This window comes from Phasianus colchicus, chromosome 2, assembly GCF_987193195.1.
Source record: "Phasianus colchicus chromosome 2, bPhaCol1.hap1.1, whole genome shotgun sequence".
Lineage (NCBI taxonomy): Eukaryota > Metazoa > Chordata > Aves > Galliformes > Phasianidae > Phasianus > Phasianus colchicus.
Window position 1 is genome coordinate 90,484,889 of NC_143437.1, and position 121,957 is coordinate 90,606,845.

At 37.4% G+C, this 121,957-nt stretch overlaps 1 protein-coding gene and 2 long non-coding RNA genes across 5 annotated transcripts; 1 reads left to right on the forward strand and 2 right to left on the reverse strand.

Annotated features, from left to right (window-relative positions):
• Positions 1 to 18,319: 18,319 nt before the first annotated feature.
• Positions 18,320 to 93,997, reverse strand: MYOM2 (myomesin 2). Of its 2 annotated transcripts, XM_090136298.1 has the most exons (38): positions 93,829 to 93,997; positions 85,846 to 85,979; positions 84,673 to 84,792; positions 82,050 to 82,188; positions 81,690 to 81,847; positions 80,742 to 80,834; positions 73,049 to 73,137; positions 72,921 to 72,971; positions 72,488 to 72,652; positions 69,434 to 69,595; positions 67,171 to 67,312; positions 65,402 to 65,601; positions 64,270 to 64,323; positions 61,521 to 61,648; positions 58,081 to 58,264; positions 56,584 to 56,758; positions 54,175 to 54,296; positions 53,389 to 53,409; positions 52,559 to 52,746; positions 49,970 to 50,096; positions 45,662 to 45,840; positions 45,378 to 45,492; positions 44,642 to 44,798; positions 44,429 to 44,535; positions 42,630 to 42,674; positions 42,100 to 42,236; positions 37,492 to 37,636; positions 37,320 to 37,379; positions 35,805 to 35,872; positions 30,251 to 30,364; positions 28,778 to 28,865; positions 27,473 to 27,511; positions 26,699 to 26,804; positions 23,958 to 24,121; positions 23,627 to 23,663; positions 23,485 to 23,507; positions 22,569 to 22,624; positions 18,320 to 19,403 (listed from the first exon to the last, which is right to left on the reverse strand). In XM_090136298.1, the coding sequence occupies exons 2-38, from the start codon at positions 85,950 to 85,952 to the stop codon at positions 19,089 to 19,091; spliced, it is 4,380 nt and encodes a 1,459-aa protein (XP_089992424.1). In that variant the 5' UTR covers positions 85,953 to 85,979; positions 93,829 to 93,997; the 3' UTR covers positions 18,320 to 19,088. The 2 variants fall into 2 exon arrangements, with proteins under 2 accessions (XP_089992424.1, XP_031466792.2); XM_031610932.2 differs by lacking the exon at positions 53,389 to 53,409 and having other exon boundaries at positions 93,829 to 93,994.
• A 406-nt stretch (positions 93,998 to 94,403) lies between these two features.
• Positions 94,404 to 104,161, forward strand: LOC149919183 (uncharacterized). 2 transcript variants are annotated; one of them, XR_016464836.1, is made up of 3 exons: positions 94,404 to 94,486; positions 95,737 to 95,854; positions 103,967 to 104,161. It is a non-coding gene; the product is annotated as an uncharacterized LOC149919183 (long non-coding RNA). The 2 variants fall into 2 exon arrangements; XR_016464835.1 differs by lacking the exon at positions 103,967 to 104,161 and adding an exon at positions 96,461 to 96,618.
• On the reverse strand, positions 98,458 to 120,681 carry LOC149919184 (uncharacterized). The gene is made up of 4 exons (XR_016464837.1): positions 120,469 to 120,681; positions 103,206 to 103,387; positions 99,710 to 99,890; positions 98,458 to 99,035 (listed from the first exon to the last, which is right to left on the reverse strand). It is a non-coding gene; the product is annotated as an uncharacterized LOC149919184 (long non-coding RNA).
• Positions 120,682 to 121,957: the final 1,276 nt, after the last annotated feature.

The following is a 121,957-nucleotide window of genomic DNA, read 5'->3' on the forward strand; positions in this document are numbered from 1 at the left end:
TCAGAAAGAGCATGAAGGATCTATCAGCATCCACCACTGCTGTCTTCTTTGTGCCGTTGTTAAAGTAAATTCAAGAAAATAAAGCTCCTGCTCCTGGTATACTTTTCAAATTCAACAGGTAGACAATTTGACAAATTAATTAAATAAATTCAAAAATCTAGCTCCCAAAACATGCACCTGCATGCACAACAACCAGTCAGAATAAAAAGAAAAAAAAGAACCATGTGAATTCAGGATTCAAAGTGCTACGTAGTACAGTGCCTAAAGTCTAGGCATCCTGATGCAGGGCAGCTCGACACACAACGAACAACTTTCCACACAGTGAGCAGGGTGGATTTGTACTATATATTAGTGCCTAGCATTACAAGGCTGCATCGACATTTGGGCCTCGCAAAGTTTCCAGCCTGGAAACTTCTGAGACCCTTTCTTCCATGCCCCATCAAAAAAAGAGAGAAGAAATCACTGCTTTCTTTCAGGATACTGTTTTTTGTAGGAGAGGACTGCACACATTCTGTTGGTCTCCATGATCAAGGCCCACTTCTCTGCATCCCTGGCTCAGGACAAGGCAGATTCAGACAAATAAGACATCTCATCCCAGAGGCATCCAGACCGTATCACAACTGCAGTGCTACTTCAAGCACCATTAATGCTCCATACTAGGTATTTAGCAAATGTAAATGGTGAGGATTAGACAGAAGCTCAGTTTTGGTGTTAGGTGTTTCCATTTAGTCTAAACCACAGATCAGATATCATGGCCTTTTACTAATCGTTGAGTGAACAGATTTAGGATGGGCTGCAGTAGCTTTCTTACACATTCAGAGTCAAGGACAACAAAGCATGAGAGTGAAGCTCACTTAATGCTGGCCAGATAAATGTAATAATGCGGTATTATGCTGAACAGATACACTTGACTTGTTGCTTGCCACCTGGCCCAGAATGTGTTCGAACTGCAGACTGTGACCTTTCAGGGGTAAAGTTGCTCCGTAGCATTGACATTTACCCAGGCTTTGGGAGTTTTCTGTCTCCTAATACCATGACTGCTTTATGACATATGGCCCCATTCTTCATATTCCATGGGGAAAAAGAAAAGAGGGACAAGACATGTAAAAAGGGGTTCAGCAGCTTTGTTGTCTGAGATAAGGAAAGAAGGAAGCAAGAAATCCAGACCTGCTTTTTTTTGTAGACTGAACATTATCTCCAGGGAGTGGCAGCTCACCAAAACCCCATTAATTTTACTGCTGTGACTTAAACTGCATGGATTTTATTGCACAGAACAGTGACTGCTCCCTGCTAGGGCTGTCCTACTTTCACTTGGTTCAGCTGCTGTCTCCAAACTTCAGTTTGCTGCTGTCCCTGGCTGCAGACATTGCTCCCTGTTCTTCCACCAGATTAATTTCTGTTAGTTTGTCTGCAGAAGTCATCAGCAGGTGATAAAACCTGAAGTTAAGATCTTGAAATAAATTCAGAAAACTGCAAAATATACCAGTCTCTGACCAAAAGCTCCTGCAATATAATAGATAATACTTATCATCAAAAAGCAGGCAGCATAGCAGGCTGGCAGCTCTAACATGCACTAATATGATCACACTGTGGCAACTGTAGAGAGGATGCTGTTGTACTGACAGAGAATGTTGTCTATAACATCACTTTTCAGTTACCATTTCTTCCATTTCTTACTCAGATTAATAGTTTTTTTATATTATTAAAAGCATTTCCTTGAATCTAGGCTTTATAATTAATGCAAAATTAATGTCCATGCTATTATGATAGAGAAAAAAGTGCAAATCAAGGGAAAGTATATTGCCTTAAGCTCACACTCTGCATCCAAGACAATTTACAGTATTTTACTGAATTGAAAGGGCCAGCAGCAATGGAAAGATTATTCAGAGTTGGGCAATCTTCTAGTGGGACAGAAAAGAAAACATAGCAGTTCCTATACTGTCTTCAATCCCACAGTCAGAGTACAGAAGGGAAGGGAAGCCTGGCAGGGGCTCAGCATTGACCTGGCACTGCAGAGCTGCCATAACAGCCATTCAGGAGCACCCGCAGCAGCAGTTGGAATATTGTAACTTATGCCACCGATCTGTTCCCATATGCAGCTGGCTCGGGTCATGATAATGGTGTCCAAAGTAATTTACAGCATCTGTGTACCTCCTCCAAGTTACACTGTGTGCCCCATGGCTGCAGTGAAGAATTTGGATCATTAACTTTAGAGGCACTTAACTTATGCTTTCATTATGATTGCTGCCTGATCGCATCCTATTCCTCAATCTGCTTCTAGGTTGCCATGACAAACTAAAAATCTTGATGCAATGAGAAGTCAGTAAATCAGATGTATTCCTTGAGAATTTAGGTGATAGGAGCTCTGCCTCCAGGATCTTACCAGATAATCATTTTCATGGCCACTTGACAGTGGCAGCAGTTATGACTTCTGCATACTGCCTCATTAACATTTGCAGGATTCAGCAGTCTGCAAAGATGCCATTCTCTGATTCATGAACACTGCAGCAGTGCACAGAGGCTACATACAGCCACATATTCATTAACCTGTGCTTAGATAACCATGCATGTTGCCTGCTTTTCAACATTACTGGGAACCTCTAGCATGTGTCATAGGGCATCTTCACATCCTCTTAAAAGAAATCAGCTCCTGTTCCTCATCTTTCTTCACCCTTAATCTAAATGGACATTTATTTCATGACAATTAGGTAATCATCATAGACTCACTAAATAGCTTAGGTTGAAAGGGATCCTAAAGATTGTCTGTTCCAAACCCTTGCTGTGGGCAGAGTTCTCACCCACCAGACCTTGCTGTCAGAGTATTGGAGTATTGGAAGGCCGCAATGAAGTCTCCCTGAAGCCTTCTCTTCTCCAAGCTAAATAAGCCCAACTCCTTCAACTTTTCTTCATTTTAAATATTAGCAAGCTGTTTATTTTTCCAGTGAATGTGAGCTTAACTTCTTGAAATATGCTTCATCTTTATGAGCTCACCAGATATCAGATACTTCCAAACCTCAGTTTTCCCCTTTAAAATAAATACTCAAGTCAATAACTCCTTTAACGTGAGTTGGGTTCAGACTAACTTTTTTGCTAAAGGAGTCATAGATTTTTTTGTTGTTTAAAAAGTGTAAAAATACAAAGGCTTTTATTTTTATAACAAGGAGCAGAGATATTATGTGCAGTTATGTTAATAAGCATATAAAAATTTGCTTTAGAGTAGCACAGTAAAATGCTGTGACAATGAAAAGGACAGCAAATTTCCTTGGGTTCCTTTATGTACAAGCTCATGGCTAAAGATAACAGACTATCATTAAAGCTGTCTGTCATATTATTGCATGTTGCAGTAAGTAGACTGCAATGTGAATATGATCAAGAAGCCTTCTTGCATAGATAAGCACACCGTTTTCCCTGGAAATCAAACCTGTCTATGAATAAAGCTCTGAATTTAAGTTTTAAGTAGGTTCTTTTCTGATAAGTCTCGATCCTCACACAATTTTAATTACAGGTGAAGGTAAAATTAATTTCAGAGTGCATATATTATTAGCTATCAGCCAAATGCCTTCAAAGTTATGATGATGTTATAGCTCAGGAATGCTCACTCCATGTAATAGTCCATGGAGTTACTGTGGCCAACCAGAACAAATAATTCAGAGTACAGCTGCTTTCAGCATCCATCTCTCTGCAGGCAGTTCAATAACAGCCTGGGAGAGGGAGTTCAGTTAATAAATTGATTATCTTGCTGACATGTCAGGAGGGAAGGATTGCAAGTAAAAACAATGAGGAGCAGTTTGCAGTTGTAACAAAGATAGTTCTTGCAGCCTGAGGAGAGCTGTCCCCACTCCACGCAGCCTCCAAGAAAGTGGCTCCAACTGGTTCTACAGCTGCCTCCAGTGGCACCAGGCCACTCACTTCTTTTGTTGTACCTGGGGAGGCCACGCTTGTGCATGATGTGGTTAGAATGAACAGATCAATTTCATCTCTCTTGGAGAGTGTTAAATATACTTTATTTTTCTTTTTAAAGGGTACGTACTCCCCTGTTTGCTACCTTCTCATTTTTCTGACCTTTTCTAGTTTGTGTTCTCAAGCTTTTGTACACCACTATGAGGTTAGAAATACATTCTTTTATCTTAAATTAAAACTCAGCTTATCACTGCAGCCTAGGATTTGGAGTATAAGTTGTGAGACATTACAGTACAAATTGCAGCCATTGACAAAATTATATCTCATTGACAGAGATAGTTTATATTTGTACAACTTCTGGCACCATTCAGGTGTGATCTCTACCAGAAATTGTAACATTATTATAATAAAAACAATAAACATATTTTTAATATGAGTTTTGAACAATTTTTTGACCTGTCCTGTATCACAAACACCACCTGAAAGGTAAACCTCCAACTACTGCAACACAATGGGACAGACTACTGTAAACTCTCTCTTTTTCTCATGAGTTTTTTTCATTATCAGGGGAGTGCAATATCAAATTAGTTTAACTTCTTGACTCACGAGAGAGCACAAGGAGCTCACAAATTAAGATTCTACTACAATAATGTTTTATTGCCAGGATTAAATGTGAATGACCAGTTGAATGATTAGCAGAATTAGCATGGTATGTAAAATCCTTGGTGGCCAAACCTTCCCTATGCTCAAGTAAGTGTCACTTTGTATGACCCCATTTATTTTAATAATATGGCAAGTCTATGACTCAGAATTTCAGGCTGAAGATATATGAAGAGTTGCACACTACTCATGGTTGTTAATGAACCCCATCTCTTGATGGAAATGAAGTTATATCTCCTTACATATCTTTGACAAAGAAATGCTTCCCTTCTCCTCCCTTGTAAGGGAAAACCTCTCAGGAACCTCTTGTCAAATTTCCCCACTGAGTTACTTGTTGAAGTGAATGCCCTTCATGATGACACTTATTCTTTTGCCTTACCTTGTTCCTAAACCTGTGAGCTGAAGAAAGAATTAGGGCTTCACGTTAATACCTTAAGATCATCAGGACTATTGCAAATGCTCTGTAGATTTTTAAGGCAGGAAGATAGCAACTAACCTGGACAAGAAGAAAAAAAGAAAACACGCTAAGCTGTTAGCAATTCTTAAAGAACTTGTAAGTTAATGAATCTGTAACTATTCAGAAAGACCTATTGTCTTAATTATTGTTGAAAGGTAAGCCCCATATGTTAACTGATTCTCAGTGTTGACAGTGAGCTTCCAATTTGAATTCTGATATCCTGAAGGCTTATTTCCTCCTAATAACTGGTTTTGAATGTTTATTCAATATACTGATATTTTCAGTGTTTTCTTTTCTTTTGCATGCTCTCATGAAACATTCTGCATCATAAAAGACACCTAGTCATCTCTTTGTTTCTAGAAGCATGTTCAATTGCCTCTAGGCTATCGTATCCTTGGAGAGAAACTGAGATCTAATGAAGGCTCAGTCACCATGCAGAAGTGTTCAGCTCTGCCTGTTCAGAGGAATTGAACAAGAACTCATAATTGATGTAGTCTCCTATGTTAAGACACTGGAAGAGGAGGAATATTTCTCTTTTAATTTCTTCTTTATTTTGTAACAGGTAGGACAAGTTATAAAATATCTATTTATATGAGGTGTTTACACTTTTGTTGACAGACCACTCTACATTCCCACTTGTTAATCTTACTGTAGCTCACAACTTTTCAAGAAAGTCTGACTTGACCAATTTGATGACTTGTTTTATATTTCAAGTACATTAACTATCTTTTCCCTGTTATTCTGTCCTCGTGATTCTGATTTTCACTGAAAAATATCTGCTAAAGCTTTTCACTCTAAAAATTGTGCAGTAAATGATAGCAAAAAGCTGCCATTCTGGCTCAAATAGAAATATTGAGGCAGTTTTTACCAAATGTGATCCTTCCTGTTTGTTTGTTTGTTTGTTCCTTAAAAAATATATAAATGTCTTATCTGGGATTAGTCACCAAAATAAAAAATAAAATAAGTTTCTGGATTACCTTCCCATTTCTTTTCCAAATTAGATTTAGCTTCATTTTTGAGGCAGTTTATTATTGTTCAGAAAAAGAAACTAACGAAGCAAAACTTAAAAATCAGAAAGTGGTAGTTAAAATAAACAAAATCTGCTTCATGAAAACATAATGCTGCACCTATACCTTGAAAACAAAGTGCTTCTACCAATGAGAAAAATATAAACTATATTCTTGGCTGTTGTTTTGTACCATGACAGAAGAGCAAGAGAAACATTGCTACAAAAGAGTCATAACATTAAGGTTATGGACTATTGGCTCTGGAGTTGAGTACAGAGAACCTGGAACACGTCTGTGAAACTAGCAGCCACAGTATCACTTATTATTTTTTCTATTAAAGATAATGGCTTTATAAAAGTAAAGCAAAAGCTGCATGCAGCTTGACAGATGAAATCACTGCAGAGAGAATACTGATAGCTGTGCAATTCCTCCTAAGCCCTATTTGAGATCTATCCTACTACCAGCCAACCAGAAAAGAACATTTAATCAAGTTGTGCAGTTCAGAGATGGACTTTTTTTTTGTTGGTAGTTCTGCTGTTTGTGTTCAGTCAGAGGGTAAGGTCAAGAAATTCCCCAAAATAAAGAAATCCCTATCAGCATCCCCTCAGGAAGAAGAGAGAATCCCACTTCTCATGATGAATAATGCATTCAGAACACTCTGTGTGTAAACTTTACAGAATCCTGTGCTGTACAGAGATCCTGAGAAGGTTGTGCTAGAGAGATTTAGCTTGAGATTTTGAAAGTTTATCTTGAAGATCTGGTAACAGACTTTCAGTGGTTTATTTAGAGTTGGGTAGCTGAGTCCTTAGTGAGCTTTGGCAGTCTTCAAATGTAGAGGGTCAGAGTTTTGCAGGGATGTATCTGCCATAACTGAAAGAACAACTGTAACATTCATCTGACAAGTGAGAACCCTGTGCAGCTCAGTCACACATCTCTGCTTCTGATGCCAGTGTCTTCTGCACCTAAGATTTTCAGCAAAGAAAACTGAAAATCTGACATTCCCACTGAAAATGCCCTCAGATAGACAAGAAACTCACCTACTGTGAGTTTCCTCAGCTTGCAAGCTTGTTTGAATGTTTCACTTCTCCCTTCACTGCATGCTGATTGGCATTACTGCAAGTCTTGCTTTAGTACTTCATTTGCTTCTGTTCTTTGTCATCTGGCTTGTGCTCAGATGTAGTCTTATCCAGTTATGGCAGCATCTTTCCCTCAGGTTCTCAGCAGTCTCTTTCTTCCTGTGAGGCTGTCTTACTGCTCATATCTTTCCATTCTCCTACTGTGCTTTGCTCCCTAGAATCTGCTACCAGTGATAATATTGGAAAATCAACAGCAGGTTTCATTAAATGTACAAATTTCAGATACCAGGAGATCTCCATGATCTCTGCAGAGATGTCATCCAGCTCATACTTCTGTGCTGCATGAACTCCATGAACTCTGTGCTTTTGTACTTCTCTATCCAGATGCCTTCTGTTTCATTATTGCCTCTTCCACACATGTATCAAGCTCCTCATATCAGCCTCAATTCCCCCCACTGAAGCCTGCATCCCCTCTAGCCAGCTCCCCATATAACTACTTCAAGGCTCTCTTCCTTTCCTACTCTCGCCTGTTTCTGCAGCCAGGGTCTCCAGAGCTGTTCCATTCCCACTCTGCCTCCCGATGGCTCTTTTCCTCTCCTCCCTGGGCTCACCACAGCCTCAGGCTTCCCACAACCACTCTGCCTGAATCCCAGGGGCAACAGGAGGACAAGAAAAGATGCTCTTTGCTGTAGCATCCAGTTAGGAGAAGGCAGGCAATGCCCCCAGCATCCCAACAGAGTCATCTCAGGAAAAGGGCAAGCTGCCCGTCAGCTGGAGCTTGACCTCTGCACACAAGGATCATTGCAGACTTTTACCTCTGGAAAATCTCTACTCATGTGTAAGCTGCAGTTTAGTAACTTGACCATATTTAGACATGTTTACAGGAGGACAGCAAGAGGCAACTTTCTTCTGCAAACCCCTTTTCCCACTCCTCTCCATTTGGTGACCTCAAAGGCATGTCCCAAAAGTCTAGGAGATAGAAAAGAAAAAGTTTTTGAAAGGGCTTTAATTTTCATAACATGGGTAATAAGCTCATTGTAGATGCATTTTATGTTATATATAACATACATCTGTGTATGTATATATGAAATAAACTTTACATATTCTTCTATACAATTCTTCTTGCATTCAAGCACAGCTATATTTACCAAAAAATCCCATTTTCCTCCCCAAATAAAATAATTGTAAAAGAAAAACAACCTAAGGCAGACACTTCAGGTTAAATATATATATAGTAGTCAAACATAAAAGCAATAGAAGCAACAGTAAACAAGATCTTTAAAAAGGAATTGCTGGCAAGATTTCATGTGTGCCATATTTAGTCAGTGGGAATGCTGATTTCAAAGAGAAATTTCATGCACTTCAGTTTATTCATGTAAGTAGACCAGGGAAACACAAATTTTCTCTTGCACAGTGTTGCTAGCTAAAGCTACTTCAAAAAGTGTTAAAATTGTTAATGTTGGGTTTTGGAGTGCTTTTTTTTTTTTTTTTTTTTTTTTTTTTTTTTTGTACTGCAGATTAGATTGAATTGGCAATGCTGAAACAATGGGCAACAAAGCTATTACCAGCTAGTACAAAGTCTGCACAAACTGCATGCTGTTCTGTTTGTGTCTTTCTACATGTGTTTTTTTTATCTAACTCTGCTTACTAAGACAACATCATTTAGTGAAAATAAAAACTAAAAATTACCTGAAAGTGATTTAAGAAGGAATACATTTTAAATTAATACAGCTGAAGAACAAATGACAATAAAACTATCAGTGGTTTATGGATTTTTTTTTTTTTATGGTGCTATTGTCATAACACATTGATTATTGTTCAAGAAGTATTTAAAAAGCAATTTTGTCATTTGTACTTCATTCTTTTCCTTTCTCTTCATTCAGACAATGAATATAGACCAGTCAATTGGTATTCTGATTGTCTGTGGTTTTAGTCAATTCTAGTTGCTTTGGCACAAACACAGTTTTGCACTATTTCAGTTGAAAAGACTGCAGGGATATGTTTATCTGTTAATCCAAAATACCTGAATGAACTGGAAACGTTCAGATAATGAGAATTCTACCAGTAGTCTTAGGTTTTGCATATTTATTTAAAAAAAAATAGTATTATAACAGTCATATTTCAAGCAAATTTTATATGAATAGAATCAGAATTTCTTCAGTGTTGTTTTAGACTTAGTTTTCATTTCCAGTATTTCTTTGATTAGGAATTTGGAATTAAAATATTCTGTATTTGAATTTCCTATTTGACAACTGTTTATACAGAATAGCATGCCTTGAATGTTAATGGCACAGAGATGTTTCAGGCATGAATGCTACCACTTCCTCTGCTACCTCATCTTTCCATCTCCTTAAATGATCATGGAGAAGGGCAAGAATCCTGTGCAATAAATCTAAACAACTACATGTAGGGGAAGAACTGGGCCATAGTTCATGGGAAAAAAAATTATAATAAGAAGTTAGTCCTCAGTCCACATAATTTTGCTTTCCTAGTTTGCAGTAAGTTAATTGAATAGGAAGTCTTGGGAATGTACTGCAAACATTTCAGAGCCTAGATGTTGCTAGCACAATGTAAGCAAGTTCAAGTTAAACATGCAATAAGATTCAGATCCCTTCTACCACCAGTAACCCCCTTCTTTTTTTTTTTTTTTTTTTTCAATTGGCAATGAAGCCCCAAATACCTGCTACACAATGGAAATAAACTGAAAGAAACACCCATGTGCTGGACCTTTTGCTATCTGCAATTATTTTTATGTATTATGCAGAGGAAAAAAATGGCTCCTGGTATAATGTTAAAATAATTCCCCAAAAGATGTCAACATTTACCAACTTCTCTACATCTCTGAATAGAGCCTGAAGAACTGAGAGCCTTTAAGGAAATGTCTAGCAGGTAAGGAGCAGTTTTTCTACATTTTGCACATGCATATCAGACATTTGCAAAGCTTAGGACTAGATAAGAAACTGGACAACAAGCAGAACATTAGGCTACAAGATCATCTGAAACAACAGAGATGAATACAAGTAAGCTGCCAATCCTGTAATGCCTGTGGAGCATCTGTAATTACAGCCTGAGGCCTCAGGAGAAGATTTGGGAGCACAGTTGCTGGAAAGTCACTGGCCTATGGCATTTTCAATTAAAACCTGCCAAGCCCAAAGGGACTGTGCTCAGATGGAAGAGGAATTACTAGCTGTGCTCTTCCAAATGGAACCGTTCTATCAGTTCACCTTTTGGCACAGAATGGACATGAGTTCCAACAACATCCCAACAGGAAGTAACATGGAAGAGACACTACTGAACTCTGAATGTGATCCAAATTGTGTTTCAGAGACTTTGCTCCTGTGAGGTAAGGAGATGGTACTGACAATAGAAATCGTGGCTAATTAAATGGACTACAGTGTAGGTGACTTGACGATACAGGACAGAGGTCTACAAGACAAACTCTCTGATGTGCAGTGGGATGCTTTAGTCACAGCAGGATGGAACATACACTTCAGTTGAATAAGCCTGAAAGGAGCAAGACGTACTCACCAGAAACAAGTAGAAGGGGAGCCATGCATTTAAAACAAGATTGTATTTCAAGTGAGCACAAAAGTGGATTTAAGGACTGATGACAACATAAAACAGTTCTGCATGTCATGATTAGAGAATGGAGGCATGTCTGAGGTAACCTGGGAGATTATTGGCCAGGCATAATTGCCAGCCAGACTGGAGCAGCAGAGAGTAAGCATCAAGACAAGGGGAAATATCACCTTAGAGGCTCAACCTGTTCCTGAATGGTCTGAAGATAATCTTTAATAAAAAAAACTTCCAAAGGTATTTACTGAATGTAAGCTGGAGGCCTATCTACGTGATAAGAAAGTCAGGCAGTAGAAGTTGAACCTTTCTGACAACATTCCACTAAATTTTATTACTGTGAAACAGATGTCAGCAGAGATGACAGAATGGTGTCTGACATGGAAGTGCATACAAAGAAAAGGTGTCGAACTGAATTCCATTATGCTGAAAATATTGCACCCATTGACATTCACTGATGCTTGCTGTACATTTACGGAGACCAAGCAGTGGATGTGAGCACTGTGAAGTAGTGAATGGAGTGCTTCAGCAGTGGCAACAGTGAGTCACCTCCACTGGTGCAGATTTTTATGAGTGCAACATTCAGGTTCTTGTTCATTGCTGGTGAAAAAGCATAGCTAATGGTGGTGAGTATGTTGATAAATAGTGTAAGCTGAGAATTCACCCTATCAAATGTTGTTATTGTGTTCTTTGTATCTGTTGTAGTTTCCAGAAAAATAAATAGGAGGCATTACTAGAGAACACACTACATAAAAAGTCTATTGAGTCCAGGTAGATCCTTCATCCACTGATATCATCTCGCCATCAAAGAAAGCCACCAGATTAGTCAGGTAATATCTGCCCTTGATGAAGACATGCTAGCTGTCTCAGATCACCTTCTCATCTTGCATGTGTCTTAATATAGCTTCCAAGAGGATCTGCTCCATGATCTTCCGAAGCACTGATATGAGGCTCACGTCTGTAGTTCCCCAGGTCTTCCTTCCTCCTTTTTTAAAAACAGTAGTGACGCTTCCCTTTTACCAGTCACTGAGGACTTCACCTGCCAGCCATGATTTTTCAAATATGATGAAGAGCAGCTTGGCAACAACATCAGGGAGTTCCTTCAGGATCCTGGAATGCATGTCTTCCTGCCCCATAGACTTGTATGTGTTAAATTTCATCAGGTGGTCTTGAACTCTCTCCTTGCATACAGTGGGAGGGATTTTATTCATCCATCCCAGCATAGAGGCTCAGGGATGCAGGAAATGTGGGAAGCCTGACTGCTAGAGAAGATTTGAGGCAAAGAATTATTAAGAAACTCGGCCTTCTCCATGTCTGTTGAACTCAGTTCTCCCTTCTCATTTACCAGACGGAGTACACTCTCCTTTGTTTGTCTCTTCCGACCAGTGTACCTGCAGAAACCTTGCCTGTTATTTCTCATCCCTTGCCAGGTTCAGATCCAGCTGTGCCCCGTCTTTCCTGATCCCATCACTACATGTCAGAATGGCATCTCTATATTTTTCCTAGGCCCCACATCCCTACTTTCACTGCCTGTACATTTCCCTCTCACACCTCTGTTTGACCAGAAAGTCCTTGCTCAGCCATTCTGGTTTTCTGCCTTCTCTGATTTCTTACATATGTTAGGGGGTACAAAAAGATCATAATGGCTACAGGAGGTTGGCCTAAAGACTAGGTAATCAAACTTGGCACTGCTTTATTTACTAATAAAAATGCTGTCATTAAAGCAGTATCAAAAAAACACAGACTGAATTACAGAGAAATGCAGATCATATCAAGTAAACAAGAAGTCCAGAAAGTAACAGAGTTGAAGAGAAAGATAACTGAGAACTAATTAGAGAGAACTAGAAGACAAGGTCAAAGCCAGGTCCTGGAGGATTCAGAGCTTTGGCCAGTTGCTTAGCTGCTTTAGGTGCAGTGGCAGAAGTTTGGCTTATGAGCCTCATGGAATCATGCTTCTGCAGCCAGAGGATGTGCCTGGTCAGAATGACAGAGAAACTTGCACAAGGCAAGTCTTATGAGCTTAGCAGAAGGGCACTAATTGACTGAAATGCTTACAGCCTCTACTGGTTGATATGTTGCCACAAAGCGATGGCACTGAGAGGAGCAAAGGCAGAAACAAGTCCCACACTAACAGTGATAGCACAGCCACTCAAAAGCTGCATATTTAATAGAATACAAAGCCTAGCATGTGATCTTGATACAGACCAAATCATGAGAGTTGGCAATGAATTGGGTGAAGTGGCAGCTGGATGTCAGCAAATGCTTGCACAGAGATTTCAAAATAACAGCAATATCAAATAAAGCAGCAAAGACTGCAAGACACAGCAGTCTGGTGGAGGAAGCCAGCCTGTAAGAATGCTGTGAAGCATCTCTTTAAATAGATTTTTCAAATAAAGAGCCAATTAAATTAGAGAAACATGGTGCAGAATTTATCACACCTAAATTCAAACATCAAACATGTAGATATCTCCCATCAAAACTGGTTACACTAATCTCCATTTGCAGTTAGTGGAAATAATAGACATGATTCATCTCAATTATTTGAGACACCTACTTTAGAATGACATGACTTGTGCCCTACTCGTACTTGTTTCCCTCCATTTTCTAAGAAGGGGGTTTCAGTGATTAGCTCAGATGGAGACATCTGCATGTGGCCTCATAACTACCAGCCGGGGAGTCGTACTGTGTTTTACCTCCCATTAAGCACCATGCAGGAGGCTGATTGCCATTTTCATATATGGAAGGCATTTTTTTTCCAGACAGCGAAAGTGGCACACGACTATGTGGGGTTCTTTTCCACACATTATCTTGCAATCAGGACTGGCTTTGGATTGATTTACAATTGTTGGATTGGCTTTTTGTGCACTTCATTCAAAATGGTCTCGTGGAGGTCACTAAGTCAGCAGACTGAAACTTTGATCACCATTTTTTCCATGACCTAACATGTAAAAAATCTGTATTAGCTCTGTGTTTAACACTAGTTGTAGCTCTTTCCATCTGCCTCTCTTCTACATGCTGTGTGCACCACCATCATCAGATGGATAATGGCTTCCAACAGAAGCTCTTTGCAGAGAAGAGGGCAAATTTCCTCTTGGAGACACTGGTGCCAGGTGAAATCATGGGATAATCCTGCTAGATAGTTTAGGATGCTATGGGAAAGGCCTCCACTGCAGCCATTAACCATAACACAACTAACTGCAGAGGGTTGTATTTTTGCAATCAGGCCTTCAGCTGTACAATATTAATGTAAGATAGGAGTAACAATAAGAGAAAATGAAGTTACATTAACTTAAAAAATTAGAGAAGTTTATTACAATTTAACAGTTCTTTAATGCTACCACACAAAGTTCAAATGTTAATAATGGAAATGATGTGAGGTCAAGTGAGCTATTTTTAAAATAAACCTTGAGCTAATATCCAAGGACAAAGCTAGAACTGAATTACTGCACATTCCAATGAGGAATGAAATATTAATATAGAAGGCTACTGATAATTTCTTACAGGCCTTGGCATCACTGAGTCTTGCAGTGGTGGTGCTGAGAGCTGGATCCTGAGCTCTTTTTCTCCTAAACCTTCTGCTAATTTCAAATGGAATCATCCCTCTATAAGGACTGAACAAAAATTGTAGGGCAAGGATCTAACAATATTAGGAACAGTGGAGGCTGCTAAGTCTTTACCCCTAGAGCCTGAATCTCCCCTTGTAAATATAGTCAATGTGCTGTGGTTAGAATTATCGCATCCTAAGGAGAAACTTGCTGTAATATGAGTCTTGCAATATTTTACAGGGGCATACTTAACCTCTTAATGTGCATCATGCAAAGATTAAGAGGCAGCATTATGGCTTGCAAAATCACCTGCTATTTCCGGGAAACAGTCATTTGCTGGACCTGTCCTTGTCACTAGCATAAGTGTAATGCTTTTAATAATCTCCCATTCCCTAAGTGATGTGTTTGCATCAAAAAGATGGATATGCTATAGCTGGCAGAATTTTTTAAGGACTGTTCATTTCTATCTTGTTCTTCTGGTGCCATCTAGAGGTTTGATTTTTAGTTCTACTAAACAATATAAAGTGCTTTATTATATTTCAAAAGTTTCTTTTAAAAACTGTTTTAAAAACTGTTTCTTTTAAAAGCTTAACACCACTTAGGGTACTATTATCACTGAACCTCTGTTTCCATACAAGAGTAGATTAATGTAGTATACATGACTTTTTAAGCTGTGGAATGCAAGTGAACCTCATGGGCTGGACAAAGGTATACACTGGAGGCAAATACCGTCACATAAAACATAACTTTTTCTCATAAAAAGCACCTGTAAATTGGCCTTAGGAAAAATTTTCATAGAACTTGTTTTCATCGAATAAAGAGTAACTTATCAAAGCTCTTTCAAAAGAAGTGCTCAGAAGAAATTCAGCCTTGCCAGCCTTGTAGCAGACGGCCAACATGACAGACACAGCCGTGGCATTGGGCCTGTCAGCATGACTGGGTGACGTTTTATCTGCCTCTTCTGACAAAGCAGCTTTGTTCCATGCTAGCACTGCCTAGAAAAGCACAGCATGAAACTCAGGCAACACAAAATTTACCTGTGTGACAGAAAATCATCCTCAAAGAATTTTTTCTTTACGGTAAGAGAAATAGCTAATTCATTATAACGAGGCCCTGAAATTGTAAAAATCATAGAATCATAGAACAGTCCAAGTTAGAAGGAGCCTATGAGGATCATCAAGTCTAACTCCTTGCTCCACACAGTAATATGTCTGACAGATTTGTCCAGATGCTCCTTGAACTTGGGCAGTTTGGAGCCACGACCACTGCCCTAGGGAGCCTGTGCCAGTATGTGACCATCCTCTGGTAAAGAATCTGTTGCTTATAGTCCACCTGACCCTCTCCTTTCACAGCTTCATGCTATTCCCTTGGGTTCTATCTCTGTGGTCATCAAAGAGAGATCAGTGCTGCCTGCCTGTTCCCCCTTGTGAGGAAGCCATAGACAAGATTCATGTGCACTATGAATTGACCTCCATAGGGGTAGGCTCATTGGCATCAGATCTTTTCAAGCAATTCTTACTTTCTCCCCTTCCTCCTTCAAAATGTTTATTAACTAAATTAAGCCTGTGAATAGTGTACGCAAATGCTAATGTGCCTCATCATGAATTCCATCTAACAATCACCAGAGAATCTTATTTGTCCCTGTAATAGCCACAGGCTTGTACAGACCCTCTGGGCAACTAGATGCACATTCCCTCTGAAAAGATTGTCCCTTTTTTAACAGAGTTAACCTGATTCATTTCCTAGCACTGGTAACAAGATTTTTAAATGTATACAGGAGAATCAAAGCTGCACTGAACTCTGAAAAATGTGAAACAGTTTATTGGAAGTCCTTAGCCTTCTGAATGCCGTGTTCCTGCAAATGATAATTTCTGTACTTCAGTGGAGGATTAACTGTCATAATAAATTATTTCTTTTTGCCTGAAAGGAAATAAGTGAAGCTTGCTTAACTAAGAAGGCCAGCTAAAGGTATAACCGAGATGAGGCTAACCTTGTCTCCTGTGCCCAAGGATACCTCTGAAAAGCTGCCATAACATGCAATAATTTGATAGTCTCAGCTAAAATTAACCTGTGTACTGTAGAAGGAGATAAGAAAAATATTAAATTCTTGCTGATACTCACTTTGTGTGCTACAGAGACTGGCTCTGCTGCTTTGTGAGCCTGCCTTAGCAAGATTTTGAAAACCTTAAAGGCCTTAAAGACTAAATTAGAATAGAAAGGAAGAAAAATTGAGCTATGTAATTGAAGGATTTGATTATATTCTTGTGATAGCAGATCCATAGAAATAATACTTTCTTACCTTGTTATGTACTTGAAGCATTACTTTACTTTGTGCTAAAACCTCCTATTTAAACTATTTCATGGTAGTGTCATGTTCTTGAGTGCTGAACCTTGTCAATTACTTTCATTCAGTGACTAGATGCGTTAGTTCCACATGAATTTTTCACCCCACAAAAAAGCATTTTTGATCAATGTCTAATGTAACACTTAGCTCTTTGTTTTGTATTTATACATAAGCTTACCTTTCATAAAGTCTTCAAAAAACTTTTTATTTAAAAGCAGATTAACCTTTAATAAAGTGTGACTATTTCCTTCACAGAGCTAGGCTATTGTATTCTTCATGAATTCTCACAGATGATGGTGAACTGCAAAACAGGCTTGCACTTGAGCAATTTGAAATCACAATGAATCTATCACCAAAAAATTCATGTTCAAACAATCGGGTTCTTATGTAGTTTGCAGTCAGCAGACTCTCATATCCTCCTTCAGTACTGGGAACTAAGATGAAGTAACAGAAATGGAGAAAACCTCTCTAATCTTGCATTTAACATGCTCACAAGAGGTAGGACTTATAGGTCTAGTCTCTTTTTCAGTGTCTATTTACTAGTCACACAAAGGAAAAAAACCATGAAAAACTGGCAGAAGCAGCATTTATATACAAATACAAAATACAGAGAAGGTTGGGGATTAGTGCACTACCTCTGATGGTCAGAGATTTAGGTTCAAAATCCCCATGGATTGAGAAGAGGCAGAAGGGGAATGACTAAATGTTGTGATGTTGTTCTCCTGTCTCCTGGATGACTGTTCTAACCTATGATATATGACAGTTTGTAAACTGTCTTCTCACATCCTCTGCTTTCTGATCTGTCTCACAAATAAAATATTTTGAATCAAGTATTTCTTTTCCAGACAAAAAAAAAAAAAGAAATTCTATGTCACCTAGATGACAGATATAAAATCCAACAGTAAATATATATATATTATATAATATTTTATATAATATGTATTTAATTATATATGTATATTTATATAATATATATATTATTTTTATATATAGTATTTATTTATATAATATATAAAAAATCCAACAGTAAATATAATATATATATATTTACTGTTGGATTTTTTTTCAGCTCGTCTACTGAGTAAAACAAACAGAAACAAAGCAAAGCAACAATAAATATTTTTTCCATATTTTCAGATCTGAGCTATGGCTTTCAGCCACGACCCCCAAACAATTACTTTCCTGACACTTGTACCAAACACCTTAATATCCAGCTTCCCTGGTGAAGATTCTGCAGTGCTTTTTCTATAGACCACATATCACCCAATCATCCTTGCCTCCCACAAGGTTCCTTTATCCTAGAGACTGGGAGATGTCAAAAGAGAGGAGGGCTGTGTCCGGAGTGTTTGTATCACTATCACCACTATTTCTCACTGTTAAACTCTTAGCTGAAAGCTGCTTAGCAAATAACAAGCGCTCATCTAAGTAAGTAAATTAACTTTTACTGAAATCTAAAAAAAAAAAACAACACCAAAACCAAAAAACACAGTGCTGCAGTCATATATTGTATGAAAGATATGAACAGTCTTTTGAAGACATTCATATATATAAATATATCATAAACATATTTCAATCTTAGCAGAACATTATGCCATCTATGGAAGAGTTTTTTTTGTTCATTTTGGATAGAGGAGAATCAAAGGGGTAATTATCCTAAGTGACTGAGTTATATACATGTCTTTTGATACTAGTTTGATCTTGCATCTTGGCCTGTATTGCAAAGAGTGAAATTAATATCATAAGTGCCACCCATTGACTGTGATTAACCATAATTTGCATTTATTGAAACTTGATTGTCTGCATGCTACCAGCTGTGAAATTGTGCAATAAACAATAATTAAACAATGAAAGAGAGTAAACAAAACTAGTTAGGTGTGATTTGGAGCATTGAGTAGCAAAGGTGACTTTCAAAGTTTTATTAGCACAATGCAAGAAAAACAAAATACAACCACGTAACCTATGCTTCAATGAGCAAACAGTAAACATCTGTAAAACTACTGAGCTCTACTAAAGAAAAATTCACACTATAAAATAACAATATAATTACTAAATAGAGACTATCCACTAAAGTTATGCAATCAGAGGCTTCAAAGCCAAAGGGACTGTGTGTGTAACAGAGCGGGAATCATTTCTGAGCATGTAACTACAGTTCACTACCTTCATTGATGAAACATTTGTTCTCAATTTTCTCAAGAGGGTGCTCAATAGGTTTTGTTGAAGGTGTAGAAATGGAGGTTTACTGTAGGCTTATGCAATCTGCCATTGCCCACAGGAACTTCTGGCAGGCATTTGGCTTTTTGCTATTTAGAAGTACTACATTATTACACGTGGTCATAATGATTTCAGTGCACATGTGTACAGCGCTGTAGCACAGCTACCACCCTAAAGCAAACTTCTAAAAGCTCAGTTTCCATTTGGAGAGTACCAATTAGTTATCCATGGGAATACCTCAGCTCACATATACTACTTTTTTCATCAAACATAGTTACAGGCTTTACTTATTGCATTTTATCTTGCCCCTGGGTTCTAGGTAGAACTCGGTCCTGATGGTGGTATTAGTCTAGGCTTTGCAAGCTGGCCTTGTTTAACTTCAGGTATTTGTTCACCATGTCTGTATACACTTACAGTGACATCTACTGTTTCCCCACCATATTTGTTCTTGACATAAATGCTATATTTGCCCGAATCTTCTGAGGTCACTCCCTTGATTGTCAAACTGGCATATTTTCCTTGTTCCAGTGAAACCAAATAGTGCTCATTAAGCTCGAGAGTCTTGTCATTCTTGAACCAAACCACTTCTGGATCAGGGTTTCCAAACACAGTACAGGTCAGATTCAGAGTCTAAGGGAGTTAAAAAAGAAATATTTTTAAGGATTGGTCAGGTTTGTTTAAACAGAATATTGTCAGTATTACTTTCAGGCACTTCTTATTCCTAGTAAATTAAAGTAAGACAGGTAGCATGTTCCTGAGGACTGAAAAGTAGAGTTTCTATATTTTTCTCTTCCACTGAGATTTTCCACCATCTTACCAGTGACTGTGATGCAGTAATAGCCCCGGGGTAAGATTCTGAATACTAAGTAAGACTGCCAATGCAGTCCTGCCTCCAGGAGACTCCTGGCAACCCGTTAGTCTGACATGATATTCAGGCAATGATAGGTTTAAAAACAACCTTGAAGATTCCCTGTACACAGTAGGGAAGAGAACTGAGCAAATCTTTTCCAACCTAGGCCTCTGGAGGTTATTGCTCAAGATGACATAAAAAAAAATCACTTAAAAAATAGTACATAACATGAATCATCAGATGTTGATTACAAATGCTGCTGACTCGTAAAATGGAAATATTTTATGAAGACTAAATAATTCATAAAGGTTGTGAAAGTGTTGCGTGCATGCTCAGTGTGTTAAGAGAATAGCAGAAATGACTTTGTAGGTGATCCTGACAGTCCAGGTATTTTCTCAGAACTGAACTAGGACTGAAGAAGCTCACAAAATTTTTATGGTTATTCTTCCAAATCTATATGGAATGCTTTCTGAACCCCATTTTCACCACTGTATATGTACGCAAATTTTATGCATTTATGTAATGATGACAGAATACATTAAGTAATCATTTCAGAAGTTGCACTGATTACTGCCTACTTTGTCCATCTTTTACTGAATTCCATTTCCACAAAATTCTTGCCTATGTAACTTATCTCAATATGAAAATTTTATCACTGTGTTAAAAAAAATAATAATTAAATAACTTGTACCAGAATGACCATCCCCTCACAATTGCTCTTTAAGATCCACAGATTCCTGACCAAGAGGAAGCAGAGAAAATCCATCCTTGTGCACATGTGCATGTTTTTTGCACTATTTTTCTTGAATTCTGATGAACAAATAGATACAATATAACACAGTAAGAAAAAAAAAACTGACAAATTTTAAGTGATTGGAAGTGCCATGCATACACAAATAGAAGTAGTTTTGCATATGGTGTGCCTCCAAAATCAGAAGGGACTGTTGAAGGAAGATTTATGTGCACTGGGTACAACCTGATGACTACCTAAGTATGCAAGAACCCTTAAAGAAGTGATATCATGTAGGATGATAGGAACTAACGTTACTATAAAATATCTAAAGGAGTAATGTGAACATGAAAATAAAATGTTGGGAAATCAAACTAATTCTGATAGGAAATAGCAAGTTTGAATCTCACTGTCCTTTCTGTAACTTGAGCAACATTTCATGACTATTACCCTCAAAAATGACCTCATTTAAGAGCAATTAATAATTCATTCATAATAATTAATCAAGTCTTAATATGTTAATATTAAAAGCTTGCCAGAGAACAGATACATTCAACAGTCATTTTATATCATTTGGGCCTGTTCTAATTTGTTAAATTATAAATGTGGCCTAAAATCACTTATACCTTCTTAACAAAAGTTTGTAAATCTTTGTTTTGTATTCAAATATTTGCATACTATTCTACTGCGTGAGGATACCACTCTTTTCTTTTTCTTGTTTTTGTAAAGCAACTTCTCACTAGTACTTACATGAATTTTGCATGGTACCTGTTCATATATAATTTACAGGTAAATTTAAAATTTCAATTCTTTCTGGTATGTTTTGTTTTTCCTGATTTTAGGAATCAGAGGTATTCCCTTTGGATATTCAGTTATTTAATCCTCATATGGTTACTCCTCCTTGAACTCCTCTAACTGTTGGAAACTTTTTATGTAGTATTTCCTTAATTTAAGGTCATGGGCCTTTAGGGCATAATTTTTTATGAGGAAACTGCAGCTACTGTGTGCATGCAGTCACATTGACTTCTCCTGGCTGTTTCCTAACAAACACTAAGATGTTGGTCATCAAGAGGATTATACCTAACTTCCCAAGAGACTTGCTTTCTTGCCATGAGGTGTCTTTGTCTACTACACTGAGAAGGCACCACAAAGGAAGGAATGGGCCAAGAATAAAATTGTCTTGATTTGGTCCAGAGCTGAGCAGTTTTCGGCATCCATTGCAAGGCCTCCTTGATTCAGCACTTCTAAGGAGACTGTATCTGGATAGCTAGAAACAATAAAGTCTGGAAGAGCTATGTGTTACCCTTTCGCTGGCCATAAGAAGGACAGTTGTCACACAGGGTAACGCAGCTGTAGTCTCTCAAGATGTACATCACACAATACACTTAAACACCCCATTCAACATGGTCTTAAGAAACTGCAGATAATAAGAGTCACACTGGCTCACAAGCTGATCTGCTATAGTATGTTGGAATAAAATCCTAGCTCTTTTAAAGGTCAAAAACAACTGCATAAAGAAGTGTAAAAAAATGACAGTAAACGCTTCCAGTGCACATTCCTTCTTTCCACAATTTGTGGATTATAAATTGTAAGTATGAGCTATATCGAAATGACTGTGTTTAACAGCCTTGCTAGATTTCTCTTCATAACATTACTGTTTTCTTTTTTTTGGACGCAAATCTATTTTGACCTAAGGTATTACGGCACAAATAAATTATGAGCCTCTTGAAAAAACACTTCCTTTTCATTGCAGTGACAAGTTAATTATGCACTCGTTAGTTCTCATACTCTGTGAACAATCATTTCTAAGTACCTCCCCTTGTGTTACATTGGGTGACAGAGAGTGGCTGTCTCCTCCTGCCTATTCAGATTCTCCTAGAGGGCAAGAGAAGTTTCTCCCCTTGAACTGCTCTGCTCAGTTCGCAGAGCTGAGACTCAACCCAGATTTGAGTCTGCAGTTAATTCATTATCCATGTAACCAGGACAAAAGACCAGAACCTCTCGAGGCTGACCTTGCCTGCCTGAGATAGGAATTAGGCTGTGCTTCTCCTAACTATATAGCCAGCTTATAGTACCTATGCACAATTAAATGACAACTTCCTTTTTCTCTCAACTCTGCAAAATCATCTGTATTACTTCCCTCTCCTCACTGAAGAAAACATTTCATTAGTGTGAAATTTCAGCAGAGTGATTTGTTGATAAAAACTGTCCTTACCTTCCCATCCATTATAGTAACAACATCAGGCAAACCACCAATGACTTTACCACGATCTAGGAGTTAAAAAAAAAAAAAAAAAAAGAGTGAGGTTTAGTGCTCAATATTACTCATTTCTCATTTCTTAATTATTTTATTAACACGGTGTCACATACTCATGATTTCTGTTTGGACTTATCTTAGAATAAACACATACTGGAATTTTTGGTCAATGAAATATGAAATAATACAGTTTTTACAATATTTTGTGTTATTTCTTATTAACATACTTTATGGTTCCCTCACGTTTTTAGCAGAGGTTGTGCTATGGAGTTCTAAGCTGATAGACACAACAGCCTTGAAGTTGCTACCAAGCTTGACAGCTTGAGTTGTGGGCAAAGAGCAAAGCAAAGTACTTTCAGCATTGCAGTGATATCTAAGATCAGAGGAAAATCTATTCTGCCATCCTTTTTGCGAGCAGAAGCATTTTTCAAGGTACACTGCATCTTGTACCAGAATTCCTGCAGTAACAACCTTCCCTACTATCTCTCTTACAACATGTTGTGTATTTAACAGTCATTAGCAGGCTATTTTCTACTTAATATGTAGATCCCAATATTCAGTATCATTCTTAGCTTTCTATCAACACCTCCTAGTGTGACACTCAGACACTAACGCCTAACAAAATCTCTGCAGATCCTGGAAGACATAGTGGATCACTGCAAAATGTGTAAAATGTACATTCAGAGGGTTTCCATTCAAATTAAAGAGAAATAAACTCTCAAATTACTATTATTATTGCAGTATTCTGCAGTAATAGGTGATTTCTGCCATTACAGATCTTGAACAGGTATGGCAACACATCGCGATAGATGTCTTAACGAAAACACTAAACTAGAATGTAGAATATGTAAAATAAAATATAAAATCAACTTACTCTTCTCAGCGAAAGCAGCTGCCCTAAAATCATTGAGGAGAGGAAAAAAATATATAAAGTTATTAATAAATTATTAATGAAATAATTTTCCTGCGATTAGATTACTGTTATAGCATTAAAATGAAAAAGATGTAGCACTTACTTGAGTCGCTGGAATTCTGTCAGGGCATCGTCAAAAGCTGTAAGAAAACAGTTGAGAGAGTTGTTGTCCATGAGCATCATTTGCATTTTGGGCTCAGTGTAAGTATTTAAATACATATCCTTTCTAAAGATTTTTAAAAACAACATTAAACAGTAGCAGAAGGGAAAATCAAACCCTGAATTCAGTGTCACTAGTGATAAAAATAGTTATGCAACTAAATTGCATATAATTTTGACAACAGGCTATTTTTACTGCATTCCTCTTCTTATTCCTGACTAATTCTGTTTAATCTACGAGAAGTCACCATATAAGTATGACCTTAAAAATATACCTTGCCCAGACAGATCAAGTGTGCGTTTGAAGGATCCCTTGTCACCAAAGATTTCAAAGGTGTAGTTCCCCTTATCCTTTTCAGTGGGTTCAGTTATCTGCAGCCAGGCAACATCATCTCCACCTCCAATCTTCATCTTTTCACCAGAAGAAATCTTAGATTCCCTTGAAAAAATGAATAGAAATGTGTTCAAACATGCTTTTCACATATATTCTCCATAGGAGACCATCTACAAAAAGTTAAAGACAACATACTGTTTCCAAATTAGAAAAAATTGCAACTAGTGAATGCAATTCTTTTCTTTCTATCATGATATGAAATGCTTTGGAATCATTAGCTTGAGCTTTCCTTCTGATGATTTACACCTTCATTGTCTCCTCATTTTTTTTCTCCCCTCAGATAAAGACATCTGTGTTTGTCTCGACTTGCCCATATACATCTGAATGTGAATATGCTGTATGACTTCAGAGTTCTGAACTCTTCAAGCATAATGAATAACACAGTAACTGTTGAATATATTAAAATAGCCCACTGAAAGAAAACAAAAAATATTTGCTTTTTTACAAGAGGAAGAAAATGTTTATTTTTTATTAACTTCCAAAAAATATTAATAAAATAATGAAAGACTTACATAGAATGTATTATTCTCACATCAAGACAAAATACACCTTTTCTTGTTCATTTGTTTTTAAGATCAAGACAAAAAGCAAATTTTCTAATTGCTGATAATTAGTAAATATGTGCTTTAAAAAAAACAACAACAAAGTGTAGCATTCTATTGACTAAACATCACTTCCCACATATAAGAAATGCTCTGTTAATTTAGATCAGTGGTACTTCTGCTCCATAATCTGTCCTGAAGAGTGGAAATATAAGAAGCTGTCTAGGAAGAGTATGGAAACCAAGCTATTTTCAATGGCTTGTGAAGTTTTCTTTCTCTCATTAACTAGAGAAAAGATTTTTTACTTCCCTTCTCCCAAAGCATACTTAACTAGATTTTTTTTAGCAGATAAAGTCAACATTAGCTTCTCTTTGATCAGTTAATTTATTTGCACAGACATGGTTGATTTGACTTCATAGCCAGTTTGATGAGGAAAAGGAATTTTTATTATTTCTCTGTCTGTAAGAGGACTACATTGAATTCAGTATATTAAAATATATACCTGGGTAGAAATAACTATTTATTACAAAATACTGTATTTCCTACTGTGCTGTGAGTGGATAAAACATTCCGTTTTCAGGTCTTATACTATTATATTTCCTGCTATTCATTATAATGGATAATTCAAAGCTAGCTGGAAATTTGTTTACTATGTTTCATGATATGCCGGCAGCTGTCTAAAAAACAGGAAATGTTCATTCTTTCTTCTTGTCCAGGAATAATGTAATAGAACTCCAATTGAAAAAGGAACAAGTCTGGGGGAGTGTAGAGGATGCTGGTTATTTATGGTTGGTTGGTTTTAGTATTTGTTTTAGCTCTTCATAATAACTCCAGCTCCTAATCATAATATTTATAAAATGACTGAAATGTTATTTGTTCAAAATATGTTTAATAACACAACATGGAACATCAGTATGTGGGGGATATCAGCTATCAAATATAAATATGCATGCTGATATTTCCATATTCTCTGGTTTTATGTTTCTTTGAAGCATATGGTGGAATGGAATAAGTCACCTTTAAAACTCAAGCTGATTGAATAAAAGGGAAAAAAAAAAAAAAGTTTCTTCTCCTTCTCATCACACAAACTTCAAATTTACTAAAAGAAGGACAAGAACTTACTGAATACAAAGCTTGAGTTATGAGTACAACTGAGCACCCTCATAAAAGTCTGTTTGCACTCCGTGAAGCTAATGATCACTGACACTTTTCTCACATTCCTAACTGAATGGGATAATGTGCAGCCACATCATTCTCTTCCTGTCCTGGTCAGAACACTTCACTGTGTGACATCTTTGGAGGTCATCAAGGAATGTGAAAATTGAAAATACCTGAAGAGGTTTAAAATCCTTCAAAATCCTCCATGCAGTTTCCAAAATAATAGAGCCTAACATACCAAAGCACTTGGACATACATCTAACTCTAAATATACAGAGGAATAAAAAGTGCCACCAAAGCCTAAAATTAAAGTAACATGAGGGTGAAAAAAAGTATCTGAAATTTTGCAGCTGAATTCTAGTTATACTCTCAGCTCTGATAGCTATTCTTAAACCATTTTGTACTTCTTTCCCTTCCTCTTCTGTCATTTCGAAGAAAAGGAATGGAATTAAAATATTTGGTGTGAAAAAATTTGAATGTTGTGGTTTATTGCTTTCTTAGTACAAGCTTTTATTAAATGGTGAAAGCATGCAATTCACCTACTTCTGGAGGAGGATTTCATCTATTCATAGAAAAGAGCAACCTTGAACAGAAAACTATCCTCCAATTCTTAACTGTCTTTGAACCAACTAGATAAGACAGTGGAAGACAAAAAATCTGGCACTGAGTAAGAGATTGAAATACTGCATGTACTTTTTTTGTACCGTTACTTCTAGGTACTGGACAAGTCTGTTAATATTTCCTTTAATGTATCCACCACCTATGCGAACTGAGAATATAAAACGCTGTTAAGAGAAATTCACCCATATGCTCCACTTACTACAGGAATGCCACCAAACACAAAATAACAAATGTTCAAGACTATATTTTTCTCAAATAAATTTCAATGTAGGAATGAACTTGCAAATATATTCTCATCTACCTGTGAGACCAGGTGACTTTCATTTCTTCATTGTAGTACTTCAAGAAACACTGGAGCCTTATTCCTTCTTCTGTGCAGAGTATCTTCAGTGGAGAAGCAGTCTTACCTATGGTGAAATGGAATATATGCAAATCAAGACATACAGTGAAATGAACAGAAAACTGTCAAATGGAGAACCAAAAAATGTTCAAGAACTGAACCATTGTTCTCAAGTACCATAAAGAGACAATGATTCATGCTTCTCAAAGGAGATCTGCTGATTTGTATCAGATGAAAGTTTTGCAGGAGTTTATGGTTTTATGATCATATACAAACATTATGACTGGCAAGATCCTTTGTGAAGTAATCAGCTAGTCATATAATTGCCATAAAATAATGGTGCTATGATTTTAATAGCATGCAAAATTTATTTGAGTGCAATTCCTGTTCTTTCACTGAAATGGCTCTGAATTTCTTATTGGCATTAGGATCAGAATCTAGTTCTATCTGTATCATAAGGCTCATTTACTAATGGGAAGTATAAAACAAATAATTGCTATAACATTGTCACAGTATCTAAACCAAACAAGCCAGGTGGAATAATACTTTGTTCCCTCTTAATAGTGTCAATTAGCAAGGTCGAATGCCTATTCAAAAACTTAATAACATGCCCATAAAAATGTAAGCATCATGACTGTCATAGATTTCCCTCTTACAATAAAAATTGTCTGCCTTAGGCTCAGATGACTTTAGTATAAAAAAAATACATGAAAATCCAAGACAGCATTTACTTACCACTGACTCTGCTCAGTGCCAAAATTATATCATCATACACTGTGGAGGGAAAAAAAAGAAAGAAAGAAAGAAAGAAAGAAAGAAAGAAAGAAAGAAAGAGAAAGAAAGAAAGAAAGAAAGAAAGAAAGAAAGAAAGAAAGAAAGAAAGAAAGAAAGAAAGAAAGAAAGAAAGAAAGAAAGAAAGAAAGAAAGAAAGAGAGAGAGAAAGAGAGAAAGAAAGAAAGAAAGAAAGAAAGAAAGAAAGAAAGAAAGAAAGAAAGAAAGAAAATGTACCATCAAAATTTAATCAAAATATAGCTTTGTTATGCTTAGTTTAATTAAAGTGATATGGGAAATCTTCATATCCTCAGGCAAAGAAAACCATTAAAATTGTAACAGGTGTACAAGACAAATTGGAGACTACCTGTGTACAATATATGAACTCTGCGCTGTGTCAGTGAATGTACCCACTGCATGCAATGTCTGCCATGTGCTGTCAGATCTTTGGCATTGTATCCTTCATGCCAGAAACAATAAAAGGTCATTAATTTGACAGTTCACATTCAGAGGAGAGTGCAAGGGAAATAAAAAATCATCAAATTCTTGGAGAAAACCATACCCATCTGTTCCCAGTAGCAGAGCACTTGGCAAATATAAACTTCTTGAGAGGAAATAGAATAAATCAGGTATCAAACTTTTAAAAAATCACAGTACTGGTGGGATGCTGGAAGGGGAGAGCATTATACAAAAAAATAGAAGATTGGAGCACTTTCTTGTAAGATGGAGAACCACAGTATCTTCTGTTTATTCCAGTGGTCAGCATAAACTTTACTTGAGAATCCTACTCTGCTGAATAGCAATTCATTTAAGAGCATGAACATGTTTTTCTCTACAACTCAGTCTGTTTTTTCACAGTTTCTGAATTACAGCTTTACAGTTTTATAGTCAGAATAACAGTCAGTTCCCACTGAGACTCCTACCTTAGTATATTTGAAAGACTTGATGCTAGGTCTTTTGTAGGCATTAAAACTTACCGAACTTGACAAAGAGCTCTTTACAAAAGATCCCACATAAAAGGTGGTTCCTGCTTGATTAAAATTTACTTCACTTCTTGCCTTTAATGGTGCTAGCAAGTAATCATTATAAGGCAAAGTGTCACCCCTTCTAAACTTGCCATCTGCAGTTGAGGCCTCAATGCCACAAGGAAGGCACTGGAATATGAAGAACCCCAAATACGCTTGCTAGCTTGCAATTTGCAAAGGTAGCTTTTGAACATCTCTTGAGATAATGTAGAGCATTACTTTGATACAGTGAACTGAATATTACCTTTTCCTGATAATTCAAGAGTAGAGACATCATGACCTCTATCATCTGACAGTGTTGCCTTATAAACTCCTTCATCCTTGCGAGACAACTACAAGAAAAGCACAAGATGTTTACTGACCAACTTGATATGAATATATTTGCTTAATCTCTGCACGCTTCTCTAAATGAAACAACAGGCATTGTACTGCAATTAACTTACTGTTGAATAATCTTGCCAGAGATAAGATGGGAAACTATAAATGGCTTCTACATGTTTTTTTAAGCAGCAATATCTAGTTCCTAAGCCTAAAATGTAATTCAAGTTCCATTCAAATGCCTTAAGAATTGTGGGTTTTCTTTCCCTCTTCCTCTTGTTCCATAGAGACAAACAGGATTGATCCTTATCAGCAGAAACTAGAAGTAGCTTAGTAAGATGCAAAAGAGGGTAACTGCAACTCACACAAATTTTAGAAATGCCATTTTTATTCACTTGAAACTATTGTCTTTTTGGAGTCATTATGTGCAGAGTAAGACAGTGCATCTATTCCCTTTAACTTCTCAATAATCAACTAAGTGGATTTCTTCAAGCAGCAGCTATCGTCAAATTACATGCATACTACAATAGTGCATTCATTAACGTTAGAAAAATTACATTCTAAAAACTAACAAAGTGATACTGCCTTAAAAACAGTAGTTTTTTGTTTGTTTGTTTGTTTAATTAATTTGAAAATTTAAAGGAAAATATATACTTACTTACTTATATTCAGGTTGGAAGCTGATTAACTGAATCTTAGATTTATACAAGCCCACAAGCAAGTAATAATAGGAAAAGTATTGTGAAGTTAAACGACAAGTAACGACAGCAATTCAAGACAAGATGAAACCACCCTCTCTCCAAAAAGTCTACACTTTACACACAGGAAAATAAAGCCACTGGAAAGCCAGTATACTATTGCAATTGAAAGGAAGGGAATAAATTATAAAAACATGAAGACAATAAAAAAAAAAACACTAAATAAATAATTAAACTGAATGCACTTTATGCTGAAAACACAAAGACTTGATCCAGGGGTTACTTCAGCAGCTGAGAAAGAAAGCAACTACTCAAGATAAGGTTTTAGTCAGAAGTTATTTTTCTTGCAAGACGATAAATCTTAAAAAGCCATATACCTTAGGAAATAAAATGAAGACAATTGTAAAATACAAAGTGCTGGAACAAACTGAAAAATTAAGGAATAAGGAAAAAAAAGAAAAAAAAAAAAGAGTTCACCAAAGGATTTTGAAGTAACTTAAGGATGACATGTCTGAATTTATAACAAAAATGTATACTCTTTTACTAGCAGTAACTACTTATTAGCTAATTGAAGGGTAGAAAATATGCCTTTTCTTAAATTTTTTCATAGAAATCATGATAGCTGGTTGAGTGATCTGCCTGGCAAATCTATAGGACATCAAGCAGAAGCTGTCATTTCTAATCAGTAGGTGATACTGTACCTTGGGAATAGTGAGGTGACATTCTCCTCTCTGCAGATCAGGCACCTCATCAACATCAATCCCAGAACCATTCCTATACCACTTGAAAACAGTCTCCTTCTTTGTATTTGCAACCTGCATAACAGAAAAAGGCACATAGTCATGGTTATCCTGATGAAAGATACTCTACTATACCTGGTCACAAAAATACTTGCAGCATAAGAAGCCAATTTTTTATAACACATGTCAAATCAAGTTAAGTAAAAAAAAAAATCCAAACCAAGTCCTGTTCAGCAGAATGTTATTCCTACATAATTTATTTGCAGCATAGAACTGGTCGGAAGTAGGTAGCTTAGAGCTTCAGAGCACTGTCAAATCCTTGAAGACAATTCTGTCAGTCTGTTCCCTTAAGGAAGAGACTTGTTATCTGGCTGCAATTTGTCTAGAGCTATCTGTAAAAAATATATTAGAAATAAGAGCTGCTGAAATTTCCTCTGTCCTCTGTGTTTGCCACATGTCTCCAGAGACCTATAACACAGAATCTAGACCCTATTTGGGAGAACATTCAGTCAATTTGAATTATCCTGGCTACGTAAGCCATACCTTTCATGGCAGCACCACAAAGAGCCATTGAAATTACAATTCCATAAGCATTTGAGACTTCAAAATTGTAAGCAGCACTAGAAATCCTTTTTTCCACCACGTGTCCATTCACGTGGTGAATACAAAGACTTGAGGAATCCTACAAATTAGGATTGTCTCTTGATACAAAAGAATTTAACAAAGTGGTGTAAATGCAGAAAAGGTTCTTGAAAGCCAAAATTTTGCTGTAATAGTGGCAGGGCAGCTGATCTGAGCAATACGTACATAGAGTACAGGTACACCTCATGTACTATTATAATTTGGAAATATAAATTGTGCATTAGAAACACTTAAAATATTGCTGGATGAATAGCATAGAAGTATGAATTCAAAGAAGCCAAAAGCTCAGCTGTGACTAGAAACCTTGGAAACATATTTTACTTTTCTCCTTTTCAGAAGTACTAGAGTTTATTTGATGTTTCTATCCTCATTTCATTCCAAAAATCACATAAATGCAGTGGTATTTGTGTGCCTATCCTGAATCCCCAGTCACAGAATCATAGAATCATAGAATCAGCAAGTTTGGAAAAGATCTGCAAGACCATCTCTCAGAGAGGAAGTATTTCTCAATGTCCAACCTGAATATCCCCTGGCACAACTTGAGGCCATTCCCTCTAGTCCTATTGCTAGTTACATGGAAGAAGAGACCAACTCCTACCTCACAACAATCTCCCTTCAGGTAGTTGTAGAGGACAATAATGTCTCCTTGAGCTTCCTCTTCTCCAGACTCAACAATCCCAGCTTCCTCGGACACTCCTTGTAAGATTGTGCTCCAGACCCCTCACCAGATCATTGCCCTTCTCTGAAAATGCTTCAGGGCCTCAATGTCTTTCTTGTAGAGAAGGGCCCAAAACTGAACATCCTACTCAAGGTGCAGCCTCACCAGTGCTGAGTACAGAGGGAACATCACCTCCCTGCTCCTGCTGGCAACACAGTTTCTGTATAAGCCAGGATGCCATTGGCCTTCTTGGCCACCTGGGCACATTCCTGGCTCATTTTCAGCCAAGCATTGACCAACACCCCCAGGTCTTTTCCTCTGCACATCTTTCCAGTCATTCTGCCCCACACTTGTAACATTGCCTTGCTTGTTGTGGCCAAAGTGCAGAATCCAGCACCTGGACTTATTGAACTTCATCCCATTGGTCTCAGTCTAGCTATCCAGCCTGTCCAGATCCCTCTCCAGGGCCTCCCTATCTTCAGGCAGATAACTTCCTCCCAACTTGGTGTCATCTGCAAACCTAGTGTGGGTGCACTCAATCCCCTCATTCATTGGGAAGGATATTAAACAGGACATGCCCCAGTACCAACCCCTGGGGAACACCACTTGTAACTGGTCACCACCTGGATGTCACTCCATTTATCACCACTCTTTGGGCCAGACCAACCAGCAGTTTCTTTATCCAGCAGAGAGTGTCCAAGTCTGTCCAAGTCACAGGCTTCAGCTTCCCCAGGAGAATACCGTGGAAGACCGTGTTGAAGGATTGCTGAAGTCTCGGTAGACTATGTCAACAGCTTTTCCCTCATTCACCAGCTGGGTCATTCTATCATTGAAGGAGATCAGGTTGTTCAGGCAGGACCTGCCTTTCATGAACCCATGCTGGCTGGGCCTGATCCCTTGGTTGTCCTGCACATACTGTGTGATCTCCCTCAAGATGATCTGCTCCATAACCTTTCCTAGCACAGAGATCAGGTTGACAGGCCTGTAGTTTCCCGAATCCTCTTTATGACCCTTCTTGTAGATGGGAATCACGCTGGCAAGCCTCCAGTCCTCAGAGACCTCTCTGGTTGACCAGGAACGTTGACAGATGACAGAAAGTGGCTTGACTGTCACCTCCACCAGCCCCCTCAGCAGTCTTGGGTAGATCCCATCTGGCCCCATGGACTTGTGGCAGTCCAGGTGGTGTAACAAATCTCTAACAGTTTCCACCTGAATCATGAGGTGGTTTATTCTGTTCCCCATACAAGACTTCCAGGTCATAGGGTAGGGTATCCCCAAGTTAACAAAGCTTTGGTAGAAGGACATAGCTGGCAAGATATTTCTTAGTCCCCAGGCAGTCACTTAAGAAAATCTTGAAAAATAACTAAACAAATGGATACTGGGCATCCTAGAAGTTAATTCTTTTCTGTATATATATATATCAAGTGGCTTGCTTAGAGGAAAATACATACACAAATTTTTAAATTTTTTACATTAGAGGAATCTTACTCTTGATGAAGAGCTCTACAAAAACTCTCTATAGAGGTGACCAGATATGACCAGATATAGACCAGATACGAGGAACTTTTTTCTGCTCTCTCTCCTAGAAGCTCTTTTGTTTGCTCTCTCCTAGTTTCTGATAGGTCTTTAAAATCTGCTCACTGTAATCACATATACTGCTGCTTAATAATTAGTGTGGTTGCTATATGCCTCTGACAGTGTATGGGTTCGCAATCTGGCCCAAAGCAATGTCTTGCCTGAAAAAATGAGAAGCATTTTACATTTACCAGTAACTATAAGGTGGCTGTTCCTGTAGCCGTATGACATGAGTGGCAATTTAATTTGAACAAAGCCTGAAGGAAAAAACCTTTAATGTTTTTCAACAGATTTTCATCAAAGACTGTTAGCACTCAATCTGACAACAAATACACTGAGATTCAGACACAAGCAGTTTGCAGCATGGAAGTTATTTGATGTTGACATTGACTAAGAAAAGTTACCTTTTTTACTGTTTAGTCAGACACCAAAAATCTTGCTTTTAATAGGTACAGTATAAATAATAGTCAAAGATATGCAAGAATAGGTAGCTTCCAAACATTCTGAAATTTAGAATTTCTTGAAGAAAAATGACAGTAGATGCTGGCATGTATAGAAAAATAAGCATGCAATAAAGAGAAAACACCATCAAATTGTCATTCAGATGGATAAACATATCCCTCTGTCATTCAGAGTCTACAATACCAATAATAAGATAATTAGAATTAAATTTTAAGTAAAGATTCAGTCAAGTCCAATCTCACAGAAAGGAAGTGGTTCTGGAGGTACTGTATACTTCTTTCGATGTGTTATTATATAACACAATCCATATTTGTTCATTATTACTGTTATGAACCTGGATCGTACTATCAGTTCTCTGCCCTACCTAAGCACCCAAGCATCCAGTTCCCAAACACCCCATTTCATACAGACTTTCATAACATCCTGGCCAAAAGCCCTCTCTTGCAGATCACAGCACCTCCTTCACATTATCCCAGGCTCTTTCAAGAGGTGAAAACACCTGTGCAAACTATATTTGCACACAGGCACTAGACAGAATCTAGAAGAGACCTGTGCCGAGTGCTAAGCAGCCTGTGCATGCTCAGTCTTCTCTACAGGAAGCCAACTGAGCAGTGTGAATATAAGCCACCCTGAAGGATATGGTCTGGAAAGGCAGAGATTGCTCCTTGGGCATTTTATTATTGCAAATATAGATTGAGGCAGCAGCACTTCTAACTTAAATGTCTGGTACCTCACATGAGACAAATACAGACTTAATTGTTCAACTTCCTCCTATGTATAAAAATTAGTTAGAGTCATAATCAACAATGGTCTGAACCTAATGTCCAGTCACACACTAACAGTAATAAATATTATAAGGTCAACAGCATAGTTAAAATGATGAGTTTGCAGACAGCCCACATCCTAGATTACATTTAAATAAAATTTTCTGACCCTATGAACAAAAGACACAGCAATGAAAAGCATATCAGCCTTTCACAGTGGTATAAACAGGCTCTACAGTCAAAAAATGAAGGATAATTTCAGATTAATTTGTAGAGAGTTAACAATAGTATAATTCAACAATACAACTCCACATGTGAACAAAAGGATAAGCAGAGTTCATGCCTGAGGCAAATGCATGTTGAGATTATAAAGTGCTGCAGCTATGCATTTCAGTACTAGCAAAGATACCACATTAGCTAATGAGCCATGGTGGTAAAATCGGGGCTCACCAAGTGGCAGCTTCACCACTCAGGTCAGTTCTGCTGGGAATAAGTTGAGGTTAAAGGCCTCCTAATTAGTGAGCAGAGAGAAGAAATAAAAAGATGCATGTGAATTACTCATAATGAGTGATTCAAGTTGGTCTAATTAAAAGTCAAAAATTTATTCAAAAGAAATGGAGAAAATGAATACAATAGAGTATGTGCTACAGGAAAAGACAGTGAAGAACAGTTTGGTGCTTACTGAATTAAATTAACTTAGCTTGAGGCCTTAATTGAGGCCTTAATTGAGGTCTCCAATTAGTCTTTCTAGAGAAGAGCAACGAAAGTGTAAACACATCATTTTAGAATGGCATATAAGACCTTAACAGCAGAAGTTACTCTGAATTCTGTGCACATTAGCTTTCAAAAGAATCAAATGTCATCAGCCATATATAATAAAAATCCTGTTTTATAACACTAATTCTAAAACTTTTGTTACATGTTTGGCTACATTTCATTAAATTATATATATATATACACACATATATATATTAGTAGAAGAACATCCTAATCAGAAAACAGCGAGGAAAGAGTTTGAACTGAGACTACTTTTTGTGGAAAGAGGAAGAAGCTTTTAGGGCTGGTTATTGCACTTAATAATTTTATGGCTCACAATTATTATAAAAGATTAGATTATCCATTCACAAATACAGGCTGGGTGGAGAATGGCTTGAGAGCAGCCATGAGGAGAAAGATCAGGGGGTGTCAGTTGATGAAAGACTCAACATGAGCCAGCGGTGTGCACTTGCAGCCCAGAAGGCCAACTGGAAGAGAGTAGATTTTGACTCGTTTTACTGCTGAAAATGTCAGAAAGCGTGGTTTAAAATGTGTCTAAGAAGATTTAATTTCAAAAATATTAAAATCTTTCATTGCATTTTTCTCCTCAACTATTAAGCAACATATTCTAAAAAATATTTCAAGTGGATTTCCTCACCTTACAAGCAACCAGAACTTCACATTCTTCTGTAACTTCCCAATATAGAAACTCTGAGAAGTGGGGACCTAAGAAACAAAATAGTCTTAAATCATACGTTGTAGAAAGAAGGAAAGGATATCTGACAGCTCTAGTAGAAGAACCAAAAACAATAATAATTACATTCTAGCATCTCTATATCAGAATGATCAGAGGGCACTCCTGAATGCACAAAGGGAAAAATCCTGCTGTAAGTATTCACTGTATTAGCCCATATGTCTACTGTACCAGTAGAATCCTGAGGTGCATATCTGCTTGTAGAATAGGTCATGTAGCATTCCAAAATGTAAAAAGGCGAATGACACAAACAAGCTTGCTAAATATGTTCATGCCCAATTTCCAAGTAAGCATGGGAAAGAAACAAAATAGTTGCAATTAAGATGCTTTATTGAATGCAGGTGGAACTTGATAATGGACAAATGCATTCTGACACTCAGCCAATTGAATATTTGAAGCCAAAATACCATGCCAGACAATTTTTGTCCAAATTATTTGAAGTTTAAAAACATTCCTGTCCCCCACTGTGGTTCCAAATCCAAATATATATGCCCCTGAGAAAATTTATTGATATGTTTAGTCCTTTTGAAGTTGTTGTGGTTACTCATATCAGTAAATTCATGAATATGTTTTCATTTCTGTAGGATCAGAGCCTGTAATTGCTATACTCACATCTGAAATATGACAAATTTCTAGACGTTTGCTTACATCATTGAGAACTGAAACTCTTGTGAGTTTATGCAGTAAACAATTTTTTTTTTAAGATAGAGTATAACAATTACAGTACTTACTCAGAGAATTTTACCTAAGTTATTCAGAATAAATTATTTGTAATTATTGTCATTACATTCATTCAAAAAGTCATGTTCTTGACACGTAAAAAATACAAACTAGAGCTCAAACTCAATTCTTTCAGCATTTCACATTGATAGAATTCTGAATTAGCTATCTAGTAGTAATTCTTACTTATAGCTCAAAAAAATTTATAAAACATATCTAACAAACTGTAACCATCTAACAACTATATAACAAATACACATACATTTGGTTCCTGAAATTTGCCTGGATAGAATCCACAGGATTAGGCTTTTAATCTTCCTTGTCTGACTCTGTGCTGGCAGCTCTTCTGTCAGTTATAACGAAGGGACAACTTGTGTGCTTAAAACAAAACATGCTGAAGTGTTTTGCTGTATCAGAGCCTACAATAAACACTCTTCTTATGAATATTCAGCAAATATAACCTCTTATACGGATTTCCACTTTTTCTCTACTTAATGAAAATAATGTCACAATTTGCAAGTTTTAAATGACAATGTTGGAAAATAAGATCCATATTCAGCAAGAGTTCAATATCCTCTCCAACTGTGCAGTATACTCATCTTCTAATGAGGTTGTATGAAAGTTAGAAGCACCTATTATTCTCCAGGAATGCATCATTAGCTGCAAAATGGGCCTAAAGTCACCAATCTACTTTCTTACCTTGCTTCCTAAGGAATTCCTTTCGCTGGAGCTCAGACTCAGCCAATACCGTCTTAAATGCTGAATTTTAGAAGAGGTGAATAAATAATCAGTTAGTCATAAAAGTACTCAAGGAACAATTAAAGTTTATTTTTTCACGTGAGTCACAGTTTTAATTTTTCACTGAACTTACCATCTCCAATGAGAACTAATGAAGACTGATTTTTGGCCTTTCCATCTTGAATCTGTACTGTGTAGGTACCTTCATTGTCAATTGTAAATTTGTCCATCACCATTTCTATAATGCCACTTGAATGGTCACAACTTATCTTGTGCCTCTGAAATAAACAAGTAATAACTTTACTGTATCGTTAAGTACTTATGATTGCCTACCAAAGAAGACGTGTTTTGTAACTCCACTTTCACACTTAATTATTTTCATTTCCTTTTAATTATGTGCTATGAGAACAGGATACGATTGAGTCGACTGTTGTCAAACAAGGTCCCAGTGGTGGTGGAAACCTCTGTGTGCTGCTGCATTTGGAACCCTCAAATCATAATAATATGGATGTTTTACATTTAAAAATAATAGTTTACTGCACTATACATGTTTGGAGATATGCCTCCACAGCCAGCTGCATTACAGCTTCCAGTTCAACAAAGGGTTTTCCTAGTCTGAAGCAATATTCCTAGCAAATTCCACAGGTAGCTGGGATATTGTGTTTATAGGTACAGATGCAGAACTTCATGTACCCTATAGATGAATCTTCAGAACAAATTCAAGCCATTATAACTACTAAACACTTTCTGAAGTATATGTGGCAGGTTGATACTGGATCTTTTCTTACTTTAAAATATATATTTAGGGAGAGTATAATAATTTGCTCATTTTATGCTATGAATTCTTCCCAGAGAAGCCCAAAGACTAAGACCACGATGGAGAACTTGTAACTTGTATCTTCCTTGTTCAGATCCAACTGAACTGCCAGGAACTAAAAAGATCAGCAAAGTCCAGCAAAGGAAAATTAGATTTCTGTCAAAACATAGCTACGCACTACAGTCATTGGAGAATATTGAAAATACCAAATAACAACTTGAATTTCAAATGATTAAAATGATTTCACTGTTAATATCCTTTTAATGGGTGCTTTTTATTAAACATTCCAGAAAGATAACTTCTTAGCAGGAATCTTCAAGAAAACAGAAAACTACAAGCAAATATCCGACAATAATTGAAAAACATTTATTGAATTTACAAGTACTAATTCAGATATAAACATGATTTCCTAAGTAATATCCTCTTTCACTCAGTGAGTAATAAGTACGAGGACGGTGCATACTACTAACAGTGATACTGTTTGAATCTCAACTACAAAATTCCAAAAGGAAAACAACAATAATTCACAGAATTTATTTGGCGAATATTTTGGGGTGACAAATGTGGTCAAGGATACTACACACTAACTCTACAATTCATGAGGGGACAGAAGAGTATCACAGACTAGGAGGAGTTCTGTGCAGTAAATGACTATACACTCTGTAGCTGTTATAAGAGACAAGAGGCCTTATGAACAGAATATTTTGATTAACCTTCTTCTTGGAATCCAAAACCAGAAATAGTTAAAGCCAGAAGCAGACAAAGTTTAAGAAATGGGAAGGAAGAAGGAAGAAAACAAAATCTGATAGAAATGCCACTTATTTACCTATCTGGAACCAGTTCCTTAAGTGGAAGAAACGTTAAATACTAGTCTAGAATAAGAAAGAATGACTCCACAGATATGTCTTCAAGGGATGCCTCCTGGCCAGCTCCTGAACAGATGCAGGGCTTAATGTGAAGTTGCAAAGTATGCCCACTCACTTATTGCTTGTTTGGTACACTAAGTTACTAGCTGGGGACAACCTGTCAGACCAGTCATCTGAAGAACAGCTATAAGTGTGAGAGAATCTGCCACATTTGCAGCTACCTGAAATACCTATATATAGCTTAGACATAATAAGATGGCTACCATTTATTACTGGTACTTTCAAACATACCAGTAGTACCAAAAAAAAAAAAAAACAAAAAAACAATTTCAATTATATCAATTTCAATTATGTCAATATATCAATTTCAACTTGTAAAATGCTGCCAAGTTTGTAACTTAAAAAAAAAAAAGAAAAGAAAAGAAAATCTAATAAATAGTATATTATAAACGGTAAGGTATTACAGAACACCTGAAAAATGGTGAGTCAAAAGTACATAGAAGACTGAAATGAAAACGAGACAAAATCTGTAAATTCCCTAAAGGAAATAAAATAGAAAGCCATTTTTCAATATAATAGAAAAAATACATGGACACTAAAAACATGACATAAATCCATTCATGTCTTTTCACTCCCCTCATTCTTAAAACTGAAAAATCAGGAAAAGAAAAGATTATGTGATCATGAAATAGCAAAATAATCTTAAAATAGATTAAGAAAGTAGGACTAGATGACCTTTGTCCTGGTTTGTACTGAACAGTAATGATGCCTGTCCTCTTCTAAAAAATTCTCAATAACGAATACTGAGATTTGGGAATGAAAGGAACTGAGCACAGTTCATAAGGTAATTATGGGCTCCTGAAAATCTGAAAAGCGTTAGGAAGAGATGGTGATCAATTAGAAAAGAAGGGAATGTGTAAATGTCAGAGATTTATTTCTCTTATCCAGGACTCTGTGCAAAGCGAATCATTCCAAAACAATTATGATGTAGTATAACCAAAAATTAGAGGTAGGACTGTTTGCATGATAAAATATTTAACAGGATGGTGCCAGGAAACATTTTTAATACTGTATTATCATTGATGGAAATACAATAAGACTAATCTAATTTAAATCTTTGCTAGGTAACTGAAGAATGAAGAAAAAAATATCAGAATTAAACAAAGCAGTAGCCAACAGATTAATCTGGATAACTAATTATCAAATAAATACCTTAGAGGGAAGAGACTGAGGTATGCCATTTGCCTAAAATAACAAGGGTAAAGGCTTTTATAACTGGACATGCATTTTCAAATATATATTAAAAGATATACTATGAAAAGATAAGACTTAATAAGGAAAGTAGGTAGAAAAATTACTTATTTAAGTACTGATATATAAGACTGGACAAGATCAGCCAGTAGAGAGACCTGAAAAAAGAGAGCTAATAACAGCAGCAACCTATCAAGAAATGCAAATTCAAACTCTCTCTTATACTCTCTTGCCCGCAGAAGTCAAGGACAACACTCGCATTCATTTAATGAGTTTCCAGGGAGAATGTTAAATTGAGGTTTTCCAGAAGCAGAACAAAAAAAAAAAGCAAGGTGAATATTTTAATCTGATCCTTTATCACATCCCCAAAAAATATGGAATTTCTCACTTCGGGTAAAGAAAAAGATTTTAAAAGATTTAAATGACAGTTGATTAACTGAGACCTAGTTTGTTCCATTTTCATATTATTTCGAAAACTTACAGAAACTGTTCTCTGAGTAGGACCTAAAGGAAAAAAAAATTATCATTTTATTCAGTGTCAAGAATCAGACTACAATTCACCAGCACAACGGTCTATTGAACATGTTCAGTGACTTTAGCCCAGTCTCCAGGCAGGTTTTAAAGTGTAATTAGGCTTCTAACTATTGCCATTATGCAGCAAGATGAAGTTCAATGATTTTATGGGCACCATAAATACCAGGCTTTTATGTGACTTTCCACAAAAATATCATCAATCTCCAAAAGAAAATGTCACCTATGGGTTACTAATTAAAAAGGTGAAATAATGCAGCTCCACTTCAAGACTCTCCTGATGTCAACACTTTCAAAACATACGTGATCTAAAAATAGCTTACTGTGTTCCACTGAGACTGCCAAGACATAATATTGCCATTTCAATGCATTCTCATCACTAAATTCAGGTTTTCAGTGCTAGAGTTTATTATTTCTTGAAGTAAGAAATACAGAGGAGTATTCTGCTTAGAAAGCAAGTATATCATTAAAGGAAGTGCTTCTTGTTTTTCTATGTTATAAAAATACTGATAAGTTCCTCTGGCCAAAAACAGGCTTTGCAACCCCAAGAATAAACTGAATTTTTCAAATAGCTGCACTGTATGTGTATTCCTCACAGGAAAAGATATTTCCAGTGCTGAACATTATGGCCAGTAAATGAACTATATCACAGGCCCATAAGGACATGACCTTGCTTTCTTCACAGCCCAATCTTTTTAGTGTCCTTTAGCATGAAAGGACATCCTAGAGCTAACAAGCTTATGGTCTGCTCTTTCATCTCATGTAGCCAGTCAGTAACAATTCAATGTCTAGGCCAAAATTAAAAATATTAATAATAATTAAAGAAAATGAAAGTGATACCTTTCTAAACTCTAAAGCTTTTATGTCTATGACTATTCTTGCATGGTCAAGTGCCTCTCACATTATATATAAAACTGCCAGCGTTGGCTTCAGAGGGTCCGAAGGAGCAGTATTTCTTGATGGTTTGCAGTCAAAAACTGTACTTTGAAGCGGCTTTGTATGTCTTGACCAATTTTCCTAAAATGTTTGTGCACTACTTTTAATCAGATGTGTTTAATTAAGGGCCTACATTCTCCTTCTCTTTTCCTGTTGATCATCTGGCTCTGAAAAATGAGTATGGACTTCTGAGGGCTAAGTTTTTCTCTTTTTTTCCCCAAATATGATTACATTGATATTAATAAATTGGCTTTAAGCTATTAATATAAATGCGTTATTAATGTCTAAAGTTACATTAAGCAGATTCACAAATATATAGTAGTACTCAATATGCACTTACATCTCCGTTTTCAACTTCTTTATCATTAATAACAAATCTATAGGTAGAATTTGGTGATAAGCTTTCAGCTTGAATCCAGAAACGGACTTCTCCTTTATCAAGAACCTCATAAGCTAATTCTGATTTGAGAGGTATTGCTGCAGGAAAAAAAAAAAAAAAAGGAAAAAAAAAAAGCAATCAAAAGTCAACAATGTGTGAATTCTTTTAAGAAAAGGGACTATTGCAGTTAAACATTAATATCTTCCCATTACAGTTGGAATGCTGAATATAAAATTAATTTCATGCAGTGAAAAGACATCTAATGCAGTTTTTGGCTCATTTTTAAATTACTTTCTCAAAAGAGAGAGCAGAGTTTACAATTTACTGTTTGTATAATATTTAAGGAATAGGCTAGAAACAACTTATACTCTATTATCAAGTTGATCAGTGAAGCTGCCATTGTATCAGGAAATCCTTTTGACAATTTCATTCACTAGTATCTAATTATATTTATTTTAGAAGGAAAAAATAGATTCAGGTCTTCAACTTACTTGGATTCTTTATTTCATTGCTTATTGTCATCAAACGTTCCAATTCTGAAATTCAGAAAAGCACATTTTAATTTATTCTGAAAAACATAGCCAGAATACAATTGTCAAATAAGTTATATACGAGCATCAGCAAATAATCTCCTGAAGTTTATATGTGAAATACCCAATTTTCATTAGAAAATTATGCCCTAAATATAAGCTTTAATAAATTTAAAATTCTAATGCATGGATTTTTTATGAGTTCATTTTTATGAGTTCATTTTTCCTATTTCCTCTGCCCAATCACTGGAGGTGTTTGAGGCCAGGTTGGAAGGGATCCTGAGCAGCGTGATCAAGTGGGTCACAATCATGTCCACAGCAGAGGGATTGGAACTGAATGATCTTTAACATCCCTTCCAATCCAAGTCATTCTATGATTTTATGATTTCATGCATACCCTCTATTTTAAACTTCCTATGGGATTTAAACTAACGATGGGAGACAACAGCTCAAACAGTGCATAAGGCTTTTTTATCTACTGACATCCTTTCTGACAAAGTACCTGAAAATCTTGCTTACTATGGCAGGAAACGAGTGCAGCTTAGTCTGAAAAAGGTAAAGAAAATTCTGTCTAATGCACTACATTCTCATAAAGGCTGTGTGTATAGAAATCATATTATTAGGTTTTCAGACTAACCCTATTTTTCATATTCATTACTAATAAAGATTTGAAATATGAACATCATTGCCAATTCCAGTATTACTGAAGTGGGCAGTGAAATAATGGTTTTTAGTGCTGAGATACAAAAACAAACACTTGTGCAGGGATCCAGTACAAATACAGGCATAATTTTGAGTGAAGACAAAAGCTAAATGTATATTGGGAATCACTTTGTCTTGTATAGAAAAACCTTAGAAGATAGGACTTAGGGTAACAAGACCTATAAAGCATTTTCAGAGATACGCTTTAAAACTAAACCAATAGGAAATTACCATTATCAAATGTAGGCCTGCCTTTTCCAACAGTATTCAACAGAAATTTCAAAATACTGCAAATTTATCTTCCCTAGAAGAAGAGCATATTGATAACGATTAAGAATCTACATAAATGGTCCGTGTGCTGGATAACTTATTTTATTTTATTTTATTTTTTTTGTAAAAAAAACAACTTCTTGACATCGACTTTGAATGGAAGTTGAATGGAAGGACTGATGCTGATTGCACTGTGACAGAAATCCTGCCTACAAGTGGACTCTCACTCAGTCTCATTGCTTCTCTTTAAATGTCTTAAAAAGAAGGTAGCTGGAGGGAGAATCATGCTTAATTTAGGAACTCAACAATTGCAGACTGTGGATTAGAAAAGCTCCAAAAATATTTTTGTGAAAGAATAGCCAAGTTCTCTCTTTGCTTTTCACTTCCATAACCCTACATGGTATACCAAAGTCAGACTGAAGCAAATTCACTCCAATTCCAATGAAATAAAACAGCTACAACAAAGTAAAACAAAATTAATATAAGTTTATGCCAAAGGACGATTGAATCCAATAAATTTACATTTTGTTAAAGGAACATTCTTTTTCTCAGATTCTTCTCTCTAATTCTATGCACCTCACTGGTATTAAATTATATATATACAAAACTTCACTATTGTGACAATAAGAAAAATAATTAACAAACTGAAACCTGCTGTGATGTTGTTCTTTGTTTGCCCTTTATGCACAGGAAAGAATGGGAGGTTTGTTCATTTCTTTTTCTTTGAAATTGTTTATTGTAGTTGGAGTGACAAAATGAAGACAGACCTGAGATGGTAAGAACCTTACCTTCCTCATCCAAAATGAAGCTGGATGAAACACCATCTGTGTCACTAACTGAAATACAGTAAGTTCCCAAGTCTGATTTATCAGGATGCTTGAAGTACAGCTTAGAACTAAAATAATCAATAATGAAGGATATAATTAGTGGGTTTTACCATGCTATTGGAATTTATTAACAGTATAAACTCCTAGGACTTTGATACAGATTGCATGACTTACTGATCTCCTTCTGTCTGAATCTTAAATTTATCGGAATCCTCAATATCCTCATATGATTTTCCCCACTGAAAATGAGATGCATCTGTAGCTTCTTTGCATTCAAAACCCAGGTAAATATTACCTTCCTCATCCACACCTGAAAAGATTTCTTTTGTTCCTGCAAAATGAGAATCAAATCACATGTCAAAGATGCATTTCTCTTTAGCATTGCTATACAGAAATTATAAAAATCTATGCAGATTCTAACCATCTCCACTAATATTGATTTACTCTTATGTATTGAAGTATGTTCGTGTCATATTTTGATTCAGCATCACATTCTAGCCACTTTCTTGCTTTAAACAATTAAGGAATACTGAAAATAAAGCATGCTTATTGAGAAACAAAGCGAAAAAATGAAACTGAATATGAGAAGATATGAACAATTGAAGTAAAGTAATTTTATCATCAGTCTTGGAGCTTAAATAAATGTGTCATGTTATACTTTCCACTCATCGCAGCAGCATCTCTGATTATCAGAAGAAAACTAAAACAAGCAATTATCAATATATTTCCTGCAGTAAGTAAAGCAACAATGCCTTGCAGTACTTCTGAATTCACACCGTTTTTCTTTTGGTTTTAAGACTTAGAGCTTTTAAACTCTTGATATACTTATTTGTACTACAAATATCTGGTCAGATTGATTAAATCTATTTTCAGGTATTTCAGAAGCAAAAGAGGTAAAACAGTTCATTACCAGGGCTTGCTTCAACAAACACTGGTTCAGATATCTCAGACGACTTGCCAATCCCAGCATCATTCACTGCACGAACTTTGAAAACATAGGTATGACCCTGATGTAAATCGGTAACCTTGAAAAAGATGAAGAGCAAAGTCAATTAAAAAAAAAAAGCTCTTTAATTTAGCTATATGGTGATGTTAGCAGAAGACTAAGTTCAAATCTGTATCTTTGCTGCACTTAATCAGATGTTATTAAAATTCAATTTTGAATTAACACAAACTGTAATGTTTATATGTTACCTTAAAATAGTGGTGTGAAGTAGGTTTTTCATTTGCAGTGATCCAGTCCTCTGCATCTACTTCCTTATAGTCCACTAAGTACCCAGTAATGGGGCTTTTGCCTTCATACACAGGAGCTTTCCATAGAAGAACCAGTGATGTATTTCTAACTTCACAAACTGTGAGATCATATGCAGGACCTAAAACATTTCAAATATGTATGGAAGTTCACTTCATTGTAATAAAATTTTAAAAACTGTCCCTGAAGGCATGGAAATATATAATTTTAATTTTGTTTTGACTATATTTCTTTCCAGATCTCCTTCTATGTAATAAACTTGTTATTCATGATATTCAAGTAAACAGCAAGATCTGCTTTATGTGGTGGGTGACATTAATATTCCAAAGCAGGCATTCTTATCTGGATGCCAATATCTCCATTATAAGAGAAAGTTATTCACCTGGACAATCCACTCTGTTCAAAATTTTCCAACAAGGAACAGAGCTTTTTTACGTAATATTTAATTCTCCAGCCCCAAAACAAAGTTGATTCACTGAACTTAGATTCAGGTTCACAACTTAACATCAAGATATTTATTTTTTCTTGGTGTAGATTCTCCAGCCTGGTTCAAAACCAACTGGTACCAGTGGACTTCAAATCAGGCTTCATGTTCTTTGGCAGAAGAGCATTCTTCATTTTGAAGTGGATAATGGTAGCCAAGAATAACTTTTACATAGGATCTCTGCTAAGATAACTATTTACACCAAAAACATTCTAATTTATTCTAGGAATAAATGAGAGTTCTTACCTTTGCAGCAATCAAGGAATATTCTCACTGCTGTTTACCTTCACTTAACTGTTCCAGCACCATTCAGTTTGATTTATAGTATTTAGTTTTTACTACACTTTTAGTATTTATTTCTTTCTGTAGACCATCGAGGCATAATCATATCCATTTACTATCAAGGTGACAACATCTATAGCAGAATATTGCCTTTCAGACAAATAATGTATCTGGAAGCTTCCTTCCTGTGTTTTAAATTTAGACTAAGGAAATCTGAGACAGGGATTTTTGAGTGCTGATAGTTTGGCCTACATCAAAAATATTACTTTTTCCTACTACGTCTCATCATGTAAAACAACAAAAAGCAGGAAAATCTTAAAAATGAATCTGATTGCCATTCCAGCTTACGTGATGTCAACCTGTGAGAAATTTCTTAGGGCTGCGATTCAGTACATAACTGAAAGAGTTTTTCTCTGTAGTAGATAAGTACATTTCAGAAAAGTAACATTTGAATATATGTTGTAGATCTTATGAGGTTAAATACTAGATTTCTCAAGGAAAATCCACAATTTTCAAGGAAGGTAAAGCCTTCTTTTAGGGCTTGATTAAGCTTCCAACCTAAATGTCCATATATTCAGAGATAATTAAATTTCCACTGGCAGATGCACCTATTTGAAATCTAGACAATAGGAGAAAATGTGTAATAGAGTATGTTCTATTCTGAGGAGTCTGAGATCACAGATGTTTCTTTTTTTTTTTTTTTTTTTAAAGTCATGTAAAATAATTCATTAGCTATCATCGCGAACTCACAGACGATCACAGATATACCTAGGACTGGAATTCTGCAGAACGATGAAATAATAATGGGCTCTGGGCATGGAATACATCACTCACACTGGAAGACTTGCAATTCTATATCAAACGTGGGAGAATATTTTGGTGACACTGGGAGTACATTGCAGTCACATCACATTAGTCATCGATGTCTTCAGTCAGTCAGGGAAAAGGATCAGTCTCTACATCTTAATTCTCAAGTTTTTATCTTTGCTACTGCTAAGCTACTCTTTAAAATTTATCTTAGAAAAGACTTGAGAAATGTTTTAACAAATTTGAAGATTTGGGGGTACACAATTGTTTGTACTATTGCTTAAGCAAGAAGAATGCAATACTCAATTCAGTTGTATTCATAATTAGAGCAATGTAATCAGCCAAGGAACAGAAAGGTCAGATTATTCATTATGAAAATGAGAATTTCACTCTCTTTGCTTCCTGAAAGTGCCTTTTATTTAATTTCTTTATATATTATTTAAAATGAAGGATGAAGTCTAATCTCCGCTGGTTTGCACACTGGACAATTTCACTGACATTTTCAAAAAACTTTAGAGTACAAATCACAGATACGTTCTTTACGGAAAATAAATGTCCATGATCCATTTATACCAAATATTACAGAATGGTAAGAAAATGAAATTAACACATTGGGAGTTTATGTTAGGAGATTAAACATTTTGTAATTGACAGGTTTGCCATGTCATGGAACCCAGAAGTCAAGGTTTATGCAATCAGAGAAGAATTTAGCTAGAAGCTGTGCTGAAGAATTCTCTGACAAGTGGTTTTTCAGAAAAGAATCTTGGCATTAAAAAGAAGTAAGCCCTAAACTTAGTATAATAACGTAATGATTTTTTAAAGGGCAAATAGGAAGGGATTTATAAGAGGGCAAATAATTGCAGGATGTGTGGAGTTACTACTTCTCTGCTTAGTACTGACAAATCTTTATTTGAAATAACATTTCCAGTTTGCATGCTGCCATTCAAGATAGACATGAATCACTTAGGAAAAATTCAAAAGAGAAAAAATACATTTATTTAGAGGTAGCAGATAAATGATGCATATGGATGTGCTGCACAGGCTCGTTTTTCTTGCTAAGAAAAAAGCTGGAAGTCTGAAAAAGTTTTTAAAAAGAAAGAAAGTCCAGTGAAAAGAGGAAAAGAGCAATCTCTTCTTCACATCCTCTGTTGACAGGACAAGGTGTAAGCAGGATTAAATTACAAGAAAGATTCAGGAATATTAGAAAAACTTCTGGATTTTAAGCACAGTAAAGTTTGGAATAGATCCTGTCAATATAGTCTGGACATCCTTCATGGGTGAAAATCTTTAAGGATGTATTAAACAAGCCTCTGCCAACAGCACAAGTATTTATTATCTCATTGAAGTATTTCTTGTTCTAGGAAAGAGCTACATTTTACATAGAAAGCAAAAAATGAAAAATTCCAGCCTTCTTAAGCGAATTATGTCTTTTTGATACCACTGAAGCTTTCAACAGTTTTACAAAAATAATTTCACTGTTTTGATTTACCAACAAAAAGACTGCATGACCACTTAAGTATAAAACAGATGTGCGTAGGTGTCAGGCAGACCTTGATTACTTAAACAGGTACTAAAGTGGATCCTTAACAGCATTACAAAACTCAGTGTTGTAAATAGAATTCAATTTAACAACACAGCAGTATTTTACAGCATTTGGGGGAAAATAAGATAGAAACATATAAAAGTGGTAGGTACCTGTGTTTTCATTAGGGACTGTGCTGTGACAACCTTTGCTTAGGCAAATCAGTAACAGACATCAGGAATAGCTTCAGCAAAATTGATGCTCAGTGTGAAGAAGTGTTATAAAAAGAGCACAGTGGCCTTCAAAAATCCTTTCATAGGTTATTTACAGAACTCAAGCATTACTGACAGAAAACAATTCCCTTGGTATCTAATATTCAGGCACAAATATACATGCTCAAAGGGTAGCTAGAAGTTAACTTCCTTCTACTGCCTGCCCTAAATTCACAGTGCTTCTTTAACATTTTTAAGAGTTAGCATTGTAATTAACAGTCTTTAACTATGCCTACACTGGTGAACTACAGACAACCTAAACACCAGTTTCCTACTGTGTGGTTGTTAGCACATTTGTTCTAAGACCTGGTTAATAACAATCTGTCAGGTAACACCTGGATACAATCTGCAGTAATCACATAAATAACAAGGGGGGGCACAGTAATTGAGACTGTGAGAGTTTAACTATAAGTTGTGAGCTATGCTGTGCTACTTTCCTTTAGGCCAAGAAACAGGTCCCTGCTGAATCTTATTTATGATCAGTATCCGAGTCTTAGAGTCTGAAACTCCAGAAATAGTTATAATAGACTCCAATTATTGTGCTAGGATGACTGTATGTTGGCCTAACGGAGAGAGTGAGATGGAGCTCATAGCCCAGAGCTAAAAAGATGATGGTAATAGAAACAAACAATAACGGATGGGAATTTTTTTTGTTCTGATACAGACAATAAATGAAAGTGATATTTAGCAAGCTAAGTAAAGATCATTCACTTCTTGGAGCATCTGCTATCATCAGTTGAGATCCAGAGACAGCTTTTAATAGGAGATTTTGGTAGTTTGGCACAAATGAAAGAAAAGACATCAAACAGTTTTATTAGAGCATTACGTGGGTTGTATAAGGAGTCTATTGTAAACTTAATCCATGAGAAACTAATAGACTTACCAGGTTCTGGCATAGTCCAGGCTTTACACTTAAAGTGCTCACTGGGATCTGAAGGATGACCTATTCCGACCACATTTGCAGCAGCAATTTTGAACTCATAGAAGGCATCTTCTGTCAAATCCTCTACCTTTTTGGAGAAAACAAATCAAAAGCTATGTTTTATTGTGTTTAAATATGTGAAATAGTTAAAAATAAGCATTCTGCCATTGGTTAATTCATTATCAGGATTTACTGCTGTGTCTAGAGTACTGGCAGGCTCTAACCTAGGGATTTTACTCTTAACCCAAACATGCTATGGTATTATAGGCTGTACTTCCATGTTTTCAAACACATCATCCTAAAAGTATCAACATTTTGGCATGAGAAGCTATGAAAGGTTAGAGCAAAAAGGTCCAGAGAACCTAATTAATGAATGGCCACCAGCAGATACTTCGGGAGGAGTGTTTGAAGATAGTTTCCTGTAATATTTATACATCATTCACTTAAGAGTTCAAACGTTTCTTTGGTCTAGAGAGGTCATATTGGACTGACCAGAGAAGAGAGGGAAACAATGAGAAACTAATAGCTGTAGTGTATGGGTATAACTTTGGGAAAGAGTGTCTCTTGGCAATTTTTTTTCTTGCTCGATGTGCATTTTTCTCAATGTTACTTATCATTAAATAGTGAGGAAGTAAGCACTGGAAGTGGGATAAACAGAATCCATGCTACCTCTCTGCCTGGTAAGTGAAACCAGGCATTCAGTGAGCGTGTCTTCACATCACCATCTCAGATTTTGAGATCAGTGTATCAGTGTAAGGCAGTCTTGACACCCTGAGTACCTCCTTAATACAGACCACCTCAATACAATGAACAAGTTTTTAACATTTCAGTCCTCTTGATTAATTTATCAAAGTTATACTTAATCACTTATACCTCAAGAGGAAAGTGCAGCAGTAATTCTGGTATAGATACTGAACAGTTTTGAATTTTCATGAATAAACAAACTATAGCTGTATTCTCTGGGGGAACAAATATATGATGGGTTGATGATCTGAGGCAGCATTAGATGTAATGCCAAAGCAAACAGAGTAAGCTTACGTAAAAGCGTGCACTGATACAGTTTAGACAGGATTTCCTGACAATTAAGAGCAATATACTGTAATTTACAACAATAATAATTCAGCCAGTAAATATGACTTTGAAATTCCAGGTTATTAAGGAAAGAATATTTGTGGGTTCCCATAGAATTATTTAATCAGAGACAGTTACACTTCAGTGACTTTCTGGTGCCATACTGTGTATCTGAGGGCTTTGTCTGATTGCAGTGTCATAAAATATTCTGGACAACTAAAAGCTGTCTTGCTTTTATTTCCCTTAAGTATTGCAGATTCCAGTCCACAAAAATAATGTATGATACACCTCCAGGTACAAATCCAGCTACAAGCAGGATGGAGACTTAAATATCAAATTAAGCTCTGAATGGTTTCCCATAATTACTCATAAGTTTACAAATGAGTTAAAAATTGAAAATATCAGAAAAGCATTGTTTCACACTGCCATTTCTAGTCTATCCTATCTATCCTTTTTTATTTCTCTATCCATTCTCTGTCTGCTATGTCAGAGATGCCAGTTATAAACTCAATCACAAGCATATGTGTACTTGAGTATTGCTGACTGCTTTCTATGCATGAAACATTCTTTCTGAATTCACCAGCAGTGTTTTTTACTTTAGTGTCAAATTTTTCCTAAAGACTTATTTATTCCTTGGCAGACAATTTGCTGGCTTGCAGAGATAATTTCAAGAATTTCATTGAGAAAAAAAAATCTGATTGTTTAATAAGCATCATACTGATTAATTACTTGCTATATCCTATCTTCCTAATCTTTCCTCATTCAAGTTAACTAGGAATTTCTTCTGTTAACCAACTGAATAAATTATAGGAGCTCCCAGATGTAATTTATCTCAAAACTAAAATTACTGATCTGGTACACTGGAAGGGAGGATATTAGACATAACGGTAGGTTTATTATATACTCCTATTTCTAAACCTTTTATTATATACTTCTAGGTTTAGAAATAGGAGTATATAATAAGTTTAATTATATACTCCTAGGTGCAGGCAAAAGTTGAGAGAAAGAACAGGGCTCAATATATTTGTTTTCAGCCCATCTGCATTCCATTTTCAAGTTCCCAGTTCTACAGACAGCATGATCATCTGTCCTACTAAATGCAGCTGTCCTATCTCTGGATGTTACTACAGTGGTGATACACATGCTACTCATTAGTGAAAACTGTATTCATTTTATGAAGCATTCTATAACTCATCTTGTTCTTTGTGAGGAATTCGCTTTACAAATTTTCTTCAAAATTTCCTCATCTAAATGGCCATATCAGTCTTTCAATTTCATAGTAACGATGATGCTGATTTACTGCGTCTCTACTCCAGCTTTCACACTTGTTACATTCCAAAATACACAGTGGGGTGGCCTGCTAGTATTGTAGTAAGTAAATTTAAATCTTAAATTTATCTACATAAAAATAGAACTCTGCCAAGAGCAAAGAATTAGTACAAACCAAGTTCAGAAAGTTAAAGATTAAAAAGTACCAACCGTATAAATTGTCCGGCAAATAAGGGAAGAATTGACTTCATGCCAGTTTTTATGGTTAGCTTCCCGTTTATCTATATAATAACCAAGGATTGGGGAACCTCCACTGTACTTTGGTGCTTTCCAGCCAAGGGTCATTGAATGACCATCACAGTTCAGAAGCGTGATGCCATGAGGATACGATGGGCAAGCTATAAAAAAAAAATCAAAATTAATTTCATCTCCAAACATAAATATGGAAGCTCCTGTATGGAACATCTGCCTATTGTCCTGCCCTCTCTGGAGGTGGTAAGAAGAAATGGATGAAGATTGACATTCATCAACACTTGCTGAATGTTTCTGGAGAGATAACAGTGGATGTGAGCACAGTGCAGCAGTGGGCGGTGTGTTTCAGCAGTGCTGACAGCAACAGCGCGTCACCTCTGCTGGTCCAAATTTTTACAAGTGTGACATTCAGGCTCTTCTTCAACGCTAGTGAAAATGCATAGCTAATGGTGGTGAACATGCTTAAAATTAGTGTTTTGTAGCTGAGAATTTGATCTATCAAATATTGTTATTGTGCTCTTTGTAATTATTGAATTTTCCATGGAAATAAATATGAGGCATTACTTTTGTAGCGAACTACGTAAGTTCCTTACAAATAGCTGTAAAATTTCTTTTAAGACAGCTAAAGCCTTTCACATCCTGTATGTTTTTATAAGGTCCATTTGCTCTGTGTTTGGTGACATACTCCATGCAACTCTCATTTTCAAAACATACAGTGACAAAAAAAAGGTGTGAGTGCATTTATGAAATATGAGTGACAAATATAAATGAGTTTGTGCCCCACCTACCCATATGAGACACACTTCGCCCTAAAAAAAATTCAAGAGTAGATTTGTCAGTAACATCTCATGCAAAGTTAGGAAGGCATCCTTTAATATTTGTTCTGAATTGTAAAACTTCTAAAGTATTTTTGACAAGGTTACTTGTTGGTCTTCCCTAAGAAGTGCAGGCCATTTGACTGGGAAGAAGTTGTTCCATTTTAAGTATTTTAGTAAGAAACTGAAACAGTGAAGAAATGAAAATTGCCCAGATCTGTATACTTTATGTTGTAAATACTTTTTCAGCCCTCTACTCTCCATGTGTCATTCCTACTGGAAATAGAACCATGGGTTGTCCTCACACAGGAATTTTGCTTGCAGGGTACAAGAGGAGGCAGACTGCTTTCTGACCTTGAACAGCCCAAGGCAATTTTCTGTTTAGTCCAGCCACATAGTAATAAAGTTTTCCAAAACTCTCTAAATCGAGCAGATTCCATCCTAAACTAATTTGCACCACTCCAAGTCACCCAGAAGCTACTACCTAACATCAGGATTTACTGTTTATTTCTTATAGATGAGGAACTGCAGGAATCCTGGGCATTATAATGAATCTGACTCAATATTTCTAAGACTGTATGAATAACTTTTGTTTTTAATATCATCTTTTCTTTGTGCAGCAGCCACAACCCAAAATATAAACTTCAGTGAGGAAATGTGTTCAATGACTACAAAATATACTGTTGTAGTAAATGAGCTGGCTGTTGAATGCAACTCATTAAAGAAACAAGAAGTTTACTTGCACCAATTTGTACTTACTCAGGGCTGCTTGTACTTTTATAGCCTCTGACTCCTGTGAGTTTTCACTGAATCCTACAGCATTCACAGCTTTCACGCGGAAGATGTACTGTTCACCAGTTTCCAAACCATGAACAACAAATCTGTGTTTAAAAAACAAAAATAGCATCACATTTTTTTAATATATCCTATAAAACCATTCTTTGCTGTAACATGAAATCTTGGCAACCACAAATTCAACATGAATGCTTCACACAGGAAAATACTTCCAGGAGGAAAACTAAAATATAATTTTATGATCCAATACAATGTATTTGGATGTAACACTGGAAAAACAGCCAGAGGATTCATATTGAATTGCTAGTGCTGATCTACTGGATGGAATCATTCCAACTCTAGTATCTTTCATGTGAATATTGGCTTGCCAAATTCTAATCTATTCTTGGAAGACACTATAGTTTTCACTTCATTTTCACAGTAACCATCCAAAGAAGCTTTCAGTTATGTTATAAGGTTCTGAGCAATTAGTGTAGCATTAGAATAGTCAGAAATATCCCAGTGCAGGATGGATTCACTATTTTCTAACTTTTGTGCTGTCCCTACCCTTCTGACCAACAGTTAGTCTTCTACTTTTTCTCTGAACAAATTGTTTTACCAAAGGACTCAGCAGAACACAAAGTCACCTCAAAATTAATTAGTAACTGACAAAATATACTAAAGAATATGACGTGCTTGTTATACACCCATAAGAAAATATGCCTTAAACATTTAAACTGAAGAAGCACATGGATATACTGGAAAGAGTCCAGAGTAAGGCTATCAAGATTGTCAAGGGACTGGAGCATCTCTCCTATGAAAAGAGACTGAGAGATTTGGGGTTTTCAGGCTGGAGAAGTGACTCGGGGGATCACATCAATATTTATAAATTTCTGAAAAGAAGGTGCAGAGTGGACAAAGACAGCCTCTTTTCAGTGATGCCCAGTGACAGAACAAAAGGCAACCAGCACAAACTGAAACATAGGAGGTTCCCGCTGAACACCATGATGCAATTCTCTGCTGCATTGGTGATAGAGCACTGGTACAGGTTTTTCTGGAGGGATTACAGAGTGTCATCCTTGGAGATTTCGGAGATCTGTGTCCAAAGAAGGGCAGTGAAGCCATTGAAAGGACTGGAGCACAGGCCTTAGGAGGATCAGCCTAGGGAACTGTGATTGTTTAGTCTGAAGAAAAGTATGCACAGTGGAGACGTTATCACACTCTACAACTACCTCAAAAGAGGTTGTGGTGAAGTAGGGGCTAATCTCTTCTTCCAGGTAACTAATGATAGGATGAAAAGGAACAGCCTCAAGTTGCTCCAGAGGAAGTTCAGGTTGGATAATTAAGAAAAGCTTCTTCTCTGAAAGAGAGGTGAGGTATTGGCACAGGATGCCCAGGAAGAAGATGCCCATGCAAGAAATATGTGGATGTGGAACTTAGGGACATGGATTAGTGCGGATGGTAGCGATGGGTTGACAGTTGGACTAGATGGTCTTAGAGGTCTCTTCCAGCTTTAATGACTTTCCAATTTGATGTTTAAAAGCCACTTGTACATGGTCCTGGGCAATCTGCTCTGGATGACTCTGCTGGAGCAGGGGATTGCACTGGAAGACCACTAGAAGAGTTCTCTTCCAACCTCAGATTCTGTAATTCAGTAAACTTTGCATTTGGTGAGTGATTCCAACAAAAGTAATAATGATTGTCTCAAACAAAATTGCCTGCAGAATGACATATTAAATGTGATATTTCCACAAGAGAATAAAAAAAATCATTAGAAGTATAGACAGGTCTAGCATTTTGACAAGAGAGATAGAAAAAGGAGATAATGTCCTTTACCCATAGATGTAGCAAGTCAGAAAACCCTGATATTTCTGCAACTGGACAGTTGGATTTCCTGCAGTGTGATCTTGGCAAAAGATGTACTTTCCACACCCAATTTATAGCAGACACAGCTTGCCCTTTTGCCCTGATGTCCGTGTACTCTGAGCTCCTAAGAAAACCAATCTGGAAAGCTTATGAGTCCCTTCTTTTCCTTTTCCTCATACTTTTTCTCAGGTGCATCAGATCTGTCCATTTTATAACATAACCAAGACTTTAAGACTTTTATGTTTTCTCATGCTCAAGACATTCAGAATCATGCCTCTAGAACCTTATTTAATGATTAATCAAATAGACAAAAATGCCTCCCAATTTAGAAATAGAATAGGAATAGAAAGGTGGACAAGGAAAGGAAGAGTTTGCCCAGCATAGTTTAGCTCAGAATCTGCAGACTATTTTTCCTCACACTCATTCATCATTCACAACTAATGAGAACACCATTGCTTAGCAGTTAAACTGAATTAAAACTAACTACAGTTCTTAAATCTCCCTGAAATACAGAAGTATTGTCAATACCTGCTATAGTTAATAGGTTTGTGGTTAGCAGGTTCCCATTGATTTGATCCCACCACAGAATAGTCAATGTAGTAGCCGTACAAATTCTCTTCATGTTTTGGTTTGTCCCATTGGACTACAACTGATGTTTTTGTATTCCTTGTGGCGACTACCCGACCAGGTGCTGATGGGACAACTAAGAAAAAGAGAAAAATATATATTATTATGAAACACATTAAAATAAAAATAAGTGAAAGTAGACTCAATGCTGTACATTTATACCATATTTAATTACTTTGGCTAAGATTTTTTTTCTGCTATGTTATTATTGTTATATGATGGCCTAGCATACTCCTTATTCCCTCTAGTTTTCACTCAAGAGAAAAAGCCACCCCATAATCTGTACATGATGTTTAGCAGTCCCATGAAGTTGTCTCAGCTACCCTTAAGAATGCTGTGCTAGAAACTAAATGAAGTCATGTGTATCTGATGCATTTTAGCTCAGATGGTTAACTCTATCCCTGGAAGTACTCCTGCAGTTTCTCTTTAAAATAAAATCATCTGCTTTCAGTTTTCAACTGTAATGATGATTTATTCAGAACTTCTTGTGTTAACCTCTAAGGGGTAGTCTATTTTCTGTACTAAGTTAAATAAATACAGTGTTATTATTTCCTACTTTAGGGAATGTTGAATAGTTTAAATACTTTTTATCCATTAATGAAATATCAAATCAAGAATACATAAACGCAAAATATGATTTTATTTCATTTTGTATAGTAAGAGATCAAGAAAAAAGGCAGTGGGCTGCTGTTTTAAAAATTATAATAAATGTTAAGGCTACATCTGTAAACATTTCTTGCACTGTGGTATATCAGATATTGTAATAACTTTTTCAGCTTCTAGCATGTGTACTAACAAGTCATGTTCTTTGAAGGAAACAGCTGTCAGTACATGAGGCTGTCATTTTTAAGCTTTGCTAAACCTCAAGAGTAGACCAGATATTTAAGCAACAAGAGAAATAACCACTCCCTAAATTTTCACTTGTGTGGTTGAATGTGGCCCCAAAATACACACTTCATTTTCATGTGGAATGTTACCATTGACCGTGAAGATGTATATCTTTCCTCATCACTGAAATCTAATCATCTGCATGCCATAGGAATTCTGCACCAGATGTAATTTGCAACTTGGAATACTAGGAAAGAAAGGAAAGGCTACCATATCAAGCTGAAAATGTAGGAAATTAAGTAGTATATAACACATGTGTAGAGCACTATGAGGAATGACTAAAATTCACTTAACTTTTTAGCAACTACTGTTCTCAGCAATATGAAAAATTTTGGAATGCTTTCAAACTTTAACAACTTGGTCTTTTTAAAATTCTGCAATATTGAATGCAAATGAATTTAATTACTATTATTGTAATCAGAGTAATTTAATTACAATGGTAGTTGTCTCATTATATTTTGTACAATATCAATTGTATTTAATATTAATGCCTTACAATTAATGCCTTACCAACAGTATCCTGTGGTTGAATAGGTTCTGTGATTTCAGATGGATCGCTGATGCCGTGCTTGTTTGCTGACAAGACTCGGAAGACATATGGTTTTCCTTCTGCAAGGTCAAACACTGCATAGCGAGGAGATTTTACAGCAACCTGTGCATTGACTCTTTGCCAGCTTCCACTGCCAACCATAGACTGGAAAAAAAGAAGAAAAAAAAAAAAAGAAAGAAAGAAAAAAAGCTGCAAATCACTTCTGGGAACTGTCAAAAATAAACATATTGCTGTATTGCATCCTGCCATGAATTTGTTCATGAACTAATGGAGGATGATTACTCTCAAATGCCCTGCTTTAGCATATGCAAATTCTCATAACTGTGCATTCAATTACTCTACAGGAAAGGTCTGAGTACTTCATTGTCTCCCTATCTGTCTAGACTTCAATATATGGACTCTTGTGCATATAGCTAACCTTCATTTAGGGCCATGACTGTGAGCTATGATTAGTCCCAAAAGATTGGTCCCAAAGGTCTCATGCTCTGAAAAATTTATTTGAACACCCAAAGGTTTAGTATAATCCAGCAGAAAAGTATGTTGTGGTCTGAAGTTACTTTACAGTCTGCCATATATTTATGTACTCTGTTTAGAAAGGTCACATCCCTAGAATCATTCATCAAATGAAATAATTACTTTTGAATACTCTCTGTTACACTGCTTTTGGTATAGTTGCTGAGCTAGTTAGTATTAAAACTGCACTTAGAACAGAGCCAGCAAACCATCACTCTCAGAAAGTTCTGCTGTCCATTAGATTCCCCAGGTAATTTGTTGACCCAAAACAAAGATTAATCATATTGTAGTTCGATATGTTTAGTAAAATGCAAGCGTCCAGTAAATAGCATAAATAAATTGCCTTCCAACACAGAAACGTGCGTAAAAATTAAATTTTCATAAATTATCAAGCTAAGACTCCAAGAACAAAATTTAATAGACTGCAGACTTCTCACAGAAGAGATAATGTTTAATGGGTCCTTGGAAACTACCCTGTACATTACGAGACTTACTATAGGTAAATAATAAAAAAGTAAACATCTGGAGCTCATGTATCAAAATAAATTCAACTACTGTTGTCTATAGCAAAACAAAAATGTAACATTTTCTTCTTTAATAAGATGGAAAATCTCAACTTTTTTATTTTATTTTACTTTTTTGGAATGAAAAACATAAATTGTTGCATTTCAGTTTTATAGAGGCAAGAATCAATATCATATTTTACCCTGCAGTTTGATCCAATTTATGTGTTAAAAAGGCTTTAAGGGAACACTGCTATGCTGAATTCACTTTCAATTTGTGTTTCCTGAAGCCTTTAAAAACTTTTATTACTCAGGACTGAGATTTCGTTATTTGAAATTAATTAGAAAATGTGCTTTCCTAAATTATCAAATGACTGTGCAAAGCAAAAACCAAACATACACTTACGTACTGATTGGGCTATTCACATATACAAGTTATTTATATGCCAAAGAATTTTACAGTCAGGTATTAATTAGTGTAACGCTTTTTTTTTTTTTTCCTAATAATAATAGCCTTTTAGTTTTCATTCTCAGTTTCTCTCAGTAAGTTTGGCATTTAATTAAGACTCATTTGTTCCTTTCTGCCACTGCTGTACAGTGTTTCTGAAGCTATATAAAGCGCTTCCTTTAAAATATGCAGATATCTGTATTTTCAAATTCACAATTATACTGAAATTCAATTAAATCTTAATGTCCACTCAATAGAAACTTTCATCTGAGCTTTTCATCTTGAAGAGTCCTGCATATTCTGGAAACAAGCAGGTATTTTCGGGCCTCACCTCATCCAAGTCATTATCTAATACAAAGTTCTGGTTTCTCTTTCATTGCTACAGAAAAGTGAAGAAGGTAAATTACTCAGATTATAGGCAGCTAAATTTAAGATAAATCCCACACTTTCTATCAGACTGTGACTGAAAATATGCTTTGGTGCTGGGTTTTTTTTTTTTTTTTTTTTTTTTTTTGGTTGGTTGGTTGGTTGGTTGGTTGGTTGGTTGTTTTTTTCCTGGAAATCACAGTTGGAGATAAAAAAAATATTTTCAGTTGAGTTATCAACACAGAACTAAAATCTAATTCAAAATTCTTAGTTCAGTTTGCATTATATTTATACATAAGAGCAGAGCAGATATTTACATCCAGGCATAAGTACAAATAAGAAATAACATGATATTTTGCTGCATAGAGAGAAAACAAAACACTTATTTCTATGGGATTTGTCATTACTTTTCCTGAATGTGAGAAACAGAAGGGGAGAAATCATAAACATACTTTCTGGTAAATCTTGTGAGTGATCTTCATGTTATAGCACCCTGCTGGCAGTATATACTGATAAAGTAGAGCTGAAGGGCTCTAAAAGTGAAGATTTCAAAGTGATTTGGAAGGGGAAGGCAAGATGATAGGCTGCAAAAAGTGGGGAAATACTCACAAAATGATTGGCTAAGAAATGAACTTCAAAGGAATGTGCTGAACAGTTTTGAAAAAAAAAAAAGCTTGCACAGTAAGGTCCTAAGAAAATGCTGTCACAATATTTAAGATGGAAACTGAACGTGTGGCAGTTTTATGGATGGTTTTACTGTTTGTGAATCATTAAGAGGAGGCATATGCTAGAGACATCATTCATAAAAACTAAATATAGCTTGGCATGTAGGAGTTTTAGAGGTCAGGTATGAGGTCCAATTTACTTAGTGAAGTGATGGCAAAACATTGCAAGGAAGAAAGACTACAACGTCTGGCTGTATTTCAACATAATTTGGATACCTGAGTTGGGGGCAGCTGTATCTAAATCTTTGTAGCCTACAGGGGAGAACAAATACCTACTGTGATCAGCAAAGTTCCTTATCAAGTCCAAGGGAAGAGGAAGGCAACAAAGAAGACTGCTGGGCAACAGTGAATCTGAGAGACACAGCTACTAGCTTTATGGGGAATAAACTGGAAATATTTGGTTATAGCAGAAGGTGCAGTAAATGTGCAAAACGAAAGGTGGGTATCAAGTTATGAGTCACTGTTTATTCCTTGCCTTTTTGCAAGACTAACATAACATCCCTTTAATACAGGCAAGGTGTAAACTGGCAGTCTTGTCTATAGGGATATGAAATCTAAGATGGCTTTTTTTCCATTAAACTGCTGCCTTACACATGTAGTTTGTTCTCATTTCAGACAGCAGTAATCAAATTGCAGAGTGGTAACCTTTTCCCCAAATCTTGAATTTCAATATTCATTAAATCATTTGATTGTCCAGGCCTCTCTAACTTCCCACCACTAAATCCTGCAAGACTTCAGAAAGTGCTAGTTTAATTGTTCATTCTGCAGCTCTAAAAATGAGTTGAATATAACTGCATGTGGCAATGAAAACCTTCATCATCAAATGCCTCTGTATAGTACAGTACCTTCTCAATGAAATACGTCAGTGGCTCCCTGCCACGAGGAACAGGTGGATCCCAGCTGAGCACAACATATGTTTTGCTGATTTCTGAAGCATGTACATTGGTGGGAGGGCCTGGAATCTGAATATCGCCTGGAAGAGTAATAAGCATAACAAGTGTAAAACAGTGGATTAACCTCAGAGTCAACTCATGCTACAGCTCATCTTTCTGACCTCCCACCCTGCAGCACAATCTCAGCTATGATATCATACTTGCAGAGCACTTGCTCACTTCAATTCCATTTTGAGGAATTGAGTTGGTTATTTACTTTTTCAGTAAAAGTTAAATATGTCCCTGACAAGCTGTGCGTTTGTCACACATTTTTTCTCTTTCATCACATCTGAATTACTTTTATCTGCTGGGCAGAATGCCTTGGAAAAATCTGCTCATATATGCAAATAAGTTATATTTTTTGATCAAAGACAGAAGCCCAATGTGTTAATATAAGAACTTCAACTAGACAATATCTGCAAAAGAAGAACAGGAAGAAGAGACACAGCTTAAAACAAAGTGAAAAGCAGGAAAGGAAAGAGAACTCATTACAATATAATGCGATGGTATTACCAGCCAGCCTAAAGCATGTCTAAAAACTGTAGAGCCCTTTGGTGACTCTCCAGTTGGAGTGGCCTAACCAAAACCCTCCCCCTCTTGCTCTGCAGGGCCATCAGGAAGGTGAGGCAGGACCTGCATGCCCAGTTCCAGGCCGAAGGAATTCAGCATGGCTCTTCCTGTCCACTATCACCCTCCACAGCATGAGAAGAAGCCAGTTTCCATGCCAGTGGGATTACAGTGCTGTAATGCCCAGACCTATGAAGGAACACTTCAGACATAGCTACACAGCTCTGAATGAAGCTTCCTCTTGATAACAGTTCAGAAACTGTCAAATACCTGCAAATATTTTATTCTTTTATGGCTTACAATTGAGGAAAACATTTTGTTGTTTTAAGGTCAGTTTACCCATTTCTCATACTAACAGGGAGCATACATACCCTAAATTTCCAGATTTCAACAATAAAAAAGAGAAACATGTTTTAATAGTAATCTTTAAATTGCAGAAACAATGTTGTGTTTATAAACATCTCTAGAATCTATAGGGCTCACAATGCAAAAAAAAAAAAAAAAAAAAAAAAGTTATTAGTTATTTCATCATACATATTTTGCAGTTGAAACATTTAAAGTCAAAAACTTTTCCAGTCAAAAACTTCTAAAAGTAAACTGACATACCCGAAGAGAACATATTTTTTCTTAGTGTTTTCTAATATTTGATTTCCTGCAGATACTTTTTCTTCAAGAAAGGCACATGAATCAGATGAGTCTAAGACAAAATTGCTGATTTGCAGTCAAGAAAACAATTTTAAACATTAAAAATAACCGTTTGCACAACAGAGTGTAGTAAAAAGGCTCCAATTGGTTTTACATAACTCAACATATTTTTTTACATTCTTGAAAAAACAAAACTGACAGTTTCTAATGGTATAACATGATGATACAGCCCTCTTTCTCAGAACAAGAGGTCTCCAGGCACTAAAAAAGAAAACTGTTTGTGGTCTATGAGATCAGTTTTTCAATAATGTTCTCCAATTTCACAAATGAAACTAGTGATCTATATGAATCATATTCTTTTACTAAATTTGAAGAAATAATGAAACAAGAATCCAAATATCATTGTTCATTGTCTATACCAGACTGCCTGTTTAACCCCCATGATCCTTCTCAGATAATCCTGAAGGAGGAATATGTATTTTGAAGGAAAAGAAGAAAAAAAATCAGACAAACATATTCTGATTTTATAATGTAATTTTGATTCTATAATATCCATAAAAATTCATTTAGGATACGAGGGCCAAAATAGAATAATTTCATCTGTCCTACCTGTGCACTGGAGAAACACTTAAACTTCTAATTCTCCATTCAATTACACCTATTCTCAGGTGGATTTTCTTCCATTAATTTGTTATTGGAATTACAACTTTATAAGCTTACTTTGCTAAAGACAGTAGATAGATTTTTTTTTTATGTATAGAGCCACTATAGTTAACATTTTTGACAGTTTATGTAAAAAGATCATTATCTAAGCCAAAAAAAGAAAAACCATGGCATATAGAAACAACCAAAAATGGAAGAAATTTGGGCTTTATCTCAAAAGCTGGCAGCGATCTCTTCAGTTCTCCTGAGAAAAACAATGTCTATCCATAACCTTAACCTTAATAACAAGAGAAAAGATAACAGAGAAAGATATATTAATTACATAATCAGAATGGATTATGTATGTGGTTGGTGGGCTTTTTTCTTTTTTTTCTTTTTTTCTTTTTTTTTTTTTTTTTTAAGAAAGCAGAAACAACTTGCTCAGATTACCAAATGCAGTCTAAAAAACTGTATTTAGCTCCTAGAAGCATGCATGGAAGGGAAATGTGAGTGATTAAATGTAATGTTAAGTTGTTTAAATGCAGCTTAGCACTAGCCAAAGAAAAAAGTGAGGAGACACTGTCAGCACTGTATGCAATTAGGGCAGTCAAGAGTGTGGTGCTGTCTGTCCTTTAAGACCCTTACCTTTCACTTGTTTTCTCAGGCTTGCAAGCCACAATATCTAACTATATTTATTATTATAAAGCATTTATTCCCTAGGAGGATTTCTTTTCAAGCTGTTTCAAATTACACTGCTAAATTCCTGGGATTAAAACAGATGGAATGAAATCACAGAAACATAACATACCTTCGAGGTCATCTTTTCTGATAATAATCTTTCTCCCTTCATCCACATGAACAGCTGTTAAGCAAAATAGTCAGTTTAACATATTTGTAAATGTTGTGAATTACTGTACATCATCTATTAAAAAGCCTGTGTACTTCTATTTCCATAACTTTGTCATTAACTGAAAGTCATAAGTTGCTTCATTCAATTTCATAGGTGAACTGAGCAAGACGCTATTATTTATGATGTGATAAACTGTAAGAACCATAGTCACAATAATTTTATTCTATTCTGTCACAGATTGGTAAACAATTGCATTGTGATTTGGAATTTTGCTATAGGAATTAGTCATAAAGCCAATGGAGAGAGTACATTCAGCTCAGATTTTACAGACTATATTGGGACAGTGCTCTGCCATCTTCATAATCAGTTTAATTCCTTTCTACATAAAAGAAGCACACAAAACTGAAGGTGCACAAATGTATGATATATGGAATAAAAGTAGTCCCCAGAGCAAGACAGCTCACTCTTCTCATGGAGAAGCTCTATAAGGCTTCTCTGCAGACTGCAGTGGCCTTTTGCACAAGACCAGCATTCAGAAAGGGTTTTGTTGTTACTATTTTTTTTCAAGTAGATTGACTTTTTTGATCTGCCAGAAAAGTGATAATATCAGATAACTCAACCAGTAGCAGGGGAGCTTTGTGCCACTACTGGCACTTCTCTGAGGTGAAAAAACACATCAGCCCATGGATTGGTGAATTTATATCATAATTCCATCTTTATTTTTTTCTAAAGCAGGCGTATTCAACTACTTTTCCAAATGTTGCTGCTAGCAAACATAGAAGATTATGAGACCTCTGGGCCCATTTCACACTGCAAATGATACAAGCTGCCAGGGCATACTGGCTCTTCTAAAAACACTGTTCTTTGTAGTAATTCATATTGTTTATACTTAATGCTTATCAACAATAACTGAGATGGAATCCCCAGGGATTATCCGTGCATTCCATTTATATCCCCCCAACCTTGAAACTAGTGAGATCTTCATTCAAAGGAAGAAGCAAATGCTGCACCTGAGTTTACTTAAACAAGCAGAATCTGAAAAAAAGTGAGATGAAATATTCAATATGTGTTCCAGCCTTGTACAACTTACTTTGTGTTCTTTCCAGGTCAAGTGGGTCAAGAGCTGCAACTGGTTCAGAGACTCGAGAAGGCCTGCTAATGCCAGCACTGTTCACTGCTCTCACACGGAAGATGTAAGACCGTCCTTCACAAAGACCAGTCACGGGATACTTGCAGATTTTTACAGGTGCATCATTGCACTGGACCCAGTTCTCCAAACCTACTTCACATCTTGAAGTAGTAGAAGACAGCATTTATCAGTGTTGTTCCACAATAAAAATACACCATCCGACACACACCAAGTCAGAATCACAAAAGCCACTATCACTTATTAATGGAAGCTGCACACTTCATATGATTTCTTCACATCAGATAACCACTGCTTACCTTGTTCATATTTATTTATAATGCAACTGTGAATGTCATTTTCTTGCATAGCTGTGGGTTGTTTTTGTCCTTGTCAATTCTCTGTGCTTCCATTTAGTTCTTTCTCTACCTTGCCGTATAAGGCATAAGTTATTTCACTTTTATTTTTATACGTATCTCTACGGAACATGCTGAAATTGCAACTTTCACCTAATCTTTTCTATCTCATTCTTGTCATATTTTTAATCAAACAGGCTTTTCTCTCTGACAGTGGTTTGGTTACTTAGTGCAGGAGTCACCAAGAAGCACAGATGTCCACATACTGGCTCCATTGCATGCCCACACGATTTTTCTCCTACTACTATAAACTGTAATGGAGAAGACCGCCTTTTGCACTGACAGTACCGTCAAAAACAGGGTCATGATCAAAGGCTACTTCATGCTGCAGTAATCCAGACAAAATGTCAAAAAGAACAGCTGGATAGATTACATACAAAATAGATGAAATATTACTATGATCTACACACTGCACAAATTGGATATAACTGGTAGAGTCCTCAGTTTTTACATTAATTTCTTCATGCTGACTGCTATTCATAAACTAATATTTTCCAGCAATTCCCAGACAGTTGTCTCTGAACTACCCTAAATTACAGGGTAGCAAATAGCAATGAACTATAAATGTTGCTTCTAAGTGCAGAACATTGTACATTGTAAAATCATTTCAGTAATGTTTTTAGCTGACTGTCAGCTTCAGACATTAAAGGTCAGATATTCTACCCTGGCTGCAAGGGGCAACCATGCACTTCAGTGAAAGAGAGATGCAAAATAACAATTGGACTCCCTGATCCTGGGCTGCCTGCACTGAGCTGAAAGTGAGCCAAATGCATTGGAGGAAAGAAAGAAATGCCATTCTGATTTAAACTATTGGCTCCCAAGAGCCTATGCCTCAAGCCCCTCTTCTAACATAGTTATGGCTAAAACAAAAAGATAATGTAATAATTCTCTTCCAGCTTTTGCAGCATACAGATTACAAAGACTAAATCTAATTCAAGGTACCCATAGATTCTGACTCTTATAAATCAAATAGTGCCAGGGCCCATTCTCTAATTTGGCCACATCCAAGCTATTGAGCATTTTCATTGTCTGATGAAGAGTGGATGCTTGCAAATTATTACTAGGAAGGGCTCCTGGTCCTTGCTAGCTTCAAGACAGTGTCCAGGATTGCCTGGGAAAGTACTAGAAAATCAGAACTAACAGTGTTCCAGAAAACATTCTAATAATTTAGCAATGTAGGCAACTTACAGTGCCGGGGGTCTGCATAGAAATACAGCTAAAGAATAAGTACACAGAAATATAATAGTATTTTTATTCTTCAGAATGTACATGGTTTTGATAATAAACAGAACTAAATAACTCCCAATGCTTACATACTTGTCAACAAAATATCCAATAACTGGGTTCTGAGTGGTAGTATTTGGTGGTTTCCAGGTAACAATAACATAGTCTCTGTTAGCATCATGGCATTTAACATCCATTGGAGCCCCTGGTGCTCCCGCGATCAGTGCATCAGCATCTGGATCACAAATAAAAGTAAATCAGTTTTGATTGTGATATCCACAACAATGGCAAAAGGGAACATTTTCAGTTGTTCTGCTAGCCTTTTATGTGAATGTGAGCCAAAAGTTTGTCATACTCTAATTCACTGCACTAATGAATCAGACCTGTATCTCTCTCCACGTGGATAAAAACGTTCCGGAAAGAGTTTAAAAATCAAACTTGCATTACATTTCACAGGAATTAAAAGCCCTGCTATCCCACTTGTTTTTTGATCTTTCCCACTGAGAGCTGTAGCTAAATGGGTTACTGATCAGACCAAGGTACTCAGCGACAAACGTATAGCTGGGGAAAATAAATCTCTCAGGGAATTACAATTTTTCAAACTCTTGATTCATTTCTAAGGCTGCTTTTTGTATAAAATTTTACAGTACCAAAAGGCCTAGGTAATGAATATACTTTCATTAAGATATCCTTGTGTGGCTTCATTGTTGAGGTATTGACTATAGACCCAAGGCTTCTAATGGAGTCTACTGACAGATTTCTTTCCTTTCAAAGAAAGGTTTCCATAACATGAAAACCTCCTGTAGGGAATCCAAATGTATTCTTTCATGGATTATCTTTTTTTTTCTGAAATAACCAAGTAAAAGTTACAAGTTTAATTTGAACCTAAATCTTGGTGTTTTCCCAAATTTTTCCAAAATATGTTCAAAGAAGTACTCATTTGATAACAATCTACATTCTGTAAAAATGCCCACAGATTTGCTTTCCTTTATGCATTTTTCTTGCAGCTGAATCTGAAGTATTTCAGAAGAGGAACCTTAGGTAATGAGAACATAATTTTCCCATATTGCAGAAGCAATCAGTTTTGAGGTGGCTGAAATTCAATCAAGCTGCAGTCCCTATACACATGAAAGGGAAAAAAAAAATAGGCAAGACAAAGGCCAACAAAGGGCACTACAGACTTTGGAGTACATAGCTCAAGGCCAACATTCTGTGCGTGTGAATGCATCAGACTAAGTACAAAATGAACCACTGAGGTACCTAAAATTAACTCACCAGCATGAGAATAATTCCTAGGAAAAGTACTTTAAATTAGTGAAGATTTTTTTCACTTGGGTAGTTTCTTTTTTAGAAATCAAATGGAACTAGAAATCTTTTGCATATTGTTTCTAGAGAGATCAGGGTGGCTTGTTAAAGATATATTGAAAAGCTGATGAAGCCCATGGGCTAGTTCCACTAGGAAGATGGACCTCAGCCACTCAAAAAAACATTCATGTCTCTCCACTCCACACAAACTGGCTGGAAGACACTTCTGCAAGGATGTTTCCAAGACTAGCCAGATCTCCATGCATTTAAAATTACTGCAGCTCCAACAGCTTCAGGATGGCTGCACCAGTTTGCCATGACTGAGCATGTGGTCAAATGTATTTAAGACCACAAAAGACTGATCAGCCAGTTATTTTCATCATTCAATTAAAAAAAATAAATAAATAAAAGGAAAAACTTAGTTTTGCACAGGTGTACGTGTGGGAGCTCATTCTCCCTTCATTGAGAGTTGTGTATGTAAATGCAAGGGCAAATTCTGACCTTTATTCTATTTTAACACATTTATCTTTCTTTTAGCTGTGTCTCTTGTGAGAACTGTATTTCTACAATGAGCTAATTTCTTACTTTGCTTCTTTTTCTGCTTATTAAGCTGAGTATGCCTGGTATGTCAATGGGAATATTCCTTTCTCCTGTGTCTCCACCTAAGGTCAGGCACAGAATTTGAGTATGCCCAGCAAGGCTTGTTCCCACTTGGTAATGTAGATAAAACAATTACAGCACAGACTGCTAGCATGCAAAGACATTTATTTCCTATTGGGAAAAGAGAAAGTAAGGAAAGATATAAGCTGTTTCTTTACAAGAATGATGTATCTGGTTCTCCAAGAAGAATCACGCAATTCTTGAAGCTCTCACTCATGTAGAGCAAGTGTATTGTTTCTAGTACAGATTAGCATATAAATCAAATTACTGTTATCTACCACCATGCCACCTTTCTTTCTGCATCATTTATTCCATAGGTTTTTTTTTTTAATGAAACTGCTCTTTCTACTGCTATTTTAAATTTCTCCCAAGAAAGGGGTGAAAACCTTACCTCTGACAAACAGGAATGCACTATATTCATTCACTCCACCTTTTGTAACCATTCTCAGGGTGTATAAACCTTCATCATCTTTGTTCAGATGAGTGAAGGACAGAGCTGCCTGGCCTTCTCCAAAATACAGCTTTGTCCACTTGGAGTCCTTTATCAGAACATCTGGAACAGAAGACCCACGTTAGCGCACTGGCCAGAACAGTGTCCTACATAACCCTGTGCTAATCAGAGGCACAAACTACACCAGCTTTATACTAACTTTATTCGGAGAGACAGTGTTTTGATGCCATAAAAACTACAGAAAGTAAGTTGTAACTCCCTAAGCATATTTCTTCAATGAATTTGAGAATATGAGGTCTCAGACTATACTATACTGTGCAAACTTCTGAACTTTCATCACTGTTATTTTGAATATGCTGACAGAGAAAAACATTACCCACATTTTGAAAAAAATTATATAAAAACCTGCCATACTCTGTAATAAATGTAGGGTGGAACTTTGTTTCATTATTAATAAGTTTTGTAACCTGTTCAGGTCAAATGTCAGATTACTCAATTTCTTTCTCCAAATTTAAAAATGAGATTTCTGTGTAATCTGGGTTGCTATAAGCATACACTGAATTTAAATCCTCAAGGCATGTCTGTTCAGCAGTGAATGAAATTAAATTTGAATTTCTCATAGGTGAGAGGTGGTGACCCATGATTAATGCAAATTAATCTGATTGCCTACTGAAACCTGAGCAAAAGAACGAGCAGGATATTTTATGCTAGCCAAGGGACTTTCTTCACCTTATCTTTTTAAATAATTGATTGGATTATTTTTTATTTCTAACTCCCTAGGATCTATTGCATATTAATTTATTCTAATCAATTCAGCAGAATTATATTTAAAGGAAATGAATATCTATAAATGTTTATTATTCTGCTTAAATACATGTTGGTGCAGATAATTGCAAAGGAATTCATTTTTCCAGCTACCAGTTGAACTACATGGAAGGTATAAAAAATAACACATTCGGATAATAAAACATGCTACTAAAACTTACAGTAAATTACGTGATCATCTAAGCATACAGCTTCTTAGAGAGAAGAGTATAAAGTAAATTTAGTCACATTTATTTCCATGAAATCCTTAATCATGAGATCCTTGCCTAGAAAATCTGCCTGTCCCCTTTCTGTCATGTCACAATGGAACTGACACTTTATGCAGAGAGACACGAAGTACTTTAAATTAAATCAGAAAACATCTCCACCTAGAATCTTTAACCAGTGCCTGGGTTCTGGGGAAAATCCTAAAGAAAGAAATGAAGTTGAGCCATGAGCACCTCTGAATAAAAGGTCACTTATATACATTCCAAGCTGAGAGGAATGGCAGACACTCCAGAATTAACTGATACAAACTGCAAGCAAGCCTGTATTGCCTGGTAAGGCCAGAATCATCCATTTCCACTGTCCGTGTGTACCTTACACCAGAAATTATGGAAGTAGTTGTGTTTGGTAAGAGCAGAAAAACTTTCCTTCACAAAAGACCAAAGACACACCAGAACCTTTAAGAAAGCAAGAGGTCTATTTTTAATGAAGGCTGGATGGTTGACAAGAGAAGCCAAGAAGAAGAGTAAATTTCAGAGGCCACAAACATATTCTCTGGTTTTACTAGGGAAGGTATTCATGCACCTGTGATCACAATAATATTACAATACTAAAGCCTCACAGTCGTGATCAAATCTTTAGTACACTGACATGTTATGCTCCATCACTTCTACCAAGACTTATCAAGAGTATACCTCAGAGTCAGTGTAAGTCAACCTTCACTTGCTGTTTTCAGTATGAGATTTTTCCTAAAACATTATTCTTCTGAAAATTTATATATAGAGGGGAAATTATATAGATTGAAGTTTATCTTCATCAGGAATTTTGATCTGCTGTACTACCAGCTTAGTTGTGCACTCTTTAATTTTTTCCTTTGAATTTAACTTTATATTCTGTATTACAGTATAAATAACTGCAGAATGCTGGTGCATATCATTTTATCATGCTTATATTACTCTAGAGATCAATATCAAAAAGCTCTAGTTACCAGCTGATCTCTTATTAAGATTGGATATACATTTCAGAAGTATTATCTTGATTTAGTTCTTGCAGTATCTTAAATTGTTCTAAGTGGACCATGAATTGTAGACGTCATATTCATGTTTGTTGAATCCCAAACCACATTAGAGGATTTGATTCAGATACACCCCTAGGTGTCTAGTAGACAAACTCAATAAGCTTCACTCATGTGAAGCTTATTAATACTGAATAAACATATATTTCTCTTATGTATAATTATTAGAAAAAAAACCTTATCAGGGATTCAACTGTTATTACTTGATTAATATAAACTTGAAAATCGTAGGAAAAATAAAGATTGTCTTAATAAAATAGTAGAATTAAATATTATCTTAAAAAAAAATCACAACATTGAAAGCAGATAATGTTCTACAAATTACTAACCTTCTCATCATTTATGTTTATGCCTTGCCTCCAGATTTCGAGAGATTCAACATGGGAAATTGTAGCACACGAGCAAAGTTTCATAGCTCATGAATTCCTGCTGTATTCGGGAACAAGTTCTGCCACTTGATACAACTTTACACCGCTTGGAAATAATGTGATCTATCTACATATCCATTACAGACCAAGAGGGAATTATGTTGGCATCATTAAGTATTAATCTGAAAGGGCCTTAGCCTGTTGTTCCATTGAGGAAGAATAAGTCATGGTGGATGAAAACTGAAACAATATGGGGCACTCATGTGAGGAAGTGACTTTAGATTTCCATCTAGTCAGTAAACATTTTAACCATTATCTTATTAGATAATATGAGATTACCTCCTGTGTGTGCTCAAGAATAGGTACACCATGTCACTATTTAAAGAGAGATTAAGTCCATAAATTCATACTAGAAAAACTTATTTGCTATTCTGAAATTAAACTTGTGAATTTCACATTCTAAAGTGATCAGTGTCTTCTCCAGCATTTTCCAGGTGGCTTCTATTCAGTGTACTAACTTACCATCTCTGTACCACTCAGCACGAGGATGTAGTCTTTTCAGCTCTGGGGTGACCAACACAGAACACTTAAGGGTCAGTGTTTCACCTTCAGTTGCAAAGGTGACTCCAAATTTCTCCAGAAATTGGACATCAAAGTGTGTGAAGCAAACATCATACGACAGTGGCACTATGCATGAGAAAATGAAAACATTCTTAAGTAAATTGTAGTTGGCACAAGCAGATTACTGTCTAATCTGAATAGAAAATGGAACTCTCTAGTATAATGTATTCTGATCAAAAGATGCAAATGAAAAAGAAAAGCATCTGGACAGCTCATATTGCTACCAGAAGAAGCAAGTTACATTTAATTTCCTCATATGTAAAACATTATTATGGCTCTTAATAATGATAAGGGTATATAAACTACTTAGGCAAAAATTTTATAAATTGCTTACAGTGGAAGGGCATTATCCCAGCTGGGTGAGGCTCTTCACTCTCTCTGAACCCTGTGAAACACACAATATAGATTCAACAGCATGAACATGATAATTATTTCTTATTTTAATCATAAAATAGGACTTACTTCTCACAACCACAGCACAATTAGTTGATGCCTGCCCATGGATATTTGTTGCAACAGCTGAATAGGTAGCAGAATCATCAAAATCAGCTCTGAGAATGGAAAATAGGGAAATAAATGACTCGGTGCAAATACAAATCCTCTTAATGATCAATATTACAAACCAAGCTGTGCAAACACTGAGCAAAGCTCTTCGCTCACACTAAACAGTATAAGAAGATGATGAAAGACAATCACAAAGATGGTTCTATTTTTTCTACAGTTTTATCATGGGTTAATGTGCAGGTTGCAATGACTTGAGCAAACTGGAGATGACCTTTAGAGAATGATCAAAAGGAGAGAACTGGAATATACCAATCTGGCTATTCTTTTTCGCTATGTAACTATGCTCCTTAATATGTCTTGCCCTTCTGCCATATACTTTAGGGAAGATACATGGAAGAAAAGGATGTCATGCTTGCAGAAGTACATTGCTCTACAGTGATTCCTAGAAAATACATACAGGCTTTTTATGCCTCTCATACCTCCTACAAGCAAAACAAAACAAAAAGAAGGACTCTAACTTAAATTGTGGCATAAAGATTTTGGTTTGATTTATTTTGTTAGTGAAAAAATTTATCTAACATGTAAGGAGAATTTAAAGGAAAGCAAAATTAAAAAAATAATTACTTCATGGCAAATAGTGCCCAGTAATGGAATGTCTCACCACTATGTCCTCCCTTGAAGGAGAATTTACGCTAGCAGATATATGGCCAATTAAGATATAAGTCCAAACCTTTTTCTATTAAAGATGTGGTCAACCACAAGAAATATTACTTCAGTAGGTATGACATAAAATTGAAATAAAGGAAAGAAAACTAATTCTTTATTTGCACATACTTTTTTTTGTGCAATTCCTTTAATTTACAGTTGAAGTAAATTTATCTGTGTCTAATAAGCATAAACATCACTGACTAGGAGCATTAAATATATTTTAGACTCTTTTTTGTTAAAATGCAGGTTTAGATAGAATGAAATTTCCTCAAAAAAGAATATTTAGTCTGGAGGAAGAAACAATTTTGAAAAAGTTGGAATATTTCATTTTAATATTTCATAGAATCATAGAATGGCCTGGGTTGAAAAGGACCACAATGATCATCTAGTTTCAACCCCCTGCTATGTGCAGGGTCGCCAACCAGCAGACCAGGCTGCCCAGAGCCACATCCAGCCTGGCCTCGAATGCCTCCAGGGATGGGGCATCCACAGCCTCCTTGGGCAACCTGTTCCAGTGTGTCACCACCCTCTGAGTGAAAAACTTCCTCCTAATATCCAACCTAAACCTCCTGTCTCAGTTTAAGACCATTCTCCCTTGTCCTATCACTATCCACCTTTGTAAACAGTCATAGTCATTTCAGAATGAACAGTTCAAAAAAGATATTTCAGGATTTACAACTGCTTTATTTTCAGAAACGTACTAAATATTTTAACATGAAATACTCTCATATATTGGTTTTTAATAAATAAAGATTTTAATTTGGCTGAAGTTGATATCTTTTCTTGAGCTTTTTTTCATTTAAAAATATGCTCATGTCAAAGAAAATCGTCAATTTTTTTTCTATTTCTTGGAATTTCTATTATGTTTAGCCATCAGTTAATCAGAGCACTGTCTGAAATACATATAATTAAATTCTGCTTCTGTGTATTCCAATGCATTTAATGGAGATCCTTCAGTAATTTCCAGTGATGATATATAATGTTCTACACAAGTGCATTTAGTTTCCTCTAAGAAGAATGAATGAATTTGTATATTCTTGGCAACTGCCAGATTAAAGGGATGAAATTATAGCTGTACTTGTCCTCTAAGAATTCTTATATCCCAGGTGTGAAAGAAGAAAGAATGCATAAAAGTGTTTGAAGTAAATTGTATAAGAGAATGCCAATCTGGGGCCATGTAGTACTTGAGACAGGCACATCAGACTCCTTTTTTTCAGCTCTTATATATATATTCTTGGCAGTATCAGTAAAAAATGATACATTCTGTACTGTGATGCCTAAAAAAAACCTTGATGAACACTCTATTAAATTGTGGTTTAACTCTTTAAATGAACAGGAGTAACAGCTCCTCCTAGAGGCAAATCTTCAGCACACAATTCACAAAACATGGCATGCTACCAAGTCAATCATTTAATTATCAAAGACAGAGGAGTAACTGTTAAGATTAACCCACTTATCCAGAAAGTCTGGAGTTAGAGTATGAAACCCATTATCACTCTACTACAGTCTGGGCAGGAAAAAGTAACCCTGAAAAGTACTAGAGAATAATTGAAATATTAGGCTAAATGTTATTCAATATTTCAGAGCTTTCTGGAATTATTTTAAAAATGCCAATACCCGTTCACCAATCTACATAAAGCTTAACTGATGCTGGATTTAGTTGGAGTTAGTGACATTAACTTCTTAATAACATGAATTTTTTTTTTTAGTATCACAGTTTCACTGTATTAAAATTTGTGTTATGTCAAAAGTAAGTTAAAACTTTAATACAGTTTTTTTTTTTTTTCCTAAATCATGCTTCACTGTCTCTTTACTGAAATGTACATAACTTACACACTGTTTTCAGCTCAGTACGGTGCCTTGCTATAATGAAACAAGCCAACAGCAAATGAGGCATCTCAAAAGGTTTTTACAAGGGGCATTAGATAACTGACTGTGGTAGTCAGTAGTGTACAAGTCACTCTGCGCTACATCTGTTTTAAAGGAAATATATATAGTGCATAGTATGTAGTATATACAATAAGATATGTAATATACAGTGATCACCCTGCTAGAACAGCCCTTGGCATGTTTTAGCTTGTAACATCTCCCATAGGATTGCTAGGCACAGTTCAGGAGACAGCAAGGAACTTTTCCCAGGAAGCATCCTGGTTGCAGCTGTTCTGTCCCGAAGGATAAGACAATTAGCTGCATGGGTGTCGTCCACTGCATGCTAGGGGAGCACTATAGAAGAGGATGCATTTAGTTCATTATAGAAGGACAGCAATTCCTAGTCACCAGTGGCAGGTAGTGCCAAGCATACCCTGCAGACCTCACCCCTAGATACATGCCCCATAAAGACTTCCTGTTCACCAGGCCACTGTCCAGGCCACTCCTCACCCTGTCTAGAGACCTATAGAAGTGAACTGCAACTTCGCCAGCCTATGCCTCCAGGCTTTTCCAGGAGCCATACTGCAGGGCCAGTGCTGATCCATCCCCAGCTGCACACAGTTCGGGCAGCTCGCAGCACCCAGACCATAATGGAGTGATGGATGGCTGCCTCACCACTGCTGTACCAGCCTGCTCCCTTTCATAAACAAAGCACTACTTCAGGCCTCTTTCAAATACTACTTAGCTGCTCTTCAACACAATGAGGTTAATTCAATTATCAGTTTAAAATAGTCAGCATTTGTTTTCACTGTTGGCTTCATTTTCCAGCAGAATAGCAGATAAAAAAATCAATAGTAATTAATTTCTATAGGAATCACTCAGGATTCAGGAACTGAAACATAATTTATTAACCACAAATTGGCATAAAAATAATTAAGACAATAGAGAACAAATGTGAGGCCACATTCTGCTTGACCACTCAAAGCATCAAAAAATCAGAAAACAAGGAAACAGCATGAATCAAATATCTGATTAACTTTTCAGATGGGTATATAGCTGTGCTACTCTCAGTCCTTTCCCCACAACTTTGCAGTCTCAGAGGCATAAAATGCCTCTCTTTATGTATTTTGGGTCTCCAAGGTAGAGGAAAGAGAATGTAAGCATAAAAGTCTCCAGAACAGACAGAAGAGTCACAAAAGGATTGTTTCTTTAGCCCAACCAGCTTGATGCATTAAAGGACCTATCTGACAGAATTGTCTAGATTAGTAATGGTGTGAGAACTAATTTTATAAAAGGACTGAGCACACTTATTTTTTACAGTACATTTTCTTTTATGATGAGGAACAAGATCCTTGTTGTTATTATGAACATACTGATAATAATTCCCCAGTGCAGGCATTTTAAGAGATCCTACTAATTCTATCCATTTTCTGGAGGTCACTCCTTTGGTGTCAGATAATATTCAGATTGAGGATTACCTTGGAAACTACTTCCTTTTCTGTGAATATGAAAAATAGATTTCCTAGATGCACTGTAAAGTGCACTGAGTCAAAACCATTCCTAAATGATAGTTGAAGTACCCAGGAGAGGAGGTGTAGTCTATCCACCAGTTTTCCTTGCGTCATGATGAAGAATGTATTATCCAACCTTTACAAAGGTCAGTTGCAATATGCTTAGAGTACATTTAGAAAACATGAGGTGTGAGGACACCTCACACATGTTCCAAAGTACTAATAATTTTTGTGAAAATTAAATTGCCCTCAATCCACACAAGTTTCTGCAGCTCTTATGCTTGTGAGGGGAATATTCCCCAGGCAGATACCTCTGTTTAAAATGCATATATTCATCCATCTGCCTCGTGTAGATTTAAACACAGGGGTTGAGACTAAGATAATACTTTTGCCTGAATTAGAACACAACTCAGTGCATGTCAAGAGCAGGAAGCATAACATAGTACATTTCAAGAGTTAAAGTTGCCTCCTTGAATTTAAATGACAAAATGTTCAGCATTACATCTATAAGATACCAAAATGTGGAAGCACTTTGCAGGATCACCATCTCATATTCTGATTCTCTAGACAGACTGAACCTGATAGATTCTTTTCAATTGGTTGGGTTTTGTTCTTATTGAATAGGGATCCTCTGTTCTGAGGTTGACACTGCCTCATGCCCATCTCATTGGCTCCCAGCTATTGCAGCTTATAGAGGACAGTGACTGACAGGTCAGAAAATTACAGATAATTTTATCTGGGGGATGTTTGTATTTCTGCAAAGAAAAAAAGAACTGAAGCACACCATACCTGCTGCCTATGCATACACTGGCAGTGCATACCTGCAAGGCACCAGGACCTGCAGTCTATCACCACACAATCAACTATGTGCAGCTCCAACGCTCTGCCTCCTGAACTGGAGAAGTGCCTTTGCTGCAGTGCCTGTACTCTGTCCCACTTCTACACACAGCAGGAGGAAGGGCAGGCCTCATTCTGTAGTTCTAGCTTAAATTATTTCAAGCCTTTTGTTCCTAATCAAACTAAAATAGCACTGTACTGACTGCACAGTGTCATTTGTTAAATGAGAATAGTTAGAAAGGAAGGTTCGTTCCATTTTTAAGTTTGTTTTTTTTTTTTTCTTTTTTAAAGCAATGCTGACAACGCTTAGGAGCTGAGTGCTTGATTAGGGGCTAGCTCTGCCTTCTGGCAGTAGGTATTACACTGCACTCTACTGGCTTTGCCACACATTTTCACTGATGGAACCACAAACCCTTTCTTGCTGCAATTAGAAGCATTTTTAAGCAGTGACTTGTTGGAACAGAAAAGGGAGATAGCCCTAATGAAATATAAAACATTGCCAAATTTTGAGCATTGTACAAGTGGCAGTGTGCAACTGCACCACACTGACAGAGCTCTGGAAAATCAAACTTCTTTCTCTGCTTATCGTTTCTCATCAGTTCATCTGCCTGCTCATTGCAGGGCTTTTGGAATACTGGGAGCATGCTACTGTCCTCTCTATACTACAGTCACCATATCAGAAAACATAGTATAGCCCTTCATGGTTGTGTAAAGCCAAGTGATTCATTGGAGAAGCAATTTGACTTTCATATCAGTGAAAGAACTAGTCCATGCATCATAAGAAATAAAAAAAAGAAAAAGACTAGAGAATAGAACAAAAACCTGTGGCTAAACAAATAGCATCAACTAAGAAATCCAAAATGTTTGAATTTAAAGTACTAAGATAGACACTAACATGTAAAATATTTTCAGCCATGCTACAGAGTAACAGAGTGTACTAATCTTATCTACCTCTGATAGAGAAATATTTTATTGGATCATCTGACTGTCTGTAGTTAAATTAGGTGGAATAAAGAAATAACTGTTAAACAAGCCCTATAACTGTGAGAAATTCAAAACTTATCATGAAAGCTTCATATCCCCCTTTTTTACTGCGTAAGGGAGATCTTGAGCTCAGACTCTGAACTGAGAAAGCTTATAATGAGCAAGAGAGTGGAACTGTATGGTAATTATAGTGCTTAATGAATGTAGAAAATGTGGTAAACTGAGCACAAAGCATCATGAAAATATGAGACTGAGAAATGAAAAAAATCTTCTATAGGCATGGGCCCTAGAAGACAGCAAATGGGTGGGATGAAATTGTGTCCAGTTACTGTTTTAAGTTGACAAGGTGACGTCCTGGTTCTGGCGCCTCAAGAATTTTTCCACTGGGATCAAGGAATACTCATAGGAATAAATATCACACTTGCATCAGAAGGAAAAGTTCACTCCCTGAGCTTCCCTGAAGCACTAAAAAGGTAGCCAAGAAATTCCAAGGCAGTTCTGAGTGGCTGTGGATCAGATGATATGCAGCTCAGCACTTTGGTATGAACAGCTGAGAAGAGCACAGCAGTGGATAGGTGGAAAATCCAAACTGTTCTACTTCTAGGAAAAAAATAGTGCTACAAATATGCATGTATACAGATATTTATGGAAGATCTGAAGTGAACTGATAAATGTTTTTACTTAAAACTTTAGTAATACATATTTTAACCAAATACACATAATTTGTCAAATACTAGTACATCTAATAACAGCAATAGAAAAACTATCAAAACATTCTTTCATTTCCCAAGATTGATTTTCCAACTATTGGGAAGCACTAAACAATTAATGGTCAAGTTTTGAAATAAAATAGATTAGTAAAAAATTTAAAAAATAAAATAGATTAGTAAAAAATTCTATTTAAACTTAGACTTTTTTTTTTGTTGATAAACTGTATAAGCCTATGGTAAATAAATCATAGCTCTGGGTCTATAATAATAATTCCCCAATGGTCTTTTAAGTGGAGAAGGGAGATCTATTAGAGAGCACCTAGGTGACTTTAGCTAGCATAAAGACCACACTACCAGACAGAACAGAAGAGGTACAGAGCAATGGTAGTTAAAGAGGGCAGCTTTACTGAGTATGAATGACCACATATGAATACATACATATCTGTGCCTAGTAAACAGTGGATGATGATGAGTGGGGGGTGGACTCTTAAGTTTTTGTCAGTGAATGACTCCAAGGTATGTCTGAATAAGTACAACTATCTGAACAATCCCAAAGGTGGCTGTGAATGTTGTCTACATGACTGATAACCAGTAAGATTAACCAGTAGATTTTTCTTTCTCTCTAAGTTAACACTTCCTTAGTTCCCAGAGAACAAACAAATAGAGATCAAAAGGAAATAGAACCCACCATATAGTACAACAAAAAACAATAATTGGGTATCTTTGCCATGGCCAGCAGAATTTCTAGATAACTTAAAAACCTTAATCATGAAAAGAACATAAAATATACATTTTTTTCTACTTTAATTGCCAAGAAAACAAAATTCTAATAAAAAAAGGAACTACTTCTTTCAGCCACTTACGTCTGCTTTACATTTTATAGACTGCCAAAGCTAAATAATAGAAATATCTACTTTTTCATTTTCAATTCATTTTCATGACATAATATCCAGATATTTAGTGAACCACCTCTAGCCTAAATTTGAGAGAAATAGGTTGAATTTGCATAGAGTATAAAAATCTACTGTGTACCTGTTTATATGCAATACATGTACTCCATATTTGTTTTCAACAGTGTACTTTGCTGGATCACTTGCAGGGGTAATCAGTTCCTCATTTTTGTACCTGACAATCAAGAAAAAATGAATGAATTAATAGCAGCTTCTATTCATTGCATTAATTCAGCTGTTTTTTACATTCAGGAATCATTTTTTATAATCTGAGAACTCTGTACATTTTCTCTACCTGTGTATTTTCCAATATTATGTGAATAAATACACATTCAGGCCACAAAGGTGAAGGAGGACCATCGCTGCAGTAGATAGTGGAAAGGAATGTACCCAGACTAGAAGAGATGGCAGTAGAGAAAGACAGGATGTTACTTGAACTTTCCAGTCCACTAGCCCTGACACAAGATGGGAAGCAAACTTTGATCACAGTAGAGCACTTCAGCTCACAAAAGGGAAACAGCAATAGGGTAAGATATTCACAGTTCAGTCTGTAGCTCTGCCATATGCCAGATAGCACTTATCTAGACAGGAGGGCAGCTTCAGGGTCTTTACATTAATGTCCACCTCAAGAGGGGCTGACACAAAGTAAACATGCAGTCTGTGACAATTGCCTATGACAACAGTAGTGCTGTGCAAGTTAACCTGGGTCTAGTTTGTGAACTTTGCGTATTGTGCCATTTTCTACTTCATCTTCAGGGAACTGAATGGCCAAAAAGACTGGAATGCTTTCCACAATCTGCCTTCTGAAATGCTCAAGTTTGCTTCTCACACTGCACATGGCCATTCAACAAGCTTTCCACCCACTCTTCCCACTGCAGTGTCGAGTACTGGAATAAAGCCCATACGTGAGGATTATGAAGTGTTTTTAACATAGCCATTATGTATGTGATGTTTATCACTAATGCCATAAATTCCCAATGGGAAAAGCTTAACAACATTTTTAGAGGCCTGGATAAGGCCAGTTTCTTACCACTGAACAACAGGGGAGGGAAATCCTTGTACAGTGAAGCAAAGACGCACAGACATCTTTTCCCAGACAGTGTGAGATCTCAGGCGCACTAGGATTTCAGGAGCTCGACTTATTTTTTCCTCAACAGCATGTCTTTCCAGAGCCATATTTTCTTCTACCTGTTAGACAAAGGAAAACAATAAAAGTAGGAAAAGAAAGAAAGCATTTAGCACTAGATTCAAATAGACTAGAAGATTAATCTTAAATCCACAATATCAAAAGATGTTAAGTCATTACTAATATTTGAAACATACACCTAATTTTTAGTGTATCTTACAATTGTACTTGGATAGGGACAAAAAAAAATATTCAGTACTGTACCATTCTTTGTATAGCAAGTTTATCCAGTTGTTCCCTAGCATGGTGCCTGGCCATGTGAATCTCTCTTTCCAAAGATGACAACTCACTGGCAAATTTGATTCTTTTTTCATCACTAGCATGAGACTTTTGTTCATGAGTCCTGTAGAACAAGAAAAAAAGCCAGATAAGAACCATCAGTATGAAGTTTTAAGATTATTAGTTACACACACTAGGCATCTAAGCGCTTTGAAACCACATCAGGATGGAAAACTTAGTTTAGGAATTAGTCTAGCAGTCTACCAGTCTATCCTAGTGAGCTTGTGAGGTGTATATGACTATGGCATAGACTGAAGAGTTGGGCAGAGAGGAATCTGAATGAGGTTTAATGCGAGCAAGTACAGAGACTTGTGCCTGTGGAGGAATAACTGCATGCAACTCTACAGGTTATGGATTGACCTGCTGGAGAGGAGGTCAGTCTCTGTGGAGAAGGACCTGGTGTTCTGGTGGACAACAGGTTGGCCATGAGCCAGCAGTATGTCCTTGTGGCCCAGACAGCCAATGGTGTCATGGAGTGCGTTATAAAGAGTGTGGCCAGCAGGTCAAGGAGGGTGATTCCTCCCATCTACTCTGCCCTGGGGGGGGGGGCACATATAGGCTACTGAGTCCAGCTCAGAGCTTCCCAAATCAAAAAAGACAGGGATCTCCTAGAAGAAGTCCTGTATAGGGCCACAAAAATGATAAATGATGATGATAAAAAGATGATAGCTTATTTCCAGTATAAGAAAAGGATGAGTAACCTGGGTCTGTTCAGACTCGGGAAGACTGAGAGAGGATCTAATTAATATTTATAAATACCTAAAGGGAGGTAGGAAGCAAACAGATGAGGCCTGGCTCTTCGTGGAGGTGCATAGTGATAGGACAAGGATTAATGGTCTAAAACTTGAACATAGGAAGTTTCATACTAACAAGCAGAAGAACTTTTTTATAGTAAGGGCGACGGTGCACTGGAACAGGTTGCCCAGAGAGGTTGTGGAGTCTTTTTGTATGGAGATGTTCAAGACCCATCTGGACGCCTATCTGTGTAACCTACTGTAGGTTACCTGCTTTAGGAGAGGGGTTGAACTTGATGATCTCTTGAGGTTCCTTCCAACCCTCACAATTCTGTGATTCTTACACTATCTTTCCCCCCATATATGTTGTGCCATAGCTTCATATTTCTTGGAAGCTGGCATGGTCACAATGTCCTGACACTCCACAGCCTTATTCAAGATTGATAACTTGGTTGGCTTCACTCTGGCTTTAACTTTCCTTTCCATGGATACAATAAGGCAGAGTAGTGAAGGCAAGTTCTATGCCTACATCATATTATGATAAAAGTTGTGCCATGTTTCTGGTGTGTCCCTGGCTCTAGCACCTGAGAATCACTGCTATATCCAAGGGCTGCATCAAATGACCTCACCTGACAGATATAGACCAAGGAGTTCACAAAGATTTGATGAACTGCTGCATAAACCAAAATTATCCTTGGACAGGGGCAAGCAGGACATGCTACAGAAACTGCTAGTAAAAGACTCTCTTGAGAAATTTGTTGGCTTTAAAAGGGTTAGTGAGCCACCTGGGGAAACTGTGAAGAAGTACTGACTCCATAGATTTTTCAGAATTCTTATAAAAAGCTCATCAACATTTTCAGGAGGAGCTAAATCACACCTCTTCATTCATGATGATTCTGTAAGCAGCCTACATTACTTGGCCTTGCCAACAGCACAAAAGCAAGGAGCTATCGGCAATTTCTAACATGACTATAATTACAGACTCTTAAAGTATAACCCAAAATGCAGTGAAGCAAATAAGACGACTTGCATGATCTTCAGTGAACAAGTAGATAGAGATATTATTTTCACCGCTATTTTTTAAATATCTGGTTTTGTTACTTCAGTGTATTTTGAACACCAGCCTTGTTTTGCCATGTATAATTTAATATTAATGAAATTTAAGATGGTTTTTAAAACATAAGTTATATTATGCTAATGAGTTTTATTCCCCTGGAACATTCTACTCCTAGGATGTATCTTTCAAGACAAAGTTCTAGAACCCTAAATATGATATTCTCAACAAATTTTCTACAGATAAGGCAGAATTAATTCTTGTATCATATACTATCTATATCTTTGTTACAGTCACTGTAAAGCATGTCAGAGCAGAAACAGTCAAATTCTCTAATTGGAGCATTGCTGCCAGCACATTTATTCTAAGACTTCATACCAGGGCTGTAACTGAGACATGACAATAAACCATCCTGGTATTAAGGAAAGAATTCAAAATGTTTAAACTGATCCAAACCAGAAATGTAGTAATAGTGCAGTAGATCCGTTTGAAAATGTTTTGGATCATGAGCAGATTCTAATTTTTATTGAGTTTAAAGCTATTTTCAAGGACCAGGCTGGGGATTAAGGGGAACAACTCTGGGTTGAAATATGAGACTGAAAGTGATACTCAGTGATTTAGTATTCTAGCCAAAATAGATTAGTGTTGAACAGTGACAGATAAGACTCCAGTCTTGCTGACTTTCAAGAGAGCCCTGGCAAAAAAGAGATACTGAATGGGACCAGAGCCACTACAAAGGTCAGGTGGGACAGAGCTTTACCTTTTCCTGGATTCTTGCATTGCTTCATGAGCCAAGCTGCGTGCCCTCCTGGCACAGAGTCTGCATGTTGTTTTTCCCAGGCCAACTGATTCATAGTGAGCAGCCTGTCTAGAAGCAGCCCTTCAAATATATTAAAAAAAAAAAAAAAAAAAAAAAAAACTGTTATACTCCTGCAATTCTGGGAAAAAAAATGCATTCATAAAAGTCAAATAAATTACTTTAAACAAGCTGAATTCTATAAACGAGCATAGTTTGGTAAAGATGCTACTTTGCATTCCGTACTAACTGCAGTGCTACTAGGATGTTCTGATTCCCACTCGACCTTCAGAGGCTTAATGCCCATCATTAATCACTTGAGGTCATTAGAGACTTTATTTCATTTGATTCTATTAAATAGTCTATAGTCCGTCTTCAATCCTTTAAGTGCTGTGGTAGCACTGCTAAATGAATCACAAGGGAACCAGCTTGTCTAATAATCAGTGCACACAGAATCCCTATAATACTGCATATTTCTAAATATTCTTGCCTTTCTACACTTCACATAATCTTCCTCATAAAATCCCTCTTTCATAAGAGAATCTGCAGAAGCTGGATAGTTAGCTAGGCATCTTAATTACTGAAGAGAGAGGACAGTAATTCCTAAGCAACCCAGATTCAGTGTTCCAGGCTTTAAAACTAAAACTCTGAGACTTCATGAGAGGAATTGAAACTGTTTTGTTGCTTAGTTGATTTTTTAAGAAAGAAACAATTTGACAGACAAAAAAACATAATTAGGAATAGCCAATTTCAGGAGAATATCCTTCTCATATTGTATGGAATAATGGGTAAAAAATCTGCTTCTATTATTTATGATTTATTTCACTGCAATTTTACTTCAGACAAAGTGATATTCAATCAGAGCTTAAAAAATTGAATTTCCAACTTGGAGGTAGTAAAAAGGATTAAACCTCAGATAAAAAGCCTGTGTAGATGAGTTGCTACCGAACCAGATAGCTATGCTGGTGGAAGATGACAGACAAGAAGCATCTCTATGGAAGGAATTGATAAAAGTACCATTCTGAATAAATCACCAGTGAGGGAGAGGAGAATGCAAATATCTTCATTCTAAGAACTGACTGATTATCCAGTATAGAAACATCTCTATGTGATACATGAGAAATACATGGTACTCACTTTCTTGCTGCATATTCTTCAAGTACATATCTTGTCTGAATGTTGCGATAGGATTGATCAAAGTGTTTGTGTCTTTTCTGGTAAAATGGCACTGCTACTGATGACATACTTCAGTTTGTTACAATCAGCAAATCCTGCAATGAAATCACATTTAGCCATATGTTTCAGAAACTTAAGTTTGGTATTTTTACGTACGTATACATATGTAGAAGCACAAATGTGCAAAATTCCATCACTCTGCCACAAACAGAGCCATCGATTATATACATGGGCACATCAGGCTGTTTATTAGCCACAAAACAAGCCACAAAATCATAGATAATAGAGCAAGAAGATCTTGATGGATTATTTTTCTCTTCTTTCCAGATGTCATTTAATACCTCCTTAGAAGTTTCCAGGGACAGAAATCTGACAGCTTTGGGGACATTTTCGAGCTATTTCATCTCTCCACTCTTCAAACATTTTGCTTTATCCCTTCCTGCAATTTACACTCACCATTTCTAGCCCATTTCACCATGACAACACAAAATAGATTGTATTAACCCACACTGCATCAGCATGTTGAGGATTCCAACACAAGGAGATGCATTCGCATCTCCTTTCAGCTCTCCTATATAAACCAAACAAAGCCGGCTCATGCAATTTTTTCTCATGTGTTTCTTTTTTTTTTTTTTTTTTGTAGACCAGTCATTCTGGTGGTTCTGCAGAATGCCTACAAAACTTTTGCAGAGTTTGATGAGAATAGAATGTTCAGGGAGCTCCCAGAAACACGTGGTTGGCAAGCATATTTCCCACTGTGTCAATGTTTACCAAATTCCCAGCTAAGCTGTTAAAAGCAGACAAAAGTATCCACATCTTTTTATGCTCATTAGGAACATGATGGAAACTTTTTGCAAAAGTGTGGAATGCTACTGGCCATATCCTGAGAAGGTGCCAGCCTATGCAACTGTAAGTCCTGTTTGTGTTCTCAGTTGGATGTGGGCTCTGTGCTCCTGGGCCACTTGGTCTAAATGGCTATAAGCGACAACAGCAGGCAAACAAATCAGACAACACTTTCCCCAAGAGATGGCTGCACTTCAGTAACACTATAAGCAATTTCCCTGTATAAAATCTAAAAAGTAGCTTGTGCCAACGCCTGAAGTTAGGTAAAATCCTGAGGTAACATCTGATTTCCTCCTTCCAGGAGAGGAGAATGCCCCAGTTGTTTATACTCCCATGCAGTTTTTTGCCCAGCAGTTCTGGCATGGCCTGGAACACACTCTGGGATATGAAACACTGCTAGGTCACCCAGGGACCACATTGAGAGGGTTTCAAGGCCCCATGGTAGTCATGGACCTGCCCAATCCTCCTGGGGCCTTCCCTGTTACCCAGGCATCCATGTCAGCCCCTAGGGCACACAGGCCCTGCTCCTATAGGTACAATGGGAATTCCCATTAATTAATTTCAAAGGCACTAGCAATGACCAATTTTAATTGATTTCTATTTACTACCAGATACCTGTGCTATGGGAAGAAAAATTAATACACACATCAAAATCAGAGGAATGACTATTTCAGGAAAACAGATATTTCTGTTAAAATGAAATCTAATTCAAAATTAAATAATCTTAGTCACACATTATTCTAAATTTTCAATTTCCAATAACTTTCTTTTACTTAATTAATCATTGTACTGTTGGAAAAGTGCATGCAATCCATTTACTGAAAATAAGCTTTTAAATACTTATTCTGAAAGCAGCATGTTTTCTGTCATGTACCTGGATTTTTAATATTATCTCATGTTTAAAAAAAAAAAAAAAAAAAAAAGTTGCAAAATTCCTACTTAAGAACAGATAAGCAATTATAAAATTGTTGAAAATCACAAATATAATCAAGAATTTTGCATGAATTTTTAGTGACCTTTTAAAGATTTTCCTAATTGTATTGTTAGCCAGATTATGTATGCAGAAGAAACCATTTTGTACATTTTGTTGCAGCGTTTTTTTTTGTTGTTTTGTTTTGTTTTTTTTTAAATCAAAGCTAGATCTCTTACAGAACACATCAGACTTTTAGGAAGAAGAAAAGATCATTCACTGAAAAACTGAAACACAGTTTAATAAGTCCCTCCCCTTTGTGTGTGTTTAGCAGTTTGCCTGAACCCTACAAAATTAAATCCAAATTAACTGAAAGCGAACAAGCAAACAGACATGTTTAAAAGGCTAAGAAACTGAACCTTAAACTCTGGTAAATACCTACAAATACCCCATTTCCAGCATATGGTACTATAAATTTTAGCTCCATCTGAGTCTTAGTTTCAGGTATTCAAAAGCTGAATCAGATTCCCCCAAGTCATGACATTCTCACATCAGCTAGTCTTACTTTTCCAAGAAAAATCTCTGCAGGTATATTTAGGTGTATTTAGTAGATATGTTTAATAGCAGAAAGATCTTAGTTTTAAAAAAAAAAAAAGCAATGAGATTTAATTGTGCAATGTTTCATATATGTTTTACATTTTACCACCTGACAGCTGCACCTTCTGCATAGTCTCTAGTTACCTTTTCATTCCTTTATTAAAGAGATATGAAAGCTACTAGTCACACATGCTTTAGGCAAAAAACCATATGCTGTGAGACAAAAATGAAGCAGGTTTTCAGCATTAATAAGAGACATTAAAGAAATGTATTGTAACATTTCTAGAGAAATAAAAAAGTTAACATCATTCAAGTTAGTACACCATGGTGCAACAGCTTGCAGAAATGCAGATTTGGTTATGTGCCCTCACGCAATGCTGAGCTGACTTGAATCTATTAACTCATTATAGGAGTAACACATTGTCTTAGCTACATAAATACAGTTACACAGACAGATTAGCAGCCTTGGCTTCTCCTGCTTTTCATATCTGTACAACACATGATGCCTGCAGTGATCAAATACTGATTTTCTTCCTGCTGTCTAACTCTATGACTATTGTGTATATGACATCTGTCTTTTCCCTAAGTTTGTATGTTAACCAAACAGTTAATAGTATAATGTTCCATCTGTTCTATTTTTAATTAGCCCTTTCACATAAATGAAGGTGCAAATGGCAAACCCATAGATTCAGCTGACTCAGCTGTGAAGAGCTACTCATGTTTACATGTGGCCCCATTAAACAATTCTATGAATTTATCAACATGCAACTTATGCGTTGCTATGTATATGCTATGTGCATAACTCCCCCTGAGATCTGATTTGTGTACAAGGGCTGCACAGTAATTCCCATGTGCCTGGATGGATCACAGTCTAGGTTATTTTCATTTCTGAGACAGGAGAAAACATCTTTGCCATTTACAGTTCCGCCTTTTTCCACTAAATGTAAAACTTATATTTTAAGTAGCATGTCTTTTTCTGTTAATCAACACACAAATCTCAAAATTTCAGTTCAGATATTCTTCACATTTACCCAAGCATCTATAGTACAGAAACAGGCGTAGCCCTTTGCTCCCAGCCTACATGCAAGCAATTAGCAGAGCTTGTTAGCAGCCAGACTCATTGTACCTTCTGTTAACACAGAGGGGAGCTGCCTGGCAACAGTTCCAAATGCAATAATCACCATCAGTTAATTACAATTATGCTTACAGAGTATGTATTTAATACTTAGTAGTCCTGCAAAGATGACTATCTGAAGAGCAAAATCACAGCCCTACTGTAAAAGCAGCTTTAGTGGAGTCTACAGAACCCATAGGGTATCTTGAGTTTAGGATAAGGGAAGTTTCTATTGTCTTCCTAGGAATAAGATGTTGGCTGTTTTTCTAGTTTATTGTTGATATACATTTATATGAGGTATTTGAAATATGTATTAATATTTAGTCAAAATGCCAGGAACAGAGTTAGTTAACATGATACACAAATAACAACTTAGCTGCACTGAATTTATTGACTTATGTAAATCAGGAATTTATTACTAACGGAGCCCTGATTATACTGATATGCCAAATGGTGGAACTAACCCAATAGCAAGATGCAGACAATGATCTGATAGAGGCATCAAAGAAAAAAACATACATTTTCCAGTGAGAAATTGAGAAATCAGCAAAAAATAATAATAAATGGGCCAAGAGAAAAACAAATTAACTGCCTGAAAAATTGTAAAAAAATTAATAATGTTAATTTTATTCATGAAGTTCTACTGATATGTGACTGCAAGATTTAGAGGGAAATGGTGACAAAACAGCTCTTGAAATTCATCCATAGCGATCCAGTTAACTTCCCTGGATTTCAAAAAAAAGATCTGGAGTTACAGGTCAAGGTGTTCAGTTTCTTATCTGACCTTCACTCTTTTGGCAAAGCATAGTACCTTTGTATCCTTGCATTTTTATTTCTTATTTATTTCTCTGACTCTAAATGATGGCTCTGATATCAGCATGATCTAACTGTGTGCTATATAAAGCACTCAGAGGACTATTAAACACAAACAAAAACATTACATCAACCAAAATGCCCATGAGAATTAATGATGTAAAACACGAGTGAGTTAAATTGTTCAAATTAGTTTACACAAATGCATATTTCCTCACATTTGGTAGCATCTGTATAACAATTTATGTATGTGAATAAAAGAGAAAACTCAGGAGTAGATAGCAGAATTCCCAGGCCAGGATATGCATAGTTTCATGCAATAGTAATACTGATCTGAATAGAAAGCAATAATCTATGGCCGTGTGACAAGGGGCCACATTTGGGAGCAGGAAGCCAAGCGTCTGATATGGAGACATTGTTTGTTTGATAAGTGAGTTAATTTAAGATTTAAAGGACAGGCAGTAAGTTCTAGCATGATTGTTCACCTAACCTCAGAGAGCAGGCACACAACCAAATAAATTGATGGATGGGATTGATAGATGTCATGGGAAAGAGAACACGGTTGTGCTCACCACAGATAGACAACTTGCATTCTCAGACTCAGGAGGATCATGTCATGAGAGATGCACTATACAGTATGTACTTTCTCCGCCTGAGTTGTCAGTACTATACCATGCAACTTGCACTTCCTTTGCTCATCTCTGTCCTTGCCCATCTGCAGAAGTGCCAAAAAGGATTCTCAGGTTCTTGTCTGTCGTCACGTAGCCTATCTTTCTCATTCTGGCTGCAAGATCAGTACGTCCTGCTCCTATGTGCATAAATCCATTAGCCTCCTTGGCATCTTATCTTCCTTAAATAACTTCAAACTTTTGCACTGAATCAAAGGTTTGTCCTGATTTTCCTCATGGAATTGCTCCCTCTGAAAATCTGTAGCTCTGTTTGCTTACTCAATGCAAGTTTTTCAGAAGCCCTGGTTTTCCAACTCATGCTTCTCTTATACAATAAAATTGGTGATATTTAGCCAATAAAATACAATTAATTGCTTATTACTTACCTGTAAGGGAGAGAGAAAGAGGAAGGGAAGGGAGGGGAGAGGAGGGGAGCGGAGGGGAGGGGAGGGGGCGGGAGGGGAGGGAAATATGGTAGACATCATTTGCTTCTAATATCCTTCTTACAGAATTACCATACTGCCTCAGGAAACATGTAGTTTTTTCCAGATGGCTTAATCAATTCCATAGAAATTACAACAGATACATAAGCACATTTTCCCTCAGGAAACTTCAATTTGGTGGAAATCTGGTAAAGTTAGCATGAATCATTGTGCCACTCATAGACACTGTAGTCTATAACAGAATGGCATGCAGAGGGTCTGAAAAAAAACTGCATTTTAATAATAAACTTCTAAAATGTTAATATTTTTCTTCAGTCTTTTATCTCTGTGTGTGTCTATATTTAGATCTTATACAAAAAATTATATTTTGTATATGAAAGAGGATAAATTAAAAACAAAAAAAAAAAACCACACACAATCTACTGTTTAAGTGTAAGACACTTGTCTTTCCCATTGAATTTTTTTTCCTTCTGCATAATAAGAAATCAGCTTCAACTTTTTTGGCAACAGAATATAAATGTTTCTGAAATTAAAAAAGCATATGGAATTCACAATGCTTAAACCATATGGGACTCCAGACATTAGTCATCAAGCTTTAAGATTCTTTGTCTTTTTTTCTTTCTTGTCTTGTTTTTGGCTACATTACAGCTGGTCTCATATTTTACTGATCACGTCTCAGCTGTCTGGGAATAGTTTGCCTAGTTTTGCAAATTGGTTTTAAACAGAAATCTTGTGGACAAGATGCTTGATCTTGTTAAAATCATTTTGAGAAATACATGCATCACTTTCCTCTTTAAGCCTAAAAAGAGGGCTCTGACCAACTTCTGGACATCTGAACATCCAAAAAAGCAACATTTTCAAGTATCTGATGATACTGGCCATCATAGATGTGTCTGGTTTTTATTAGTAAGTTCACGTTTTGAATGAATAGACATTTAACATCTCACTATATCAAGTGGTCTTGTTTGCGAAGACATATTGGTTTGCTTTACCTTCAACCATCACAGTCAGTGTGAAGGCAATTTAAAGTATACCGTGGTCACAGCTATTACCCTTGGTAGAGTCCACCACCAGCTATGCTCTGCAGTGTGCAGACAGGAAGCAGGGCCATAGCTCGCCCCCCCCCCCCCTCCCCCCCCCCCCCCAACAGCTACCCTCCCCTCTAGTGAGGTCATTGCCATGTGGGGACCATTGGTTCCTGCATTCTTGAAAATCTAATCTGTAACTTTGGCTTTTCCACAAGTCTTGTGATGGAAGGGAGTACGTACGCACAGCAATCCACCACCACAATCTAACATCTTTTGCCTTATCACTGCTATAAGCCAAGCAGCGTATATCCTCTTCTGTTTAAGTAGAAGCCTTCTTATGAATCTGTAATATTATTTCACTGGAAATTAAATGAGGGCATGTTGACGTGAGACTTTGCCATCCCAGCACTCCAAATATATAAGGAGTTGCAACAAGTTCCGGTACAGTTTTAAGATTTCCATTTGCTTGGCAAGTGTAGTAAATCCCTTCAGCTGGACAGCAAGGAATGTGAGACAGTGAGATGATGAAAGTCAGTCATTTCCCATCATCCCAAGCTTTATTATCTTTAATTATGATACTTTCATTGGCTCACAGGTATTATCAACCCACAGGCAAAGTTTCAAGAGCATGAGCATGATTTCCCCAGACGCTATCAGTGGAATTTGCCTGGAATTTTCATATGGCACAGAACACATCACGTAGACTAAAGCAATACAGGCACTAAGAATGCATCTTCTGAAGATGCATTTAAAAGTACGGTAGAGAAAAAATAAAAGTAAAACTTTCTGTCTCAGCTACACTTCATTACTCAGCACGCCAAATAGTTTTGCCAGCTACTACAGGATGAATTTTGGGTTTATTTTTTGAGTATATCCACCATAAAACTCATGCTTTATCTCTTCATACAGCATAACCCCCTCCCCCCCCCCCAAAAAAAATAATAAAGTGCACCATCAATATGCATGCAAGTGTGAATGCACATATACCAATATAAATATCTATTGTTACAACATAATTCTTTATATTCAGGAAAGAAAGAAAGAAAGAAAGAAAGAAAGAAAGAAAGAAAGAAAGAAAGAAAGAAAGAAAGAAAGAAAGAAAGAAAGAAAGAAAGAAAGAAAGAAAGAAAGAAAGAAAGAAAGAAAGAAAGAAAGAAAGAAAGAAAGAAAGAAAAAGAAAGAAAAGAAAGAGAGAAAGAAAGAAAGAAAGAAAGAAAAGAAAGAAAGAAGGGAAGAAGGAAAGAAAGAAAGAAAAGAAGGAAGGAAGAAAGGAAGAAAGGAAGAAAGAAGAAAGGAAGGAAGGAAGGAAAGAACGAGCTGTACTGGCTATGTACAGAATGAAACAATTCTGCTTTTCTTTTTTCTTTGTTTTTTCATAATTTCATCAATGTCCTGTTTTTTGCTGCTTTTCCCCAAGGAAGGAATAATTATTTATTATGAACAGAAAGGCGCTCAACATGCAACACTTTCCCCATAATCACTCCCTTTTCTTCTGAACAAGAGTAAGTTAGATGAAGAATGGACTTACCAAGGGATACAGAAGTATTGCAGAGCAAAGAAGAAGACCAGCCTTTCACAGCTTAGTAGACTCTGGCTGAGGAAAACAAAAATAATTCCCCTCTCTAAAGGCTACTGCCCCTTCACTCCCATTTAAGGGCAGATACAATGCTATATTTAGAACTAACCAAGTAATTCTCCCAAAACTGATGTCAGCCTAATAGGCAATAAGGGTGTGATATAAGGATGAGAGAAAAGCCCTAACACATATGCAGTTTAAGCTGTATTCTCATAAAAGACAGACCTCACTTCTAAATAAAACAGTTTCTGTTAAAAGTGCAACACCAAGCACGTGGCAAACAGTTTATTGAGAGAAAACAGTTTTAATGTTTTATTTAGAAGTGATTGTAGATTTAAAATAATCAGTAACTTAGAAGATCAGTGAAGAGCCCCAAACCCAGAATCTTATAAGTAGAGATATGAGATCCCCTTGATGCCTCAGGCTGTAAAATGAGCCTCCCCCTTGCCTCCTTAAGAGCTCCTTGGATTTTGGAGAACATGACTGCAATATATTAAGACACAGCAACTATATAAAAAGCCTATTGACATGGGTTTAAAGAGAGTCCAATTCCTACTCACTGTTTCCATCTCCATAATGTCACTAAGAGAGACTTCTCTGCCTCTCGTAGGTAATGTAAGAAGAATTAATATGCATGGAGGTATATATCAGTGCATGCTGGGGGGGGGGTGGAGGAGGGGAGGAAGGGAAGAAAGAAAGAAAAAAAGAAAAAAAAAAGAAAAAAAAAGAAAACAACCCAAAACACACAGTTCTGTGAGACTCTGAGGATCCCAGATTACTACCAGCTAAAATGGACATTCAGAGCCTGTAGGGTTCCCAGATTTTCATCTGGTAGATCCAGGGCAGAAGTATGGATGCTAGCAGCACACAGCACTGCTGTGGTGGCTCAGACACATCCAGATGTGATGGGACAGCAGTGCTTGCTTGAGCTGGCAAGCATGGGCTCAGTGGTGGTACCCTTCTCTGGTGGTGAGCAACTCTGTAGAGATTTGTCATATGGCATAAGTGACGGGAAAGGAAGGGAACAGGTCCCTAACAAGGCTTTGTGACAAGTGTAAAGAAACAATCACATTCCTGTTATTCTGTCTGGAAATAAGGACAATGTTTCTGGGAATATATGGCACACCTAATGGCACCTAATAACATGGCTGGTAATGACACAAAGAGTGAGTCTAGTCAGTGAAACTGCAGCATATAATAATAGCAATTAATGGATGTTCAAAGTATTTTAAAACAAGAAAATCTATTTTCAATTCACTTGTGTTAGAATGGGATCAAGTCCAAAGTCACTAAATGCCAACTAAGATTTTTCAACACATGGTATAAGAAATTTTGATATGTGAACAACATACTTTTAAGTCATGCTTTTTTTTTATGCACACGTGTAAGGGATGCAAATGAGGATGTGGGAAAGCCTTTAACCAGATGATTCTAATTGTATCCAAAGATCCTAAATGACTCTGGTTAAGGATCTTTCTCACTTTCTCATAATGTAGGACTACTCTTTCCTTGATGCAGACTTCTGCCTTCCTCCCTTCGATCTTAAATTATAACTCAGTCTGACAGAATTAGATCTACACAGACAGACACGGTAGAATGAGTACATATGCACTGAGCATAGATGTTGATTCAGAAGCAGCTGTCAAAGTACTTAGCATGGAATAAAACAGAGCAGTTTACTTACAGAGCTCCTGCTCTCCTATTTCATTATCTTTTAGGAGGAAAAAGGTAGGTTTGCAGGAAAACTTTTAAGTCCTCATGTTTTAAATTTCTTGTGCTATATTTATTTTCTATAAAGAAATGGAGGAACGTACAGCCTGGTCTGTCTGTCCTAACACTTGAGCTCTCTTCTATTTTAAGTTATTTCCTCAGGGTGTGGCTGGATGTCAAAAATGTGAGAGTGCATCCTGAGGGCTCTGGGGAGCAGAACAGCGCAAGAAATAGTCATGCAGTGGGGCTGACTCCAAACTGTTTCCAGGTAAGTAAAAAAAAAAAAAAAATTATCCTTCTTATTGTAGTTATTCACAGTACAGAGTAGAAAGGAGAGCAGCAATCTTGTGTCATTTGGTGGTATTGAAATTTAGGCAGCAGGGCACTTACAATCCAGAAATGATCCAACATTTTAATTATAAAAAAATTTAGATTATGGCCTGGCACAAACTTCCTCTTTAAAGGCACCTCCCTGATCCCTCTAATTCCCAAACAGAAATTCTTTTCTAAGAGGGACTTTTTTAAACCCGAGATTTAGCAGGGTATCAAAAGGATTATTCAAGCACTTAAAATTGAGCTTGTGCTAAAATCCTTTAGTGAATGTGGTCTTTTGGAATTATCTCTCTGTCTTATACCAGTCTCTTGTTGTGGGAAGTTTACATGTGTACAGGCTTAAGTAATGGCTCAGCTACTCCCATTCAGGGGTAGACCAAGACCTGCAATGGAGCTCAAAAAAAAAAAAAAAAAAAGCATTAGCTTTGTTAGTTACTGGAGGAAACATCAAAACAGTAATGAAAGGAAATATAACAGTGCTTTTTGCCTGCAAGAGTGCCTCAGTGATGGCTTTGTGCTTTTTTTCTCTCTACATTTCCAGGAAAACATATTGCATCGATGAAAGACATCTTCTGAAGCATGGCTTTAATATTTTAGCTCTTGATTTCTTCAAATGCTTTTAGTGCCTTCATAGCCTCACATGACTTAAGAGTTTGGTAACTAGAAATGAAGTTCCTCATTTCTGCAGTAGTTCTAATTATTTGTAGAGCCCTGTGGTAATATTTCTGATGCCACATCATGACAAAGGATATTGTACACTGGGAATCATAAAGCAACCCAGGGAGACTTTACTGCTGCCTTCCATACTTTATGGGAGCTTACAAGCAGGAGGAAGAGTGAGTTTTTATGCGATCTGATAATGATAGGACAAGTGGGAATGACTTCAAAAGAGGGGAGAAATTTAGATTAGATGTTAGAAAGAAATTTTTCACTCAAAGGGAGATAAGGCCCGGGCACAGACTGCCCAGAGAGGTTGTGGATCCCCTGTTCCTGGAGGTGCTCAAGGCCAGTTTGTATGGGGCCCTGGGCAGAACGATAAGGTGGGTGGCAACCCTGCCCATGGCTGGGGCCTGAAACTGGATGATCCTTGAGGTCCTCTCCAACATAAGCCATTCTATGATTCTATGAAATATCTCTTGGATTTCCTTCATAGCTACCCATATCCTAGCATCTCTCTTGGCACTACAAATGAAAGACAAAACAATGGATGCAAGTCTAACCACATAAAGAAATCAGGCTCTTTACTCACTGCCTTTGATCAGATGCTCAAGATTATCAGTATTGGGGTCCAGGTATATGACAAATAAAATATCTCTTATTCAAAACAGAAGAATAGATGAAGTATTCTAAAATTTTCATGTCCATTTAAATATTAAACATACCTGACAGCCTTCTTCAGGTGGAAAAAGGACAGCCCCATCCCAGCTCCTAAGAAGCTTGCACACTTCTTTCTCTACCTCCTACCTTCTACTTATTTTTGTTTTTCTATTACAGCCTTTTTTAATTTCTCAGCACCCAACTAACAAGTATTTTAGAGCACATGCAGTGGCATACCACTGAAAGCTCCAGCTACCCCTCCAAGAAATGAGGATAGGCTGTGTGAAGATGAGCATATGCCAGTGCCAGGATGTTTGCAGAAGTAGAAGACACTTAAAACAATGAGAAGGCTGTGGAACTGCTGGGTGACAGGACAGCAACAGCTGCAAAAAGCAGTGATAGAGGCAGTTTTAAAAATCCAGACCAGGATTTTCTACAGGCAATTCTACAGAGGTAGACTGAACTGCATCCAGAACATCAGACAGCATTAAACTTTGAGCAAACGCTACAATACCTGTATGCACAACATGTTGAGTACTTTTTCCTTGCAACATAAGATAAAGTAGATCTCTTAGTGAGTATTCTTATTTATATCTAAGAAGGCAAACATGCCCGTGATTCACTGAGTCGACATTTTAAAAGATATTTAAACTGTAATGTGTCACTCTGCTGTCCAAGGACCTACACCGGAGCACACTAGAGTCAGCAATAAGGTTTTACTGACTCAGGAAGGCTCTGAATCATATCCTTCATGATTTAATGCCTGTTTAAGGAGTTGACAGTGGGCTAGCTCAAACACAAACAGAAAATATAGGGTTGCTGCATGCAGTAAAGTGTTCCAAATTCTTCTTTTGTGAATTATTGCAAGTGACAAGAAGAATATATTTTCCATTGGTTTGGACAACATGAAATACTGTAAAGCTGGTAATGGGCTGACAGTGATATTTTAATCAAAATCGGGGTTTCGTACAGTGGGATTGCTTAACTAAGCATGCTTTGCTGAGTTTTAGGGCGCTCCCGGCAAATTGGTCTCCCACCTGTAGCATGAAGATACTGATTAAATTTCTATTTATTTATTTATTTAATCAAATATTTTGGAAAGTTTCCAAACATTTTTTTGGAAAATGTTTCTGAGAAAACTTAATGACAATAGTAGCACTTACTAAAGTTTACTAACTGCAGTTAGTTAGACAAGCCATACCATAGGAGACCCCTAGTATATATCAGCCACTCTTTCTTCCTTTACTATTGCATTCTATTTTTCAGCCAGGTCCAATGATAAGGGCCATAATGATTTTGTCTTACTCTGGTATATTTATTCAAGTGTCACATGGTGTGTGATGAAATGTTCTGCAGGCATTCGCAGTAGCAAGCAACACTTACTCCATCAACATCCATTAGCGTCAGCAAGGAAAGATGAAATCTAGACACATTCAGTTGGTAAGAAAGCAGAGACAGGAACCAGTTACATTGCAGTCAAGTGGCCTGAAGACATCGCTGCACTGGCACTGTGCACTGCACAGCTACTGTCCCTGAATCCACCACTGACTAACACCATACAAAGTCTTTTTAAATGCTAAGATTTGGTAGGTGTCAGTTGCGATGATTACTGTTGTAGAGAGAATTAGTCCTATTTCCCACCATTTTCCTAATCAGATGACATTCAAGATGTCTGTATCCCAGGAGAGTGAGTGGAAACCGACCATTTTCTCGTCACTGATGAGGAGTTAGATGGTCAGATTTTGTGGTTTCTCTGAAGCCCAATACTGGCCCTGTTCTGAATGTTCTTTTCTGAGTTTCTGGGGAAAAAAAAAAGAGGTTAGGATATCACTATGTAAGCACAGGGCAGTAGAGCTTGCTTATTCATGTTGGTAAAGGATGCTAGGAGCAAACTCCCTCCTGCCCAGACGCTGGACCCAATTCTGTGACCCCAGATCTCTTGCCATGATGGGAGACTCAGCTGCTGCTTTCCATTTGCAAGTTCAATCAGTAGTGAAGCTGAATGTGTATTGCAGAGACATGCAATGATTACAGAAGACATTAACATGACTGGTCTCCAAGACTACCAAAGACAAGGCACTGCATCAACAGTTCCTAAATATAAGATTCACATAAATCATGGGCACAGATAGCCAAATAATTGCAGGCTGTCTGAGGTTGGCAGGGACCTCTGGGACCATCTCAAGCAGGGATGCCCAGTGCAGGGTGCCCAGCACCACAACCAAAGAGGAGACTTCGCAGACTCTGGGCAGCCTGCACCAGTGCTCTGACACCTGCACTGCACAGAAATGCTTCCTGATGTTCAGAGAGAATCTCCTTTGTTCTAATTTATGCACATTACCTCTTGTCCTGTCCCCTTTTCTTCCTCCCCCATTCCCTTCTCCTAAATATTCTTTCATCAGTTTGCACAGTTCTACCAAATCCCACTTCCTAGCCCAGTATTCAGGATCTCCACGCCCTATTACATTCTTACCATTTGCAAAGTCCAGGTTGGTCTTCCTGGGATAGCCCGTCAATCGGTGTGACCAGTGAGTTTTGTTTCTCCTCGCATTCTCCATCGCTGCTCGTTAGGTCTGTGTCTCTGTATGTTTGTTTATTGCCTTCACCTTTTCTTGTTACCCTGTCACTAGGAGCTTCTCAATCAGATCGTTTTGCTGAAAGAAATTCTGAATTTTACCACCTTCACCAAATAGTACAACAAAACACAATTTTTGTTACTGACTTTGTCATTGTTAGTCAGATCTTTTGTCTCTGTATTTTTGGCTCTCCTCTCTCCCTCCGTATACAACAAGGTCACATGATCTTACAGAGAAAAAACGTTTTCACATTCCACTTATCCTCGCACAGATAATATGGAAATTAACTGTTCCTGTTTCATAGGAGGAAAAAAAAGAGAAGGTAACAAGCATGTAATAGATCACACAGCAGATCACCTGCATGAGTTCAATGTGAGAATGTGTGAGATCATCAAATGGTATCAAGTTCAGGCATATCCTGCTATTTAGGGTTATTGAACTTTGCGTGACATATTCATCAATTCACGTCACTGAAAGTACTTCTTTATGCAGCGTATGACCCATGGCACACAAGATCCCCTCTCTGACTTATGTATGATTGTAAATGTGCTCTAGAGTACTAAGTCTTTTCTATATTCCTGGCAGCGGGTAATTCTCATTTTAAAAAATGATATTATTTAGTTCAAGGATTAAGTTACTTGCAAGGACAGCAACTTAAAGGAATGATACAGTAGAGGTCAGACCAGGATTCCACTGTGAACAGGCAAGAAACATTGAAAACAGCCCAGGCATAATTTTCTTTAGGAATGATAGTAGTAGGACCCTGTAATTTCTAGTGCTACTGCTGGAATTCTTTGAAGGAATTTGTTAGTTATATACATTTCAGAAGTTACAAACAAAAGTATTGAGTTCAGTACAAAGGAGTCCAACAAGAAGTGTGCTAACCTTGTCAGACCCAGGGTTTGCATGGTCTTATGGGACAGAATTTGGTATTTTTAATGACAAGGAAACTGACTACTGTTTTACAGAAATGCCAGTTAGTCACTTCTCCAGGTCTTCAACAGCAATGCTGCAAGCCCTGATAGCACTTCAAGCCAAGATATGTTTGGTGATCACCAGTTCTCAAAGTTACCACCACCACTCCTCAGTCATTGCGCAGCAACAAGTGTTCCTGACTGGAGGATTGACTAATTCTTTTGCCATGCCATTTAACTGTTATTTTACTCTTCTCCCTCCTTAACATCCAGTTGTAATTAATGTGACCCCAGGTAGTTGACACCAGCATCCCTCATCCTTCATCCTCATTACTTGATTTCAAAGGGTGTTTTTAACCAAATAAAAACTGTCCCCCATAGTTACGCTATACAAGCTCATACAACATATTCCTACTTTCTTTTTCATTTTAAGTTTTATCTATAAGTCAACTCACCCGTGTCTTTTTTTTTGTGTCCTGGGCTTACTGAGTATTCTTCTGCAACTATTTTTTATCACAAGGCAATATTGAAGTTGCTGACTGAAAATCTTTTACAGATAGAATTATATAAATTTGTATTCCTGCTTCACTGATACTTGAATTAAAGCCTTTGTTCGTTATTCTTGACTTTAGTCAGACAATGCTGGGGACTCCAGATATTCAAATAGCTTAATAGTATTGCAGAGCTGGCAGTATATGTTTTTCTCCACAGGGAGCATTAAACCTGTTTCTTTCTTGAATTTCTATTGCGATCAGGCAGCATTGCATACCGTCCCAGATTTACTGTAAAGTATCTAAAATAATAGGTAAGCAGATTCAGTGAGCTGCAAGACCAAAAAAGGCCTTCTTCCCGCTTAATAAATATCTTGCAGCCCAGATCACCTCAGAGCTGCAGAGAATGCAAAGCTTTGAATGCTTAGGGCAGCTGTTCTCCCTCCCTCAGTGGCCTGTCTGGTTATGATTGTACCTGATCCAACCCATTGGCAGTATTCCCCAAGTGACACAAATACTACAGAGCAGAGCAGGAGAGGAAAAAATTTTGAGCTGACTGCAGTCGTCAAGATGTCTGGGCATTTACAACAAGACAACAACAGTAGCAACATCGTAACATGATCGAAGCCATTGGGATTGCTTAGGGTACCTCAGGGAGTGACCGATCCTTGCCCTCTCCCTGGCAAAGGGACCCAAATCAGCTGTTCAGAGTTTCCACTGCATGAAAAGTCTTGAATGGAAAGATAAGTTTTCATCATGAAAATGTTTTGCATTGGGATGTTTATAATTGTCATTTTCCAAGTTAAGGGAAAAGAAAGTGATTGCCTAGACAGTGTTAGAAGTAGACAAGGAAGTAATAAGAAAGTTCATGTTATGTGTTGATCTTTGGATAATCAGAGATGGATCAGGGATAGACGTTGGTCATAATAAACTTTGAGCAATGGAAGTAACAGTTTGTAGTGGTATGTTAAAAAAAAAAAAAAAAAAAAAAAAAAAAAGTAGAAGAAGAAGAGTCTTGAAGAAAGAAGCCTTTAGGAAGAGGAATCATGTCAAAAAAACCACTCTAGGGTTATTTTCAGAAGCGTTCCAGATAACATTAACAAGCTCCACCCCTTCCAGCAGCACAGGTGAATTGCCTTCACATGTGCTCCCAGGGCTGACTCATTGCTTGCCTCAGGTGATGAATCAGAGGTTCAGGCTGTGATTCAGCAGTTCCCATACAGTGTATATTCTACTTTGTAGATAGTTCTCTCCTGTTTAATCTCAGGTAGAATAAGTACAGATGTGTAAAGAGCGTAACAATGTTTGTGACAGCTGGTGTCTGAAAGGCTGGCTGGAAGGTCACGTCTGCACAGAAATCATGAAAGAAGTCAGCAAAAAGAACTATCTGAAAGGGAAAGTAAGAGCTTTCCTCTGGACTCAGTGATTTTAAATGGAAACAACAACAAATGAGGCCTGCTTTTCTGTGGATCTCCAATTTATCATGTGTTTTAAGGTCATGCAAGATATATCTTTTATAGAAATAATGCCTCTGTTTCCAGCTATTAATAAGTATGGCACTGAAAAGAGAACACATCACTACGCATGTATTTCTCTACTGGCAGAAAGGACACACATGTGCAGTGTCACACCCTTTCCAATGGGAGTATGGCAGAAACTTCTTAATGTGTCACATGTGCTGGGAAATAACAGTGCCTCAAGAGAAACACATGGAGATAGTCCATTAAAGCCACAGCCTCAAATAATATGGAGCAGTTCTTTCAATATTTGAATTTCTGCCTCACTGTTTGTCTTGAGCTTTATCACTTTTTGCTATTCCTCTCCTTTTCCCACCCTCCCCTTAATTATCTTCAGGAAGGAAGCAAGAGAAAACCAAGTGTCCTGTTATTGGTGCTATCCACAAAGATGAGAGGAGAACCAGGAAAACAATACCATAATCTCTCACCATTTACAAAGACACAGAATATCAGGGTTACATATAAGCTTACCAGCATAAGTAACCATGCCATTCCTCAGTCTTCTGGGGTTCTCTGTAGGCAGTCACACTTCTTGTTGATGGACCACCTGGAACATGGTGAGCTGATGCTGGCCCTGAAATAAGCCGTCCACGTCCACCCTTTCTGAATTCACAGCTCGAGAGGTACCATATTGCTCTCAAGGATCCCTTGACCTGGAATTGATTGAGAGGAAGGAAACTACTCTGGGGAGCAGCATAACACATCTGTTTGCCTTGGTCTTCAAATTCTTTCAAAGCACCCACTTTTTGCCACAGGCAAGGAGAGGACACTAGATCTAACTGTAGGTCTTGCCAAATTTATTCATTCATTTCTTGAAGTAGCATCCATAAAATTAGCACCAAGGAATCGTAAAGAGGAAAAACTAATAAACTTTTTTTTGATAAATCTATTGAAAGAAACAACTAGGAAACATCAACAGATCAAGGAGGTAAGATAAATAAGAGTGTGTATAAAAGATATCAGAAGAGGAGCCAAGAACAATGATGTTTTTCTAGGTAGATGGATTACAGTTAAAGATCAAAGATCAACAGCTCCCTCCAGGAAAGAATTTAAATAGTAGCTGTTCAAATATGTCTTATATAAGGTGTTTAAATTTCTTAACATTCAGAATAATTTCAAACAAATATTCAAGGTGACATCATGACTTGATAATCTTGCAACTCTACCAAGTAATATTTCATTTACCATCTTTGGATTAATTGCTTTTTGCATTATTAAATAAATATTTCCAGTGAAATGCCATGAAGATGATTAAGAGATTGGAGTATCTGATGCAAGAGGAGAGGCTGGAAGACCTGAGCCTGTTCAGCCTGAAGAAGAGATGTCTCAGGGGGATCATGTGAATGCATATAAATACCTTAAGGGAAGGTGTAAAGAAAATGGAGACAGGCTTTCTCAGTGGTGTCCGGTGTCAGGACAAGAGGTAATAAACACAAACTGAAATAAATGGTGAAAGTCTCCTCCAAAGACTTCTCTTCAAACACACAGCCTAATGTAGGCCGTCAGTGAAAATGCATTGATTAGGAAATGTCTACTGTCTTATTCACAACAAGTAGAATTGTAGAACACGTAGAATTCACAACATAGAATTTTATAAGGAATTCAAACTAGGAGAGCAGAGTTTCTGTGGTAGTGTATTCACCCTTAAACAATGAGCTCTTTAACCTGGTCAAATTTCTTTCAAAGCCTCATTTAACTTTTGCAATAAATGATGGCTCTCAAGCTCTAGTTTCAAACAGGTAAATTTCAGTAACTATTTTGGTACTGCCAATGATTTAAACTTCATTCTACCAAATATTAAATATCCAAAAACATACTAAATATTATATTTAGCACCTAACATTTTTCCAAGCTGTGCAGTTTATAGCTACATCAACACGAAATTAAACCCAACTTAATAAGCCATGAAGATCTATTTGTTTACTCACACACACAGGTTAACAGCCACATTCCCTCGAAGAGCTTCACTGCCTCATGTGGATACCAAAGCTCAGCTTAGCACTGCATTATGTTCATATGAAGTATGATTCATCAGTTATGCTTGATGTGAAAATATCTGAATGGGAGTTGATGTTCTGGGGAGATTACTAGATTTTTTTAATAGTTTCAAGATAAAATTTTATTTCTATCCAAAACACCTGTACCAAAATGACTTACCTCTACCTCCAGATAAGTATACCTTTAGATACAGAATTTATGCAAAGGTATCATAAGAGACAGACTGCCCAGAGCTGTGAGAGTCTCAGTGCCCATGGCACTTGGTCATGTATCTTGACCTTTGTGTATCTTGTATCTTAACACCTGTGTTTTCCCATGCCTAGTCCTCAGTTCCACGCTGTCTGGGAGCACCTCTGTCCTCTCCACTGCCACTCCTCCTCTTTGGCATTAACTGCTTCATGAATTTAAAAAGATTTAAATCTTCCCCCTCCAAACAGACGTTTCTGACATTATGCCCAGCCTCTCTAAAATTTGAATAATGAAAGAGTAATTAAATAGGAGAACACAGGAGGAGACTGAGGTCAAGACTTGATCCTCAGAATGGGTAATGGAAGCTCTTCCATTTATCAAGAATTTCAATACTGTTTCAGTTTGAGAACTTTTTCTAAAACTTAGTTATTCTTATGGTGAAAAAGACATTTTCTGTCTAGTCTAGATGGAATATAGCTGCAATACAAATAAAATCTATTCTCTGAAAACATTATCATTATTCACCTCTGTCAGTCCTTCACGCTTTTCGTCAGGAGCTGAACTAGGACAACTGATGGTCAGTGTAATAGCTCTTATGGGACCATTCCAGCTGCTGTAATTCCAGAACTGTGCTTCAGATCATTTATTCTCAAAGTCATTTTTTCCAGGATCATTTATTTCGGAAACTTCTTTAGCTCTTACAAACTGAGAGACACAAATTACAAAAGAGAAGGAGAGGTGGGAGCTGGGGAGAGAAGAGGTTCTCAATGTCTATGAGCATAGAATTTGCACAGCTAAAGTTCTGACCCACTCTCTACTTGACTCCAGAGACAGTGCAAGACCAAACTAGTCAAAAGAGAAAACAGTAACAGTGCTACAAAAGTGACATCTGATGTGGAAGAGAAAAGAAAAGAAAAAAAAAAAAAAAAAAGAAAGGAGAGAAGTTGAAAACAGAAAATAGTAAAAATGTATATGGTGTCAATGAGAAAAAAGGATAAATCATCTCTTGGTTACTTTTTTTACACAGAGATATTTCTCCCTTACAGACTGTTCTTCTTTTATAAGCAGTAAACTGAAGTCAGGTTTTCAAGGCATGGAAAGCCTTCCAGACACTAAAGAACTTGTCCTTTTTTCTCACTAAGTTAAAAAAAAAAGAAAAAAGAAAAAAAATATACATAGGAAAAAATAAATGAAGAGGACTTCAAGATCATGGTTCAATAGCCAAAGTTAAAAAAAAAGTTTCTTTCCCAACAATACTCTTTTTATACTTAGTCATTTGTCTTTCAATATCTCTTCCTGGGGGATTTCATGCACTGTGTTTAAATAACTCTGCTATGCAGTTTAATGAAAATAATCGGACCATCCTTTGTAAAATAACTTTTTTTGAAATCACCCCATTAAATAAATTCTAGAGTACTCACTCTCCACCTCCTGTGATCCTCTCTGAATGTACAGATAGCACAGAAATTCTTCAGTGTGCTTTTTATGGGGGTTCATTTCAAATTGAGACAGTGAGCCACAAAGAGTTTACAGACAGCCCCTTGAAAATAGCTAGTTCTGTTAAACACATTTGCCAGGGAAAGCAACATTATAAGATAGTTCATCTATTCCCTTCTTTCTTCTCTCTCTCTCTTTCTTTATTTTTCTTTTTTTTTTTTTTTTAACTTTAGAAAGCAAATTTTTAGACAGCCAGGGCCATATGTTCTGTCTGGCTATCCACCTTATTCCCTCAGGTCATACTGAACTACTTAAGTGCAATTGAAACCCAAATTTGGTTCTCTAAATTCATTTGACAGCTGGACTAGAAAAAAAAATGTCATTTGTAAAGGTAACTTGGGAAGAGCCTTAAAACATTTTTCCATCTCTTGAGCAATTTTTTCAGTTCCTAATACATACGTACCACTAACAGTTCATGACAGTTCATATCAGAATGAATTGCCTTAGCAAACAGCTACATAAGCAGCTATTTTGAGATAAAGTGCAGATTGAAAACATTTGGCTCTGATAGACTGCTTAATAGTGCTGGAATGCTTCCTATTTCCAAGGTTACCCAAGAAACCTCTTAATTTATGGATTACTTTGCAGAGTAATTCTGACATCCTAGAAACATTTACCATTGATTATAGAGTAGACAGTGAAATAATGCAGCCATTCCTCCAAAACAGTCCAAGAAACAGGAGTTGCAAGGGTACAGAACGAATGGATAATTTTTTTGTTTGTTTGTTTGTTTGTCTTTATATCTTTTTTAACTCCTTTTTCTTGCTTGGTCATGTAGGACTGAGATAAGCTCTCAGTTTGTTCTGAAAATTCATCAGTACACCAATGCAAAATAACATTACGTTTGTGACGAGAAACAGAAACAAAATGGCAGATTGTCAGCAGGAGATGAATGAACATAGTGATTTTGTTTGCAGTTATTATGTTCCTTAGGGATCTCCCTATCAACTCTTTTAGTGCTTTGTATTTCTCAAAGCACCGCTAAGTTGCTTTTGACGCTTCTCAGTACTACCTGCTGCCCACTAGATGGGGCTCCAAGGCAAGAAGTTCTGAGCGCACACCGCCACATCCACCATGAGAAGCTGCATTTCCAACGGAGAAATAAGGGCAGAAAGGAGTCTGAGGTTGAAGAGCTGAGAGATGTGCTCGAGCTGAATTTGGAACTTGATTCATAAAGGAACTAGTATCTACTCCAGAAGTAAAACACAGACCCCGACCCTCTAAACCCCATATTCATAGGATCATAGAATGGCCTGAGTTGAAAAGGACCACAGTGATCATCTAGCTTCAACCCCCCTGCTATATGCAGGGTCACAACCACCAGACCAGGCTTCCCAGAACCACATCCAGCCTAGACTTGAATGCCTACAGGCATGGGGCACCCACAGCCTCCTTGGACAACCTGTTCCAGTGTATCTCTGCTCTCTGAGTAGTGACACACTGAAACAGGTTCCTGGCTACCTAATTCTTAAAAGCATTGTTCAAAAAGGAAAGAAAGAAATGAGGTCCCTATATTTTACTGGCAACATTCAGAAAAGTTTATATGCCTGTTTCTGATTGAAGCTTCCCCCACCTACAAAGGAGGACTTTAGTAAAATAATATGACACATGCAGCATCACGTAGTACCTCCCTATTAGTCCAAACAACAGCAATGCCAACATCCCTTAGGAAATTATGTTTCCCACAAGCAATAGTAGTTGGAGGCCTTTCAGCTATGGCTGCCTGCTGCGCACCCATCCTCTTGCAGAAACACACCAGCTTCCCTGCCTGGCCTCTGCCTCATAGATGAGCCCCTGCAGAAAATATCATTCTCAACATTACTAAAGAGAAGGGAATGAGAAACAAAAATCTGTGTGCTACACAGCCAGTGCCATAACCACTGATCCACGGCATCATTTTGATTCATACTCATTTTGGATTTCTACTGTTGTTCACAGCTCACAACTGACTAGTTGATGATTAACCATCTTGCAAGGCGATTGTTCCACAGTGTGATGTAGCCTACTATTACTATGAAGGCTATCCCCACAGATATATCTGAACTCATCACCATGGGCTGCCACTGGAGAAAGGCACTGCACAAATGCAATTCATGCCATTCTGAAATAAACATCTAAAAGTGGTCATCATAATGCATTATTTAAGGTACAGCTGTCAGAGTTGCAGATATCTCAAAGTTTGGCAGAAAGGGAGGAGATCCATTTTATTACATTTCTATTTAACAGCACAAGCAGTAGCATTTTTTTCTAAGATCAGATTTTTCTCTCTTCACATTCATCAGTTTTGTAAGACAAACTAACAAAAGTCTATCTAAAACCACCTAATTCTCTTCTCAGACCCTTTCAGAAGTGATAGAATTTCAGCTTTAACTTAAACTTCTATGTTTACAAAATTAAGTAAGAGAACATTAACTGCAAAAACCTCAAAGTTTTGTTTGAACGTAAGGAAAATATGGCTGGGAAGTTGTTAGCATGGTAAATCACATGCAGGAGAGGAGAACATAGACCTTGAGCCTTGAAGTTAATCATTCAAGTAAATGTTAGTCACATTATGGTTAGATAACACCACAAATAAGTTTCCTATCAGCTCTGCACAGCAGTAAATGTGATGGGAGGCACCAGCCATGTGAGACAAAGACAAGTTGGGCAGGTCAGATATCTTATACCTGCTCATTTCAAAATGGACAAGAACTAGGCCAACGTTGGCCATACTGTTGTCTGGATTGGAACCTGGAGAGACTGCCTTCTCCAAGAACAGTTTCTGAAGATAGAACACTATGGCTAGTCATGAACCAAATAGGAGACTCCCAGGGATTCAGTCATCAACACTGTCATTGTGTTAGAAAGATCCTTGGCACCCTTTTGGGCTAGGACATGTCATTTTCCCAAAAAATTCCTGTGTACAAGCTGGTTTCAGCATGGCCAAATGCGCATTGCCCATGCAGGTTTGGACGTGGTCCTCCTTTTTTGGTAGCTGTGAGAGCTTTATAGTGCAGATGTGACCATGCCAGCTGCCATAACCCTATTTATTATACAGAGAGAGAGAGAGAGAGCACACTACTGTTTATATATATGTAGCTGGTAGATTTAAAAAATGAAGCACTTGTTCCAATTCTAGGATAAGAGATACGTACCAAAGAAGTAGTATGGTGGTTATGTCACTTACGCATTTTAAGGCAAGGTCACCAGTAATCTTGTAACTTTAGAAAGGGAGAAACACGTGCAGTAATAGAGCTAACAAAATTAAAATGAAGGAATGGAATCATTAAATTGTAAATTCAGGATTCAACCGAGGCATAGAAATAACAAACAAGACTTTTCTGTGTACACAGAGGTAGCTACAGGGTTAGGAATGTGAGCTCCAGATACCATTTGTGGTATCCAGAATAGCGAAGTACATCTGAACAGGCGTGCCTGGAGTGAGGCAGTGGTTTCTGATGACACTATGTCTTCCTCAGGAACTGTGCAGGGCACCTCCAGGCTGAAGAATATTTTCTGTTTTCTTTTTCAGCTCTTTTAAAGCAGAGCTGTCCTGTAATGTAAGGAAGTGGGAAGGAAAACCTTTACTTCATCCTCATGTATTTTGCAGCTTTTCTTTGCTGCCTCCTACACTTCATCTGCCACTGCTTTAATCTGCCCACTCTCCTGCTTCCACCCAGCTCTTTTACAGCTCTCTGTCAGGAAGATTTTCCTTTATCACCTACATGCATGGCTTTGCCAAGGTCACTTTGTCACATGCCTGCAACTTCTTCCCACAGAATCTTCTGATTCTTTTCATTAACCGCATCATCAATCAATTATGTCCCATATTTAATTTCCTTAGAAGTTTTTAATTTTCCAAGTTACTTTCCTTGTGTTGACTAGACTGTAGCACGTCTAATTCTCTCTAACGCTCAGTATCAGAATTAGTTCTAAAGGGTGAGCCACTCTGACAGTGCTCTCAAGATAATTAGAAGCACATATTGTTAGGAACAAAACATCTTTGTTCATTTTATCTAGAAATTATTCAGTAGCCCTGTGTTGCCTGAAGGCGCTTCAAGAACTTCAGAAAAGCAAAGTTAGTGTTTCATAAACACATTCTAGCCATTGAAATTTCTGGTAACAAAGTAATAAGAAACGAGGATGTTATACATCCTCAAGCAGTCTGGTAGGAATATTACTACTTTAACATAGGACATATTTTATACAACATCCAGTCTGAGACTTTTTAATTGCAGAGTAAGCAAAAATAGTTCTGATTTCATTCTGCGCTTCCTAAGGAATCATAAAGAACAACTGATCTTTATCTTCTCAAATAGCAACCTTTTATAAAATGGAAAACTTGTCGTGTTCCTTACTAAATGTTTCATTTTCTAGATTAAGCATACCCACTGCTCTGAACCTTTCCTCATTTCCTGATTCTCATGTTCATTTTACTGCTCTCTAAATTCTCTCCAGTCGGTCCACATTTCTAGCCAAGATCAGTGCCTGAAAGTTGGTGAAGTATTTCAACTGGTCTCACCTCTGCCAAGAAGAGAAATAAAATTCATCTCCATTTCACAAATAGTTCTGCTGTTCAGAATTTTCTTAGGACTAATTTCTCTTTGGTACACTGTTTGCATCATGCTGTTGGTAATCCAATTTCTTTTGCATTCCAGCAGCATCGTGAGGGATCTGGTAGGATTCTGCCACTGGGCTGACTGTTCCCAACCTTCCTTTCACGTGTGATTTTTTGTCCACAGAAGTAGTGTTTTGTGCCATTCATTGCTTTTGTTCAAGCAATGTTCTTGTTGCCATGAAGCTCATTTTTGTTGCTGGCAACTTCATGTGGAAAAAGCCATGTGGATAGTGCAAAAGGTAAAATCCAAAGAGGAAATGAGAAGAAACTGGTTCTTGTCACTACACTACAAGATGATCACAGACCGAATGGTTAAGGCAGGCGTAGACAGGGTTCCCAGGATCTTGTTGGTAAGTTGACATGGAGTAGATTATATTACACTAATTTTTTTTTAAATATAAAACAGTCTTGGAATTAGATGAAAGAAAGCTGACCCTGTATTACATCCAGGTGATGAATGTTGTTCTGGTGAACTCAGGGGTGAAAATTCAACCAGGTCACATTGGGCACTTACAGAACCAGGTATGCCACAGAGAATATGAGCTGTTTGCCACCCACTTGGAGCTTCATTTGCAAGGTGAGGCAGTCTCAGAGGTGTCTGCCTGAAAACCACATGACTCAGTCATAACCTGGGGCAGCAAAAGCAAGAACTGCATCTGCCAAATATTCACATCATTTTGTTCTTTTAATATATTAGACTCACTGATCGGGGGTCTTCTTTTTAGTGTAACTTCTAGTTCTTCTATATTTACTTATTTCATTCACCTTCTTGTGCTATCTTCTCTGTACGGAACTGCAGCCAGCTTGTCCCCATCTGTCCTGCAGTTTCTTACATATTTTCAAAACCATTCTGAAAGAGCAGAAAGGTAAAGCCAAAGCATTTTATTCAGTCCTGATCTGTTAAAGCAAAGTTATCCAGAAAAAAAAAAAAAAGAAAAGAAAAAAAGAAAAAAAAAAACCTGTTTTTAATATCTTTAGTAATCATTAAATGAGATTTTCCCCCCAGCGTATTTATCTTTCTGTGCTTGTTTACAAAAGCAGCAGCAACGTGCCACTAACAGAGCTACTGAAACACAGAGTGGGTGAGGTTGTAGGAAATTTCCAGAGGTTATCAGGTACAGCACCATGGCTCAAGCAGGGATAGTACAGCATATACTACATTTTCACTTAAAATAGTCCCAGTGGAACCTCAGGTGAAATCTCATCTCATTACTTTAAAATATATATATACACATATTTTCACCTGGGTTCAGCATTTCACTACTATTTTAGTACTGCCTCGCATAAGGACAGTGTTTTGTCAATACAGAGGCTATTCTAGTCAAGGCTTGATGATATCTCATCCCGACTAGGAAAGAACAATAATTCATGTGTGTGGGATGATACAATCCTCTTTCAAGTTATTACAGGTATTAAAAGAAAATAGAAAAAAAAGTGACGCAGAATAGTAATCAGGTTGAGGAATTGGATATGGTTTTAAGGAGTTGGTGTGTTCTATGTAAGCTGCAGCGACCCCTTTGAACGCAGAGGCCATTTCGTTACCCCAATTTGTTCCTTGAATGGCATCCAGTGAGCAGAGCAGTGGGAACAGAGCAGGAACAGCTCCAGGGCTGAGCACGGAGAAAGGCCCTTTTGTGCGGCCAGGCCGGCAGAGTGCCGCACGCTCATTTTGCACGCGGACAAAGGGGAACAGGAACACTTCTCTCTTCTGTTTTTTCTATTTTTTTTTTTTTCCCAAGCTCTGCAGCACAAATCCTTTGCAGGCAAGTTGTCAGCAGAGAGGAAGCATTTTGTACACAGAGGCACAGTCTGAAAGATTAGCAACATAATTTACCGCAGATCTGACACAGCAAGAGAACCTGCCATGAAAAGAAGCAGTCAAGGAAAGGTCTGAGAACTGTGTGAGCAATAAGTCCAGCTGCTGCTCCAATGATGGTGCTGAGCTTCCAATGCTGGGCTCAATTCTCCATGCTGTTAAATCAATACGAGATGTCAGAGGAACTCTGTGGTAGGCATGGAAGATGGGGTGAGTTAAAGCTGAAGCAAAGCTAGCAGAGCAAAGTTAAATTTAAGCCCAGTCCTGCACTCCTGCTTGCACAACACGTGGTGTTGGTTCCTTTTGGCTTCACTTGTTAAATAAGACAGATGCACAGCAGCCACTGGGCCTCTGCTGAGAGGAATACAAGTGCCGGGAGATGGGAGAGACAGCGGGAGACATCACTGCCCGCAGCACTGGGCCTGCAGCCAAGCAGGGAAGATGGCTTTCAGCCCTGGGCCCTGGGCCCTCATCCTTTTGCAGTAAAACTGTGCTGCATAAACAACAATGGGAGCAGGGAACCGCATCCAAACCTGTCTGCAGCAAAACGCTGTATCAAGTATGTCCTTGTGCCCTTCTCTCTTGCCCTGTATCTCTTGACATTGTGGTGCTGTCTGGATATGGATGGGACTGCCTTCAACCTGGAGGGTCACCATGCCCACTAACCATGTCCCTCAGAGACACATCTGCATGTTTCTCGAACACCTCCAGGGATGGTGACCCCACCACATCCCTGGACAGCCCATTCCAGTGTCCAATCAATCTTTCAGATAAGTTTTTCCTAATATCCAAATTGAATCTGCCCAGGCATGACTTGAGACCATTCTCTCTAGTCCTATCACTTCTTATGCAGGAGGCCAACTCCCAGTGCCACAACCTCCCTTTAGGTAGTTCTAGAGAACAATAAGGTCTGCCCTGAGTGTCCTCCACATTAAACAATCCCAGCTCCCTCAGTTGTTCCTCATAAGACTGTGTTGCAGACCATCCACAGCTTCACTGCCCTTCTCTGGACACACTCCAGGGTCTCGATGTCTTCCTTGTAGTGAGGGGCCCAAAACTGAACACAGTACTTCAGGTGCAGTCTCACCAGAGCTGAGTACGGGTAGGCAATTTCTTCCCTACTCTTGCTGATATTGCTAAATGCTGTTTCTGATACAAGCCAGGATGCCTTTGGCCTTCTTGGCCACCTGGGCACACTGCGGCTCATGTTCAGCCAAGCCCTGACCAACAATCCCAGGTCTTTTTCCTCCTCACATCTTTCCAGTCATTCTTCCCCAGCCTGTAGCATTGCCTGGGATTGTTGAGATCAAAGTGCAGAATCCAGCACTTGGTCTTGTTGTATTTCATCCCACTGGCCTCAGCTTACAATTCAGCCATTCCAGATCCCTCTGTAGGGCTTTCCTATCCTCAGGTAAAAGAATACTTCCTCATTATTGCTATGTGCCATCCAAAACTACATTTGTAAGGTCTCATTTATCCCGATTTCTCAGAATCTACTTTTTGGTTAATATTTTGCACAAAATACAGGGGGGAAGACTAATTTTCTGTTTCAAAGGCAACGTGTCAGAGTTTTAATACAAGTGAGGGAAAAAGAGTTTCAGCCCTTTTCTCTACCCAGGGAAATGTGAATTTATATCACCACAACCCCTTAATAAGCCAGCAGTTTGAAGGGCTCTGCAGAAGCCTTTCTCAGTCTTTTCTGTACCGACTGCTACATATGGTATGGAACGATGAAATGTCTGATGGAATTTAAAGGAAATGACACTACAGTTCATTTTGGAGAGTAGATACCAGGAGAAAAGGGGCATGCATTCCTGGCAGATTCTGTGACTTCTTCAGGTTCTTTTAAAAACAATCTAAAGCATTGACAAATCCAAGCCTTCTGATTACTTAAATGTTTTGCCCACTTTCGTACTAAGCTCTACCATGAAGCTTCACTAAGTGAAATGCAGCTTATCCTGGCAGAAAACATTATCTTCTTAATCGTAGCATTGAACTTTTCCCCTGACAGAAATCGATAATACAAGCAGAGCAACCTTCTGCCAGTTTAATTCACTCCATCTGCATCAGGCCATAGCTTCAGACAGCTGCTGCCTATCCGAAGACCACCATGCTTCAGAGACCTACCACAGCTCCTCCTCTACCTTTCCTCCCCGAGAAGCATGAGTCATAGAGTCATAGAATCATAGAATCATTTGAGTTGGAAAGGAACCTTAAAGTTGATCCAGTCCAACTCCCCTACAATGAACAGGGACACCTACAGCTAGAGCAGGTTGCTCAGAGATCTGTCCAGCCTGACCTTGAGCATCTCCAGGGATGAGGCTTCCACCACCCCTCCGGGCAACCTGTTCCAGTGTCTCACCACCTTTATCATAAAAACAAAACAAAACAACAAAAAAACTTCCTTATATCCAGTTCAAATCGCCCTTATTTTAGTTTGAAACCATTTCTCCTTGTCCTATCACAATAAACCACACTAAAGAGTCAGTCCCCTTCTTTCGTATAGCCACCCCTTAGATACTGAAAGACCACTCTTAGGTCTCCCCAGAGCCTTCTCTTCTTCAAGCAGAAAAGCCACAGTTCTCTCTGCCTGCCCTTGTAGGGAAGTGCTCTGTCTCTTTGGCCCTTCTTTGGAATCCTGCAATCATAGATTCACCGAGGTTGGAAAAGACACCTAAGATCATCCAGTCCAACTGTCCACTTACCACCAATATTTCCCACTAAACCCTGTCCCTCAGGACAACACCTAAATTTTTCTTGAATGCCTCCTGGGATGGTGACTTCACCACCTCCCTGGGCAGCCCATTCCAGCACCTGACTGCTCTTTTGGAGAAATTATTTTTCCCTAACGTCCATTCTCCTCTAGAGCAACTTGAGGCCATTCTCTCTAGCCCTACAGCAAGTTACAAGGGAGAAGAGGCCAACTCCCACCTCTCTACCACCTCCTTCAGGTAGTTGTAGAGAGGAATAAGGTCTTCCCTGACCAAATAATCCCAGTTCCCTGAGCTGTTCTTCACAAGAGTTGTGCTTCAGACCCCTCATCAGCTTCACTGTCCATCTGTGGACAAACTCCAGGGCCTCAGTGTCTTTCTCACAGTGAAGAGCCCAAAACAGAACACAATACTCAAGGTGCAGCATCACAACTGCTGAGTACTGTACTACTCTACTCTTCTGGAGTTCAGCTGAGGTACTCCCAGCCTGCATGCCTCAGCCATAGGACAGTGAGCATCAGAGCTCTGCCAGGCTGGACATCACCATCTGACTTTTTCTTAATGAGGATCAGTGGCTGTACTTCATGCCATTAGCACTTTTATGTTGAAAATGAGCTTGCAACGGGTAACTCACAGTCCTACTTTGCCAGGGCATCTAAAAAAAAAACAACTCTTTGAAATCTTCAAAATTTTAAAAAATGAACAAACTGTTTTTGCAATCATTTTTGCCATTCCTCCTTATCCTGATCAGAAACCACAAAATACAAATGGTGCATGTTCTAGTGATGTAGAACATGATTTTAGGGAAGTGCAATAAGCAACCGCAGATACATGACCCATAGAGGCGCCTGGGCAGGAGCCGAGCACAGCTCCCAGGTGTACTGCAAACATCTCATCTGCCATATGCAAGTCTCTGCTTTGTTTAAATGGCAGTTAGAAGAGTACTAGTTTGCAGAGCTGTTAAATGGCCTTGTCTGAACATGTCTCTCATCTCTCCTCCATGCTCATGCTCCAGCTATGTCTCAGCAGCAGCAAGAGATCATTATTCCTCCTGCTTGTCCCAGCACTCCTGTACTGTCAGCACCACTTTACTATGTGTCACCAAACACAGGGGCTCACGTTTATGCACATCCCAGCTGCCTTTTGCTTTATGACTGCTTGCTTCAGTTAGATTTATATGTCCACTACTAGCAGTAAGGCAATAGTTCTGTTCTTCCTGTAATGAGTAATTCACTTCTAGAAGATGCTGATTTTTCAGCAGTCACAGGGAGATCCATCAGAAGACTAAAAATGGTATTTTTTTATCCTAGCACATTTTTGAATGTTTTTTTTCCTTTTTTTCTTAACTCCAAACCAGCTCCACTGATGTTTGCACTGTTCAGATGGACATATAAATGAAAATATTGCATCCAGCACTTTAAATTCTGTCCCATGTGGGTCTTTTTGATTTGGATTAACAAGCACACTATTTACAGTTCCAGTGGTCTCCTGGAGTTCCTTGTGTGAGATACCAAACACCGCTCTTATCCTCATAATTCAACTGGTAATTGTAACCATGGGATATTTTATTTTAAAATATGTTGGAGTACGTGCAGTCACTGTCACCTAGGAGATGCTGAGTGAGGAGGAGTTCAGCCACAGATAATTTTGACCAGTCATACTGTGCAGAGTGAATCAAATAATCCTTTTTTTTTCTTTTAGCTGGGAAGTTGGCCACGTGAATATTGTAAAATGAAGCACCAGAAATTTCTTCTGAAAATGTGGTTGCTTACAATTACGCTCACATCTAAGCAGTAGAAGTAGTTGGGTAAAGGCAGAAAGGGGAAGAACTGCGCAAGAGCGAGAAGAAACAGTCTAAGGAAATGAAATCCCAGTTACCTAACAACAGACAGAAGGGAAGCCTATGGCTCTTGCATATAATGGTGTAATTACTATTGGTGCCGTGCCCATAAAAATACTAGTGAATACAAGAGAAAGAAAAGTGTCTTTTGTATATAGTCTGCCTAGGCACATACCCTTGAGGGAAAGAAGGAGAAAAAAGAAGAAAAAGATATATTTTAAATAAGGAATATTATAACCTTAAAAAGGTCATAAGGAAAGTGTCATGCTTTTCCAAATACAGATATAGAAAAGACAGAACCTTTAGGCTTAGCTCTGTCTGTCATCATAAACACCACTTTGTAGACAAATTGCAGACAAACTTTTTCCTACTGCCCCTTAATTAAACGAGCTGTCCTGTAGTTTTCTCAGATCAAAGAGAAAGAAAAAAAAAGAACAACAAAACAAAACAAAAACAAAGGCAAACTATGTGGGAGAGAGGAAACAATAAGGTCTCTGTTTCCTTTATGAAATTTACTGAGAACCACAGCCCTTTCTATTTACAAAGTCAAAGCCCAGTGCAAAGCTCTGGAAGACCCCTGTGCCAGATGCTGTTTCCAATTACCTGCACTCTGTGTGGTTTCATAAGTGAAGTTTCTACTGAAACCATAATCAGTCTGAAGTACGCAACATCCAGAGTTGCAGACTGAGATCAGCAGGCTGTACTCTATCTCTGGTAGCCCCAGGCTGCAGGAGAATGCCTTATTTACTATTAAAAGAACACAGCCAAGCTTAGATACACTCAGCTTTAATTTTTATGCAAGTCTGCAGCCCAGCACAAAGCTAGAAATTGGACATATAAGGAGGCTGATAATAAGGATTCTTTTTGAGAGAGCTTTTCATGGGTTTACCCCCCCCCCCCCCCCACTCCCTGATGGCTATGTAGGGCTCTTAACATCCAGGAGTAGTAACTGGCCCTGTTTGATAGATTCAGATCTGTAGAGGATTTCTGGCTTAGAGACTTCAAATCTTCCAATCTAGAAAGAAAGGGGAAGCTGTATACAGCAGGGCTGCATGAAGAAGCTCATCAGGTTGACAAGCTGTGCCCTCAAAGCAACTGGTTGTGCCTCGCAACCAGTTTGGACGAGGACAGAGCTGCCTGTGTCACTATGGGGAACTGGCCAGGGCTGCCCCATATTTGTTTTGAAATTTTAGACCAGAGGTGCTATGGCAATCATCAGCTGGCTGGCAGAAGCAGGAACTGAATGTTCAGAGAACTACGCCATATAGAATCCTGGCACAGGGTTAGCAAAGGGATAGCTAGTGCATTTTAGATGTCCTTAAACCATCAGATCCTTGCACACAGAAGGACACTGTCAAAAGTCACCCAGCAACTGCATTCTCAGGAAGCACAAATCAGCACAGTCCTCTTGACTTCATGTATTCAGATTTGCAGCCCTTAACAAAACCTAGGAAAATCTAGGAAAGAAATGCAGCTCTTTCCAGGAAATGAGTTTGGCTGTTTCTTTCTCCAAAATATTAGGATATTTAATTTTATAATATTTATTTTTAATTTCTTTTTAATGACAAAAATTTTAACTTTTGAAAGTCTACTAAAAGGAACACTTCAAAAATTAAAGCTATGACTTCATCTGGAAGAGAATAAAAATGGGTACCCCATCTGAATGCACACAATGGATTCTAACAAACTGCTCAATGGCTTTTGATGTTGCAATTAAGACAGAGAAAAAAATAGCACCAGAACCTTAAAAAGGCAAACTGAAAAAACATGAAAATTTGAACATTTGTAACTTCAGTTATATTCAGACTGAAATATTGAACTTAACTTCAGGTCAGAGGAACAGAGAAGAGACTGAGAGGGAGAACTCTGTATTTTTCTTTCTACTTCTCTCCAGATATCCTACTTCTCTACATATCCTTCCACGTGTACGGACAAGAGGTGAGGGTGAGGAACTACCATTCCCAAAGCACTATTTCCACACAGTGACCCACCTGGTTCCTGCACTGCAAGTATCTGAACACCAGCAGAAAGGCAATCTGCTGCCTGTCAGAGCTTGGGGCCTCAGGACAACGGATGCTGCTAAAGGACACAAACAGGGAACAAAGCAGGAACAGTTTCACTCTACTATTTTGATTCTGTTCTCTTTCACATGAAGGAAATACTCTTTTTACGTGGATAAAACATAGTAAAATATGAAACAAAGAAATAATGTACTCCGCAGCATTACCCAACATTCCCATAGCGCTATACTAGAGTAAAAAACTGAGTTATTTCCAACACATGGGATGAATCATCTTGCTCTTCCCTTACACACTTCTCAGAGAAAACTGAAGCTTAAGCAGTTGAGTCCAGTAACAGACGTAGCAGAACCAGTCCTTCTATTGCCCATTTTTCCTACTGTAAGAGCATCAGAAACTAACCATAACTTCTTTGTGCAGTCATTGCTCATATAGTTTTCTGCTTTTTCCATTTTTAGCTTAGAACATTCAGCTTGTGGAGGAGAAGAAAAGTATTCATTGGGAGCTGTTTCCCAGGTAATTTGGGGGTTGGAACTAGATGATCTTTAAGATCCTTTCCAACCAAAGCTGTTCTGTAGTTCTATGATTGCATGATAATCATTCGCCCTTTTAATGGCTTCAGAGAGCTGGGCAAAAATAATATTGCCTGGAAACCTCCACATTAAAACTGCATGAGATACCCTAAGACTGATGAGGAAGCACACAGCGTGTTCCAACTGCTTCAAACACAGTAGCAACACCACGAGAAGCCAGTGAAAATACTGATTTTCCTTGCTACTTTAAAAATAACTTCTTTTAGAAGTTCTCCTTTACCACATGTAATCTGAGCTATTCCTTGGCTCTCAGGAATCAGAGGCTACCTTGTAATTTGAGATAGAAGAAACCTGGAGCTGCGCTCTCCCTGGAGACTTACAAACGGGTAACAACCGATCTGCTGTTCCTCTCTTGTTCTTGGGAGGGAAATATTGCTTCCCTCCTCCTGGCCGGCAATGAGCCAGGCAGTCTGGTCAGGAAGGCAGCCGGAACCAGACAGACTCTTTCCCCAAAATCCTTACAGCCATTACTTACAACAGGGAGTATCAGGTGAGCAGTCCTCTTCTTGGCTGGAGAAGCGCCATCTCTCTAAGTTGGGATAAAAGAGTGTTCCAGGCATCTATAAGGTATGCTGACACAAGCTTATACACTAGCAGCCTGCTGGAAAAGTCTGGCATCAGTGACAGCAATAGCTCTAGCTGAATGCCAGGCTGAGCTCTTCAGCTACAGTCAGCTGAGAGAGGCAGCATCATTTTATCCAAATTAGGATTTCAATCCAATATTACATATGATAATTAACACATGCTATCATCACACCTTTCTACTGCAACTCTGCCAAAAGCAAACCAGAGCAAAACATAGCAAAAAATCTGCATCAAAATAACAGTTAATGGAAGCAATGCTTAACTATGGATGAATGAATGAGATTCTCTCTATTTTTACCCTTAGAATTTTGCACTTCATTTTTATTATAGTAGGAAGTAACAGAGTGCTTCCAAGGTGTGTTATCAAATCATAAAGCGCATTTGATTTGCTTGTGAAGTTGGAGCCAATATTTGCTTTCAAAAGAGATGCAGGGCACAGAACTAGGAAAGGAAAAATTGGAAATACGCTGCTTCCAGAAAATCCTACATAGCACTACTCCCTAGATGGGATTTCAGATTGGATATTAGGAAATAATTCTTAGAAAGAAATGTAAGGCATTGGCATGGGCTGCCCAGGGAGGTGGTGGAGTCACTGTCCCTAGAGGTGTTCAAGAACAGGGTAGGTGTGGTACTGTGGGATATGGGTTAGTGGTCATAAGGGGGATTGGCTGGTGGATGGACCAGATAATCTTAGTGGTCTTTTTCAACCTTAATGACTTTATGATCTCTCATGGACTTGCAAAATTCTGAGAAGTTTTTGTAATGGCGTAACTCACATTTTTAGAAGGTTCTCTGCCTGCTTAGGATTTCATTATGATCTAAAAAGAGACAGATAACATAAGCAGAAGTTGTCTTCTTTGTTTTCTCTAAGGTCCAGAAACTATTAATCTCATCACTTCCTTCTCTGTTTCTAACCAAGATTCAGCATTTTATTTAATTAGAAAAGGACAAGAGAGAAGTATAATCCATCACCACAGATGACAGATTCAGTTGCCCATGAAAATTAATAAAAATTGCTACAGGTTTTCTGCTTGCAAGATCTGCAGTGTTTTTCCACAAATGCAAAGAACTGCAAAGCAGCAGGGGGAGGGGAAGAAAAAACACAAAAAAAACCAAACAACTCAAACACAACAATAAAACAACTGAATCTGTAATACACTAGCAAGCAGTCAGTAAATTATGCCCTGAGTACTGATAATGGTTTCTAAATGGTGTGGGAACTAACATAATTTTGCAGCAGCTCAGTCTGTCCTCCATTCTTCAGAGATCTCCTTCCTGCTCAGTACTATCATCCTGCGGTTAGTTTCTCTGCTGAGTTACAGGCTACAGTGACTGAAAGCACCAGTACCTTAACAAAGGGAGCAGAGCTCTTGCCTTAA

What these genes read in the sequence shown, in the direction of transcription:
- MYOM2 (XM_090136298.1), bottom strand. Translation starts at nt 85,952, where the DNA reads ATGTCATCAGTAGCAGTGCCATTTTACCAGAAAAGACACAAACACTTT. An exon ending in GGCACTGAGCAGAGTCAGTG is followed by an intron (nt 26,805 to 27,472) that starts GTAAGTAAATGC and finishes ATTTCACCATAG; the next exon opens with GTAAGACTGCTTCTCCACTG. An exon ending in TTACTATAATGGATGGGAAG is followed by an intron (nt 19,404 to 22,568) that starts GTAAGGACAGTT and finishes TAACTCCCTTAG; the next exon opens with ACTCTGAATCTGACCTGTAC.